This window comes from Leucoraja erinacea, chromosome 15 (genome assembly GCF_028641065.1).
Source record: "Leucoraja erinacea ecotype New England chromosome 15, Leri_hhj_1, whole genome shotgun sequence".
Classification (NCBI taxonomy): Eukaryota; Metazoa; Chordata; class Chondrichthyes; order Rajiformes; family Rajidae; genus Leucoraja; species Leucoraja erinaceus.
The window spans coordinates 24649406-24777017 of record NC_073391.1 but is presented as its reverse complement, the minus strand read 5'-3'; the positions used below and the strand labels follow the sequence as shown (position 1 = coordinate 24777017).

At 40.5% G+C, this 127612-nt stretch overlaps 2 protein-coding genes across 2 annotated transcripts; both read right to left on the bottom strand.

Moving 5' to 3' along the window:
* Window positions 1–8010: 8010 nt before the first annotated feature.
* Window positions 8011–65647, bottom strand: eno4 (enolase 4). Its single transcript, XM_055646924.1, is given in 14 exon segments — window positions 8011–8991; window positions 9617–9734; window positions 10945–11012; window positions 19176–19368; window positions 25040–25131; window positions 25134–25161; window positions 31597–31755; window positions 31963–32028; window positions 37677–37808; window positions 40326–40495; window positions 43777–43916; window positions 47049–47239; window positions 58106–58234; window positions 64934–65647. Coding segments are annotated over 14 exon segments (1749 nt in total). The 5' UTR covers window positions 65117–65647; the 3' UTR covers window positions 8011–8911.
* Window positions 65648–103988: 38341 nt separating this feature from the next.
* LOC129704052 (uncharacterized) lies at window positions 103989–109021 on the bottom strand. The gene is made up of 2 exons (XM_055646923.1): window positions 108737–109021; window positions 103989–105892 (listed from the first exon to the last, which is right to left on the bottom strand). Exon 2 carries the CDS (start codon window positions 104972–104974, stop codon window positions 104180–104182), a length of 795 nt encoding a protein of 264 aa, XP_055502898.1. The 5' UTR covers window positions 104975–105892; window positions 108737–109021; the 3' UTR covers window positions 103989–104179.
* Between the last annotated feature and the right edge of the window lie 18591 nt (window positions 109022–127612).

The following is a 127612-nucleotide window of genomic DNA, read 5'->3' as shown; positions in this document are numbered from 1 at the left end:
GATGATTTTTTGTATTTAAAGGATTTGTTCACATCTCTACTGCAGATCTAGTCCTACCTTTTCTTAGCGCAGGAATCAGGCTTCACTTAAAACTTCATACTTTGGAAAATTAATTTTATTCATTTTTCAAAATTTGCAGCCTCACCAGGTGAGTCTTATGGTGATTTTGAGGAGTTGTTAAACAATGGCCTCTGGAATGTGAGAGTTAAAATCTCTCAGGAAATGAGATAGAAGCTTGTTGTAAAATTGTGCTTCATACAAATCATTTGATGCAGATGGTAAAGTCTTTATTTAGTATTTAATGAACACTAAGCCATGGCTGAGTTTGTAGCCCTTTGATAGGCACAAAGGATTTGCTCCAAGTTCCACTGTAGAAATTTGAAGACTAAAATGGAGTCTGACACTCCAGTCCAGCATTAAAGGAACACTTCATTGTTGGAGGTACCTTTTCTCTGATGGGGCATTAAACAGAGCCCTTGCCTGCCCCTGAAGTGTACATAAAAGATCCCTTGGCATTACTTCAAAGAGTTGGGGTGCTAAAGTGATTAATAATAGTCACTCAACCAACGTCACTAAAATGTCTGAAATTCTACTTATTAACATTATTGTTGTGGGAACATTTGTATAGGTTAGCTTCCACAATACCTGCACTACGATCATGACTGCACTTCAAATGTAATTTATATAAATCCTGAAAGGGACTTTATAATAGTTGCAGCACAGCAGGTCATTTGACCCATCAAGCTTATTCTAAGTACAACCAATTCCATTACCTGGTGTCCTCGTGGCTTGCAAATTATCTTTTTTTCCCAAGTGCTTTTCTAATACATTTTTGAAAATCGCAATTAAATCTACTTTCACCAGTGTCACCCTGTTGGCCAGTGAAATGAATATCATACATTTCTGTATGCATAAAATTCATTGTAGTATCACTTTTAAGTTTGTTTTTACTGTCAAATTTTATGTGTTCTTTGGCTCTCAATTCTTGCCAATGGAAAGTTTCATTTTGCTCATTCACTCATGATTTTGGACATCTCTTACATGTTTCTTGTGTTTTGTTGTAAGTCTCTTCTTCAGTCTATTCACATAACTGAATTCCCTCATCTTGGCAGCATTCCAGTAAATCTGTTCTGCCCCATCTCTGAGGGAATTACATCTTTGTGAATGGATTGCTGTACTTTCAGAGAGCTGAGCGGGGGATGGCAAGTCAGGCTCTTGGCATTCGTTATCAGCAAGCTCATGTTGTAACAGATGCAGGCTTGTCCTTGAAGTTGGTTGAGTCGCACGGGAAAGGCAGCATCTAGCAAAGTGGTTTAATTTCTTGCAGAAATTACAGGTTTTACCATAAGCAATGCAGAACTGCCGACCCGTAGCATGAAGATATCTGCAATTTTGACATCGAACAGCAGATTCTTTCTGCTGCCAGGCAGAGGAGGGCTGGGAACGGCTGTTACGAAAGGAGGTGTCTGTAAGATTGATACTATACTGTGAACGGTGACCAGAGGGCACAGACCTAGTGTGAGAAGATGTTATCTCAGCAATCCGACAGGCGTGCTCTGCTTGATTAAGGGTTAGGCCAGTGTTACGAAGCAGTTCATCCCTTAACTTGCTATCAAGCATACCTCCAACAATCTTGTTACGGATGAGTTCATCGCACAGATCACGAAACTGACAGCGTGCAGCCATGTGTTTCAAGCAGCCGATAAAATGTTCAATCAGTTCATCAATCTGTTGCATACGAGCATAAAACTTGCTACATTCAATAATGTAGTTCGAGGGCAGGTCCCACAACTGTCTGAACTTGGCAAGTAAGACGGCAGGGTCATCAATCGTTTCTGCAGGCACTAGGACCTGTCAATTAGCATCCAAAACGGTAGGCTCAAATGTGAAATTGTCGGCACGATTCATTGCCTTTGGGCCCGCTAAGTTGAGTAATACAGTTGCATGCACATCGGGGGGTCGTTTTGATGAACGATGCGAACATAGTGAGTGTAGGCACACTCGAAAAACCGCCAGCGTTCAGCAATTTCAGAGTCAAAGATCAGAGGACTAGGACGGCGAGACGAGTTTACCATGATAGAGATAACCGGCACATAAACTAATAACGGAGTAGGTAAGACTCACTCTCTGAAACCATGTATTGAGTCGTGTCAAACACTTATCAAAATACAACACATGTTTATTAAATCTACTTACAGCATCGATCTGCAGGACATTACTGTTCCTAGCAGCTACTCCTACTGAATAGCGTAGGCAAGCTCTTGTTAATATAAAATGCATATTAGGCAGAGCCATTACTAACAAGCTCTACAATTGGCTAACAGGAAATAACCAATCTACAGATTGGTTAAAGGATGGAGTGGTTATAAAGTATTGTTAATTATGTTGCAGTGTTTGAGCTGTTATCTTGTAATTGGTCAAAGTATGTAGCCTTGTTCAAATTGTTTGTACTACCTGGGGAAATGTTTCTTTACTTTGGTGAACTGTCTTCCAACTAGAACCTTCTGTGGAAATAATGTGATGGGGTACTTTGTGATTGGGTTAGGGAACTGTCAATAAATGTATTATATGATCTATATTTGTGATTGGCTTTTAGGGGTTGCCCCCCCATATAGTTTCGTGCCACGCGTCCGAAACCATATAAAAGAGGGGACACTGCCTGGATCGGAGTCGATCTTCTGGGAGTGCACTTGGGACTGTGTGATTGTCTGGAGGTGTCAATTGGCACAAGGCTGAAGGGCTTGGATGAGTAGAGATAAGGATCAGACCCACGGTGTTGGTTAGGTATCGTATAGGAAGTTTGTTTGGGGATAGGGGAGAACCAGTGGATGTGGTGTATCTGGACTTCCAGAAGGCTTTCGACAAGGTCCCACATAAGAGATTAGTATACAAACTTAAAGCACATGGCATTGGGGGTTCAGTATTGATGTGGATAGAGAACTGGCTGGCAAACAGGAAGCAAAGAGTAGGAGTAAACGGGTCCTTTTCACAATGGTAGGCAGTGACTAGTGGGGTACCGCAAAGCTCAGTACTGGAACCCCAGCTATTTACAATATATATTAATGATCTGGATGAGGGAATTGAAGGCAATATCTCCATGTTTGCGGATGACACTAAGCTGGGGGGCAGTGTTAGGTGTGAGGAGGATGCTAGGAGACTGCAAGGTGACTTGGATAGGCTGGGTCAGTGGGCAAATGTTTGGCAGATGCAGTTTAATGTGGATAAATGTGAGGTTATCCATTTTGGTGGCAAAAACGGGAAAGAAGATTATTATCTAAACGGTGGCCGATTGGGAAAGGGGGAGATGCAGCGAGACATGGGTGTCATGGTACACCAGGTCATTGAAGGTAGGCATGCAGGTGCAGCAGGCAGTAAAGAAAGCGAATGGCATGTTGGCTTTCATAGCAAGAGGATTTGAGTATAGGAGCAGGGAGGTTCTACTGCAGTTGTATAGGGTCTTGGTGAGACCACACCTGGAGTATTGCGTGCAGTTTTGGTCTCCAAATCTGAGGAAGGACATTATTGCCATAGAGGGAGTGCAGAGAAGGTTCACCAGACTGATTCCTGGGATGTCAGGACTGTCTTATGAAGAAAGACTGGATAGACTTGGTTTGTACTCTCTAGAATTTAGGAGATTGAGAGGGGATCTTATAGAAACTTACAAAATTCTTAAGGGGTTGGACAGGCTAGATGCAGGAAGATTGTTCCCGATGTTGGGGAAGTCCAGGACAAGGTGTCACAGCTTAAGGATAAGGGGGAAATCCTTTAGAACCGAGATGAGGAGAACTTTTTTCACACAGAGAGTGGTGAATCTCTGGAACTCTCTGCCACAGAGGGTAGTTGAGGCCAGTTCATTGGCTATATTTAAGAGGGAGTTAGATGTGGCCCTTGTGGCCAAGGGGATCAGAGGGTATGGAGAGAAGGCAGGTACGGGATACTGAGTTGGATGATCAGCCATGATCATATAAATGGCGGTGCAGGCTCGAAGGGCCGAATGGCCTACTCCTGCACCTAATTTCTATGTTTCTATGTTTGTGTTAGTGCGAGTAAAGAATTAGTTGATCCAGTGCTTGACTCAGTGTTTTACTGAACTAGACTAAGGAGGTAAGCTGTAGAGAGCATAATTACAAAGCAATCTGTACTGTATCCTTATCAATTAACAGTTTATAAAAATATCAGAGGCCAAATCAGTGAATATTTTTAAGGCATAGATAGATTTTTGAATAGTACAGGTGTCAGAGGGAATGGGGTTAGGAGGGAGAGATAATTAGCCATGATTGAATGGCGGAGAAGACTTGATGGGCCGAATGGCCTAATTCTACTCCTATCACATGACCTTATTGTACTGTAGGTTTTGCTGAGGACAGAAAGCTATGTGCGTGAGTAAACAGTAATTAGGCAAAGGGATACAGATATGGGGCATAATGTAAAAAATATTCATTTTGTAGGGAGAGTATGAAGAACAAATAACGTTTGGTACAAATGATTTTGTTTGATATGCTGAAATTTTAGATACATAAAAAACTTTAGGGACAGCAAATAATTAGGAAGTTAAATGGTACATTAGGGATCAGAGTACATAAAATCGGCAGCTTTTCTGCAATTTGCAAGATATTATTTGCAGATAATCTGGTGTTTAGAAGAGTGAGAGGTCATTTCATTGAATAATACAAGATTCAGCGAGTAATGAATGGATTCTGAGACCTCAGTTCCTCTGGTTCATTTTCTTACGTAATCTTTGGGTACATATAGGGCTGAGATAGATGGGTTTCTTTAATTTATGCAAAAGTAAAACTTCTGTTAGAATTATAAATCAAAGGGATAACCATTTGAGAAAAATATCTTGAAAGGTCTGATTAAAATTCTGATAATCTCCATTATTTTAAAAAAAACTTTTTTTTATGCCTCTCCCTCAGTGACATTTATACTAGCATTTGATCTGGCAGTCACACTTTTCCATATTACAGCTGAGACTGGTCCTCATCTTTGAGCATTGATGTGGTGGTAGAAGCAGAATCGTGGTGGATGGTTTTGTTTCAGTCCTTTTCGAAACCAGGGACCTTGTTGCAAACTGCAGGAGCCCTTACTAAGATCGACTAACACTGCATGGATGAGTTTTACCATGGCACCTGTCATGCTGCATGGATTAAAGTTGGTGACTTTGCCCATCAGAGTAATTTTTGATCAATATTTATTAAGCAATCTCCTCCCATTTCCCCCAAGATAAATCATTTACATTAGAATAGTCTAAAGCATTCTAAATACACATAACCAAGCATGTGATCAAACGTGGTTATACTATAATCTGGTGACAACTTTAACTGTTGATAATGGTTTATTTACATTACCAGTTTGAAGACAAAAAAAGAGTTATTTGTATTATCATCCAATCCTTTTAATATAGACTTCATCCAAAATAATTTTCAAAAATATTGCATGTAAAAGATGTTGCTTGCCAAGACATACAGGAACTCACCTATTCATCATAACGATGGCACATTTTTTTGAATATCAGAAGTTGTTCTGAATGTAACAGTGCAGATTATACTTTCATTTCTTGTGAATGAATTATAGCTAGGTCTATCCTTTTCAATCAGAAATAGTAGCCAAAAGCATTTATTAAATTCTGCTTTGATAATCCATCAATACCTGAATTGCTGCCATACACTAATGCAACTTCTCTACTGTCCGAATATAGTAGGTATGTCATTCTCCATATATGTAGCACATTTGAGAGCAATAAACAAGGTTCATATTTACCTATAATTGGTCTTATGACACAAACATAATTGTATTGCAAGCATGGTCTGTGGTCACTGGAGCAATAAACAGTAAAAGCTGTAAAACCCAGAGAAATGCTGACACACTCGGGTCAATCAACATCAGTGGGGTCAGGTGGGATCCCTAGAGAAAAGGAATAGGTGATGTTTCATAGCAACCCTGCACCAGAACTGGAAAAGTGAGAAAGGTAAGGGTATTTTACAATGCTAGAGAGGAAGGTGTAGATAAATTAAATGGAATGTTTGTTATGAGGGTACAGACCATAGAAAGCAAGATATCCAAAACTTTAAAACCAACAGTTAGAGACAAAGGAGTAGAGGGGGGGGGTGGGGGGGGGGGGCGATCGAAATGAGTTGAAACAAAACACAAAGTGCTTTGGGGGGGGGGGGGGGGGGGGGGGGGGGGGGGGGGGGGGGTGGAAGTGAGACAGAGACAAGTGACAGGTCTCTGCTCTGCAGGCAATTGAGGAAATCATGTGAAAACTGTATTTACAACTGCTATCTAGATTTCCCTTCTCTTTGTTTTCCTACTTGCACACAAATTGACTTTGATATGACTATGTAAGCTGATGATTCCTGGTTTGCACTGCTCATTGATTCTGCCGTAGCTTATCCACCCCAATGCCACTCTATGACTAACTTAACCATATAAGAATTACAGCACGGAAACAGGCCATCTCGGCCCTACAAGTCCGTGCCGAACAACTTTTTTTTCCCCTTGGTCCCACCTGCCTGCACTCATACCATAACCCTCCATTCCCTTCTCATCCATATGCCTATCCAATTTGTTTTTAAATGATACCAATGAACCTGCCTCCACCACTTCCACTGGAAGCTCATTCCACACCGCTACCACTCTCTGAGTAAAGAAGTTCCCCCTCATATTACCCCTAAACCTCTGTCCCTTAATTCTGAAGTCATGTCCTCTTGTTTGAATCTTCCCTCTTAACTTAACCTCTCTATTTCCCAGTTCTGATGAAGGGTCTTCCACATGACATGTTAACTCTACTTCCCTTTCTATAGCTACTGCCTGACCTGTGGACTGTTGCCATCATTTTCTTTTTTATTTTATATTTCTAGCACCTGCAGTTTTTTTTCTCCATTTTTCACATCTATAATAGTCATAATTAATGGTCAGCTGGCATACCTGAAAAATGACCTAGTCCAATTTCAGATTATAGTTTTTAAGATGTCATTAGAATGCTGAATAGAGCTTCATAACTTTGACCAGATATAGTGGAGACTGGAGGACCTGATATAATCCTCCCATCTTACAGTTATAACAGTAAGATGCTGCTGGCTACTTGCCTTCTCCCAATAGTTATTGTTTTTTTGGGGATCCACTTGAGACATGCTACATGCTAGCAATATCCTAATGAGGCTGATGATTATATTTTTTGCATTTAGGTTAGATACTAAAGATCTTGCAGGCATTGATAAAATGTACCTCGCATAAATCAACTCTTTGGATTAATGGAATAATTTCTGATTGGTGTTAACCAGAAACACAAAGTTCTATTGCCATTTTGTGCTGTGTTTGACTAAAAGTGATTTATTCAGAATGGCAGATTTGTCAAAACTTGTCTCTGTTTAAGACTAACCACTGATAATGCTAAAGCAGGGATGGTCTAAATGGTAAACAGACACCTACTAATCACTATCAAGTTTATTTGATAGGTGGACATTTTTGATAGGTATGGCATGGTTCAGATTGCACAGTGCAAACATCCCAGCAAAGACCAGTATTTTCTGGAGCCTTGATAATTGGAAGCATTTTCCAAAAGTCACTTGTTCAACATGCTCAATGGGAATATAACTATCAATGCATATATGCAATGGATGTAGAACTCCTTTACAATCTTTATGATTAAATAACTTACTACCATACAATTAAATGTGTCACATTTGTTTCTTCCACTATCACAGGTATCTAACTTTGTTTTGAAGTACTGTTGGAAGGGCTGATTTGGTTTCAATCATTCAGGGTGACATGCTTTGCCAGAGCTGCTGACTTCTGAATAGGACAATAAACTAATGAACCCCTCTAATTGTTCTGGATACATAACATTTTCTGTAGCTATCTTTATTAACAAAGTTATTTTTCTCCTTATTAACATATATCACTCAACCAATACTAAAGTTAGATGACCGATAATTCTGTGCATTACTGCTTCAAGGTGGCGGGAAGCTGGGTCCTGCTTCCAGCTACAAAATGACACATTAAACTCGGTGGGAGGTAAAACTAACCTTTAATGAACATTTTTTTACTTTTGGAAAGCAGAAACGGTTATATTAAAAAAGGAAAAATTTGGTATCAAAAAAGCTGGGTAACAAAAAGCACACATTTAGCACTTTCGAATTTGATATATGCAAAATTATGTGGTTGATATAAGTGAGAATACATTATAACTTTTTGTTTCTGATAGAGAATGGAAAACTATTATAAAAACTCATGCTTGTTAACTTTTATATTTACATCCTGCAGATATAATCCATGAAATGGATGATTTAGTGGTATGGAAATACATTACTTAATCAAGTGCATTGTTAGCCTACATATAGTGGTTTCAGACTGAAATCTACAAAGTGCAATGCCTAATTGGCAGGTTGTTACAAAGGAGTTTGCATAAATGGAAGATTTTTGCAGAAAACTAGTTTTTAAACAAAGTGTAAATATAATCAATAACATTTAAAGTACTTATAAATGAGGTCACTATCAATTGGTTAAGATTGAAGGTGACTTTATAAATGCAAGACTGCCTTCTAGAAAAACTGCTAATGTTTGGCTTTAATGCACTTGGGAATCTGATCAATGGTGACTGAGGTTAATTTGTTTCAACATGACAGTGTAACTTAATCCAGAAATTCCTCCAGTTTAGCAAAAGCAAAATTCTCAACCTTAAACACATTTCCAAGATAAAAATATTGCCAATTTGTATAGTGAATTAACATTACCTACATGCTGTAATGGTAATTGCTATAATGTATAAAAATGTTAACAGCAGCATCAATTAATATATGCAATCTCCTTCACATGTCACCATTAGCTTGGGACGCTACTTCATTCATATTCAAATAAAATGCTTTGATACAGAGTCTCTTGCTTCAACTCAGTGCGTCTACAGTCTAATTTAGTTGCTTAGAATCATTTCTGGATTAAGATCTTCCTGTTCTGCACCGATGACAGGAAATTTATGTTCAGGTGATTTGCCTATAAAAAAAATAGTACATTTGAGCTAAGTGGGGGTTGGGGTTAAAATTATACTTTGAATTTATAGTTGTGTGTTATTAGCAACTAACAAATGAACATTTTAGGTTTGCTATTTAAAAATACAGAACTATTACTAATATTGAGTTCATAAAATTATTTCTTACATATAAACAATTACTTATGTGCTGTAAATTTGAACTGACTTTTTATTTTTCAACACTTAAATAATCATTAATTTATAGCGAACACATAAAGTGTAAAACATAAATCGGTTAACATTTACAGCATTTAGAGAATGACAGCTATTAACATAATAAAGTTTTCAATTTAGGAGATGATTATTGATGTGAAAGTACTAAATTCAGTAGTATAATAATAAAGTGATTGTAGATATAGTCCCCTGATTGAAGACAATTGGTATTTATGTACATCCAGTACCATTAAGTTGTCAGTTACATGGACCAATGCAGCTTTTGGCAAATGCTTTCTTTTATTTTGGAGAGAGTGTGATTTGCTGACTCGCAGGATTCTCATTCCCTAGCTGTGCAATTTCTGTCACTCCTCCCATAATCTTTGTCTCCCATTCTCTGCAAACTGAAAAGGAATAAAATGAAGCAGCTCATACCCAATGCTCCCCTCTGAGCCAATTCTTCTTCAATGGCGAGCAGACGGTTGTATTTTGCCACCCGCTCTCCATGACATAGACCTCCCAGTTTGATGAACCTGGCCCCTAGACCAACAGCCTGAAGGGAATGAAAACCAACAAATGTATTTAGTTGGAAGTTTTAGGAATTCAAAATAGACAAAAGCTGGTTAATCACGTGGGAGGGGGTGTAATGAAATTAATTCTAAACTAAGACTTCAACACTAGACAGTTTAAATAAGTACTGATAAATTGAAGAATCCTCGTTATTGGCATGTATACCACGTAAAAAAAAGTTGAGAAAAAGACCCATTTTAGTATCTGCCCAAAGAGAAGGAGCATAAAGGATACGGATAGATATTGTCATTAAACGACGTGTTCAAGAAGGAACTGCAGATGCTGGTTGTCATTAAACGAGTTTGCCGAAAAGCACAATGAATTGTAATAGCAGGAAAACTATCTATTCATTCTAGGCTCCTGCACTTGAATTAAATGCTAACGACAGAAGTTATCAACCATTCTACAGAAATCTGGCAAAAATTATATAGTACATAAGTCTATATTATATACATAGTATATAAGTCTAAAATATTTACATTATGGATTAAACTATAACTTCTGAATCAGTTTGCTAAAATGTTTGAACATTATTACATTTTCCCAGGTAAATATAAAAATGACAACATATGGTGCTGCAATAAATTTGTTAAATAGACTTAAACCAGCGTCATTGGACTTGAATGAATTGGATATTTTTCACCAGTTTGTGTAGACACTACACAGTACAATTTTCAATGTGGACTTAAAGAGGAACATTGTGTAGGAAGGAACTGCAGATGCTGGTTTAAACCAAAGATAGACACAAAGTGCTGGAGTAACTCAGCAGGACAGGCAGCAGCATCTCTAGAGAGAAGGAATGGGTGACGTTTCGGGTCAAGACCCTTCTTCAGAAAAACATTCTCCAGGCACACATTCTAAATGATTAACAGCTAAAAACTGTCATAGTGATCAGTACTTTCTCACAAAAAAAGTTAAATCCCTAAAGCTACAGTCCCAGAATATTTGTATATTTACGTCACCTATTCCCGTCCCTGGATCTGACTCTTTTTGAAAAATGCAGGTCATAGTTGAAATAACATGATAGATTATTTCTATTGACTGCTGATCAAAAGAATAGAAAACTTTGAGACGGGAATAATATTTTGTATAATAAATACTAAAACTAAGATTGTGGTAGGACATGACACAAATGCAGATATCTGTAAGAATGTGGTTGATGATATTCTACAAAATCAGTTGATATAGCTTACTATGTCAGCCATGCTGTCATCCATGGTTTCTTCATCTGTCAGACCAGATATAAATATGCACTCATTTTCTGGAATGTTAAAAAAAAAAGATTAATTAGTGAAAATGTATTTCTTTTAACAAACTTGTCCCAAGGCAGATTGTTTGGAATTGCATACACATCAATCTGATTATCTTAAATATATTATTTAACAAAAAATATATATACACCATCTATGTAGTGAAATTAGTAAAAATGTAATTGTATAGCACCAGGAACAATATGTGGGGATTGGAAATAAATGTTATATGTGCCCCTTCAACCACTGCAGGCTGCGTGCTATTTCATATTAACAGATTGACTGTACATATTTTTTAATCAAATCAACAATGTTTTGAGTGGTTGGCACCAGCTTAAACCAGCTTGTTGTATTTAAAAGTTAAATACTAAAAGGGAAAAGGCTACAGCAGACGTGGGGGAATGCATTGTGAAGACAATTCTGACGATATGATGTAGTCATGATACATTACAGCCGAGAACTGGATCTACAATCTTCAGCTGTTATTTTGGACGCTTTGGATGAACAGGTCAAAAGGGGAATTTAATTTATCCAGAAGGTACCACAAGACCATCTTCTCCTTTAGTAAATAAAAACAGTGGGAGAAGAAGCTGGAAGTAAACAAATGACTTAATTGTAGTCCAATTATTTACTATGCATGTTCAAAGTCCAATTACTTATTATGCATGTTCAAAGTCAATGAATGCAAATGCCACATCTCACCATTTGCACAACTTGATCTCCTTCAATACTGCTCTAGATTTTTGTGCTCGAGTCTCAAGTTACGGGGTGTGGGATGGGAGAGGTGTGGGATGGGAGGGGAGGGTGTGGGGTGGGAGGGGAGGAGGGGTGTGGGTGGATGGGGAGATGAGATGGGGGGGGTGGGTGGGTGGCGGGGAGGAGGTGTGTATGTGGGGGGGAGGGGGGGTGTTGTGGGGCAGGAGGTGTGTATGTGGGAGGGGGGAGTGTGTTGGGGTGGGTGTGTGTTGGGGGGGGGAGGGGTTGTGGGGACGGGGGTTTGTAGGGGTGGGGGGGTTAGGGCGGTTGTGGGGGTGTGTGTGGGCCGGGGGGTAGTTGTGGGGGAGAGGGGTGTGTGTGGGCAGGGGTAGTGAACTCGGAGAAAAAGACGGGGGAAGAGCAATGGACGACAGGGGGGTATTACGGAGGAGGGGGGAGGAGCCAGCGAGGGGGACCAGAGGGCTGGTGGATGGAATTGGCGGTGCGAATGGTCGCTGGTCGTTCTCCTTCGCCAGGATCAGAGTCTCCGCTTTCCATTTGGCGACATTGGTGACTTCTCCGACTCCGGGCTGGGCTGGGTCTCCGACCCTGGGCTGAGCTGGGTCTCCGACGCTGGGCTGCTTGACGCTGGGCTGCTTGGGGCTGGGCTGCTTGGGGCTGGGTTGCTTCGGGTCCCTCCGCAAATTGTGTCTGGTTGGAAACCTCCGCCGGCCATCTTCAGCTCCAGTAAAGACACGTTGGCGCAGGAAGAGGCGGACCGTCCCGGTGAGTGACAGGGGAAGAGACTAATCCATGCGGCGCTGAACGGCAGGAGAAGAGATCGATCTGCGCATGCGCAGTTTTTAATATATTTTAAACCTCACTAACTTTTACGACCTTCAACCGATCGGAACAAAACTTTTGGGGCAATTGCAGCATAGGGGAATGGTAAGTGAACTGGCGAATAATCGTAGCACTATCGCGAACCCGTTTTTGTGCAAATAGAAAGACTGCACAAAACGGACGATAACAAGATCAGAGTTTTAGTTATGTACTAGACCAAGTGGGACCCTTGGGCAGGGGAAGAGGGCAGAGGGAGAACAGGGGCAGAGACAGAGGCAGAGGGCAGAGGGGGCGGGTGGAGGCAGAGAAGGAGCGGGGCAGACAGAGAGTGGGGGGGGGGGGGTTGTCACGGCGTCACAGGGGAGGACTTCTATTCCACCCTATCTGCCGTAAGTTTCATTCACTGCTTTAGTGAGGCCCAATGTAATGTAGAGGAACAGCATGTTATCTTCTGTTCAGGTACTTTTCAACCTTATGGAATGAACATCATTTTTAAAATCTATTAGTAAACTATTCTCTCATTGCCTCTCATGATGCCAAATGCCACCTGTCCTCTACATTTCAAAAAACCTGCTCCCCAACTTAAATTCTAGAATCAGAATTAGGCAATTCAGCCCATTCAATCATGGTTGATCTATCTTTCCCTCTCAACCTCATTCTCCTGCCTTTTCCCCGTGACCCCTGACACCCTCCGTGTTCATGCGCTTCATCAGCTGATCTGTCTTATCCAATCTCCATAAAGCCTTTCATTTTACACAGAACTCCGCCCCTCTAGCTGTGTTTTGAAAAATAAACCCCTTCATCTTACTCCACCCCAGTTCCGAGGGTTTCTTTTTTTTTATTTTTTTTTTTTTAATATTTTATTTTATTAGAAGTAAGCACAGTCATATGGCACCAAAGTGCCTAATATATATTTTCATAATACATTTTATGTACAACTTCTTTTTTTTTTGTTACATTGAAAAAAGATGAGAATAAGAAAAAGAGGTTAGATAGTAAAGGATAGAAAAATGTGAAATATATAGTGTGTGAAGAAAGAAAACGAGTAAATGAAGAAAGTTGAGAGAGAAAATAGTGAAAAGAAAAGGAGATCATTATTTATAGTCTTGACCAACCCTCGTCCAGTCCTGAAACAGTTATTTTTTACAATTGTGTTGCACCATATGATTCCAAAAAAACGACGAATGGAGACCAACTCGTTATGAATTGGTCTGATTTATCCATTAGGAGGAATCGCATTTCCTCAAGATGAGCGGTGTCCAACATACTTGCAATCCACATTTTAAGCGTTGGTATTGATGTACCCTTCCAAAATTTAAGTATTAATTTTTTTGCTATTATTAAACCATAATTAAGGAATAGATTTTGAGATGTGTTCAATTTATTCCCATCTTCCATTACACCAAATATAATCATTTCAGTATTAGGTTCCCATTCTTGTCTTGAATAATTTTGTAAGTATTTCAAAAAATATCATTCCAAAATCTATAAAGTTTTATGCAGGAAACTAAGGAGTGTGTTATAGTTGCCTTTTGGGCTAGACATTTATCACAAGTGGCGGATATATTTGGATAAAATTTGTTCAATCTTGTTTTTGAATAATATAATCTATGTACAATTTTAAATTGTATTAGATTATGTCTTACATTAATTGAACATTTGTGAATATATATCAGGTATTTTTCCCATTTAAAACCTTCGTAATTTTTATCATTAATTCCCGTTCCCACTCTTTCTCTAAGTACCTCTGACCTCTGTCGATGGTAGGTCTCTATATTTAGAATACTATTATATAAATAGGATATTAATTTTTGTGAGTCAGCTTCAATCAATCATTGCTTCTTCCAATAAGTCAGGAGTGTTACTTTTTGATATCCTTGTATATATTTTTTCACAAAGTCGCAAATCTGAAGATATTTAAAATATTGGTTGTTTTTCAATTTAAATTTTAATTGTAGTTGTTGGAATGATAGTAGGTTTTCTATTTCGTACATATCCCTGATCCTTCTAATTCCGAGACTTTCCCCTTGGTTATATGTCTTATCAATAAGAGATGGTTTAAATAAAGGGTTATTCGCAATTGGCATTAACAGTGATAGATTTCTTAATTTTAAAGATAATTTTATTTGTTTCCAAATTCTTATTGTACCATATATAATTGGGTTCTTCTTATATATTGTGTTATTCAGTTTTTTGGGGGAAAAGAGGATCGTTCCTATATTACAAGGATGACAATCCTCCTTCTCCATTTTTATCCATTCTGTCTGTTGTGTAGAACTATCCAACCAATAAATCATATTCTTAACATGCACTGCCGAGTAATAATACATAAAATTCGGAAGTGAAAGTCCCCCGACCTTTTTTGGTTTACATAAGTGTTTTTTTGTAATTCTATGTGATTTAAAGTCCCAAATATAATTTGTAATGTTAGAGTCTAATTTTTTAAAAAAATATTTTGGTATATATACCGGTATAGACTGAAATAGGTATAGTAATTGTGGTAAGAAGATCATTTTTATTGCATTTATTCTACCTAATAATGATAAGGGAAGTGTTTTCCAAAATTTAATCCGTGTATTAAGTTTATTTAATAAAGGTATGAAATTAGCATTGAATAATGCTTTATATTTTTTAGTAATCTGAATACCCAAATATTTAAATTTTTCTGTGGCGATTTAAAAGGGGAACTTCAGTAAGTTTGTAGGTTCTTGAGGTTTTAATGTCATGATTTCGCTTTTGTTCCAGTTTATTCTATATCCAGAAAAAGACCCAAATTCCTCTATTAAGTTTAATAAATTTGGTATGCTCGTTTGTGACTTTGTAATATATAAAAGTATATCGTCTGCATATAATGAGATTTTATTCTTTGAGTCCCTGGTATTATAGCCCTGAATATTCGGATGAATTCTTATACTTTCAGCCAGGGTTTCTATCATAAGGGCAAATAGCAGGGGTGATAGTGCACATCCCTGCCTATTACCCCTTTATAGTTGAAATGTTTGAGATAACATGTTATTAGTTAAAATTCTTGCCATCGGTTTATCATATAATAATTTTACCCATGTTATAAAATTCTCTCCCATGTTAAATTTTTGTAGTACTTTATATAAGTATTGCCACTCTACCTGATCAAATGCTTTCTCTGCATCCAAAGAAATAATTGATATATCTTCTTCCTCTACTTTATGCGAGTACATTATATTAAACAGGCGTCTCAGATTATTAAATGAGTATCTTTTAGGTATAACCCCCGTTTGATCAGGGTTTATCAGTTTACTAATATATTTGCTTAATCTACTTGCTAAAATCTTTGCTAAAATTTTCTGATCTGTATTTAAAAGTGATATAGCTCTGTACGAGCCCGGATCTTCTAAATCTTTATCTTTTTTTGGGAATAAGCGTAATTGTTGATTCTGTTAGTGTTTCAGGTAGTTTTGTTTTCTTTAAAAGCATGGGAGTATAAATTAAATAAATAAGGGGCCGTTATCTCCTGAAATTTTTTATAAAATTCATTATTAAAACCATCTGGTCCCGGTGTCTTAAACCATTTTTCCAACGATTTTATTGTTTTCACTTATTTCTTTGATTGTAATTAGAGCTCCTATTTCCTCTTGTTCCAAAGGGTCCAGTATTGGAAGATTACAGTTATCTAGAAATGTTTTTATTTTACTATCTTCTATTTTAATTTTAGATGTATATAAGTTTTGGTAAAATTGGGCAAATCTATTATTAATATCTTTAGGTAATATTAGTAATTCGCCTTTCTCTGATTTAATTTTGGTTATAGTATTTTCCCTTTCTTGTTTTTTCAATTGGCGAGCTAAAAGTTTATGTGGCTTGTCACCAAACTCAAAATGTTCCTGTTTTGTAATTTGGAATAGTCTTATTACTCTTGCCGATAAAATTCGATTAAGTTTAAATTTCAGTAATACTATCTTATTGTGTTTATCTATCGTGGAATCTTTGGCATTATCCAACTCTAACTGTCTGATTTCTTGTTCTAACAACAATTGTTCTGTCTTATTCTTTTTATTTTGAAAACTTTCCGAGGGTTTCTGACCTGAAATGTTTAGTTTTTTTCCTTTTAGACTCCTGAATTCTTCAAGCATTTTTGTTAAAATATTCTATTCACCACCTAAATTCTTCTTCACCTTCACTGAATAACTTGGACTCTATGCATGGATTTCACATCGTTCAGGTATCTCCTTGACCTAATCTATTCTAGTTTTGTAACCTCATTTAATCCAGGGTTATCCTCACATTGTGTTTTTCCCAAATGTGGTTGAAATGATTATCCCTCCTTCAACTGTATCATTGTGTGATTATAGCCACCTCTCAGTAACAAACGCCCTGAATTCACTTACTCAGCTTCAAAAGGTTTTACAAAACCAAAATTTTCTAATATACTTTCAATCACATTTTCGGTTTTACGGGTGCCTCATGAAATTTATTTTATTAATGTTGGACCTTATTGTTGTGCAGAATATTGAATTATTTTGTGAAGAAAAATTGAATGCCACATGCTCGCTAATAATTAAAAAGTAATGGAAGGTAAACAAAAATGCTGGAGAAACTCAGCAGGTGAGGCATCTATGGAGCAAAGGGAATAGGTAACGTTTCGGGTAAAGACCCTTCTTTCTCTCCCCAATTTGTTCTTCTTCATCTGCAGTTCCTTCTTAAACATTTAAAAAGTAACTAGACCCAGTGCAGACCTGTTGGGGTCTGTTTGGGGGGGGGGGGGGGGGGGGGGGGGGGTGGGGAAATGGGGGGGGCGGCATGTGGCGTCACACACACTAACTACCCCCACCGCTCACACGCTAACTACCTCCCTTGATATCTTAATATTATTAATTTGCTCCTTTTACCCCCCATAACCGCCCTATCCACTGACGCATTGCCCCCAAATCGCCGGCACATCTAGAGGGGGGGGGGGGGGGGGGGGGGGGAGAGTGAGGGCAGAGAGAGAATGGGGAGAGAGAAGTGGCAGAGACAGAAGGGTAAGAGACAGAGGGAGAGGGGGGTGTAGGGGAGGAGGAGAGGGTGGGTGGGTGAGGGGGGGTGGGTGGGGTGAGGAGGGTGAGATGGAGAGAGGAGAGGAGGAGAGACGGGAGGAGAGAGGGGGGGGCTGAGAGGGGGGAGGGGAAGGGTTGGGGAGGCAATGGTTGGAGGTGGGGTTTAGGGAAGGGAGGGTTTAGGGTGAGGGGGGTGGGGAGGGGAGGCGGGGGTGAGGGGGGGAGAGAGAGCGGGGAGGAGAGAGAGAGAGAGAGCGAGGAGAGAGGAGGAGAGAGAGAGAGAGAGAGAGAGAGAGAGAGAGAGAGAGAGAGAGAGAGAGAGAGAGAGAGAGAAGAGAGAGAGAGAGAAGAGAGATCGAGCGAGAGATGGGAGAGAGATAGAGGAGTGGGAGAGAAGAGGAGAGAGGGAGAGGGATGAGAGAGACGAGAATTGCGGTCAGAGAGACGAAGAGATCGAGAATGTTCTGAGAGCAATCGTGCGCTCCGCGACTCCTGCACGACCGAATGTGCGCTGAGAGAGAGCTCTGCCACTCATTCAGGGGAGGAGCCAGCGAGAGAGACAACACACAGATCACCAGAGAGAGAGAGTGCGTCAGAAAGACAGCGAGGTTATCCGGAGGGGAGAGAAAAGAGAGAACGAAATTAAAAGTGAATTCACCATGTTCAGAAATGTTCTGGAAGCAAGCTGTGCGACAATGGAAAGGGTGAGTCTATGCCCGAAAAGAGTGATTGGCAGAGAGGGGGAGGGGTAGGTCCATTCAATTGGGGGGGAGGAGGTGGGGGGGGGGGGGTGGGGGGGGGGGGGGGGGGGGGGGGGGGGGGGGGGGGTTGGTTGGGGGGGGGGGGGGGGGGGGGGGTATCCACACACACTCCGATCTAAGCTGTCAATGAAGGGGGGGGGGGGGGGGGGGGGTGACAGCAAATTATTATTATTTTTGGAAACTGTCTTTGAAATTAAATGTTAATGGGGGGGAATTAAGTGATGTTAGGGGTGAGAAATAATTCAATTCAATTAAATGGGGGGGGGGGGGACAATGGGGGGGGTCAACAACCTGGGCAGGGGGGGGGGGGGGGGGGGGGGGGGGGGGGGGGGGGGGGGGGGGGGTTGGGTGGTGGGGGGCCAGGGGGGGGCCAGGACAACCCCCAGGCTGCAGTTGAGTCAGGTGCAAAGGCATTGTGAGGTCAGCAGCTGGGCAACCTTGATATTTAAAAAAAAATCAGTTTGGTTATTAATTTTAGCAAATATCTCGGGAAATAATTGATCAAATTTAGAGGATTGGATTTTTGAAATCATAAAGAAAATTTCTACCAGAAGATGTATAAATTTCACTGTTATTGTAATGTCAGCAGCTGGGCAGCGGTCATATCTAAAAAAAAGGTCAGATTGGTCAACAATTCTAATTTAAAAAGTCAGGAAAATAATGTACCAAATGTACAGAGTGGATTTCTAAAATCACAAGGAAAGTCTCTACTGAAATATGTAAAAATTTCCCTGTTTCCGCATCTGGTTTTCAAGGAGATACATTTCAAAGGCAAAATGACACCCACACACACACACAGTTTGAATAGATATATGATATGATATGATGCTAAGTTTTTGTTTTTAGCTCATAAATAACATACCTTCCATCAATTTTGCTACTTGAATCAAATTTGAAATTGTGGTTTGATTGGCGTGTTTCAAAACTAAACCACTGTATAGCTTTGCACCCAGGCCCTCTGTTAGGAGCTTGTCTATTGGTCTTGAAGCTGCATCAGCCAAGATATAACATTGGGGACTAAGAAGACTGCATAGCTTACTCCACTGCTCCACATCCTGAATAAAAAAATAAATGGATTACTACATTGACATAAAATGCATAGATTAATATTCTTGCAACCCAAATAATTAAATACAATTTTCATTCATTGTGCAGCTAAATACAGTAAGATATACAAAATGCTTCAAAGAAAAGTTATCAATGCTTGATAGTGAGCTACATGACATATTAGGACAGATGCAAGTGGTGGTGCTGCCATCTGAATGAGGCTGGTGTAGTCTTGTTAATTGTAGTTGGTCTTTCCATTGACCTGATAATTTTGTTTACAGCGTACAGATGCATCCTTCCCATAACTACAAATTAATGATGCTCGGACTGTATGTGAGGTTGAGATTATTATGAAAGTAGAATTGTTATATTTTTCCATGTTCAAAGACAAATATTGCTTATTAATAAAAAGAATAAATCCATAGCACAAAAGAAGATATTATATCCTTGTGTGAGTGTCTGCAATTAGTTATCAAAATGGAAATGCTGTTGCAATTATCTATTGATCTTTCTCTACAAGCAGAATACACAAGGTCATGTCTGTTGTGTGAATGACTGTGCCCTATTTGGATTAAGTTGATGTATTGGACTATGATAACAGTTGAGTTGTGTTTATTGATATTGATGAAGGATAAGTAGCAGTCAGGAGATAAGGGAAGAATTTCCCAGAATATCTTCAGAACAGCATCAGGGGATTTATTTTGTGTACATCTGAAGGAATATTAGAGACTTTAATGACCCAGCTGCAGGACGGTTTCTTGTAACTATATGTTACAAGAAACCTGAGGGAAAGATGAGGGAAACCTGAGAGAAAGATGAGGGAATTGAAGGCAATATCTCCAAGTTTGCGGATGACACTAAGCTGGGGGGGCAGTGTTAGCTGTGAGGAGGAGGATGCTAGGAGACTGCAAGGTGACTTGGATAGGCTGGGTGAGTGGGCAAATGTTTGGCAGATGCAGTATAATGTGGATAAATGTGAGGTTTTCCATTTTGGTGGCAAAAACGGGAAAGCAGACTATTATCTAAAAGGTGGCCGATTGGGAAAGGGGGAGATACAGCGAGACCCGGGTGTCATGGTACACCAGTCATTGAAGGTAGGCATGCAGGTGCAGCAGGCAGTAAAGAAAGCGAAAGGTATGTTAGCTTTCATTGCAAAAGGATTTGAGTATAGGAGCAGAGAGGTTCTACGGCAGTTGTACAGGGTCTTGGTGAGACCACACCTGGAGTATTGCGTACAGTTTTGGTCTCCAAATCTGAGGAAGGACATTATTGCCATAGAGGGAGTGCAGAGACGGACGGTTCACCAGACTGATTCCTGGGATGTCAGGACTGTCTTATGAAGAAAGACTGGATAGACTTGGTTTATACTCTCTAGAATTTAGGAGATTGAGAGGGGATCTTATAGAAACTTACAAAATTCTTAAGGGGTTTGATAGGCTAGATGCAGGAAGATTGCTCCCGATGTTGGGGAAGTCCAGGACAAGGGGTCACAGCTTAAGGATAAGGGGGAAATCCTTTAAAACCGAGATGAGAAGAACTTTTTTTTTTCACACAGAGAGTGGTGAATCTCTGGAACTCTCTGCCACAGAGGTTAGTTGAGGCCAGTTCATTGGCTATATTTAAGAGGGAGTTAGATGTGGCCCTTGTGGCTAAGGGGATCAGGGGGTATGGAGAGAAGGCAGGTACGGGATACTGAGTTGGATGATCAGCCATGATCATATTGAATGGCGGTGCAGGCTCGAAGGGCCGAATGGCCTACTCCTGCACCTAATTTCTATGTTTCTATGTCCAAGACTAAGAAGCAGAATCATAACATAGATCAATTACTAATATGAATAACAAGATTATATAATTTAAAATACTCTTTTTGTTGACACTTATCCCTAAAAGTTCTTAAAGTTTTATATTTTCTCTACCATCTTTAGAAGTTATTACCATTGCCCAGTCCATCACCGACTCTGACCTCCCCACCATCGAAGGGATCTATCGCAGTCGCTACCTAAATGCTGCCAACATCATCAAAGACCCACACCATCCTGGTCACACTTTCATCTCACTGTTGCCATTGGGAAGAAGGTACAGGAGCCTGAAATCTGTAACATCCAGGTTCAGGAACAGCTTCTTCCCCACAACCATCAGGCTATTAAACACAATATCAAATAAGCTCTGAAGAATACCAGTCTATTATTATCAGTGCACTATATCCGTTTATTTATTGTGTATAATATATGGTCTATGATACACTCAATTTTTATCTTCTGTTTTTGTATTATGTTTACATATTCTGTTGTGCTGCAGCAAGTAAGAATTACATTGTCCTATCTGGGACACATGACAATAAAAACTCTTGACTCTTGAAAACTTTATTCTGTGTTCAGATATTTCTCTCTCCTTCACAATTTTCTTTTTTTTCTCGCTGCTTTGAAAGCTTTTATGGATTATCTTTCCGGCAGTTTTCTTCTACTGAAATTTCTGACCAATTGGAATGACAGAAAAGTCCCCATTTGAGGAATGCCATTTGATGTTTTCAGTACATTCTGCACAACAACCGTGACTTTATACGATTCTATTGCTAATCTATTCTTTGCAACTATTCCAGAAAGGACATTTGTTTATTTGCCTCTGTACTCCACAATTTGAGATTTGTAACAGAAAATAAAAAATCACATTTGGTTAAAGTGCACATTGTCAGATTTTAATAAAGGTCATTTTTATACATTTTGGTTTCACCATGGAGAAAATACAGCAGTGTTTATACATAGTCCCACCATTTCAGGGCACCATAATATTTGGGACACAGCAATGTCATGTAAATGAAAGTAGTCCTGTTTAGTATTTTGTTGCATATCCTTTGAATGCAATGACTGCTTGAAGTCTGCAATTCATAGCCATCACCAGTTGCTGGGTGTCTTTTCTGGTGATGATCTGTTAGGCCTGTATTGCAGCCATCTTTAGCTTATGCTTGTTTTGGGGGCTAGTCCCTTTCAGTTTTCTCTTCAGCACATAAAAGGGATGCTCAATTGGGTTCAGATCGGGTGATTGACTTGGGTCACTCAAGAATTGACTATTTTTTAGCTTCAAAAAACTCCTTTCTTACTTTAGCAGGTTGTTTGGGATCATTGTCTTACTGTATAATGAACCACCGGCCAATGGGTTTTGAGGCATTTGTTTGAACTTGAGCAGATAGGATGTGTCTATACACTTCAGAATTCATTATGCTACTGCCATCAGCAGTTGTATCATCAATGAAGATAAGTGAGCCAGTACCTTCAGCAGCCATACATGCCCAGGCCATAACACCCCCACCACCATGTTTCACAGATGAGGTGGTATGCGTTGGATCTTGGGCAGTTCCTTCTCTCCTCCATACTTTGCTCTTGCCATCAACACTGATATAATTTAATATTCGTCTCATCTGTCCACAAGACCTTTTTCCAGAACTGTGGTTCCTCTTTTTTAAGTACTTCTGGGAAAACTGTAACCTGGCCATCCTACTTTTGCAGCTAACCAGTGGTTTCCATCTTGCAGTGTAGCATCTGTATTTCTGTTCATGAAGTCTTCTGCGGACATTGGTCATTGACAAATCCACACCTGACTCCCGAAGAGAGTTTCTGATCTGTCGGGCAGGTGTTTGGAGATTTTTCTTTATTATAGAGAGAATTCTTCTGTCATCAGCTGTGGAGGTCTTTCTTGGCCTGCCAGTCCCTTTGTGATTAGTAAGCTCACCAGTGCTCTCTTTCTTCTTAATGATGTTCCAAACAGTTGATTTTGGTAAGCATTAGGTTTGGCTGATGTCTCTAACAGTTGTATTCTTGATTCTCAGTCTCATAATGGCTTATTTGGCTTTAATTGGCACAACTTTGGTCCTAATGTTGATAAACAGCAATCAAAGTTTCCAAAGGTGATGGAAAGACTGGAGGAAAGACTAGGTGCTGAGATCTCTCTTATACATGCATTAAGGAGGCAATTCAAGACACCTGAGTAATTACAGCCACCTGTGATGCCATGTGTCCCAAACATTATGATGCCCTGAAATGGAGGGACTATGTATAAACACTGCTGTAATTTCTACATGATGAAACCAAAATGGATAAAAATACCCTTTAATAAAATCTGACAATGTGCACTTTAACAACAAGTATTTTTTTCTATTACAAATCTCAAATTGTGGAGTACAGAGGCAAATAAATAAATGATGAGACTTTGTCCCAAACATTATGGAGGGCACTGTATGTTATTATTTTGAAGCCTCTGTTATTATGAATTGAATAAAAAGGAGAGCTTTGAACAGTGCTTCCACACCTCAATTTTTTTTTTTTTTCCTGAAATAGAATTCCAAATTACCTGGAATTTGATGGTATTTCCCGGCCTGGTAATGATTGAAATGAAATGATTCAATTTATTGTCATTGTCAGTGTACAGTACAGAGACAACGAAATGCCTTCCCGAACAGCGCATGTGCGACTGCCGCCCCAACTGCGCACACGCGGATGTCGGGCCCACTGTGCATGCGCGACTCACGTCGCAACGACCTCTGCAGTCCGTCTGTCTTTTTTTTTTGTCTCGTTTGAATGTAGTTTTTTTTAACTGGGTATGTGTGTGGGGTGCGGGGTGTGGGACTCTGGAGATTCGGAGGGTCCAGCCACAGGTCTGGTGGACGGTGACACCGGGAGCCCGCGGGTCCCTGGTGGGAGACCGCTTTTCAGGGCTTCCGCAACGGCGACTTCTCCCGCCCGAGTTGCGGGGTTGAAAATTATCCGGAGCGTGACCTTGCATCGCCCCGCGCGGCTTTAATTGTCGGGGGACTTATTTACCATCGCCCGCCGGGGGCTTTGACTCTGACATCGGGAGGAGAATGAGGAGTGCATGGGAGAGATAAGACTGCCTTCCATCACAGCGAGGAGGAGATGTGCTGTGATGGATGTTTGTGTAAATTGTGTTGTGTCTTGGTTCTTTTTCTTGTGTGTATGACTGCAGAAACCAAATTTCGTTTGAACCTCAATGAGGTTCAAATGACAACAAATAAATTGTATTGGGAGACGGCGTCCCTACCGCGTCACCGGCGCCATTTTCATTTGTGACACGGATGACGGGCCTCCCCCAACGGCGCAGTAAATGATGGCCGTAAATATACGGGTACATACCTTTTTTCCGCAAATCATCCAGCGGGCCTGATTGGACCCCTTTGCGTCTCCCCGCGCATGCACAGTGGGCCCGTTATCCGCACGTGCGCAGTTGGGGAAGGCTTACCAGGTTGGGAAATTTCCTGAAATTATTTTATTTTCCTAAAATTACCAGACAAACAGAATATCCCGAGTTTCGGGTAATTTCCTTCAAAGAGGAAACACTGGCTTTGAACCAGATGGAACAGTAGTTCACATTCTATATACACTGTTTATCTTACACAAGGTTCTAATGTTTTTGTCTTTCAGTTACTAACCTCCTTCCGCGTAAGAAAAAAAAATTCTATCAGACGCAATATTGACGTGTAACGTCTTTACGCATGGCTTTAATTCCAGGTGTGATGAAACTCATGACTTCTAAAGATACATTTTTGCAACGTTAGATGTTTTTTATCATTTCATCCGAAATGCTCATCGTCCCTTTTTCAGTTTTTTTTTTTTTTTTTTTTTTTTTTTTGTTTTTTTTTTTTTTTTTTTTTTTTTTTTTTTTTTTTACTAACCTCCTTCCGAGAGGGTCGATCAGACCAATAATGACTACTGCTTTACAATTTGATGTAGAATTCTATAATTCATCAGTATGTTTTAATATCCAGTTATAACTTCATATTTCTGTTTTTCCTGTAAGATAAAAAATTGAAAATGCTCACGTCCCATATCAGTATGAAAGTAGCACATTGAAAGGAATGGAGGAATCTCAGATTTCAAGTCAAGACTGTTTTATGTCACGCATTCTTATTCAGATTTAAATTATTACTTACAGCAGCACAACAGGATATGTACACATAGTACACTGCAAACAATATAATAAACGAGAAAACAAGTTCAGTGAGTATATATACACACACTACCAGACTCACACTATATATATATCTATTTATATCTATATCTATCTATATAACTAAAAGTATCATCTTGACTACTTCCTGTCTGAGCTGTATATTGATTTTAGAAAAAATGCTACCATACATTGCTATGATCTTTGGCCATCTTACTCACAGTCCTCCTCCGCTGTGGCAGCCCCGAGGATTTTTCCGATCAATGAAAATAAAAAAAAGTTATAAGTGTTTAAAACATCTTGAGATCAGCTGATTCGTCTTCTCACCTGTCAATCCCTATGATGAAGGTAACGCCCCTTCCGGGGGGCCAGGACCATAAAACCCCGGATGCCTGGACGTGAGTCAGTCAATCTGGAAGATCGCGAGGGAGAGTCCACAACTGTCATTCTAAGCTGTGAATCAACTGAACTGTGAGTCTGCAATGTGCTTGCAATAAATGATTTGTTAGCCCTTAATGACAATGCAATGAGTTGTTTGGCAATTTGGTGGCCTGCACTTTGCTTGAAATGCTATGAAATGGAATGCAGTGGCCTGCACTCTGCCTGAAATGCTATGCAATTGAATGTGGTGGCTTGCACTCTCTGCCTGAAATGCTATGAAATTGAATGTGGTGACCTGCACTCTGCTTGAAATGGAATTTCAAGGAATAGCCATGAGAGTACTGCCAACCCAAGAGTCAAGAGTCAATTTAATTGTCATTTGGACCCCTGGAGGTCCAAACGAAATGCCGTTTCTGCAGCCATACATTACACACAAATAGACCGCAGACACAACATAATTACATTTAACATAAACATCCATCACATAGCTGTGATGGAAGGCCAAATAAACTTCTCTCTCCACTGCACTCTCCCCCCCCCGATGTCAGAGTCAAAGTCATAGCCCCCGGCTGGCGATGGCGATTGTCCCGCGGCCATTAAAGCCACGCCGGGGTGGTGCGAGGTCGCACACCAGGTCTTGGTGTTGGAGCCCCCGGTGTGCGCTCGCAGAGTCCGCGGCCAGCCCATTTCCAGCCGCGCAGGGGGCCAGTGGTTGTCAGGTCCCCGCTCCAGGAGCTCTTCGACCCCGCAAACTCGGGCGGAAGAGAAGTCGCCGCCCGCAGAGACAGAAGCCCCGAAAAAGCGGTCGTCCCCTCCAGGGAGCCGTGGGCTCCCGGCGCCGTCGTCCACAGACCTGTAGAGAGCCTCCGACTCTCCGGCAGCAGCAGCAGCAGCAGCAGCAGTTCAGCAGCAGCAGGCAGCAGCAGGCAGCAGCTGAGCAACAGCATCAGCAGCAGCAGCGCTCCTCCACCGCCCCGGGACTCGGCCAGCCCCCGCGACGGCAACGGTGAGTCGTACAACACCATCAGCAATCCTGAGTCCTCTTCCACCTGATGTCCCCGGTCTCTTCCTGTTGGAGGCCGGCTCTCCTCGTTGCGGCCTCAACGACGACTGAGACCGCGACGAGAAAAGGTCGTAGTCTCCCAGTGCAGGGAGAGATTCAAAAAGTTTCCCCCCCCCTCCCACCCCCCACCCCACCCCCCCCACACACCCACACCCCCCCACAAAAACACCAAACACTACATAACAAACACAACAAAAAATACATAAAAAAACATCCAGACAAAATAATAAAAACGCAGACAGGCTGCAGAGGCCGCTGCTGGCCAGAGCCGCGCCGCCTACCGGAAATTCAGGTCCCACCAGCCCTGAGTGACTGAGCTGCCGGCCCACCAGCCCTGAATGACTGAGATACCAGCCCTGACTAACTGAGCTGCCAGCCCACCAGCCCTGAGTAACTGAGCTGCCAGCTCACCAGCCCCGAGTGACTGAACTGCCAGCCCACCAGGCCTGAGTGACTAAGCTACTAGCCCACCAGGCCTGGGTGACTGAGCTGTTAGCCGACCAGACCTGAGTGACTGAACTGCCAGCCCAAGAATCCATTCGGCCCACAATGTCCATATTAGCCCGCTCGAAACCAGTCCCTTCGGCACACACCCATACTAGCGCTCCAGAAAGCCTACCCCCCCACAGGTCACCAATATTGTAATTGGTGGATTGGTGGAATATTGCGTTGGGGTACCAGCCCCCGTTGGGTCCCACTTAGTCTACACACTTAGTGTGTATTTATAGTATAGAATATGCATATATATCTATACGTATAACATATCTATCTATAATATAAAACTCTGTGGCCGGCAGACCGGCTGGCTGCCGGCCGGCTGTGTTTCTGCCTGTGGTTGCCAGCCTTTGATTCGTTGCCACGCCAACACCAGACACCGAAACGCCATGATTTTTTTCATTTCGGTAGAGATTTCACTTTTCATTCCAAGTATCCACTCCTGATTCAATTTTGTTGTGTTTATGTACACATTTTTTAATTAAATCCTTCTCTCCCCCCCCCCCCCCCCACCCCCAAAATTAAAATAAACAAAACAGCCCTCAGCCATAGAATGTTGGTGAACGTTCCATCGTGTGATGTCACAATGCCCAATGCTCCCAAATGTCCGATCGGAATGGATCCATTTACATATACCTTTGCTGGCAGCCCTAGCCCCAGCCCCTCCCCCCCGCAGCCTGTGTCGAAGCGCGTCATCACGTGTGTGGGAATAGAGAAAGTGGATTGGGGGTGATAGGGAATGGGGAACAGATGGACTGTCCCTACCCCCTCCGCTTCCACTCTCCCTCCCCACAATTTCCCCTCTCTCCCCTCCCCCCACCCCTCTCCCCCTCCCTCCCCCTCCCCTCCCCCCACACCTCTCTCCCCTCCCCTCCCCTCTCTCCTCTCCCCTCCCCACCCCTCTCTCCTCCCTCCTCCTCACCTCCCCCTCCTCCTCCCACCCCCATCCCTTTCTCCCCCTTCCCCCTCCCCACTCTTCCCCCCCTCCATCCACACTCTTCCCCCTCTACCACCACCTACCCATCTCCCTCCCCCTCCAAAATGCAGGAAGATTGTTCCCGATGTTGGGGAAGGGGAAATCTTTTAAGACCGAGATGATAAAAACATTTTTCACACAGAGAGTGGTGAATCTGTGGAACTCTCTGCCACAGAGGGTAGTTGAGGCCAGTTCATTGGCTATATTTAAGAGGGGAGTTAGATGTGGCCCTTGTGGGGGTATGGAGAGAAGGCAGGTACAGGATACTGAGTTGGATGATCAGCCATGATCATATTGAATGGCGGTGCAGGCTCAAAGGGGCCGAATGGCCTACTCCTGCACCTAATTTCTATGTTTCCCTCTCCTCACCCCTCTCCCTCTCCTCTCCCTCCTCCTCCTCTCACCCCATCCCACTCTCCCCCCTCGCCCCGTTCCCCCTAACCCTCTGTCCCTCTTCTACCACTCCCCCTACCCCGCCCTCCCCACTCTTCCACTTCTCTCCCCCTTACCCCACCCTTCTCTCTCTCTCCCTCCCCAATCCCTCTCTCTCCTCCCCCTCCCTTCCTCCTCCCTCCCCCCACCCCTCCCCTAGCCCTCTGTCCATCTTCTACCACTCCACCTACCCTCTCCCCCCCCTCCCCACTCTTCCACTTCTCTCTCCCCCTACCCCCTCCCACTATCCCTCACCACTTTTTCCCCTCTCTTCCCCACCCCTCTCCCCCCCTCCCTCCACACTTCCCCCTCCCTCCCCTACCCCATCCCCCCCCTCCCCACCCCTCTCTCCTTACCCCCCCCACCTCCCTCCTCCCCCCTCCTCCTCCCACCCCCATCCCTCTCCCCCCCACCCCCCTTCCCTCTTCCCCCCCCCCACCCGGCTGTGTGTGTGCGCGTGTCTGTGCGTGTGTCATTTTGCCTTTGAAACGTATTTTCCCGAAAACCAGACACATACACTGAGATTTTTGCATATTTTGGTGGCGATTTAACTTATGATTTCTGAAATCGACAACTCCCTAAATTTGATCAATTATTTCTCCAGATTTTTAATAAAGTGGTTCACAAAACGGGCTGTTTTTTTAAAAATCAAACCGTCGCGGCAGCTGCGGACGTCACAATGCCCTTGCTCGTGGCACCGCCCCCTCCCCTCCCCCGCTCTTGATTAAAGCAGATGCTCTCAATGCGCAGGCGCACTTTCCACCACCTCCCCCCACCAGTCATTTTTTCGCCTCCCACTGCGCTGTGGATCAAAGATCCAGAGGGAGTAATGGCCGCCAGGGCCACCTTTTCATCACGTGCCCCACGCGACGTTAACGGCTGCTACCGCCTGGTTCTCTTCCCTCCCGGCTCGGTATCTGAAGTGTTTGTGAATTGGTCCCCCGTGACGACCCGGAGATAACCGGCTGGCTCCGGGGGTAGAGAGAGGATGCGCTGAGGATGCGAGGCCATGGAGCTGAGGCTGACTCTGAGGCCGACGGCTGCTGGGCGGCCCTACCCCTCTCCTCCCTCGCTTCTTCCCCCCCCCTTCCTTCTCCCCCTCGCTCTCCCCCCTTCCCCCCCCCCTCTCTCTCCTCCCCCCCTCCCCCCCCCTCCCCCCCCTCTCTCTCCCCTCTCTCTCCCCTCTCTCCCCCTCTCCCCCCCACTCCCTCTACCCCATCCCCCCTGCCCTCCTTCCCCTAAACCACCTCCACCGCTCCCCTATCCCCCCCCCCCTCAGCCCTCCTCCCCCCTCTCTCTCCCCACCCCTCCCTCTCCTCCTCCCCTCCACCCCCCTCTCCCTCTGTCTCTTGCCCTTCTGTCTCTGCCCCTCTCTCTGTGTCTCTCTCCATTCTCTCTCTGCCCTCACTCTCTACCCCTCCTCCCTCTCTTAATAATATTAATATAATATCAAGGGGGGGTTAGTTAGCGTGTGTGTGGGGGTGGTTAATGCGTGTGACGCCGCATGCCCCCCCCCCCCCCAGCCCCCCACCCCAACTGGGCGTTGAAGGAACAGATCTTCACTTGGGTCTAGTATATATATATGTGTGTGTGTATATACACCCACACATACACACATATATATATATATATAACCAGCATACACACACATATCTCTATAATTATAAAACTCTGATCTTGGATGTGTGTGTGTTTATTTGATTGTATATAATCACATCTTCTCAAAAAAACGACGTGCTAACGGTAAAATGTTTACATATTCCGGAAGAGCGAAAACCTCACACGTTCATGTGCCTAACACTTTTAATCATTGTGAAATAAATGAACTGAATACTGACATTATCAATTACACTTAAGTTTGAGTTTACATTCAGCCTATCTTTCACATGTGATCTTTCAACTTCAAGCTCCCTAGGTTATTTTTACATAGAAAGAAGATGCATCTCAATAGATTCTTTTGTCAGTTATGTCATCATGCCTGCAGTTTCAGGGGCATCTGGGAATCAGCCTTTTTGGGTCACAATCGGTCTGTGTCACTCATCTTGAGTACAGACAGAATTCCATTTGAGAAATCCCCCCTCACCCCTTTCAGCAGGAGAAGAATTTCTATAATTATGCTAATGCAGATGGAGATGTTGTTCCTGTCAGAAATATTAATTGAATGGTATTTGTTCAAATAAAATATACAAAATATAGAGATTGTAAACAATACTGTGAATACATAGAAAAATAGAAAATAGGTGCAGGAGTAGGCCATTCGGCCCTTCGAGCCTGCACGGCCATTCAATATGATCATGATATACAATTCAATGGAGAAACCAATAATACAAATTCAGCAGTGAATATTCATCTGTGAATAGTAAATGTCATCAGGCACAGCATTAAGAGATACAGATGTATCTTAGCCTAACGTATAACAAAGATATAAAGCAATTGATATGTAGGTATTACAGAGCCATGAAGCCCAGCCATAAAACAGAGGAAATTTGGTGAACTTAATGAGGTTTGTATTATGGAGCAGTAGAATGTCTTTGCCTTATTAGTTATCCAAACAAAAATTCCTGGCAAATAAATGTTCAGCATACTTTAAATATAAGGCCTCCGACACAGCTTTCCTTGTTTCTGCATCAACTGTGCATGAAATATTGCTTCATACTAAAATAATTAAGGCATAAATGTCAGAATAGAACATTCTATTAAATAAATCATAAATCAGACAAAAAGTTTGCAAACAAGCTGGAGATATCAGAAAGGATTACTAAAAGGCTAGTCAGTGAAGGGGAATTCAAGTTTCATATTAACTCCGCTTGGTTGAAAGGTTCCACAAAAGTTGCCAAGCAACACTATTAAGTGATGTGTATACAAGTATATGCATTTTGATGAATTACAGATTTGAATAATTCTGGATATGTAATTATAATATAAACTCACATAATCCATCAATTCATGTGCACCACAGTTGAGCATTAAATGCACATCATCCCCCAACGTCAATTGCAGTGCTGTGCAAACCTCTTGGATCATCTCAAACGGTTGCTCTATACGATCATATCCTTTCATCCAGCAGCCCGACTGAGATATTGCTGCAGGCTGAATGAAGAAACAAGTCGTTTTGTCTGTTTCGTATTAAAGATTCGGTGATCTGCATGATTACCTCTCCGTCCATCAACAAAAACAAAGATGATAAGGCTAGTCTATTTTTAAAATAGTTGAATCTTAACATAAAACATTATTTAACATAAAATGAATTCTCGAGTGCTTAATTTGAGTAAATGGATTATTCTTCAATATACTTACTCCAGTTTTTGGTGCAAACATCCACTTGCTGATTTCTTGCTGAAGATCTCTGATCATTTTGATACTCTACAAGACAATTTCAAACAGCTTACACAGTACATTCTCAAATCATGTTTAATACAATAGTTTAGCTCTCAAGTTTGGGTGAATTGATCCAACATGCCTTTCTGAATGTTCAAGTCACGAAAATTACAAACACCAGGGCAGTGGTGCAGAAAAAAAATTGTTAGAGCTATGAACTGGGTTCAAGTGGAGTCTTAAAAGTGGTCGTCGTGTCAATGTGCTGGTTTTAATTTTCCAAAGTTCACAAGATTTGGAGAAGAGAAATAGAACGTGCAACTCATTTATTCATAAAGGAAGACAGAAAGCAGGAAACTACAGACAGCTAGCTAAGTACAGTATGTATCACAAGGAAAACATCAAATCTATTATTAAATATTATTAAAATGTTATAGCAGAGCACTTAGCAAAAGTCAAGGTATTCTGGCAAAATCAACGGTTTTGTGAAAGGAAAAGTCATATTTGTCTAATTCATAGGATTATTTTTAGGAACATAGGCTCTGGATAAAGAAGACTGGTGGATTAGATTTACAGAAGATATTTGATAAGGTGCTGCATCAAATATTGTAGTAGAAAATAGAAATGCATGATATAGGATTGTAGGGATGATGTAGGAATGCAGATTGCCTGGCTAACAGGAAACAGAGATGGGATAAATGAAGGTAGACAAAATGAATAAGGTAGATAAATGAATCTTTTACAGGTTAATAAAATAGAACAAGTTATGTGCTGCAGCAATGGTGCTGGAATTTCAACTTTTTCGAATCCACATCAATAACTTAGATAGAGTCATGAGGTTATGAAGTTCTCCAGCACACAAATAATGCCTTTGGCCCACGATATTCATTCCGCCCATCAAGTCCATAACTATATTAATCCTGTTTACCAAAAACAGGTTCACGGCTTTCTATGCTTGCCAATTTAGGTGCCCTAATTAGTTGAGAGAATATCTGCTTCCATCATTCACTCAGCCAACTATCCTCTTCTAAGATCCCTTCTAAACCTCTTACCCCATACGCTCAACCTGTAGCCTACAATTTTAGATAACTCCTCTATGGTGTCAAGGTTTCCGACTACCTACCCTATCAATGACCCTGATTGTTACATATTCCTCTACCAGGCCCCTCTTCTGCCTTCACTGTTCCAATAAAAGCAAATCCAGCCTATTCAGACTCTCCTCGTGACTGAAAATCTCCATTCCGAGTAACATCTCATGAATCCCCTCTGCATTGTCCCCTCAGCACTTAAGTCATTCTTAGGGGTGGGATAGGGCCTAGTGTGTGTGAAGTTACGGGGAGGTTTACAATTGAGGAAAACATTTTTCACACAGAGAGTGGTGAATCTCTGGAATTCTCTGCCACAGAAGGTAGTTGAGGCCAGTTCATTGGCTATATTTAAGAGGGAGTTAGATGTGGCCCTTGTGGCTAAAGGGATCAGGGGGTATGGAGAGAAGGCAGGTGCAGGACACTGAATTGGATGATCAGCCATGATCATATTGAATGGCTGTGCAGGCTTGAAGGGCCGAATGGCCTACTCCTGCACCTATTTTCTATGTTACCATGTGGTAAACAAAACCATACACAGTACTCCAGCTAGGACCTAGGCAACATTTCATAAATTCTACCATCACCTCCCTACTCATATATTATATGTTAGGATTAATGAAGATAAGTCTCCTTATACCATCTTCACTTTATCTAACTGTGCTACGGATTTCAGGGATGCTTGGATTTGTACACCAATGTCCTTCTACTCGCAATACTTCCTGAAGCCCTACCATTCATTCCTTCAAAGCACATCACCTCACACATCTCAGGATGAAATTCCTTTTGTTGCAACACTACCCATTTTTCCAACATCAATATTTATCTGTAACCTAAGACTATCCTCCACACCATCAATTACACCCCTAATTTTCATATAGTCTGCAGAGAAGCTTTACTTAAATGAACAATGGAACAGGCAGATCTTATGAAAACTTTTTGCACCGTCTTAGTTTGTAACTACTGGAGATTAATAGATCTAGAGAGGACGATTGAAGGATAAGATCCTGAGTGGTCATGGTCAAAGATCCTATAGCGGAGCAAGATAGGCCACTCCTGCGAAATGCAATGGGCTGACCTGTAGTACGCTACAGAGGGGATCCTGGGCATTTTTCCCCGCCCATTTTAGTAACCGGACCCTACCCGACCCGACCCGACTCGCAGTGTAATCAACGTTGCTGGTGAACAGTTTGTGTGTGTAATATAGGGTTAGATTCATAATTCTGTTAGTTCATACTTCTGTTAATTCTTGTCAAGAATAAAATTTGACTCTGGTAATTGTCTTTTTTAATGTTTTTTAAATGATTTATTTTTAAATGGATCATAAGCTGTGTTTGAGTTGATTTTGTATTAACCGGAACCTACCCGACCCAACTCGCAGGGTAATCGGACTAGATTGTGCTGGAAAGAACACACATACATGAATGTTATATAGATGTATATAATCATATAACACACACAATTATATTTCTTCTGATTTTTATATCCAATGATGAACTTTATTTCAGACTAGACAAGGGACATTAAATAATAAACATTGTAAACCTCCCCGCAACTTCACACACACACTAGGCCCTCACGACCTCTCACCCGCGACATGACGCCAGGAGGTCGCCTGTATGGTCGTGAGAGGTGTCCTATGGTCGTGAGAAGTCTCCAAAGATTCGTAACGTCTTTCTGGTCGCTGCTGAATTTTCAACATGTTGAACATTTTCGGCGACCTATGACGGGTGTCGGCAGTCGCCGAAAAAGTTACGCAAGTGGGACAGGCCCGTTATTTTCTTAAACTATAAGGCCACTGCTAAAAAACCTCCAAACTTTGGCACAAGTGGGGCAGAATGTTTGCGATGTGCCAAATGATGAGTGATGTGGGTGAAAGGACATTTTTGCTGAGCCCCAACAAAGTGATTGAGATCTCAGTCCTGAGTCAGGGACTACCTTGAGTTGCCAAGATTTCTTAAAAGTGGGGGTTTGAAGAGTCCTCTCTGTTTCTCTTGGTAATCTTTTTCCACGAATGAGCTCAAAGCATATTTCATCTGACCTGCTGTTAACTTTTATCTTAAGAAATAAAATCTTGATATACTTTGAGTTTGGGTGTTTCTACTGAGAGGGTCTCCAAGGGAACCCTGATGATTTCTCCAGATAAATAAAGACTTTTATATCAAGTAGCTTTGGCTTCCGAGTCGCTAAGTTCACAAGGTGCTATATTTTCCAGGGTCTACTTGTCGAGTGACATTGGTCCACCTGCGCCATTGCACATTGTTCTACGAATGTTTAGTGTAAGATCCATTTTCTCATATGCCTCAGTCAATGAGTGCAGTATGACCAGGAGCCTGATCTCAATATGTGCACGTTTGCAAAAATCATCTCTGCTTTTAAGCTAATTGACTGAAGCTAGAATCTATGGTGGAGTTAAACATAGAAAATCGGTGCAGGAGTAGGCCATTCGGCCCTTCGAGCCACCACCGCCATACAATATGATCTTGGCTGATCATCCAAAATCAGTACCCCGTTCCTGCTTTCTCCCCATATCCCTTGATTCTGTTAGCCCTAAGAGCTATATCTAACTCTCTCTTGAAAACATGCAGTGAATTGGCCTCCACTGCCTTCTGTGACAGAAAATTCCACAGATTCACAAGTCTCTGGGTGAAAAAGATTTGTCTCATCTTCAGTCCTAAATGACCTACCCCTAATTCTTAAACTGTGTCCCCTGGTTCTGGACTCCCCCAACATCACAAACATTTTACCTGCATCTAGCCTGTCCAATCCCGTAAGAATGTTATATGTTTCTATATGATTCCCTTTCATCCTTTTAAATTCCAGTGAATATAAGCCCAGTTGATCCATTCTTTCATCATATGTCAGTCCCGCTATCCTTTTTAAAACCATTAAAGAGGTTGAACGGTTTTCCATGTATTATGTAGATTAACTCTACTCTAGCTGGATGTCTGTTGGTGGAGAGGTACAGTATTACACTGAGAAAGATTGAGAAAATGGATTTAGTAATGAAACTGATTTGTATAACCTCAGCCCGCACTGGAATTGTGTCTGAGTTCATAACCACAAGTCTCCTGTCTTTCATGTAGCGGAAGATCATCTCTGACCCCTCTCAACCTGGCCACAAACTCTTTGATTCACTTCCCCCTGGAAGGCGACTCCGGACTGTCAAAGCCGCCACAGCCGGACATAAAAACAACTTTTTTCCACAAGTAGTAGCTCTACTCAATAACCAAAAATATGTAGCCTCTCTTTGCTCTGGTATTTTATGTAATTCACATGTTTAATTGATAATGTTTTATTATTAATGTTTTATGTGTTATTCCTAACTGTCACTGTATGTCATGTTGTCACTTGTGGGCGGAGCACCAAGGCAAATTCCTTGTATGTGAATACTTGGCCAATAAACTTATTGATAAACTTCATAAACATAGAATGGAAAATAATTTCTTAGTGCAACAAAATCTTAAGAGGATTCTCCAAAGTATTTCACAAGTGGACTTGTCAGGAGTCTTTGTGAGGTCAGAGACGGACATCTACAGTGTTTGATGCTGCTTTCTCCATTTTTTTGGAATTGCACACCAAAGATCATGTCCATTGAGGCACTTGATATAAAGAATTCACATTACACTTTGGAGACCACCTGCATGGCCACTGGAAAGACACTGTTGTGTTCAGTTGCCATGACTTTATAGACCTGGGATGAGACTGGACCAGATAGAATTATGTGAAATTGGGGTCAAAGGGTAGGTTTGCAGGGTGGGATCTTTTGTGTGTTTAACCTTACATCGTCTCGACAGGCTTGTCATAATCAATCGGGTGTTGCTTAATTTATGTTTTTTACACCAACAATCTGTTCTTAGGATCATAACTTCTTCATTGGACCTTGACTGTTGGGTGCCTATACGGACATCTTTTTTCCCCTCGAGGCATGATGGGATTTATGAATGTCTTGAGTGTCCTTGGTTATTAATTCCTGAACGTCTCAGTCATTTGTTTCTATGTCTATTCTTAGTAAATCTGACCTGGTGGGTTTGGGTAATGATGCCAACAGTTTTTTTCCGCTGGTGCTAATCATATAGTACCTCATAGAAGTTCCAGATACTGTAAACACTCTGTGGTTCCTGTTAGTTAATAGTTGTCAGATTATCAGTAAAGATGTCTTCATGGAGTTCTTAAAACATTCAACATTGATATTCTTCCTGCAATGTTTCTGATGCTACTGTTGTGTTTTGATGACTCTCATAAAATAGCCCAGTGGCTTAGTAATGGTCGTGAAAATTTGCATGTATTCCAGTATATTCTCAGCACAATTACAACAGAAATAACTGAGAGAAAAAAAACTTCTTTACATGAATACACAATTTCAACCTCTAACAGGTTTCTCTGTGACTTTTTGTGGTTAGGCCAGTAACATAACCTAATATAAAATACCAGTATATACAGGACCTTAATACGCCAGCTACTGAGCAGAAGAAATATTGCAGAAATTATAATTCTTCAATACTTTTACAAACACAGGAAATTGTTTGATGAGTCAGCAAATTCGTGCTCTCCAACTGTTTTTCGCCTAATGATGTATAAAACAATATGATGCACAGTCAAATGTCTTACCTGTTTATAACCAAGGCCGGGTTTTGGAATTGCTATCATTTCCTTCAGCAAATGTACTTTTCCCCCAGAGGACTTTCCACATTCAAGTATAGTTATTAAGGGAAGAGGCATACTCATCTCTTTCCGGGGTTCCTAAAATTGAAAATGATTGTTTTAGGCTATACCTAGAACATGCAGATATGAAAGTGATTTAGATACGGTTATAAACTATTCTTCTAGCATATGTATAATTTGGACACATTTTTTTCATTTTAAGATACATAGCAAACATGTTTTCACCTAAATATTTGGGAAGTTTTTACATTGCACTCAAGCTAAATTTCCATCATTTAAATCCAACAACATATTGCACTACAACTGGCACGAACTATGTATGTTACTATAGAAAGTCTGAGGCATTTGAACTCGTATCAAATATCAACATTAAGTGAATGTTAATTATGCACAAACAACATATTACTTTCTCTCCTGAAAGGTGACAGCAACCAATTTTGGATTGGAAGACAGAGGTGAGAGAGTGGCAAATTAAACTGCATTTTGTGATTGAAGTCAATTGAACCTCACATATCAGAGTGGACATTAATTCTCTAACTTTGTAAGTAGTTAATACAAGAGAGAAAGGTAGACACATAATGTTGGAGTAACTCAGCAGGACAGGCAGCGATTCTGGAGAGAAGGAATGGGTGACATTTCAGGTCGAGACCCTTCTTCAGACTGAAGTCAGGGGAGTGGGCGGGACAAAGATAGAATGTAGTCAAAGACAGTAAGACTGGTGGGAGAACTGGGAAGAGGGAGGGGATAGAGAGGGAAAGTAAGGACTCTGGGATGCAAACCATCATCCCTGGGGATTTATCTGCCTTCAATCCCAACAGATTACCTAATATCATTTCCTGACTAATGTGGATTCCCTTCAGTTCCTCCCTCCCACTAGATCCTCGGTCCCCTAGTATTTCTGGGAGATTGTTTGTGTCTTCCTTAGTGAAGATAGAACCAAAGTACTCGTTTAACTGTTCTGCCATTTCTTTGTTTCCCATTGTAAATTCACTTGTCTCTGATTGGAAGGGACCATCATTTGTCTTCACAAATCTTTTCCTTTTTACATATCTAAAGAAGCTTTTAGAGTCAGTTTTTATATTCCCACAAGCTTTCTTTCATGCTCTTTCCCCCCCCCCCCCCCCCTCTTAATTAACCCTTTTGTTCTCCTCTGTTCTAAATTTCTCCGTCCTCCGTTTGCTGCTTCCTCTGGTCAATTGATATGCCTCTTCCTTGGATTTAACAATATCCTTGATATCCCTCGTTAGCCACGGTTGAACCGCCTTCCCCGTTTTAATTTTTCGCTAGACAGGGATGAACAATTTTTGGAGTTTATCCATGCGGTCATAATCCACCTATTACCCATGTTTTGAAAAACCAAGCTAATAATGCCAATATTATCTTTAACATCCATTATTGTTAATTTCCTTGAAATTAGGTATGAATACACATTTGTCTGAAAGTGTAAGCTTAATTGTTTTAGTAGAGCCACAAGCAGAGATATTTGAAATGAGACCATTCTATGAAAATACTGATGTACATGTTCATCACAGCTGTTCAAAACCTTTTTTTTTTGCTTTTCCTTTCACGATTATACTCATCCTTTAATTTTTTTTGGCAAGTTTAAAACCTACCTCTACTTCATAGTTTTCTTGTAGAAACATTATCATCTTCTACATCTTGATTAATTACACACATGCTCATTTTTATTCAAGAAATTAAGCATCATTTAATTATTCAATGAATCAGTTATTATTTGTATAATTTTTTTTAACAAGTTCCACCTCCCAGGTTATATGCAACCTAATATTCCTTTAAAATGCATATATCTAGAACATGACTTATCTATGAATTGCCTTTTATACGTTTGTAAAATAAAATAATTTATTATACAAATTTTGTATCTTTTGACAAATATATCATTGCCACTGTTGCTTTATCCACGTTTGGCTTCAGCAATTCACATCAGTTTTTCATATTAGCCTGTCTTCATAATACCCTGTCCTCCACTTAGCTCAACTATGTTCAAATATCACTTACCCTTGAGAAATAATATCCAATGTTATTAACATTTCATCCCTACTGAACTTACTATTACAACGGATGACAGTGAGCTGCAAAGAGATGTCATGGTAACGACAATGCTAATACAAGCTCCTAATACACACTGCTTTATAAATCTAAACCCTTTCTCCCATTATTGTTCTAATTTCACTCTAGGATGCTGTTATGATTTTCTTCACTGTCCTTTCCCTTTTCGTTTTGGATCAATCTCCACAAGATATTCACATATTCATATCCATTGAAGAATGCAGCAATGTTAAAGGATGTAAAGCATTGCTTTCTAAATTCTAGTTATATTAAAAGTCTAAACAATAATACAGGTACATATATTCAAAGTGTCATAAATAACTAATAACTTAGTGTTACATATAGATGAAGGTTACATGTTGCTATTTTGCTATACAGATACAAGTTTGAATGTTATACTATTGTCATTTTATTTTAATAAATAAAAAATTTTAATTAAAAAAAAAATATATATATGCAGTAGTAATGAATAGAATAAACTTTTTTAAAAAAGGGACAAAAGCAGATAAAGAAAAACCCTCTTACCTCAGCTTGGTTCAGTGAAGCAATATGTAAATACAAAATAATGTTCTGAAGTCTGGCTGCAGCTTTGGCAATGGCCAGAGACACTGCACCAATTGCCACACTGCCAGGAAAGAATGACTCTGGAGGTTCACGGGGATTGATATTTTTTTCTGGAACAAGACTTTTTTTGGCTGAAATAAAAATGATCAGTATGACTTTGTTGCCTAATTTTGATCATTTAAGACACCTGTCATGGCCCTTAGGAAACTGCAGCAACACCTTCATACAAATTGCGCTGATTTCACAATCCACGCTACTTTGAACTTGTTGAGTTAATCTGTAGAAAGCATTCCAGCACTCATTTTCATTTCCTCTCCCCATCTGTTTCTAGAACACACGATGTTCTGTTTTAAAAACTAGTCTATTTAAATGACCTGACTAACCAGAATTCACAATAGGTCAGTAAGAAAGTCCAAACATTTAAAAGTTACAATATGGTTTCAGCTGTAGAAGCACCTTTCTCCTCTCTCCCATTACACTAGCAAGGCTAGCAGAAAATGGTTTCACCTTTCTCTCATTACACTAGCAAAGTTACACCACTAAAACACTCGATGTTTTTGCACTATAATATAAACAATCAGAGGAATGTTCAGACAATAGTTATTTCCCTCTGCTCTACAGATTGCAATGTACTTAAACAATAGATCAACAAGGTGAAAAAACACGAGTGCTTGAATTTGCAAAAAATAGCTTCCTCGGAAGAACCTGTCAATCTTAACAAGCAAGAGGCTGTACAATGCTCTGCAGATAAAGTATTGCTGAATCGCTGATTATTGGGGTATGAATATATCTGATTGAACATTACCCCTTTGTGTGGGGATAGAGTGAATCTATAGTCTGTATATTACATACTGTAAGTGTTTACTGCCGCACCCACCTGGCGAAATAAAGATTTTACTACTTGATTACTAATTTTATTGCGTTTTTGTCTGTTTGAAGTGAAACAAACCTTAACATCACATCAGCTGTTTAATTCCCACAATATTGTCAGGGGAGAGCTAGAAGGTCAGGCTATTAGAACTCAAAATAAATAAAAAACTACTTATGGTTCAAACTAATGGATAGGCAATTGACTGGTTGGCGCGCAATATCGGGGAGGAGGGTGGAAGGCAATCTACTGTCTTAGTACAGAAAAATAAGGCCAGTTGTTTAGCTCTTCACAACCAAAATGCAACTATTGCCAATTCTCCATGTTTAATTAAAAAAATGTTGAATGTAAGTGTGGAGTCAGAAGAAGTAGCATCTCAGTTGGGAGAGGAAAGTGCAGAAGCAATATTTCAGAACCTGGACGATCTATGTTCGGGTCAGTTTAGGAAGGAGAACAGGAGGGGGCATTATTAGCAAAAGGGAGACCAAAGGTTTCTGGAGATTCTGCTTCTTTTATTCCACAGGAAATGTTATAAAAGATACTTGTGTCTCGTCAGGGTCTCCCATCTGCCTTTCACTGCCAGGATTTTAAAGCCCAAGCAAGCTCTTAGAATAACAACTGTATTTATAGCGGTTCTTTATGCACCAACCTAAGTAAGAATAATTATACCAATTATTGCATCATTAACAATTATTGAAAGAGCACATGTTCTTGCTAAATCTGCAGCACAGCTTTGTCCAAATTTATACAGATGCATCAAAAGATTCAGTAGATAAAGTAGGAGTAGCATTTATTGTACCAGAATTTCACATCAAAGTAGGGAAGAGGATCAATAATGAAGTCTCAGTATACACAGGTGAAATGAATGCAATATTGTTAGCGGTACAGTGGGTCGAGGATACCAGGCCTTTAAGGACAGTTATTTGTTCAGATTCAAGTTTAGCAATAAAGAGTTTACAGCACAGCCATTCAGACAGTAGACCAGACATTTTGATTGAAATACAACAAACACTATTCAGAATTCAAATGATGGGGCTTACAGTCATATTTTTATGGGAACCAGCACACATTGGCATTAAATGAAATGAAATGGCAGATAAGGCAGCAAAAGAGGTAACAAAAAGAAATAAGATTGATTTAAGTATTAACATAGGTAAAACTGAAATCAAAGACATTATTAAGCAAAGACTGAAGGAAAGATGGCAAAAGCAATGGGAGGAAGAGCGGAAAGGACGGTGGTTCTACAGAGTCCAGAGGAAAGTGGGAGAAATGATATGTGCAGGAAAAAACAGAAACGAGGAGACAGTAATTTCAAGAATCAGATTTGGACACACTGGTCTGAACAGTACACTTTTTATAATAGGAAAGCATAATACAGGCAGATGTGAATACTGTGGGCAAGACGAGACAATAGAGCATGTCATTATACATTGTGAGAGGTATGAGGAAGAAAGAAGACAAATGAGTGAACGATTCAGAAAAGAAAAAGTACAATTTGATTTAATAGATATTTTACAAAAGAATTCATATAAGTGCTATCAAATCCTAATGCTTTTTCTCAGGGTAACCAATTTGTTTGGAAAGATATAGATTATTAGTATATAAGTTATAATGTTATTTGATCCACACTCCATACCAGTTGGTGGTCGGTAATGCACTAAAAAGTTGTTTGCCAACCGCCAAAAAAAAACTACATAGAAGAAGAAGAAGAAGAAGTAAATCTGCAGCACAGTTCTGCAGCAAGTAGTACTGCTGCTTCACTGGGTCATGGGTTCAATTCTGGCCTCTGGTGTGGTTCATTTGACTGCATGGGTTCCTGTCAGGTGATTTAGTTTTCTCCCACATTCTTAAGATGTGCAAATTGTTAGATTAAATGGCTATTGTAAATTATCATGGGTGTAGGTGGCCAGAGAATCAGTGAAGAGTTGATGGGCGTGTGAGAAAAAGTAGTAGGAATATAGGAATAGACACAAAAGTGCCGAGTGAATCAGTGAGTCAGGCAGCATCTGTGGAGCACATGAATACGTGATGTTTTGCATGGGAATCCTTCTTCAGATTGATTGTAGTAGGGGGAGAAAACTGAAAATGAGGTAAGAGATGGGAATGGAATTGATTGGAATATTCTGAAAGAGGATATAGACTTGATGGGCCAAATGGCCTCTTTTTTATGTTGTTTGGAAATAATGCATAATGAAGTTATTTGGCACTCCACAAGATTCTTACAAATCCATTGCTGCAAAATGTTAATGAATAACCAGCAAGAACATATTCCTTGTTTTTATCTCACCCCTCTTCCCTCATTCGCAATCCATTACTGTCTGCCATGAGAGTGTTTTAGGAGGCCCTGCAAGCAGATCTATGTGCCAGGGTGGGGCCAGCAGAGGAACTGGGCTCTTCCTATCATCGTTAAGCACATTACGAACGCACCCATCTTTGCAGAATTTGTCAGTGTGAATTGTCTGTACAAAATGGATAAATTTAACTCCTGCACATATCTCTGCTGTTCAGTTTGTATAACTACTCTGAAGTGAATTTTAAATAAACCTTTAGGACTTTTCTTTTTCTTGTCTCCAAAAGCAGCACTGACGGGTGGAGGGAGTGATTCTGGCTCAGTTAGCTTCTCATCTTCGTTATCCTTTTTCTTTTGCTCTTCATCTTCTTCCACTTTCCTCTGAAAATATTCACTGTGTAATTCAAATTCAGATTTGTCACTTGGCTTATAATATTGATGATATACAGTGATAAATGTTATATTTAAAGTAGTACATAACTTTTATTCAGGTGTAATGTTCTAATGTCAGGAATCTAACATAATACAGTTTACTTAACTGCCTAGTATCCAGTTTTACTGTCATCTTCATCAATATGAAAGTACCTGTACATGTTTCTCTTTACCATCACCAATTCTTCAGTCTGCTATTATGTGCCACAAAAGACCATTTTTAAATACAATTCAGTTTATTAAGAAGCAAATATATTTATTTACATTATTGAAATATTTTTCACAATTTAAATGTACATCATACCAACATGTAAGTAAGTCCATTGCATTTAGAATGAAATTTTCAGGTCTCGGCTTTGGGTTTTCATCAAAAACAAGAACATATTTCTAACCATTGGCATTCACTAAATGGAAAACTTTATAAAGGTCATAAGGGATAAGAGTAGAATTAGGCCATTCGGCCCATCAAATCTATTCCACCACTCCATCATGGCTGATCTATCTCTCCCTCCTTACCCATTCTCCTGCCTTCTCCCCATAAACTCTGACACCTGTACTAATCTAGAATCTATCTATCTCTGCCTTAAAAATATCCACTGACTTGGCCTCTACAGCCTACTGTGGCAAAGAATTCCACAGTCATCACCCTCTGACTAGAGAAATTTCTCCTTATCTCCTTCCTAAAAGAACGTCCCTTAATTCTGAGGCTATGACATCTAGTCTTAGGCTCTTCCACTAGTGAGACTAGTCCACTCTATCCAAGACTTCCACTATTCTGTATGTTTCAATGAAGTCCCTCCTCTTTCTTCTAAACTCCTCTGGGTACAGGCCCAGTGCCGACCAACGCTCATCATACTGTAGGTCAACTACTCATTCTTGGGATCATTCTTGCAATTCTCTTCTGGACCTTCTCCAGAGTGAGCACATCCTTCCTCAGATATGGTGCCCAAAATTGCTCACAATTTTCCAAATGTGGCCTTACCAGTGCCTTATAGAGCCTCAACATTACATCCCTGTTTTTGTTTAAAAGCCCTCTTGAAATAAATGCTAGCATTGAGTTTGCTTCCTTCACTACCGGTTCAACTTGCAAATTAATTTTTGGGAATCCTGCACCAGCACTCCCAAGTCCTTTTGCACTTCCGCTTTCTGTATTCTAAAGGCTAGCATACCAAAAGCTTTCTTTACCACCCTATCTATATGAGATTCCACCTTCAAGGAACTATGCACGGTTATTCCCAGATCCCTCTGTACAGCTGTATTCTTCAATTCCCTACCATTTACCATGTACGTCCTATTTTGATTTGTCCTGCCAAGGTGTAGCACCTCACATTTATCAGCATTAAACTCCATCCGCCATCTTTCAGCCCATTTTTCCAAATGGCCTAAATCACTCTGTAGACTTTGGAAATCCTCTTCATTATCCACAACACCCCCTATCTTGGTATCATCTGCAAACTTACTAATCCAATTTACCACCCCTTTATCCAGATCATTGATGTACATGACAAACAACAAAGGACCCAACACAGATCCCTGAGGCACCCCACTAGTCACCTGCCTCCAACCCGACAAACAGCCATCCACCATTACCCTCTGGCTTCTCCCATTCAGCCACTGTTGAATCCATCTTGCTATTCCTGCATTTATACCCAACAGTTTAACCTTCTTAACCAACCTTCCATGAGGAACCTTGTCAAAGGCCTTACTAAAGTCCATATAGACAACATCCACTGCTTTACCCTCGTCAATTTCCCTAGTAACCTCTTCAAAAAATTCAAGAAGATTAGTCAAACATGACCTTCCAGGCACAAATCCATGTTGACTGTTCCTAATCAGACCCTGTTTATCCAGATGCTTATATATATTATCTCTAAGTATCTTTTTTCATTAATTTGCCCACCACTGAAGTCAAACTAACAGGTCTATAATTGCTAGGTTTACTCTTAGAACCCTTTTAAAACAATGGAACAACATGCGCAGTACGCCAATCCTTGGGGACTATTCCCGTTTCTAATGACATTTGAAATATTTCTGTCATAGCCCCGGCTATTTCTACACTAACTTCCCTCAATGTCCTAGGGAATATCCTGTCAGGACCTGGAGACTTATCCACTTTTATATTTTTCAAAAGTGTCAGTACTTCTTTTCCTTTGAAACTCATAGTATCCATAGCTACTCTACTCGTTTCCCTTACCTCACATTATTCAATATCCTTCTGCTTGGTGAATACCGAAGAAAAGAAATTGTTCAATATCTCCCCCCATCTCTTTCGGCTCTGCAGATAGCTGCCCACTCTGTCTCTCCAATGGACCAATTTTATCCCTCGTTATCCTTTTGCTATTAATATAGCTGTAGAAACCCTTTGGATTTACTTTCACCTTACTTGCCAAAGCAACCTCATATCTTCTTTTAGCTTTTCTAATTTCTTTCTTAAGATTCTTTTTACATTCCTTATACTCCACAAGCACCTCATTTACTTCATGCTGCCTATAATTGTTGTAGATCTCCCTCTTTTTCCGAACAAGATGTCCAATTTCCCTTGAAAACCAGGGCTCTTTCCAATTTTTACTGTTTCCTTTCAACCGAACAGGAACATAAAGATTCTGTACTCAAATTATTCTAGATTCTAGACTCAAACTCTAGATTATAAAACAGTGTTCGGCCAAAATGGGGTAGAAATCCACAAGTACAGATTTCACAGCAAAATCTATTCCCAGAAAAGTGTCAGCCTGGTCTAAAAATCACAGATCTATATCCTTACTCAATCTGAAAACAAGTTAACACTTTCAGAATGATTACAATTGAAAAGCTAATCCAATTAAAGTAATTAATTTATTAAAACAAATCTTTCACAAACCACCCTGAAATTCAAGTAACAAACAAACTTAAATACTACCAAATATCAAAGAACTAACATGAAGTAAAATTCAGCTCAAGATAAAATGATACAAAATGTAAGAATAAAGGAAATGATTAACCAATTGAAAAATAAAAACTGGGAGATTAAGAACGCTGTATTTACAAGATATTAATGTGAAGGCCAAATAATTTTACTGAAAAGAACTGAAGGGATGTAGTATTCAATGACCTGTACCTCAGCAGTTTGTCCACATGTATCTGGTTCGCCGGTAAAAGCCCTTTCAGCAAGGAGTTCAGTGGTTCATTGACCCATTCCAAGGCAATGTTGACAGATTGAGCTTTTTCTTCATTATCATTATTGCCAGTATCTTGTGTTGTATAGTTAGGATCACTACAGCAATTAGACATTGCAGCAAAACATACACTCTGGAAAGAAACAGACTGTTTAATATACATTTAATGCCGTTAATTAAAATATTTTAAAGTCAAAGGTTTTTTTTCCCATAACAGGCAAAGACGAATATGTGGCAAATAAGATTTGTGCCATGAAAGTAGCAACTTCTTCAATAAGAAAGAGCCAAGAGCCAGAAAGGCAAAATCTTTATCTGCAGGCTGACGTTCAGGTCATGTACCAATTGACTTGGAAATATAGTTCAAGTTCAAGTTCAAGTGAGTTTATTGTCATGTGTCCCTGTATAGGACAATGAAATTCTTGCTTTGCTTCAGCACACAGAACATAGTAGGCATTTACTACAAAAACAGATAAGTGTGTCCATATACCATGATAAAAATATTATTAATAAATAAACTGATAAAGTGCAAATAACAGAAAATGGGTTATTAATATCAGAGTTTTGTCCGAGCCAGGTTTAATAGACTGATGGCTGTGGGGAAGTAGCTATTCCTGAACCTGGTTGTTCCAGTCTTCAGGCTCCTGTATCTTCTACCTGAAGGTAGCAGGGAGATGAGTGTGTGGCCAGGATGGTGTGGGTCTTTGATGATACTGCCAACCTTTTTGAGGCAGCGACTGCGATAAATCTCCTCGATGGAAGGAAGGTCAGAGCCGATGATGGACTGCTATATTGTTGGTTCTTCATTATTCCTGTGTTCAAATCCTAGAATTCATCCCCCCCATCAGCTCTGTGGAAAGACATTGACCCGAGGGACTGCAACTTAAAACGTAGATCATTTATATCAATAGACAATAGACAATAGGTGCAGGAGTAGGCCATTTGGCCCTTCGAACCAGCATCATCATTCAATGTGATCATGGGTGATCATCCCCAATCAGTACCCTGTTCCTGCATTCTCCCTATATCCCCTGACTCCGCTATTTTTAAGAGCCCTATCTAGCTCTCTCTTGAAAGCATCCAGAGAACCTGCCTCCGCCCTCTGAAGCAGAGAATTCCACAGACTCACCACTCTCTGTGAGAAAAAGCGTTTCCTCATCTCCGTTCTAAATGGCTTACTCCTTATTCTTAAATTGTGGCCCCTGGTTCTGGACTCCCCCAACATCGGGAACATGTTTCCTACCTCTAGCGTGTCCAAGCCCTTAACAATCTTATATGTTTCAAACAATCTTATATGTTTCTTATATCCTTTCCCAGTTCTGATGAAAGTTCCTGGACATGAAAGATTCTGTTCTTCCCTTCACAGATGCCATCTAACCTGTTGAGTATTTCCAGTATTTTCTGTGTTTATTTACAGTAGCTGCAGTTTGTTGTTTCTTGAAATGGATTTATATTCCTATCATGCATGCTTCATTGCCAGTTTTTCTCCCAATACCATTGTGAAAATATCTTCACAAGTTTTGTGTACATAAGCAACTCAGCATAATGGTTTAACCTTTAAGGCTCAACTGCAACTGCTGCGACATTGCAGAATGGATGGGGTGCAATGGCTGGAGGAAGGGCCAACATAAGAGTAGGTATCCTGCTTCTCTGACAGGGATATCAATAGCATAGAGGCAGATATGGAGAGCAGGGATTGGGCAGTATTTGGATAATACACTTGAAATAATGCCACTTGGATAAGGCAATTGGCATCAATGTGGAAATCAAAATCTGCAACAGTGGAAGGAAGGGATGAAATAGAAAAGAATGTTTGGAGAAATAATAAAAAAGATATATTATTGTCAAAATGTGGAATTTTATGTCAATATTGGAAAGGTTTGGGGAATATCAGAACATTTCTTTCTATTGTGTTGAATCCAGTTACTAAAAATGTTTTGAATTTGAAAATTCAATTATGCAGTTTATATTGTTTGCTGTTTTACAAACATTCAGCAGTTATTACTAAAATTTGTTTTATTGCAGGCTCTGAATAAATATAATTAAGCTGGAGTTAAGCTTAGTTAAGTAATTAATTCTGGTTCAATATGTGGAAGACAAATTACAGAGGATTTTAATATCTGTATTTTAATATCCTGTAATTTATTATTTTGTCCTTTTCCTTTTCACTTTTAAAATAAATGAGGACAAATCAATAAATGTAGCCATTTTACAAATATTGTGATTTTCATCCTCCATTTATCTTCGATGATCATATTTCAGTTTGTATATAGTAATATTGAGAATTTTTTTATTATAAAAATAATGTGCTAGATATAAGAAATAGCAATTATTAGCCTCAATTTTGAATATGTAACAATGGCAAAACTGCCATCTCTTGTCCTCATTGTACTATGAAACTGATGTCAACTTGCTAGAGGACAGGCTTATACATGTAAATATTTAAATTTAGAAATTATTACCTGCGATGCAAATTACTTTCATTAAAGGTACTAAAATTAGTGATCTGTCAAGATTAACTATTCTCAGACTATTTCAACTATTTTATAGAAACACTAGATCAAGTGCAGACCCGTTGGATCTGCTCCCCCAATGCAATATTCCAGCACTCACCCGTTCCCCCAACGCAACCCGTTTGGCTTTTTGTGAAACTTTGTGGGCACAAATTGAAGAATTTTAATTATATAGAGATATCTATCTGTCTACTATTAAAAGTCTCATCTTGTTTGTCTGTCTGTGATCTCAGGAGATACGCCAAAACGGTACACAAAGCGCGAAATATTTTTGCAGGATCTTACTCGGCTTTTCCCGTAGTCGTTCGTATCAAGTTTCTTCACATTTGATGTTATATTTCACGTTATTGATATTTCAAGGTTAAAAAAAAATCAACTTTCACAGGATGTTTACTGTTAAAATCCTTCCTGCCATCTTCCAACAAACTTCGATACAAAATTGCAATACTGGAACACTCTGTGCTTCCACCAATTTTTCACTGTGGGATATCACAGTCCTCCACCCAACATTTGCAACAATGTTGCCATCATACAACACATTCCAGCTCCTGGCAGGCAGGAGAGGAGGGTGAATTGGTATTGCAACTGGGGAAGTGCAATTGTAATTTTTTTTTTTAGTCCACTGCTGGGGGAGTCAAGGGAGTGCTGGATCTTACGTTCGGTAAAAGGTTGAGTTGGGGGCCCACGCCTCCTGTGGGGGCTACGGGTTAGTGGTGCAATATTGCGTTGGGGAATGAGTTGCATTGGGGGACCAGGTCTTCTCCCGTGTGACAGTTGGTCTAGAATATACTATTAAAAGTCTCGACTTATTTGCCTGTCTGTGATCTCAGGAGCGATGCCAAAACAGTACACGGTAGTGCAAAATCTTTTGCAGAATGTTACTCAGCTTTTTCCTGTGGTAACAAGTTTCTTCACATTTGATGTTATATTTCATGATATTGATATTTAAAGATTTTAAAAAGCCAACTTTAACAAGATTTTTACTGTTAAAATCCTTCCTGCCACATTCCAACAAACTTTGATACAAAGTTGCAATGCAGGAACACTCTGTGCATCCACCATCAGTCCTCCACCCGATAATTGCAACAATGTTGCCATCATAGAACACTTACTCCAGCTCCTGGCAGCAAGTGCTTCAACAGGAGGGGGAAGGTGAATTGGTATTGCAATTGGAAGTGCTGCGGCAAGCAGGGGAAGTCCAATTGGATTTTTTTTAAAGTCCACTGCTGGGGATGGAATCTTACGTTGGGAAACGGGTTGAGTTAGGGAACCACACTGCCTGTGGGGTCAACAGGTGAGTGGTGGAATATTGCACTGGGGAATGGGTTGCATTGGTGGACTCCCGTGTGACTAGGGGGTCCCTGTTGGTCGAGTAAAATATAAAATTCTTAAAGGATTGGATAGGCTTGATGCAGAATTTTTTCCCCCGATGTTGGGGTAGTCCAGAACCAGGGGTCACAGTTTAAGAATAAGGGGTAAGCCATTTAGGACTGAGATGAGGAAAAACCTTTTCACCCAGAGAGTTGTGAAGCTGTGGAATTCACTGTCCGCAGGAAGCAGTGGAGACCAATTCACTGGATGTTTTCAAGAGAGAGTTAGATTTCGCTCTTAGGGATAAAGGAATCAAGGAATATGGGGAAAAAGCAGGAACGGGGTACTGATTTTAGATGATCAACCATGATCATATTGAATGACGGTGCTGGCTCGAAGGGCCGAATGGCCTACTCCCGCACCTATTTTTCTATGTTTCTAAGTGGAATGTCTTTGATAATAGCAAGCTTTATCGCATGACGTGCAAGTCAACTTTTAATAGTCAGCTAAATAACTGCTTAATAACTTCCCCAGCTCAGAAAATGTAATTTTACATGTGTAGATTGTCATTTCCTTGGGTAAATCATTGAAAATTCAAAGAATTTAAAATAATTTCTGATTAATTTTGAAATGTTATCTTCATAATATTTAGCCTCTCCTGAATGTCATGCACATTTTCCAATGTGTTTTAAGATATTATTAAACTTTCCTATCCATGGACCTATCTAAATGTCTTTTAAATGTTGTTATTGTACCTGTCACACACACTTACTTTGGCAGTTCATTCCATATACATACCACACACTGTGTGAAAAAGTTGACCCTCAGCTTTGTTTTAAATATTTCCCTCTCACCTTAAACCGATGACCATCCGACAAAAGAAACACCCTCTGAAATTAACTGTCAAACATCCTGGAAACTCTTTCATTTAGTTTAGAGATACAGCATGGAAACATACCCTTCAGCCCACCCAGCCCACCCGTGCACTAGTTCTATGTTATGCCAGTTTTGTATTCTACACACAAAGGGTAATTTACAGATGCCAATTGATCTATAAACCTGTACATCTTTGAAATGTGCAAAGAAACAGGAGCATCCAGAGCAAACCCAGCATAAAACACATTGAAACATCGACAGATCATGAAAGATACACAAATTTGCTCGTGTTTTATTTATTTTTAATCTATTCAGCCATTCCCCATGGAAGATGAGAAGAACTTTTTTCACACAGAGAGTGGTGATTCTCTGGAACTCTCTGCCACAGAGGGTAGTTGAGGCCAGTTCATTGGCTATATTTAAGAGGGAGTTAGATGTGGCCCTTGTGGCTAAGGGGATCAGGGGGTATGGAGAGAAGGCAGGTACGGGATACTGATGATCAGCCATGATCATATTGAATGGCGGTGCAGGCTCGAAGGGCCGAATGGCCTACTCCTGCACCTAATTTCTATGTTTCTATGTTTTTATGAAGGGGTTCCACATTCCAAAATGATTTGAATTAACAAGACTTAATTTCTGTTATGTTCCATCCCTACCATTGCAGCAAACATCTTCATAACTATCCTCATTGTCAAATCTACCCCATCCCTCTTAAGATCTGACCATCCAGGGCTCGAAATTAACGGTTGCCCGATTGCCAATGGCCACCTAAAGTCCTGCCGGGCAACCTAAAAGCCGTGTCATTTTGCCCAGCTTGGCCCCCCTCTATGTCTCTCTCTGTCACTCCGCCCTCCGGCCGCTCCTCATCCGCCGGCATGGCCTGCCGCCTTGCACATGCTCACCCCTACGGCTAGCACATCCTCGGCTGCCCTGCACATGCGCACTGCCATGGCCTGCATATCCTCCCCCTTCATTTGCGCACAACCACGGCCAGCACATCATTAGCCACCCTGCACATGCGCACTGCCGTGGCCACTGGTCGGCGCCGGGCACTTTCTCCCTCCTTTTGCATTGTGGGAGATCTGTCCGGCATTGATGACTGGTCGCCGCCACCGCTGAAACCCAACGCAGAATCACTCCCTGGAGCTGGAGTAACTCTCTGGAGTAACTCTTGCTTCTTGGTTTCCTGGTCCTCCAAAAATATTCCAAATGGAATTTAAACTGGAGGTGGTGGAGGGTGGACTTAAGCAAAAAAGGGTTGTTGGGTAAAAAAGAGCTACCTTAAATTTCCAACCACTGGCTTCCAAACCAGGGCATTGGAGATGTCCACATTCTTTAGGAAACGGGGGAGAGGGAACCCGTAACTCTGCTCACACTCCCCATCCTCCCACTCGTAGCAAGGGCAGAGACCCCTTGTCCTCCCCTTCCACTCTACCAGTCGTCACATACAACAGATAATCCTCCAACATTGGCCTCATCTTCCCATCTCCTCCCCTTTCAGCTTTCTGCAGGGACCACTCCCCCCGTAACTCCCTAGTCAATTTGTCCCCTCCCACCCTGACATTTTCCCTTGCAACCACAGGAAATGCTACACTAGCCGCTTTACCTCCCCCCTTGACTCCATCCAAGGACTCAAGTAGTCTTTCCAGGTGTGGCAGAGGTTCATCTGCACCTCCTCCAACCTCATCTATTGCATTCGCTGCTCTAGGTGTCAGCTGCTCTTCATCGGTGAGACCAAGCGTAGGCTTGGCGATCGCTTCGCCCAACACCTCCACTCAGTTCGCAATAACCAACCTGATCTCCCAGTGGCTCAGCACTTCAACTCCCCCTCCCATTCCGAATCCGACCTTTCTGTACTGGGCCTCCTCCATGGAAAGAGTGAGGCCCACCGTAAATTGGAGGAGCAGCACCTCATATTTTGCTTGGGTAGTTTACACCCCAGCGGTATGAACATTGACTTCTCCAATTTCAGGTAGTCCATGTTTTCTCCTTCTTCCCCCTCTCCCACAGCCTACTGTCTCCGCCTCTTCCTTTCTTCCTTCCTGCCCCCCACATCAGTCTGAAGAAGGGTCTCGACCCGAAACACCGCCTATTTCCTTCGCTCCATAGATGCTGCCTCACCCGCTGAGTTTCTCCAGCATTTTTTTCTATGCTGGAGAAACTGGGAGATCAGGTTGGTTGCTGAATCAGTGCTGAGTCACTGGGAGATCAGGTTGGTTATTGCGAACTTAGTGGAGGTGTTGTGCAAAACGATCGCCAAGCCGGTCTCACCGAGGTTGATCATATGCTGAATAATCCAACCACATTTTTGTTTGGAAGTGGAAAGAAATAATAGAAATTGCATTCATTGCAACGTGTAAAAAGAGATGAGATACTGTATTGTAATTTTGCTGCATGTCATTGTGGTATATATCATGTCTTGATTGGTGACTATGTTTAGTTTGTGACTTTATTTGAAGCAGAAATAGTATGTGAATGCTTCATTGAGCATAATTCCGAGTGGTAACTACGCACTTCATCCGAGCACATTATTGCGCGCATCATGCAAGCCGTCTAAAATGACCACTTAAACTGTCATTTGGCAACCTAAAAACCTCCTTAAGATTGCCCGGCTGGCAACAGAGAAAAAAAGTTAAGTGAGAGCCCTGCCATCCCAAGTCCCGTCCAAGCTAACCTATTGTTCCCATCATGTTAACTAGAATCTCAAGTTTTTCCTTAGAGCAACATATACTAGTTTGTCAATTAAAAACAAATTATTTTTTCTTTCTTCCTACCAAGCAGGATAGTTTTGTTTTTCCCCACCAAGTACATCCATCTGCCACTTTTATGACCAATCACATCCTATATAACCAGTCTACATCCTGTGTAGTTTAAGGGCTAAGCAAAGATGGGGAAAATAATTAGGAAAATTGGCAGAAAAGTAAGATTTAGGGAAGTAACTTCTGTTAATTCATTCGCTTCTAGTAACTTCTAGTTAATTCATTGGTGTAAATGGTTCAAAGGGGCAGTGTGAATTTAAGTGCAATAATATGTACATTACACCATTTTTAAAAGTCAATGAATGCTATTCTCGAGGTATTAATTAATGCTGTGTGAATGGAACCGTGACACTAGAATTGATGAGTATTTGGCAAAAGGCAGAGTGCCTTTCCTGTTTTGCTGCAGTTAATCTTCTACATGCACTTTCCTCTAGACTTGTTCTTGTACAGCTTCTTAGAGGTGCATGTCATAAAGTAGTTGGTCAGGATTTTGCTGGAGGCAATTTCTGAAAAAAATAATCAAATCGATTGCTCTCCATTGTACCTACCCTTGAAATAGCCAACTTAATAAAAAAACAGAAAATGACTTTCTCTTCCTATAATAGCCACGATTGTGCAAAAAAATATTGTTTTATATTTGGGTATACAGCTTACTATATAGAAATGCATTTTCAATTAATTTGAAAGGGTGCTGATTTAGGGTTACAGTTACAAAATGATATATAAACTAAGCACTTGAAAATAATTTCACAGTCCAGGATTCTGCTTTATCTAGTTTTTTTCATGTTATTGTTAACAATAATGATAAGATACATACTCAAATCTTTTCAGATGTACACCTGAAAACCTTGTGAAAGAAATTACAGCTGCCATGTTTTGGTGATAATTATTTACTATAGAGACTACAATTTATAAGCGTCAAAGTGGAAAATGGCTATACACTGACTGACCACAGGAAACCAAACCAGTTGATAAATATAATAATTAATTTGATAGGGAATGCTTTGTTTCACTAGGCACGTGATGACTTGGCAAAAAAACTATGTGATATGTATTAAATTACTTGCAATTATGACTCTAAATTGGCAAGTGTTTAAGGGAAAGAATAAATGCATTGAAGTTGGTTGGTTGCACCAAATAACCAATATGGTAGTAGCAGTGATTCGTATCCTGCTTCCAAAATACACTTATACAAATTCAAATGTTAATGTGTACTCGAAAAAGAGTATTAAGAGAGTAGCAACTATATTGCAAGTCTAGGTCTGGTGACCAAGGATAACATTCAAGCCATTCATCTCATCAACATCATCAACATTCAAGAATAATACAGGGTATTTTTACAAAACGGCTTTTCTTCTAAAATCATATGGTTTATGCCTTGATGTTTCAAAATGTTCTGCACATACTCTTTTATTCCATTAATACAGGATGAAGTGTTAGGTATTACTGCAATATAGAATCTTTGAGAGCAAATGGTAAGTTAAATTGCACTGTCAACAATCCCACCACAAAAGTACATAATTGATTATATAGCATTCTACGATGTCATGAGGTTGTCAAAGATGATGAACATATGCAGGTTTTTCTTTATGTTGTATAACTGGTTTTCAAGTTGCACAAACTCCGAATTGTCAATGGGGGATTGCAAAATAAAGAATGTGAAAACTGAGCAAAAATATAAAAGTGAATGAATTTTGTTAAAGTTAAATAAAATTAGCAAAAGAAATAGAGAGGGAGAATGTGTCTAGGTTGAGAACAAGAGAAACAGTGGTTAGAGTCATAGAGTCATAGCATGGAAACAAGCTCTTCAGCCCAACTTGCAATACCAATACCAATAACATTTATTTGTCATTTGAACCTCACATGAGGTTCAAACGAAATTTGGTTTCTGCAGCCATACAAGGAAAGAACCAAGACACACACCAACACATTTTACACAAACATCCATCACAGTGAATCTCCTCCTAACTGTGATGGAAGGCAAAGTCTTGTCTCTCCCCTGCTCTCCGTTCTTCTCCCGATGTCAAAGTCAAAGCCAAAGCCCCCGGCGGGCGCTAGCAAGTCCGCGGCCATTTAAAGCCACGCCGGGCGATGTAAGGCCCTGTTCCGGGTATTGATGTTGGAGCCCCCGGCGAGAGCTAGCAAGCCCGCGGCCACTTAAGCCGTGCCGGGCGATGTAAGGCCCCGCTCCAGGTCACTCTCAACCCCGCAATTCGAGCAGGAGAAGTCGCCGTTGCCGGTGCCCCGCAAAGTAGTCTCCCACCGGGGACCCGCGAGCTCCCGGTGTCACCATCCACCGAAGTCGGGTCGCAGTAGCGCGCCACCGCAGCTCTCCACGCTCCGAAGCCGGCCAGCTTCACGATGGTAGGTTAGCAGCTCCGCCGGCTCCGTGTCTTGAGCCCCCAGGTCGTTCTGGTTGGAGGCCGCTCCACGCTGCTAGGCCCCAACGGCAACGGAGACCCGACAAGGAAAAGGTCGGGTCCCCGTGCAGGGAAGGGATTTAAAAGTTTCCCCTCCCCACCCCCCACCCCCCACACATACACATTTAAAAGCCCACTACAAACTATACCCTCAACGGGACAAAAGAATAACAAAAAACACAGACAGCAGAGGCCGCTGCGACGTCGGTCGCGCCGCCCACCCTGTACAGTGATTAGAGTCATAGAGTCATAGCGTAGAAACAAGCTCTTCAGCCCAACACCAACCAACATGTCCCATCTACACCAATCCCATCTGTTTGCGTTTGACCCATATCCCTCCTATCCATGTTACTGTGAATAAATGTGAATAAAATGTGAATAAAAAGCATTCAAGCCTATACTGTGTTGATAGTGGTCAGAGGATCGTTTATGGCCTGGTTCTGCATTGGAGAAAGGCGAGTCATCGGAACTTGATTGAGAGAGGGGTTGGAGAACAACTATCAGAGCTATGTTCTATTATGGTGGGTTTAGGCATTAGAGATCATACAATCACCCTGCCAGCGGCCCTGGTATGCTGGGCTGGATATGACAAATGAATAGACAAAAGTGGTTGCAGAGTGACATTGGAGACAGGGAGACTGTATGGGGTTGCATGAAGAAAAGTATCAGGGAGTTATGCTACAGGGAGATAGACATAGATACACTGAGGCCTCTGCCATGCTATATGCTGTGGTTGTGTTTGGGCACTGTGGAGTATATTGACTGAGGATGTTAAGTGCTGTCCTTGAATGGTAACTGTCCATGTACTTGGTAATGCTGTGTTAGGATCAGGAATGAACATTTCAGTCATGTTGCCCTCTTTAAATCAGAGACGCGTTGACGCAGTTTGAGATAATCTATGTCAAAATGAATTGTGAAATGGGAGCAAATTTCATGGATAAAGGATCATTAAAAAACACACTCCAATCCTGAGCTATGAAGATCGCACAATATTATGAAAGTTCACAAAGTAATCTTTGTTGATATTCTATATAAAAACATATTACAAGCAATTGTGTATATCAGTAATATATCATTATCACAGATAAATTTAGAACATCCAAATGAAAATAAATATTGATACCTTCTCAAAATTCTTTATAGTACATAATACCTCCACCTCTATTGTTGATTGGCCATTCGTATCCAGTATTTCTCTTCCAATAATTCTGCTAATTGCAGCTGGCTTTGCAAAGCTAGCAAAATAGTTTGCCTATATATATATATATATATATAAAAAAATAAAAAATATGTTTTTAGATCTACCAGTCCAAAATAGAAAAACCTTTGCTAATCTTAGTCATGCCGATAATTCAATACACAGGTTATCTCTGCATTAACCAAAGGTAATTTTAATATCTTTAAAAATATTAATCATTTCAACTGTAAGAATTGTTACACTTTTGTAAGAGTGAACCATAGTTCAATGTTAGAAATTGTGGAACTAATTATATAGACTGTGGCATTTCAAAATGTTTGTGCTGTCATTGTGAAATGGCTGGTTGATATCAATGGTGCTTATTTAAAGCATTACACTGAATTATTTGCATATTAGCACAGTCACCTAACTGTTTTTGTTATTGGTCTTTCTCCAATAAATTAACAAATGGAATGCGTGAACGGACCAATTTAAAAACAAATTTCAAACAATTCATAACATTAAAAATTTGTAATTATAACAAAATCAAATTGGGGAATGTAACCAGAATTATTTCTTCCAACAAAAAAGCATTTTCAATTAAATTCCAGGCTGAACAACAAATATTATAAATGACACAATTATCTTAATACAGGTAGAAGTATCACAATGCTCCCTTCCCAAACCAACAATCTAATTTCTCTTTATCAACACCAATTCATGCTTGGGAGTTGTTCTTCATACAATATCCACATTAGTACATATATATTGAGATCAAAGAATTGTGAACATTCACAAGTCTGGACCCCTCCTTTGCTCCTTTTGTTCCAACCTTCGATTCTCAGGTAAATGTTTCAGATTGTTCAAAGTCTCATGCTGGAACAGCTGCAGCTTTTAATGTGAAATCCTCCTTTCCCATCACCCATCACCACACCAACACAAAATCATTTTTGCCACTCACATAAATTGTTTTAAATTGCTTTACTATTGTCCAAACCTACTGTAAATTATAGTCAACAAATCCAGTGTCAAATTTGTGATCTCCAACAGATATGTGAAAACATTTTCATGTTTTAGGGTATTAGAAACATAGAAAATAGGCTCAGGAGTAGGCCATTCGGCCCTTCGAGCCTGCACTGCCATTCAATATGATCATGGCTGTATCCTGTACCTGCCTTCTCTCCATACCCCCTGATCCCTTTGGCCACAAGGGCCACATCTAACTCCCTCTTAAATATAGCCAATGAACTGCCCTCAACTACCTTCTGTGGCAGAGAATTCCACAGATTCACCACTCTCTGTGTGAAAAATGTTTTTCTCATCTCGGTCCTAAAAGACTTTCCCCTTATCCTTAAACTGTGACACCTTGTTCTGGACTTCTCTAATATCGGGAACAATCTTCCTGCATCTAGCTGTATTACTGTGACCTGCATCTAGCTGTATTTCTGTGACCTGCAATCACTGGTAAAGATATTGCATCAGTATTTGGTAATATGTTGACAATATAACAGATTTAAGGGTCTTAAAAAATCTGGTTAATGAAAGGAATTAGACTCCACATTGAACTCCCAATAGTAACGTGACATGTAGCTTGCATCCTGACTGAATTCCAAAGGGCTCCACTAGTTGGTACCAAAGGTGAAGTAAGATTAGTCTTGGAGAACACCTACAGTTCCACTAACATTTAATAACTCCCCGTCTGAGGCTGCTAAATAATATTCCATATGAGGCATGCATTTCCTCAGGGCTGAAAGCTGCAGGTGTGATCTTGACTTGTGGGAAGAGGGATTCAGGTATGCGTGAAAACTACTGAGTCAGGAAGATGTTGGTTATTTTGATTTCCAACTTGGTGTCATAAATTAACAAAGTGTAAGTATCCAAAGCCTATATAGGATTAGACAAAAAGAGTTATTGATTTTATGGAGGTGTGAGACTATGATCGTTCGTGGCTGCCACTCCTGTACAATGTCTTTGTTAGTTGTGTGTTATTTGCCATCAAATGGGATGGCCTTCATCTGCTTTTTCAAGTATTTCTGAAAATGTTGCAGTAATTCTCAGAGGTAATAGCACTCCTGATAGCATAATCTGGAAATCGAATATATGCTGCACCACTATCAAATCTGGGTGACCAAATGGGAAATTAGTGTGTACTCCTAGCACCACATTATAACTCTGCATAAATAAGAGGGAGAGCTTGAGGGAATGGACAAGAAAATACAGGAGGGTAATGCTGTCCTTATTCTAGTGAGTTCCAACTTGATTTGAGATGAAATGCTCTCAAAATAGGTAAAAGAACAATTAAAACTGCATTGATTGATAAAAATACATCTATTGATGCTCCTGAACACATCATCAGTGATGTAACCCGGGGTCATTGGGTGTTTCGGGTCTTTCAACATCAGACACCCTCACCCAGGTTTTAAGTATTTCTTAGTATTTTTATGTGGGGGAGGTGGGTAAGGGGGGAACCGTTTCCCAGTCACTTCCTGGCGAGGATGGGACTATGCTTTGAATCACAACTTCGCCCCCCCCCCACCCCCCCCCGCGCACTGCCTACCAACTGGATTGGCGCAGCCTTTCCTGCCGAAGACCGGCCAGAGCTTCATCAGCGACAAAGCACTGATTTACCATCATGGAGCGGGCGATGCCTTACCTGGAATCGCCGTTTGAAGCTCCGGAGTGTTGGGCCTGCAGCTTCAACATCGTGGAGCTGTGATTTGCGTAGCTCCCAGTGGCGGGCGGCGCTGACTTCAACATCGCGGAGTCCTGGGTTCCCTTTGCCGAGGGCCGCCAGCATGAATCTCCACCCAGCTAGGCCTGTGGACTTCGGGAGCCGCGATCTCCGGTAAGAAGTGGCCGATTCGGAAGTCCAAGCCGCTGAGAATGTTCTTCCATTACAACGTCGCAGTTCCATCATACCGGCGAGCGGGCCTCAACATCGGGTCGCCCATAATGGCGACTGTGGGGAGGCTCGGGAGGCCCTGACCACGGATGAACAACAAAGAGGAGGATCACTGAACTTTGTTGCCTTCCCTCACAGTTGGAAACTTTGTTCCCACTGTGTGGGGATGTTTATGTGAAAGCCTGTGGTGTGTTGTGTTCTGTTTTATTAGTTTGGCTATATGGTGACCCAAATTTCACTGTGCCTATTGGTGCATGTGACAATAAATGTCTCTTGAATCTTGAATCTCTCAATAAATGTCTCTTGAATCTTGAATCTCTCTTGAACCTGGTCATGATGCCAGGTGTACCGGCGCTGCCCAAGAGCCTTTGGGCAGCAGCTCAGGATGTGTTCCAACGTCCCCTTGCCTGTGCATTGCAGGCAATCCGGAGATTCTGCTTTGCCCCGGATGAAGAGGTTCGATGGGCTGGGCAGGACATCGTACACTGCCTAGACCAGGAACTTGATACGTTGTGGTTCAGCCTGCCAGAGCTCAATCCATGTGACTTTTCGGTCCATGGCCTGCTCCCATCTTGTCCAGGCCCCATGCTGCCTCAAGCCAACCGCTCTGGTAGACCTCTCCTCCTCCACCGCTGCCCTTAGTTCCTCCTGAACCAGCTGCGCCTCTCCTTCCCCTTGGCCTTGTCAAACTGGGGAATTGGGAAGGTTCCCAGACCGGCTCTTCCCCGAGTCACTGCTCCCACCAGGACTCTGTGGCGAATCCGAGACTGCTTGCAGCACGGCTTCGCCGGCTCTCCACTTCCTCCCAGTTTTCACCTCCACCCCTGCCTGAGCCACCTTGGGGTTGCTGGAATCCCTGTACAGCATCACCTCTCTGGCCTGAGTCACCTTAAACACCTCCTCCAGGGACTTCAGAGGCAGCTGAAGCTTGGTGCTATTTCCGTATGCTAACACTGGGCAGTCCCAGCCAGTACCTGAGGAAGCTGCTGACTTTCTTCTCCAATCTCTCTACGATGGAGATTGGGACTTCGTAGACAAGCAGTGGCCAGAGTATCCTTGGCAGGATACCATACTGGTAAATCCATGCCTTGAACTTGCCGGGAAGCCCCGACCAGCCCACGGCTCTCAACCAGCTCTCCAGCTCTTCACAGGTTACCTGGACTGATGCTCTATCCGTCAGGCTGCTGTTAAACACCTTGCCAAGACTTCACTGGCCTTTCGGAGACAGTTAGGGTTGGTGTCCCTTCGATATTAAAGCAGAACCTGTCCATGACTTTGCCCTTGTTCAGCACCAGTTACCTTGATTTTCCTGGCTTAAACCTCATCCTTGCCCATCCAATCAGTTTCTCCAACCCCTGCAGGATCCACCTGTCTCCTGGCACTAACTCTGTGGTGGTAGTCAGGTCGTCCATGATGGCTCTGATTGGTGGATGGCGCACTGCTGACTTGGTCCGAGGGCCCCGGCACTCTGACTCAGCAGACTTGACGATCATATTCATCGCCAAGGCACAAAGGATCACAGAGATGGAACAGCCTGTGATGATCCCAACCTCCAGTCTCTGTCACTCTGATGTTACTGACTCTGCTGAGACTCTCATGCTGAACTGGTTGTAATAGTCCAGGCTGAGATCTGCCACTTTGCCCGGCACATGATGCTTGGCCATGACTGTCTGGATCAGCTTGTGTGGGATGGAGCCGTAGGCGTTGTCCAGGTCAAGCCAGAGCACTGTCAGGTCTCCCTTGCTCTCCCTGGCTTCTCTGATGAGCTGGGTCACCACTCCCGTGTGCTGGGACACTCCAGATAAGCCTCCCTTTTGCACTGATCTGTCGATGTAGCCATTGCGGGATAGGAAGTTGGTTAGCCGCCTCGCTACTATAGAAACATAGAAACATAGAAATTAGGTGCAGGAGTAGGCCATTCGGCCCTTCGAGCCTGCACCGCCATTCAATATGATCATGGCTGATCATCCAACTCAGTATCCCGTACCTGCCTTCTCTCCATACCCCCTGATCCCCTTAGCCACAAGGGCCACATCTAACTCCCTCTTAAATATAGCCAATGAACTGGCCTCAACTACCCTCTGTGGCAGAGAGTTCCAGAGATTCACCACTCTCTGCGTGAAAAAAGTTCTTCTCATCTCGGTTTTAAAGGATTTCCCCTTTATCCTTAAGCTGTGACCCCTTGTCCTGGACTTCCCTAACATCGGGAACAATCTTCCTGCAGTCTTCCTATGCTGAAGAAGATCTTGCCTTCAACGCTTAGCAATATATAATGGATATAAAATCAGTTTTTCATGCTTCTGAACTCTTGTATATTCATTTCAAAGGGCTTCTTCTTGCCAATGTTTAAAATTCAGACTTAAGTTCAAGGCTGATTATTAGGACACAAAATGGTTACAGGGAGGTTGTAGGGAGGAACTGTAGATGCTGGTTTACACCAAAGATAGACACAAAATGCTGGAGTAGCTCAGCGGGACAGGCAGCATTTCTGAAGAGAAGGAATGGGTGATGTTTCGGGTTGGGACCCTTCCTCAGATTTAGTCTGAGTTACTCCAGCATTTTGAGTCAATCTTCATTACAGTGAGGGCTCTGCCTTATGGGTCTGCCCCACTTAGGCAACTTTTTAGGCGACTACAAGAGACTATGCTGTCGCCACATGTTCGCGGGTGTTTGTTGGGGAGTCGCCTTCATGGTCGTGAGTAGTGCCCTCAGACTCACGGCATTCTGGTCGCCGCTAATTTTTCAACATGGTGAAAAATTAGTGGCGACCAGAATTTTTACGCCATGGAAAGTAGCGAAAATTCTCGTGAAGTAATTGCAGTGGTAGTGGGTCGCCAGGAGGTCGTAGGTTGTTGCCGTTGGTGACCGGTGAATTTCATTGGCTCATTGGGAAAAAAACCCATAAACAGCAGTGTCAGTATCAAGGATAACCGACCAGTAATGTTAATGTCCGCCGAGCTTCGCAGCCGTGTATCTCTGGCTTCTTAAAAGTTAAGAAAATTCAGACTTAAGTGACCCTTCCCGTGCACTGTGCTTTCACCAACTATATTACAGCGCCAATCTTCCTGTTCATTGTGGTGTGTGTCTGTATCACATTGGCTTTGCACCGTGTGAATTTCACTAAGACAGTGCTCCCCCCGCTTGCCCTGTTCCCTGCCTGCATAACTGGCTGGTGAAGGAAGCAATGTGCATATGTGTGTGTGTGTTCCACTCTGACAGTCGCCGTTCCAGTTGCCGATTTTTCAGCGACCTGCTATGATTTGACAGTCGCCTGAAAAATCACCTAATTGGATCAGGCCCATAACACTGACCTGCCAATGGGTCATCATAGAATGCAATCAGCCTAACTGGCTCCTCTCACAACCACTTCCCCAATCCTATTTTTTTCAGATTATCTTCCCTCTCCACTCTGGTCCTGATGCTGGGTTTCATCCCCAAATGTCAACAGTTCCTTTGCTTTTCTTCCCCCACCCCATCCTCTGGACTCACTGCCTTCCTCCAACAGCCCAGATGGTCTGCGGCTTCAGATGCCAACAGCTGCAATCTCTTCTGTCTCCAGTTATCAAAGATCTTCTTGATTTAACATACTTCAGGAATCTTACCAATAATCTATACATGCTGAGAGACTGCACGCTTTCAGCCAGTGGGTGCATTAAACCTGACCTTTGCCAAGCCGTACCCAGACTTTTGGGATTTACACTATCAAGTTCAGAAGGAGGGAACAAATGGCAAGTAGGACAAATGTGGATACAACCTGGCCTGCTGAGTATTCTCTGGTTTATTTTATTTCGGTTTTTTTAAAATGGAGCATATATAGTATTTTGCATTTGAAAAAGTTTGCATCTTCCCTCCCTACCCTTTCTGCGACATACCAGATGGCCGTACATATCGTCGGGTTTCTCGTAGAACATGGTGTTGAGCACTTGCTGCATCCTCTGCGGCACCGCGTTGCTCCGGTAATACTCGGCCGCGCGTTGCTTCAGTTGGTAGAAATCGCGAGGCTCCAGGGAGCTGCTGTGGCGGCCGTTAACGGCCTGGCCTCCGCTCACAGACATCGCTCACCCTCCCCGAAGTCCAACGGGTCCTCACCCTGGGGTGGGGGGGATACAATAACACACAAACGTCGGCCCTTCTTCGCTTCTGTCGCTGTTCCACGAAGCTGGTCCTTTTGGGGCCTGCAGAGTCTGCGTCAACTCCGCTCGCTTGCCCTCCGGTTGCCGGGCGACCAGGCGGTCGTGAACCCGCGCCAGGAGACAACGGCGACGCGGCAACGAGCGCCGCAGGAGAGAACTGGCGCCCAGGTCAGCTCGTAGTATGGGGCTATCATGTTACATTTTGTCCAGGACTGGGTGAAAGCCTCAAGGGGGATCTAATTTAATTTTTGCAAAAAAAATCCCGGAGTATCTCAGCGGATCAGGCAGCCTCTGTGGAGGAGGCAACCTCCAACATGTGGGTCGGCTCTGCATTGTAGGACTGAAAGGCTGCCAACGTGCGAGTTAGTGGTGCTGTCATTTAGGTAACAGATCAAACCAAAAATCAAACCTCCATCGTCTTGGATGGTTGTAAGAGATTCCATGAACTGCTGGAATAACAGCGCTGGATTGTGCAGGATAACATTTATGTTCAGCACAACGTTTATCCTTAGTCTAACATTACCAAATATAGACACAAGTAACTGCAGACACTGGCATTTTGAGCAAAAAACACAAAGTTTGGAATAACTCGGGTCAGGCAACATCTCTGGAAAACATGGATCGACAATGTTTTGGGAGGGAACCCTTCTTCAGACTGGTTATAGGGGGGGGGGGGTGCACGTAAAGTAATCAGATCAAAGGGCTTGACACACGAGTAGCTCAATCCTTCTGGAGTACAAGGCAGCTCATGGCATGCACTAGTAACACATGAAACACGTACGTTCTTACCTGTTAGAAACTGCCAAAATGGGCAATTTTTACACTGTAAAATATTGTGGAAATAGGGGTAATCGTGAGAGAAAACTGCCAAAATCACTGCTGCTCACTGACTTGCGAAAGAGCAGCATGCCGGTGGATTGGAGGCAAGTCCAATCGGCCCACGACCACCCTCCAGTCTGAACCCGAGCACCAAGGTGTAACTGGCCTAAGGGGCGGATCCCTCGGTACAGCCCCCACTCTCCCCCCCCCCAGGTCAGCGATGTCCGACCTCGGCCGCCCAGACTCACTGACCGAACTGCACCGGAACCGGACTACGACCCCCACACCAGGGTGATTCACCCCCCGATTCACCCCCACCCGACCCCCGGACCCCCATCACCACACGAGGTGATTCACCCCCCTAACCCCACACGGGGTGATTTTCAGCCGCCAAACACTGGCCGCGGGGACAGATGGCCCGGGGTCGGCGAGTGTGGAACACGTCAGCTTGGATTCCGGATGCTGGGACAGAAGATGTAGCAATGTTACAAAATTTAGAGATTTTAAAAATCAAGTCTGCAATTTATTCCATCAGATAAAGCACAAAAATAAGTTTAATTTGACACCTAATTCACTTTCATATCTTCAGTATTAAAAAAGTTATGGCCATATTCATACTCGGAAATTAGCATCTTGTTCCCTATTGATTTTCCATTGACTTAACACAAAAGCTGTGATCGAGGACAGTGAAATGGCCATAACTTTATTAAAAACTAAGAGAACTGAAAGAAAGGTTCAGTTCACTATATTATAGATTGAAGCATTCTGAAACAAATATTAAACAATCTTACTTGGATGACCTGAAATTAAAGCATATAATTAGTTAGTTACCCAATTGTAGCTAATTCCAAACTTCAATTACTAGATCTAAACATCTATCCATTTCTTAAGAAAATATTAACATTTTTAAATAGCCTAAGTGTCCAAATAACATTCACAAATAATTCACAATAAAATATTTTTTATATCTCATTTACATTATTTTATAGGCCAAATGGAAGGGATTTAGTGTTCAATTGCTGTAAATTAATAGCCATTTAAATCAGCTTTCGAGTGTGATCCTGTGGAACTCTGTGGAACGCGATGGTTTGGAACGTTCCCATTGCGGTGGATTTGTACCCCATATGCCCAGAAAAATACTGAGGGATTTAATGGGGCCCCAAATTAGCTACTCGCAATATAAAATTTTGTATAAAGGGATCTTAAGAAGCGCTTTTTAATGTAAAAATAAACAACCTACCTTCCGTTGTCCCCTGCATGAGACCCGTCCCGTTGTCGGCAGCCGCGGGTTTAAAGGATGATTTTTAACCTACTATAACAATTAAATTAACCAATTAAGTTTAAAAATAGCTGCAGCGAACGAACCTCGCAGCAATTTTTTGTCAGCAACTAAGTAGGCTGATCAACCTCGATTTGAATAGCCGAGAGAAAATCGCGTTTTAAACCCGCCCCCCTCTCAAAGGCGCCAAAACCGCGCACACGGGCAGCGACAGATCTGCAGCGCCGCTGAAGGTAGAATGAGGGGTTTTGACCAAAAATATATATTTTTTTTTTTGTATTTAATTTTTTTTTTATTGGAGATAGGTACATGATCTATTACATCTATTACATCATTATTACATCATTTTTAAATTGATAATATTGTCAGTTATTATTACATTGTCTCCAATACTTTTTGCATTTTTCTTCATTTTTTTTTTATAACTAGATAGGGCTAAAGGGATAGATGAAATAGAGAGAGGGAAGAAGGAAAAAGAAAAACTAAAATAAAAAATAAAAAAAGGAAAAGGAGTGAAAGAGGTAGTTGAAGAAGAATGGAAAAATTTGTTAAAGTTTAAAAACATCATTCGAGATATGTTCGTACATTTCGAAGTATAGCATTTCATCCAATCTTTAGTCCGGGTGCTAGTCAGGTTCCTGTGCTGAACTGTTCTGACCCTTTAAATAATCAATAAAAGGAGACCATGTTCCAACGAATAATTCCTGTTTATCCAACAGGGAAAATCTGATTCTTTCCATGTTTAAGGTCTCCGTCATTTCTATAATCCACATTTTGATTGTGGGGGCCGTAGGGCCTTTCCAAAATTTTAGGATTAATTTTTTTCCTGTTATTAAACTGTAATCGTTAAAGTTTCTTTGTGTTATTCTAAGTGTTTGATTTGATTCTAATATTCCGAATATTATTAATTTTGAGTTGGGTTCCAGTTGTGTGTTGATTACTTTGGATATTATACTAAAAATATTTACCCAAAATTTTTTAATTTTTGTACAGTTTGTAAACATGTGCGATAACGTAGCTTCTAAATGTTGACATTTATCACATATAGGTGAGATATGTTGAAAAATTTTATGTAATTTTGTTTTGGCGTAGTGTAACCTATGTATTACTTTAAATTGTATTAGAGAATGTCTCGCGTTTAGTGAACATTGATGTATGTGTTGTAGACTTTCTTCCCAAGTGTCTTTCGTTATTACCTGGTTTAATTCTTTTTCCCATGCTTGTCTGTGTAAGTCCGTCAAAGGAATGTCACTATCTAATAAGATATTATATATATAAGATATTAATTTTTCTGTATTAGGATGCTTATTCCAACATTCATCTAGAATCTCTGGGTTTCTATTTCGAAAATTTTTAGAATTCGATTTAACATAATCTCTGAGTTGAAGATATCTGAAATAATCATTTCCTCGAAGTCCATAAATCTGTTGCAACTCCTGAAATGTCAAAAAGGAGCCTTCTTTGTAAAGGTGTCCTATATTTTTAATTCCATTATTCTTCCATTGTGTAAAACCCCCGTCCAAACATGAAGGCTTAAACAATGAGTTATTCACAATTGGAAGAAAAAGAGATAAGTTATCTAATTTTAATGTCTTTTTTAATTGTTTCCAAATTTTTATAGCACTAAATATTATAGGGTTTTCCTTATAAATTTTCTTGTTTAATTTAGACGTAGCAAATAATATCGCACCAATATCATAAGGCATACAATCTTCCCTTTCCAGTTTTAACCAGTCTGGTTGCTGGTCTATTTCTCCCAACCAGAAGTTCATATTTTTAATATTAACTGCCCAGTAATAAAACAAAAAGTTAGGTAAAACCAAGCCTCCATTATTTTTTGATTTACACAGGTGTCTTTTGCTTATCCTATGATTCTTATAATCCCAGATAAAATCATTAACAATAGAGTCCAATTTTTTAAAGAAGTTTTTTGCCAGGTATATCGGAATCGTCTGAAAAAGGTATAATATTTGCGGTAAAAAAATCATTTTTATGGCATTAATTTTACCAACCATTGAAATAGGTAATGTTTTCCAGTATTGGATATTCTTATGTAATTTATTCAATAATGGGGGGAAATTTGCTTTAAATAATGATGTATATATCTTAGTTACATAGATACCTAGATATTTAAAATTTTTCATTTACTACTTTAAATGGGAATTGTTGTATTATCTGTTTGTTATGTTCCCTTATTGGCATAATTTCACTTTTATTCCAATTTATTCTGTATCCTGAAAGTGCACCGAATTGGTTTATTAGTTTTAATAGGTTTGGGATACTAATTTCTGGTTTTGTGATGTAAATTAATACGTCATCTGCATATAGAGAAATTTTATTCACTGTGTCTTTACTGTTATACCCATATATTTCCGGATGCCCCCTAATTCTTTCTGCAAGTGGCTCAATTGCAAGTGCAAATAGTAATGGAGATAACGGGCATCCTTGTCTACACCCTCTAGATAGACTGAATTTAGATGACAGTCTTTGGTTGGTAAGTATTCTGGCCGTAGGATTTGTGTATAGCAGTTTTATCCATGTGCAAAATTTCTCCCCTAGCTGCATCTTTTCCATCACCGAAAATAAATAAGGCCATTCGACCTGATCAAATGCTTTTTCAGCGTCAAGTGAGATTATTGCTAAATCTTCATTAATAATTCTCTTGGTATATATAATATTAAATAATCTTCTTAGGTTATAATATGAATACCGTTTCTGAATAAAGCCTGTTTGGTCAGGGTGTATTAATTTATTCATCACTGTACTTAATCTACGTGCTAGTATTTTAGTTAGTATTTTCTGGTCTGTATTCAGAAGTGCAATTGCTCTGTATGATCCCGGATCTTCCGGATCTTTATCAGCTTTAGGAATAAGCGTTATTATAGATTCATTTAAGGTATCTGGGAGTTTCTGTTGGGTGTAGATATAATCATATAGTCTTTGCAAGCGTGGGCACAGCAAATCATGAAATTTCTTGTAAAATTCTGAACCTAGACCATCTGGCCCTACTGCCTTACCATTTTTAAGAGAGCCAATAGACTCCTCAATATCCTTTATCGTAATTTCCCTTTCTAATAATTCTCTATCCTTTGAATCTAAACCTTTTAAATTACATTTTATTAAAAAATCTGCTATTCCTTCTGATTGTGCTACAGTTTTAGTTGAATAAAGGTTATGATAATATTGTAGAAATCTATCATTTATATCCTTGGGCATTTTTAATAATTCTCCTGTCTCTGTTCTAATTTTATGAATTATTTTTTCCCCTTCCATTTTTCGCAGCTGGCGTGCTAATAATTTTTGTGGTTTGTCTCCAAATTCAAACTGTAATTGTTTGGTTTTTTGATAAAGTTTTATTACTTGTTCTGAGTACATTTTATTTAATTTATATTTCAGTACAGCAATTTTATTATGTTTTAACGTAGATGGCGTTCTCGCGTTTTCTGTATCTAGTTGCTTAATTTCACTTTCCAGTGCTTTTTGTTTAATCCTGTTTTCTTTATTATAAAATGCTTGGGCAGAGATTAATGTACCTCGAACATACGCTTTGAACGTCTCCCACATAAGAGAAGCAGGTGTGTCAGGGTTGTCATTTACCTCAAAAAATATTTGAATTTGTTTAATAATATATTCCTGGCATGATCTTTCGTTCAAGATTTGCGGGTTAAGTCTCCAATATGTTTGTTTCTCGGACATTCCATTTAATTTAATCATGAATGTTACCGGTGCGTGATCTGAGATTATAATGTTATGATATTTTGAATTATAAGTAAATGGAATAAACGTAGAATCAACTAAAAAGTAATCTATTCTTGAGTATGTTTTGTGTACTGGTGAATAAAATGAATATTCCCGTCCGGTTGGGTTTTCTATTCTCCAGATATCCTTAATATTAGTGGTATTAATAAATGAATTTAAAAAAACACTTGAGTTGGATGTTGATTTTTTTTGCCTTGATGATCTATCTAAGTATGGGTCTAATGTACAATTGAAGTCTCCTCCAATTATTAATTTGTATTGTGCAAATTCAGGAATTTTATTAAATGTTTTGTTAAAAAAAGTGGGGTTATCGAAGTTAGGCCCATAAACATTTAGAAGGATCACTTTTTCACCATTTAACTCTCCAACCACTATAATATATCTGCCATCCATATCCACTATTATTGAGGAGGTCGCAAAAGGAATTCCTTTACGAATTACTATTGCTACTCCTCTTGACTTGTGGGAAAAAGAAGAATGATATGATTCAGCGATCCACTTAGCTTTAAGTCTGTGTTGTGATTCCTTTTTAAGATGTGTCTCTTGAAGAAATATTATATCTGTTTTGATTTGATTTAGGTGTGCCAAAACTTTACTTCTCTTAATTGGTTCATTGATTCCCTTGACATTCCAACTACAAAATGTTATTCCCTGACCCCTTCTTGTCATGTTAGCATCTTGCATATTGCTTTTGTGGTGGTCTATAATCGGGTAGAAGGAACAACACATAGAACCCGACCCTGCTCCCAAACCTCAGATAGATGAATTTAAATTCAAATACATCATTCTTCCGATCATATCTCCTTGCCTTGGTCTTGTTTTTCCATTCAAACCTTGAGTTAAAGAAGTATTTAAAGAAAGAAAAGTGATAGGGTTGGTTAGTGTAGGGTGAAGAAAAAAGAACTACATCTACAATTAGTGTAGTTAGTGATAGCCACACTAACGTGGCTAGAATTCTAAAGACTTCCGTAGCCTTTGTAAAATGAGAAAATTCCCAGCTCCGTGCCCGAGGAAGAGGAAAGAAAAAAAAAAAAAAAAAAGGGAAATTATATTTAACATTCAATCAACTTCTTTGGGAGTATCACACTTATTTACCTAGTCATACTTATACCCACACAATATATATACACCTACCTACGTACACGTATATATATATATATATGTATGCATACCCACATGTATACTAGTGTCAACACGTAACCCTGCAGAAAGGTTCAAGACAGCAAAATGATTTTAAATTGAAAGATAGAGCGAAAAAAAAGAAAAGGAAACCCGTCAATCATAATTATCATATAGGTTGATTTACCTCTTACATATCTTTCTATATACTATATTATGTAATTCCTTTCTTCATTTATCAAAGACTATTAGTTATTGATCATTGTTATCCATCTTATACCGTATTAACTTTTATAAGAATTAATAATGTTAATAATTTTAGTGGAAATAAGGATATTTAATAAGTATTAGTTGTTACCTATATAGTTAAATATGAATTTACATATAATAGTAATGATTAGTAACCTAAAAAGAGCTAAAACAAAAAAGAGAGAAAAGAGGGAAAAACCCTAGAAAAATCGCAGTTTTTGTCCAGTGTCCTCCATCATTTTCGATTTCCAAGTGTCTATAAAGTTCTTGAACGAATTTTAAAGGTCCTTTTAGATCTGATGGTCATCTTAGTCCTTGGCTCCTAAGGAGTGGTGTGGGTTCTTCAGTCTGTAGGCACGTTACCAACTACCTTGGCGTATTCGAGTGCTTTTTCGTGCTCTGTAAAAAAGAACACATTGGAATTGTAGGTGACTCTTAGCTTTGCGGGATAGAGTAGGCTGTATTTCAAATCCGGTACACTCTTCAATATTCTTTTGGTCTCGTTGAACAGCATTCTTTTCTTGAAGACCTCTGTCGAGTAATCTCGGTAGATGCTAAATCTCTCGCCTTCAAAAAACAGTTGACCGCTCCGAACACTTTTCTTCATTATCTCATCAAATTCATGATCCTGTAGGACTTTTACAATAATTTGTCTTGGATGGACATCATCTTGAGTACGACGTCGCTGCGCTCTATGGGCTCGGCCGAGTAGAGGTTTATGACCAGATTGTATTTATGTTTGTGGCTGGTTAGTCTATTTTTTCAATCATGTGTGTATATTTTATGGGTTTATCTTTCTAAGTCTTTGCTGAAGAAATGTATTTAATACTAGACCAAGTGGGACCCGTTTGGTCCTGTCCCCTCAACGTGCGGTTGCGGCGGGGGCGGCCTGCGGCATCTCACGCGCACACACACACACATACACACACACACACACACACACACACACACACACACACACACACACACACACACACACACACACACACACACACACACACACACACACACACACACACACACACACACACACACACACACACACACACACACACACACACACACACACACACACACACACACACACACACACACACACACACACACACACACACACACACTAACTACCCCCCACACACACACTCACTAATCTCCCCCCCCCCCTGAAATTATATTAATATTATTAATTTGCTCCTTTTCCCCCCATCCCAGTCAATAGACAATAGGGAGAGAGAGAGAGGGGCAGAGAGAGAGAGACAGAGAGAGGGCAGGGAGAGAGGCAGAGAGACAGAGAGAGAGAGAGAGAGGGGGCAGGCAGAGGGGAGCGAGGGGGAGAGAGAGGGCAGAGAAGGGAGAGAGAGAGAGAGAGGGCAGAGAGCGAGAGGGCAGATAGAGAGAGAGAGAGGGCAGACCAATTCTGACCGCCGCCACCGAACAACTCCACCCCCGCCCCTCCCATTGCACCCTTCTTCAGGGCGGCCCTGGGATGTCTCGGCTCTGACAATTCGAGGGATCTACCCAGTAACAACACTAAGCAGCTCCAGGCCGCCGTACTCCCCAACTCGAATCGACTCGACGTCTAACTGACTCACGCTCTGTCCTGGGCTATCGGTTGCTTAAAAAAAAAAGTAATTTGTAAATATATGTCAAAAATGTCACTGAAGAAACTGAAAAACAAATATTTTACAATCAAATCAACAAAACTAAAAATGCTAAATTTTCATCATGGTAGAGCAAATGACAACGTTTTTAAACCAGCACCCTACAATAAATATATATAACAATTCTGAATTTTCAAATAATCCTTTACAATACCAATCCTTTGGCAGTTTCTAATGGGTCCCTCAACCAGCAAAATAATTATTAATGCCAACTGCCTATTTTATTTTATCTTCAAAGTGGAGTCTGGTGCTATTACTGACAGAAAGTGATCTCTGCAAAAGAGAGTAAACAAAATCAGCCGGTCATTTTATGGACAAAGCACTCCCATCATTAACAAACCATCTAATTCCATGGGAAATAGTGAGAAGAAATGATTACTAAAGATAACGTGCATTTGGAAATTACACCCAGACCACCAACTTTATGGTTTCAGTCTTTCTAATCTTTACCGGGAGTGATCAGAAATAGGATAGATATTTGGCAAAGCAAGGCTTCCTTTGTACTTTTACGGAAATATGGAATACTTTGGAGAAAGAATGCAATGCTGTTATGTTATATGTTCCTGTATTAGTATATTTCCTTTTTAGTAAGACCCTGTGTATTTCAGAACATGCCGTGTCCCATATATGACAGAAAAGAAAGATTCTTCATTTCAATACATGTTTAACAGATTAATTTGTAAAAGAAAAGCTAAATTGATAAAGTTTACAAAGTACTAATTCACATGATACAGTTTAAACATTGAGATTTGGGTTGTGTTAGAATTTTAAAAACTTCCATTAAAGTTTTTTTATTTTAAATAGAGACTCATTTCACAATTGATCGATGATATTAGCATTTCAAAATCTAACTTCCATCTGAGGGAAGTGGAACACTCGCAGCTGGTATCTTTTCAAACAGGTATCCATAGGGTAAAGATGCTGTGAAATCACATATTACTCTCTATCATTTGTACATCAATGTCTCATTGAGTGCCTCCACATTACTGACAGACTATTTTCTTAGACTATTGGACACCTAGACACTGAAGATAGGAGATAAATTCATTTCTGATGTGGAGCAATTTATTGACATGGTTAAATTAAGACAGCCAATCATATATCATCTTAAGTTATTCAGATTTATCACTAAAGTGAACAAATGTGTAAAACGTAGTTAATCTGGAGGAAATCAGTTTTTTTTTAATGAAACAATTATTTTTATTATACCAGTTATTAAGCAGTTAGTTGCATTATTTGGTCCTGAACAAAAATAATAAATCATTGATCACTATTCAAATTCAATATTTTCAAACATTTAGCACCAAGATTCCTGTCATTATCTTAGGTTATCTCATGGAAATTAAAATGCAAAAGCAATTGATAAACATTCCTATCTACTTTCAAATGAAAGGTGGCAACTCTTCAAGTTCTCAACAACCTGATAAATGTACTTTTTATTAACTCAATAGTTTATGGAGTATTTTTGTTGTGATTTTAATGCCTGTTGTAATTTTTTATGCCATGGTTTACATTTGCATCAAAATGGATGCAGAAATGTTTTTTTATAAAGCATTTTGTACACAAAGAACTGAGGGAGGTAATTCCCACCAATGCTACTACTCATTAATTCAACGTCTTTTGCTACATATTGCAAACATAAATGAATTGATCTTTAGAACATTGTACAAGAAGTTCAATAAATGCAAAGGGAATCGGAGAAAAGTGGGAACTGCATGCAAGATATAATTTTGTGCACAGGTACTTGAAGGAATTGTTTGCAAACTTCTCAGAATAGGAAAATATATTTTGGTTTGAAATTATTGCAGAAATCATTTCAATTTGCCATTATAATTTAAGTAGAAAATTAACTGGAAATCCCCCCAAAATCATTAAATTCCTTGTCATTAACATCTCTGAGCCCAGCATACAGATGTAATCACAAAGAAGGCACACCAGTGCCTCTACGTTCTCAGATGTTTAAAGAGATTGAGCATATTACTGGATTTTCTTAAACATCTACCGTCATGTTAGAACTATGTATTACATTAATTGGACCATTTCTGGTCTGTATATTATGGAAAAGGTATGATTGTGTTTTCCCCTAGAGAATAGTAGGGTCTGAAGTCCACTGTCTGACATGGTGAAGGACAGAAACTTTTGATACATTTCAAATGTACATTAATGTATTTAAAGAGCTATGACCTTTCTGGCTGCAGACTTGTGTTGGAGTCAGGAATAGGCCGTGTAGCTCTTTTTCAAATGGCACAGGCACAATGGGCCATTGGTTTCCTTCTGTGTTGACATTTTTCTATGATTCCACCAATATTTTTATTTATCCTCATAGAGTGACACAGGGTAGAACCAACATGTCCCAGCTGCACTAATACCACCAGTGTTTGTCCCAAATCCCTTCAAACCTGTCCTATACATGTACCTGTCTAACTGTTTCCTAAACGTTGGGATATTCCCTGCCTAAAAACTACCTCCGCTTGCTCCATTTGTGTGAAAACGTTATCCCTCAGATTCCTATTGCCATAAATCTTTTCTCCTTAAAGCTATGTATTCTTGCCCTCGATTCGCCTACTCTGGGCAAGAGATGCTGTGCATCTACATTATCTATTCCTCTCCTGATTTTATACACCTCTATAAGATCACCCCTCATCCTCCTGAGCTCCAAGGAATAGAGTCCTAGCCTAATCAACCTCTCCCTATAGCTCAGACCCTCTCATCCTGGCAACACCCTCATGAATCTTCTCTACCCTTTCCAGCTTGACAACATCTTTCTTATAACATGGTGCCCAGAACTGAACACAAAATGCGGCCTCACCAATGTCTTATACAACATGACCTCTCAACTTCTATACTCAATACTCTGATGAAGTCATTTTGACCACCCTATCTAGCTGCGACTCCACCTCCAGGGAACCATGCTCCTGCACTCCTAGATCCCTCTGCTCTACAACATTCCCCAGAGCCCTACCATTCAATAGGTATGTCCTGTCCTTGTTAGACTTCTCAAAATGCAACACCTCACATTTCTCTGTATTAAATTCCATTAACCATTCCTCAGCCCACCTGGCCCAATCGATCAAGATCCTGCTGCAATTTTTCACAACCATCTGCACTATTTGCAAAGCCACCCATTTTTTGTATCATCTGCAAACTTGGTATCATCTCCTCGTAAACCTCTTTCCTGTTTTGATTAGATATGGAATCAAAATCCTCCACATTCCTCCACATTCCTCACTGTGATGGAAGGCGAAAGAAAAGTTAAATCTCTCCTTTCTTTGTCCTCGAGCAGTCGGGGGCCTCTAACCTTCCGTTGACGGTAGCCGGCGGCGGGTCTCCTCGTCGGAGTGATCAAGCTCCTGCATGGGGAGGGGTGCGGGGGCACGGATCTCAGCTCCCCCGCGCCGGGCGATCTACCCCGGGTAGGGGCTAGTCGAACGTAGTGCGGCTTTTGAAGCTTCCCGACGTCGGTACGAGCCCTTGACGTTAAAGTCCGCAGGCCGCGGTTGGAGCGTCGATCCCAGGCAAGGAATCGGCTCCAATAGTAAGTCCACGCCCCGCCGGGGCTCAAAGTCAGTCCCGAGCAAGGCCTCCAGCTCCACGATACTCCACAGAACAACCTGAGATACGATCCGGAAAACGGCAAGGTAACAGATTGAAAGAAAGTTTCCCCCGCCCACCCCCCACATAAAACAAACCAGAGAACATTAACACATACTTCGTAAACACACTAAAAAAAAGAACAGACTGTAGGTGAGGCTGCCATCTATGTGGTATTGGTAATTCAATCCCGTGAATTAGAAAAACGATGCTTATAGAGATACAAGAGGATGCAGATGCTGGACTCTGAAACAAAATAATCTGCTGGGAGAAATCAGCGGCTCAAGTAGCATCTATGCGGGCAAAGCGATAGTCCATATTTTGGGCAGATGCAGGGCCGGATTTACGTATAAACTAGACAAGCTTAATCTTAGGGCCTCGAGATCTAGGGGGGCCTCGGCCTGCTCCATCAGAGTGTATAAAACTTTTGAAATAGTGGTGTTACAAACCGTACCATCAGTGGCGCTGTGCTTACGATTCCGGAGGCTTTGGTGGTGTGTGGGGTGCGGGGGGCGGGGGGAGGATTAAAATGGAGGTAAGGTTTATATTTGTTGTGGATAGGACCTCGTACTCTTTGCCCGCCGACCCTCGCCACTCCACCACCTTCCAGCAGCCTGCAGCCGTCGCCTTACCTGCAGCCTGGACTCAGCACCGGGCCTGAAGTCTCCATGTTACAGACTCCAACTCCCTTGAGTTTGACTGTGCTGTGTCCTAGTGCTAGTCCCCCCCCCAAACCCTTTGTAATCTCAGTGGCTGTTCCACTGGGTCTTCCCCATTCCCCTCAAACTATGTGACCCCAGCTCTTCCCCACCCACACTACAGTCCTCATACCCCCATACCCCCTGATCACCCACCACCCCCCCCCACCAGACATTGATTGGCCTCAGTCCACTCACCTGCCTTCCTCCGGCCCCAACCCCCATCCCTGCCGTGTGTTCACCATCCCCCCTGACCTCCCCCTCTCAGATACCAAACAGTCTGTCCTCAGCAGAGGCCTCACCTTTGTCCCGCTCCGTCCCCACCTCAATGAGTTCCGCGCCTGCCGCGATTTGGAACTCTTCTTCCGTCGCCTCCGCCACACACCGTTCTTCCAAGGGAAGGAGTCATCATTGATGATCCCTTTTCCCATCTCCAACGGACCCCCTCCTCTTGGACCCCCCCTCATGGCCATTGGTACAATGAAATTTGGGGGTCACCATCCGACGTCGGAACGGGATAACATTCTCAGTGGCTTGGACTTCCGAATCGGCCACTTCCTACCGGAGACCGCGGCTCCCGAGGTCCACAGGCTGAGCTGGGCGGAGATTCACACTGGCGGGCCCTCGGCAAAGGGATCCCAGGGCTCCGCGATATTGAAATCAGCGCGGCCCGAGACTGGGAGCTCCGCAAACCACAGCTCTGATGTTGAAGCAGCAGGCCCAACACTCCAGAGCTTCAAACAGCGAACCAGGTAAGGCATCGCCCGCTCCTCGGTGAATCCAATATGTATTTTAAAACCAACTGTTCAATGACAACATACTGTAGGATCTAAAAGTGTCACACTGTCACTGTCAGGTAGTCATGGTCCTCTAGTCGTGGGGGTGGGGGGATTGTGAGGGGGTCCTCACAAGTGAAATAGCTTAGGGCCTCTCTTCATCCAAATCCAGCCCTGGGTGGATGGAAGCAACGGGATGGTCTGCATTTCGGATCTCCAGCCGAGATGTCACACGTCCCTTTATCACCGCAGACGCTGTTTGACCCGCTGAGTTCTTCCAGTAATTCGCCTTTTGCTGCTATTAGATGGTTGGAGGTAAATCAATCCCCTGTGGCTGGGTTGTCATCCAATTTCTGACATGGTCTCTTTGCACTTTATATGTGATAAACCAGTAATAGTACCCGTGAGGGTAGATCCCCAAATTGCAGGCTGAAATTTTTTTTATTCTCTGTCGGCTATCTGCACGCAACGTTTTCTTGTTAGGATGAAGAAGAATTGGAACATTTCCGAAATTCCCAACAAAAAAATCTGTAAAGGTGCGATTTGCTTTGTGCAACAAGAGATCGCCCTCATAGAGCTTCAAGGTCAACCTATGAATCTCCATCTAAACTCTCTTGATTTAAATTAGTGGAATGTTCTGTATCACATACAAATCACTCTTTGTTTGGATTTCTTAAGCATATTGATCGTTTCAGTGCTCAAACAGAAAATATATATTGCGTGGGTCTGAATGTTTTATAATGTTACGCACAAGCAGCACAATCTTCCGGTCTCAGCAAACCCGCAATATTACTGAAATGTGTGTTTCTGCAGCAGAAAACCTAGCAGAGATTATTTGTGAAATAACCATGAGACGCTACCTAAGTCCTGTTTGACATCTTCTTTTTGATGTTTGATGCTGCGGGCTAACTTTTCATATTGTGGTGAAAACTTCATTAAATCCTCAGGTGAGGAACTTTATTCCAGCGTCCCCGTCATTTCAGGTAAAGTCATTGACATTCATAAGCATATATTCCTTTGTTTCGTTCAGCATCATGTTAGAAAATAACATTGCAATTTTGGGCCGTAATTGGCCTCATTCCACACGACTTTGATTCCGAGTACGAGCATGCGCTTACGAACAGAAAACATTATCCTTGGACTTAGCATTCTGATGATATTCACTTGCTCAACTGTTTCTGGTTATAATTCTATCCCGTCCATTCTAAAGTCGAATTGTTTTTTGGCAAAAACAATCGGCGATGGAGGTGGTAGATGTCTGAAACTGTTTGGCACGATGCGAAGCATGAAAGAAGAGCTTGTAAAACCAATGAACCTCCGTGATTTAAACAGCGCTGTCGACTATTTCTATCCTGAGCACGTTTTTAGCAATTTCTACGACGCCAGGACAAAACTGTCTCGATTACATTCGTTTACCTTATTGGTTTGCCATGTATTTTTTGTCATAAAAGACTGGCTACTCTATCGCCCAAAATATTCCGGAGGCGTTGTATTTTATGAGATATAAGATGTCACCCGCCTTTTGTAATATACCTTTAATAGGTCTGCGGAATTCGGTCTTGAGACAGAAGATGTGGATAGCGGTTTTAGTTAATGTAAAATGCATGCGGATTTTTTTCGGTATTATTCTCATTCATGTATCTCCTTTGGCGATAATCGGTACATTTATAGAACGACAAAAGCGTTTTTTGTTCATCATTATCGCTAGCTCCGCTTGACGATTAGAATAGTGTATGATATCTGTCTTGTCTTACAATCAAAACAGCGCCAATAGATCTCTATTTATGATACAAATAATCAAACACAATAAAATCTAAATTTGTAATAGTTCATTATATGTATATCATATAATCGACTGAGCAATGATATTCAACGTTAAAACGACATCAGTGCAAGCATTTGTAACAATAAAGGCATTCACTCATGTCTTGGTGCATTTCTTCCGCAGTGTAATCCAAAGTTTATGACCCTGATCACATGGGACGTGCCTTGAACTTTTAACCCCTTATTCTGGGCCATATTTGTGCCTAATGGAATGCATTCCTTATCTCAAAGCAATACAGCGTTCTCGGATCACTGTCACGAACAATGTTGCGCCATCTGTGGAGAAACAAGCTTGTCATTTTGAGACATTTTAGAAAATCCCAAGATCCAAAAAAAACGGTTGTCTCACTTACATTTATTCGCTTTGATGGGGGGGGGGGGGGGGGGGGGGGGGGGGGGGGGGGGGGTGGCTGCAGACATTTCCCCCAAAATTGCTTCGCCCTTGTGGCATTCCGTGGACTTCCCCGCAGCTTGTGAGATTAATTCACATTTACCATTGATGTTAACTGGTTTTCAATTGAGAATGACACGATTGTAATTTCATAACAGACGAATCCCACCAGTAAACTAAACGCGAATAAAACAATTGTTTTAAAGAATCTAAATAAAGTGTTTAATGGTTTACACTGCTGCCACACATGGTTAATATTTTCCTTTCATATTGACTGAAGTTTATCTTCTATGTTTGGTCGTACTTATTAGTAATATTTAGAACTACAACCTAGCTTAATTGCCAAAGGGTACTTGGTAGGGACAGCGGGGGATATTATATTATGTTAAGCGATTTAAAGAACTCCAGTTGGGCAGTATTGCTATCAAAGTGTGTGATCATCGATCTGGTCATCTGTTAATAAAAAAACATTATTTTATTTGGATTTGGTTTGCCGAGTGGCATGCTGCTTTATCGACAGATAAGTGAAAATGAATACTGGACGATGGCTGAAATTACACCAACCTCACCTCGTAAGGTCTGAGGTTTTAGCTCCAGTACCACTTCCCACTTTCATTCTCCAATCCTTCATTCCCCCATACAATTCTCCATTGGGCACGTTTAGAATTGTCTCGAAAACCTCACATGTTGGGCAAAATATAATATCTAAGTAAGGAGATTCGGTAGGTTTGATTGATCATAACCAATTCATTATATTAGAGCAGAAATAACGGCAAGATTACTCTGTATCTCCTATCATATTCCCATTTGATTGTCGGTATTAAGGTGAATTGCAATAATTTCTCTCCAATTAATAATGAGAATTATATTTTTGTTATTTATGTGTGTTTAGACCTGTATTAATTTTCCATTTAATATATTCATATTGCCGGTATGAAGTAATAACGCCACCTATGGTGTACTGAATCGTAATAAGATGGTCCTTGTACATGCAGCAATTTGAATGAGATAGATTAATTTATCTTATCTTATTTGCTGAATATTTCATTAAAATGTTGACGGTGGTACTAAAACCCATAATTTGAACGAGTACTGCAATAGAAGGAGCAAAGCAGAAGTAGGGCGATACGTTTTAGTAGCAAAATATTATATAACATTGGCTTCATCATATACAAGAGCAATTGAACAACTGGGGCAGCAAGATTTCGTCGAGGGCGTAAGCGCCGCGAATTGTCTCTTTTATCTGGTTTGTACAGCAGGCAAATGTTTGAAATAGAGTAAAATATTAAAGTTTACCCCGTGCGGAAAAAATCCCATTGTATTCAATACACGTCAGAGGATGTTCTTAAGTTGCTGTTTATGAAGATGACCATCCACGTTTGAACTGCAATTAAGGCACCTGGCAAGTATTTTTGTTGTTGTTGTTGTCTTCCAGTGAACCGTTGCTCCTGTACTCGGTCTTTTGTTTAGAGACTGTTCATTCGAAGCTGCTGGTCTGACCTGTTTGTGTGCGTCAGTGGTCCGACAGGGTTGATTATTAAGAAAGGGCGACGATAAATAATAGGGCAATAACCCCTGTTAAAATGATGACATGAAAAGTATTGTTATTCTAATTAAATGGGATTGACTGATATTTTCTGATTCTCTCACGTGGTTTATCACCCTGTACAATGGTTTTATCTTTTGTTTTGACAATTTAATTGTTTGATGTTTCTTTTAAGAAACTGAATTTACTCTCTCCGTTGTCTATTTTAATTCCCATTTTAATTATCTATATTTGATAATTATCTCTATAATTTACAACACGTCTTTGGGGTTCGCGTTTTGTGAGCAATCACCTCAAGCAAGAATGAACATTTATGTTCAGTTTCGATAATGATGATGAAATGCAATATTATTTGATGGGCAATTCATGGCATTGTTGGAATCCGATGTGGCCAAGGGTGTGTGTCAGACTATTTTATGTATGATTCAACTTTATTTTATCAAAATCCACAAAGTGGAAATGCTATAATAAAGATTACACATTTCTGATGTTATCAATGACAAATTACTTGAACGTAACTGCGAGCGCGAGGGGGAAAAATAAGAGGATGACAATCCCTTAACACTAGAAAAGAAAAGGTATGCTTCTCAACTTGAAGGATTTCCGATGTGTGTATCAATAATCTGGCTACCTATATGTTGTTAAATTGTCTCTATCATCACTTTATTTTAAGTGGTAACTGAAGTTTGATGTCATGCATTGCATTTGTATAAGACTCGAAGGGTAAAATTTTTTGTCTAAGTTGATTCTTGTATCTGCAGTTCCTTGTACTTTTTTGTACTTTTTTGTCAGATCATTTCTGTATAAATATAACACGGGAAGAGTTTAATTATCCAGAGCCCATCTCCGTTCACTTTATCATTCCCATGCCCTTTGAGTTGCCAACAATATTGAATTGCCGATGTGTTTTATGGAATCATTTCAGTGCTTTCCCAATGTCATCTCATCTCGTCTGTCTCTGCGATATATAGACCCATTCTTTAATCTGTAACCCATATTACGCTAGATAATGCTCCCGGTGTTGGGGGAGTCCAGAACCAGGGGCCACAGTTTAAGAATAAGGGGTAGGCCATTTTGAACTGAAATGAGGAAAAACTTTTCACACGGTGAGTTATGAATTTGCGGAATTCTCTGCCTCAGAAGGCAATGGAGACCGATTCACTGGATGCATTCAAAAGATGGTTAGATAGAGCTCTTAGGGCTAGCGGAATCAAAGGGTATGGGGCGAAGGCAGGAACGGGGTACTGATTGTGGATGATCAGCCATGATCACGTTGAATCACTCGGTGCTGGCTCGAAGGGCCGAATGGCCTACACCTGTACCTATTGTCTATCTATCTAAGTGTATGTATCTATGTTTATGTTGCCAAATTTCAAACATCTGTAAAACGCAAGAATTATTTCCTCATATTTGCCTTGGAATTTACCAGGAATCAACCAAAATATACTGCACGGACAGAATGTGCACCTCTAAAAACAATTAAATTTTTAGATCATGTGAGCAATCGGACTTGCTTCAGTGAAAACTAAAATAAACTAAAAGAGGCCGCTCGTGGGATCCAAAGCATTTCTTTAATGTCGCAATTTCATCTTGCAGCTTTGCACTGGGCTCCACTATAATGTAGCTGATGGACCTCTGTGAGTCTCATTTATATTTATCCTTCCAATTGTTTTGTTTTACAGAAATCAGGCCAAGTGGCTTCATTACATTTTGAAAACTTCAATAACGTTTTCTTGGCAGAAGTTAACCGTTTAAAAAGAGTGCGAAATGTTATCCTTGAACTTTTACTTGAGGTCCACAACAAAATAGTTTTAATGGGATCTATGTAAACTTTAAAGGGAATGCAATTTCCGTAAAATAATAGGAACAATCGAAACACGGACAGCACGTTGCTAATTGCAGACAGTTAAAATGTCTTGCAATATATCGGAGAATGTCGACAGGTTTAATTCCAATGATTAGTTTATGCTATAATTCCCATTTATCCTTGTATCCAAATACTGGAGTGATAAAAAAAAAGTCAGTCGTGAATACCCTTGACCTCTATAAATTGTTTTTGCAGTAGCACATCCTGGGCGGTTTACTGGTTTACTATAAGCAAAATGCATTTCTTACCTAGTTATATGGTACTCAAGAACAAGTTGTACTGGAAATTTCATTCGGAGACTGCTCGTTCACCAGTGGCTTTTGATGACTAAATGATCTGAGTTGCGGATTTTCTCATTCATCTTTTCATTTCCCCAAACAATCCTCAGTGACATTGAACTAAAGTTACATAAAGTTTATTATTTTATGTTTAAATGTTTTCCAAAATATCTTCAACTTGGAAACGACAAGGCTATTTCTCTCGAATTGCTGCAGTACCAACGGTAAATAAACAACACACTTCATCTCCACAATGAGCAGGAAATAATGATCAATTGTTTTCCGTTTATGGTTATTATGGGACTTATACTAGAAGTCCATGAAGGCAGGAGAATGGGGTTGAGAAGGAAAAATAGATCAGGCATGATTGAATGGCAGATGGGATAAATTGCCTAATTCTGCTCCTATGTCATGGTCTTATGAATAAACTGGTTTCTGTACATTTTTCTAAAATGTTTTATTTAGATGAAAACGTAATTGCCTAGATTAATGACAAAAATAGTGAAGTTCATAAATTATGAAAACCGTAGTTATTGTTAGAAAGCATTTTGTCCGCAAAACGATACATTGTCCTTCTCAGAAAAATTAGAATTTGTTTTAAGTCTCTCAAATATAGAATAGTCTGTTCTGCCCTTCAAACAAGGATACTTTAATCATACATTGACGTGAAAAATACAAAGACGATTTGATGTAAGAAATTTGAGTACATGGCATTGATCGAATCTAGTCCAAATAACTTGATGTCATTCTTTGTGCTCAAAGTTATGTTAAATTAATCAACAATATAGATTCTGTTGTCTAAATAATAGATTCGATATTTATAAAATATTCAGAATTAAACAACTTTTGAATGAAACACACCATAATTACGATGCAATTTAAATGAATCCGACTGGTGGTGTTTTTCAACACGTTGCATCGTCTTTTCTTCACTGGTTGCAAACATCCCAAGTTATAAAGGCGATTGTAAAGGCGTTGTACGTTTTGCTTTGCTATTTTAATTAACAGGAATACGGTGTATTTTACACTTTATGATAATTCATGATGAAGGATGATTGCCAGTTATTTATGCCAGTTTTATAATGTTTCTATCCTTATGCAGCCACAAATTCCTCCATGCGTGTGATTCCTAACCATGTGTAAACTTTTCTAACCTCAGTAGAAATAAAAACATGACCTTGTAGTATACAAATCAATGCAGATAAATGTAATTTGGCCGTTTGTCAACATCGATGTAACACAGTTATACTGCCACCCCACGGTTCATATTAGTACTGTTTTGCACCCATTGTAAGAATGCAAGACGCATAATTCGATCAGGGAAATATTTCATGTCATGACATGCGTGGTACCATTGCACATGCTTTATTATTGTAAGGAGATTGTGTTACTTATGGCGCTTCGTTAGCAACAATCAATTTTATATGACGTCAGGCGCGATCTTCACGGAACAACATATTTACTTCTGTAGAGTTGGTTGGAATAATGAAAAGCTATCCGGATTCAGTACTATTATCTTGTCCCCAAAAGCCGTATTGTAAACTCATACAAGTGCATGTGTTTCAGTTCCATACAAGAAATGCCGTTACCTCTAAAAGGGACTTCAGACTTGTGCCTAAATGAAAGATATGCACTTAGGTGCTTGGAGCTTCTTCCTTAAATTCTGACTAAGTGCTTTTGAATTACTGTGACATTTTCAGTCGTGGAATAGTTATTGGATGAAGGATTTACAGGCAATTATTATCTGATCTTTTGAGCAATCACACGTAACCAAAGCGATCAACTTAAATCTCTGGAAGAAAGACTTCATCTCATTAAGGGAATATAGGGGCTGCAGTGAGCAGCTCCAAACAATTATGCAAGGACTTTAAGGCCGCGCTGGTGTCTGCCCCGAGCAGTTAATAGGCCTAAATCTCCCTCATTGTCATTGTGGCCACAGTGGGAGCACCAGCAGAAAATGTGCCAAGACACTGCGGGAAGCAACAGCTTTTCAATACTTAACGCAGCTGGAAGGATTCTAGGCAATACCACACAACTATACTTGGGAGAGACATGTGATTGGAAGAGGTCAAGACGGCCACCTCTCATCAAGGTTCAACCCGATGTGTGTTTCAATTTCGGTTTAATTTCTGACAACTTGCTGCTAGTTCTCTCTCCCAAAGGGGGTAAAGGGGGGGGGGGGGGGGGGGGGTGAGGGGGGGAGAGAGGTGGGGGGGGGGGGGGGGGGGGGGGGGGTGGGGGGGGGGGGGGGGGGGGGGGGGGGGGCGTGCGGGGGGGCAAACGGAATGCAACGACTTCTTCGGCAAAATATAAGTGCGATTCAAGTAAAGAAACTGGCAATTTTTTTATGCTGGAATGCCGCCCACTTCAATTCTGTGTGCAAAGGCCAGGCAGAGAGTATGGGTAGGAGCCGCGCTACGTCCTCGGCTGCATTCAGCTTTTTCACAAGAGCGAACTGAACAATCTGAGATATGTAAGAAGGAACTGCAGATGCTGGTTTAAACCGAAGATAGACACAAAAGGCTGAAGTAACTCCACGGGACAGGCAGCATCTCAGGAAAGAAGGAACGGGTGACGTTTCAACCTGAGATATGATTAGCTAATTCCACCAAAAACCTGATCCTTTGATCCCAGAAGCTGGTCTCTAACGAAGAGTGAAAGTGAGTTTGCAAGGTTGGATGGGGCCGGTTTGCCTCTTCGAAACTGGTAAACAGCGGGCTACGAGAAGGCTATACTTGCTGTGTTTTTCAAGCTATCTCTGCAGCAGGTTCCCGAGCCGAAAGGTCGCTAATCCTTGTCCTCCAGCGATACTGCCTTGACCCGCTGAGTTACTCCAGCACTTTGTGTCTTTTGTTTTGTAAACCAGCATCTGCGGGTTCTTGGGTCTCCAAGACAGGCTGCAGTGACCAAACAGAAAGTTCTGCGACTTGCGATAGTGGAAGGGACAGTTTGCAGAAGTTGAGTAATGAGGTTGTATCGTCACTAAACTAGAGCTTATATTGTCAGCATGTGAAGCCGTTTGTGTACAAGGTATCTGGCCAAGTGGAGTCCACTATTCTCGTTGTACACTCATTACAGACAAGAATAATGTGGACCGAAAGTGGAATCATCTCTCAGTCCTGGAACCCAGATTGGAACATCCAATCTTGCAGGGAATGTTTAGAGAGATTAGGGTATCTTTCCATCACTCTTTATCGCCTTCCAAATACACACGCACACACTTTCTAAACATGTTATTTTTAACAGTTGATAGTGAGTTATGCTCATCGTTGTATCCTGTCAGGCACGCAACTTTCTCCAAGCTAACTACTAAACTACGGCCCGGTTGGGCAGACGTCACGTGTACAAAGTAAGCCCCGTAAATGCTGATAATACCTAACAGGTCAGGCGGCGTCTCTGGAGAGATGTGACGCCGGCGGCGTCTACTTATTTCCAGGATGTTCACGTTTTATTTGAGATTTCCAGCATCTGCAGAATTTTGCTTTCAGACACTTTTACAGTTGGCTAGAACCGGACCCGGTGCCATTGACATCAGAACCACCACGTGTTAACCCACAATTTAGAAATTGCTGATAAACTCATTTATACCATGAGGTTTGCCAATTTAAATGTCGTTTTACTATGTTCACTGCATTTCTGCAATACGCCATAACATGACAATGTATCCAAGTGACAATGTCACGAGAATTATACAGCAGCGGCTTTGGAAGAAGTGAGTTGCAGTTTAAATTGTCTCTTCAACTAAGAAGGAGGGATTGAATTGACGGGAGACACAAAATGCTGCTGTAACAGCGGGTGAGGCAGCATCTCGAGAAAAGGAATGGGCGACGTTTCGGGGCGAGACCCTTCTTCAGACTGAAGAAGGGTCTCGACCCGAAACGTCGCCCATTCTTCTCTCCAGAGATGCTGCCTCACCCGCGGAGTTACTCCGGCATTCTGTGTCTCCCGTCAATTTTATCCTTCCTTCTTAGTTGAAGAGGCAATTTAAACTGCAATTCACTTCTTCCAAACGACAACTAGATTTTCGCCAGAGGCAGGATCCAAACCTTTCTGGAACACATTGGCAGGGAAGGGCCAACACATTTTCTTTATTTGGAATTTCTAATATCCAAACACATGACACTGGAAGGAAGCGTTGTTTTGGCAGTTTAGAAGCACGTGTAAACATAGCATTTACAATTTGGACTAGATTAAATGCAATGCCCATCCGTTTTGAGCTTGGTATCTTCAGCACTGACGCACCCCAGAAGTGGTGGGGTAATTAGAAAAGTATAGTGAACACATCCTGTATTCAAAGTAGACACAAACTGCTGAAGTTACTCAGTGGGACAGGCAGCATCTCTGGAGAGAAGGAATGGGTGCCTGAAGAAGGGTCTCGACCCGAAATGTCACCTATCCCTTCTCTCCAGATATGTTGCCTGTCCCGCTGAGTTACTCCAGCAGTTCGCGTCTACCTTCGATTTAAACCAGCATCTGCAGTTCTTTCCTACACATATCGTGTATCCATTTTGTTTAACTTTGTTTTTCTTCCAGCCTATACATAACCACGTTTAAGGTGCATGTGCGTTAAATATACCGACCTGGAATATTGTATATTTCCTGCTGTACAAACTTGAAATGTGGTGTTTAGAAGAAAACTGAACGTGCACTCCTTTAAATATTGTGTTTTTACCTATGTTGAGCATGGTAGCAATAGCGACATGGAAATGTGAAGGATTCGAATGCACACCACAATGCCCAATTTGTGAAAGGTGATGCAAATATTGGAAACTTTCTTATTGTTTCCGCATATAAAATTATAAACATATAATAGGTGGCTAACCGATACAACAAAATGCAGCAAAAATTACTAACCAGCCTCTTCCAGACATGCTGCTCGGTCATCTATATACACGTACATTTTAATTATTTAACTAATGATCTTAAATGCTCTTGGAAAGGTCGTGATGGGTCACGGGCACAAGGAACGACAAGTACCATTTCTACCTAATTACTGCTCCTCTCACACTCAATTGGCCTCCAGATGATGTTAGTGATGAGCTGAGAATTGACAGATTCAATTGGCCACAATGGAAAGGTTGTCTCGGTCATGTTTTCAAACTCGCAGCCAGGTGTTTTCTGAATAGAGTATTGCGAGCTTGTAGTTCTTGGGGTTCATTCCTTTTAACACCATTTCAAGTCCTTTCTTTGTTATTTCGACTAATGTCAAGGTCAATAATTACAGTGCAAAACTTGTTTGTTATTTCTTGCAGTTATAAACGATAACCTTTTAAGAATTAAAATGTAACAGCTCACTCTAAGATGGCGAAAGCATTTCATGAGTGTTTGTAGTTATGTACATTCTCAATTGATTATTTAAACGAAATGATTTGACGCAATTTAACATAATCAATTAATTTGAGTTATTTAAACTACACGGTAGTAGTTATGTTTCTGGAAAAAATGCTCAGTGCGATCACCATTATTGAATCATCGTATTGATGTAAATATATATAGACAAATGGAGACCGAAGCTTCTGGGTTACCGGTACAACACAATTCATTTTTGCAAATGAACAAATGCTCCTTCAGCCTATCTTCTGCGTGTATAGTTTCTAATGCTAATACATACATTTTCAATACTGTTTCTGTGCATCCTCTTGTTTAGTAATCTTATTTAAAGTTCACTTTTGGCAGTAATTGAAGCGAATTTCTCAAGAGAATCACAGCTGTTCAATTCCAACCACTGCTACCATTTTCAGTCAGGAGAATAGGTTTAAAAATCTAAGGATAATTTTCATAACGGAGTCCATAAAATGCGCAAACCAATAAATTAGCTACAGTTGGCAAAACGTTACTGCTACTTGAAATCTTCTCGGTTCTTTTACGCCAGTTTTACACAACAAATGGAATCCACGTTGTGTCAAATGGACACGATCTTACACTGATTCCAATAGGAGCGTATCCAGTCCCTATCCCTGTTTGGTATATGTTAAAGCTACCTTGCAAACGGACTGCACATCATCACACTATTCATTTGTTTTATAGCTGTTATTATGAAGGAACATAGAACAGTACAGTACAGAAACAGGCTTTCGGCCCACAATGTCTGTGCCGAATATGAGGTCGACCAACTCTTATTTAGCTGCACATAATCAATGCCCCTCAATTCCATGCATATCCATGGACGTGTCCAAAAGTCCCTTAAGTGCCACTATCGTACCTGCCTCCACCACCCCTGGCAGCGGCATTCACTATGTAAAAATAAATTGCCCCGTATATCTCTTTTAAGCGTCGGTCCTCTCACCTTAAAGCTACGCCCAGAATTGTGAATTATAATTAAAATGCTACATTTCACTGGGTTATTAAAAAAAAAACATCTTCATGGATTAAAGCTGTTTGGAAATATTTACATATTTTCTCACGACTTCATAGTGATACTAATCAAAGCTAACGGTGATTGGAAAATAATTGTCTGCCATTCGCAGGATATTTTATGATATATAGATATTTTGTGATTAGACCTCCTAACCTTTAATGATGTAATGGCACTTCACAGAATCGCAAAATGGTAACCACGCCGAAGGAGGCTATTTAGCCCGCCGATTCTGTACCGGAGTGCAGTTCTGCTATTCCCACTGCACTGTTCTGTAAATTATTTCCTTACTCATATGTTTACATCTTGCATTGAAAACTATAATTGAATCTCAAACCGCTAACACCCCGGCAAAGTATCCCAGATGAGCAGGAAGGAACTGCAGATGCTGGATTAAACCGAAAGTAGACACAAAACGCTGGCGTAACTCAGCGGGACAGGCAGCATCTCCGATCAAGTATTCCAGATGCCAACCATTGCTTTTATGTTGTTGTTGTTCTTTAGGCCATTGGCTTCATTTTATATCAGCAGTTTTGAACCTCATGCCCAATTAGAATATTTATTTGTGTAGGAAGGAACTGCAGATGCTGGTTTACACCGAAGATAGACACAAAATGTTGGAGTAACTCAGCGAGACAGGCAGCATCTCTGGATAGAAGGAATTGGTGGCGTTTCGGGTCGAGACCCCTTTTCAGACATTTCTTTGCATTTCTTCTGGCAATGCTCTTCTTGATTTGAAATGCCTCTACCAGTTCCCCTCACAATTTCCTCCAGAACAAGGAGAACAAGTCCAGCTTTTTCATTCTTACCACACATCCGAAGTTCATCACCCTCAGGATCATTTTAGTATATTTCTTTTGCACATTTTCCAAAGCCTTCACATTTCTTTCTAAACAATGGTTCCAAAACTGTACACAGCCGTCTTCACACTCTACTTTCAGTTTAAAGTTTTAAAAAAAACACGTTCGTTTGTTCTTGTACTCTATATACCTAATTCAACCCATGTTTCCTTTTTAACTACCCAATCAATTCTCACTATCATATTCTTTGAATTATTTTGTTCTTGTACACTTCCTTCCGTCAAAATGTAATACTCTACATTTCCCAACATAATAACACGTATTCACCTATTCCACCAGTCTTTGAAATATATTAGTATCTACCTCACTGTTTATTCTGCATCCAAGTTTTGTGTTATCTTCACATTTGGAACGTGTACCCTGTACCCTGATGTCCAAATCGTTAAATATATCAAGTAAAAACAGTGGCCTCATATTGAACTCCAGTGATCCTCTCCATATATGTTCTTCCAATGCAAAGTAAAAGTCTTTCATTGCCACTTTTTGTCTGTAGTTACCGGGTTCATCCTTACAATCCTTTTTTTGTGAACAGGGGTATAACAGTTGTAATTTTTGAATACTCAAACCATTTAATTGAATCCATTTTTGATTAGAATTAGAATGTCATATTTGTAAATTAAACTATTGTTCATAAGTGTGTTGATATTCTAATTCACAGGTGCTTTACAAAACACTATTCCGTGTTTCATCACATTAACGTGTGTAGGCAGATCCTAATTGTTTTAACACTCGTCCATTCATATGACCAGAAGACAATCTCAAACTGGGAACTCATAAATTTCCAGGTATTAAAAAAAAAGTATTTCAACGTGTACAATGCATACATGCATTTACAAATATATTGTATTACTTTGATTCTAAATTGTATGACACTGGATCGTATTTTATAATAATGTATTCTATTGAAAAATTCTACCTAAATTAATAGATAACTATTCTAACAATTGGTAAATAATTATTTTACTGTAATTTTGGATATGGAGGAAGGTTCGATTTTTTTTAAACACGGCCATTATGTTGGTCTACTTTGATTACTTTTATGTCTTTCAAGTGCATCACCTTGTATCCCGATTAAACAGTATCATAACAAGTTGCCAAATTAACTACCAATGTGAGCATTTTTTACAAACCCATGAACAATATTCTCCTGACTTCATTTAAACATGTCAATTAAAATAAAGTGGAGTCGCAGCAGAAAATCTCACTGTTGTCTTATCATATTTTCCAGGCTCTTGATTAACTCCCGCCGATGTGAAAAGGATCGTATTATTCACCTAATTGTTTTATCTTCCCGGAAATTAAATGTAGACGAAAAGGAATTGTATTTATGTTAAGTGATAATGTGTTACCGTGTTGCACTTTCCACGGTTTGGCTGTATGTATTTCATTCATGGTGAAAAAGCGCTGATTTGCAGCTACAAAATTGCTATGTTACACTCAAAATAGAGATAATAAAATACGGAACAGTCTAAATTAACCATGGCCAACCCGTTCTATACTGTGCACAAGAGTTCAAGATACGAGGAATAATGTTGCAATATAGTGCTAATTACGGCGCTTGGTTCGAATATACACACCATCGACACGTTTAATACGTTTAATTACTCCGCTCTTTAAATAATACATTTAATTAAATAACGTATTATAAATAGGCAGAGATGTTCTCGAATTTATTAATGAAGGCATCCTATCCATATTAAATCAACAGTTGGACCGTATAAGGCAAAACATATTTTAAAATTATGATAAAGACTATTACCAATAAAACATCACAATACCACTTGCTCCCTATCCTAAATTTATAGTAATACTATTTGATAATGTTTCTACAAAGTTCTTTTATGGTTGGCGGCGGACGGTATGTTGTCGGAACATCTTATGCTGTCAACGTTTGCTACATTCAAAACCTTTTGGGGTCAGTCATACAGTCCCACTTACCTACATACTGAAATTCTGACTTGGTATTAGATGGCCGAAATGCAAAGGAAAAATTCAATAGAACAACACTAAACATATATTAATATAGGGGAGACAGCTTCAGAATAAAATAGAAGATTGGAACTCAAATTTAATGTCAACAATATGATTCTGTATAAACGTGCGGATATTTCTGGATTAAAGAATGTCACTAAAATGAACATAAATTAAGTCATTGATTTTACATAAGGATCTGTAAAACATATCGCTGTTGGGAAAACTCCCGCTACTTTTTGTAAATTAGAGTTAACATACTCTTTGACAATGGGAATGATAAACCTTTGGACTCTAGTTTCATTATACTGTAATTACTTTTGTAACTATATATGGGTAGATTTCATAAAGAGTTTGTTATCTATTCTCTGGAGTATCTTTAGCAACATTTTAGACTCCTTGTACCACGTCTTATTAAAATTAGTTTCCTTTTATTGATCATAATATGATTATAAAAACCAATGCACTACACTCAAACCATTATTAACATTATAACATTGCACCGCACGAATGATACGTTGATTGCATAGATACACGATCAAAATAAACAATGTTTAAGAATACTTTCCAGTGGAAACGGACCGTGTCCCAAACTTTACCGTACATCTATAGCCGATCACACCGTACGGTGATTTTGCTGTTTTTATTTTTAAATGATCCAATTAATACCTTGATGTTCGGATAAACAACCGTCACTTTTTTGTTAATGTTTAGAAGTGGTGAATAAGTTATTGATTCGATTAACTTATGTAAAATCACGCAATTCAACCCCCTCCCCTTTTCTAAATACGATCTCCAGCGATCAAAGGACCCCCTTGTTGTTTGCGAAAAGGACAGATAAAAGCAGATTATAATCTATTTCCTCGCCACTTCCGGAATGTTGACGCAAAAGAACTCTAAAATAATTCAATGCGAATTTTTGTACCTACGGACTTACTAATTAATATCAAGGTAACATTCCATGTCTCGCTTGGTCTGCGATAATTTGCAATCAATTCTCCCTTTTTCATGAGTATATTTTCATGAACGAAGGATTCGCACACAAATTAATACAGACATTAAGGATTTAACAAATATATTTACTTAATAACAGGCGCCTGTAATGTATAACAGACCGCTCATCCGTTCAATTGACACAGTTGTGAAAAGGACGAACCTTACTGCAGAAATGGCGAGCATTATATATCTTGCGTGTACATATATGCATCAATTCCAATGTTGTGGACTGACTTGGTAACAAATTAATGCATCTAACAAATTTTCTTCCGTATTTTATATACAATTATTCTGCACGAGTTGCATGAAAAATAACACCAAACTGGGTCTATACCAACAATGTGTCAGAAACAAAATGTATGCAACATTTAGTCTCTCCTACCAGAAAGAGCAGCGTTGGTAAACTATTGAAAAAATACAACCCGGAAGAAGAGCCAACAGGTTAGTTGTAGGTAAACCAACTGAGATTTCTGCAAATATTTAAACCGACGTCTATGCATTTCGCTTTTAAAAAAAATAAATCCAGTTCCATAGTTTGAGCAGATTAAGAGCCATTTTTCTCAAATTCAGTAGCTATACGTTGTATTTGTTTATAAGGATGAATCTGGTGTCCGAGAAAATTGTGAATAAAATGAACATCTTTGACCGAAATTCCTGGGCGTGCTCTTTCAAACTGATCTTGGAGAGGATGTTTTTGCTCTCTTCTCGCTTCACCACGTTAGAGTTAATTATATAAGAAACTGGCATTAATCGCTCCCAGCCTTTCACCTGAGAAATATTTTCGTTAAACAGCAGTAAAATACATTCGAACAGGGTCATGAAAATGTTTCTTTACATTTTGATTATCAGTCAAAAGAAGGTACAGTAACTAGTAGGGATGGAAATAACCTTCTGTTCTGACCGTAACTTAATAATTGTATTTCATTCAATGTGGGTAAATTAACATATTAGAAATAAACCCGTTGCTCGCACTAACAAGATAAGTTATTATTGACCAATGTTTTCATTTACTGCCCGTGTTGCTGCGTTATGTAGACTCGGAGTGACGATTACGAATCGAATATTCGATTTTGTAATATTGTGCTTGTTTTGACAAGTTTTCACATCCGTTTATATTTATATTGTTCCCTAATAAGATAATGTCTTTAATGAAAAATCTCTCCATTCCATGTTAGATAAGATGCATCTCATTTAATGCTGAATAATCTGAAAGGCATTTCAAACATAAATGGTCTGAGGAAGGGTCTCGACCCAAAACGTCGCCTACTACTTTTCTCCATAGATGCTGCCTCACCCGCTGAGTTTCTCCAGCATTTTTGGTCTATCTTCAGACATTAATGGAATAATTACGACAATTCCAGGCATTGTCTTGCAGGTATGTGTTTTGTGTAATTAAACAAGTCAAGTGTAAACCACTTTTTGGTGTAGTCTGGGACCACATGCGAAATATATGTTGTTAAGTGGATGAAGCATTCATGCACCAAAACGATGTGAAATCAATGGTTGGCTGAAAATGCTGGCAATATCCATTAATTTTCCTACGACTGAATTCACCTCCGGTCAAGTGCCGATCACAAAAACGCTCTCGAAGCCCGAGTAACTTTTATTTGTAATTAATTCCGATTATGATTGAGGTTTCGGGTAAAAACTATCTTTCCCGAAATATTATATTTTGGCGAAAACCAATCTTTAAATGCAAAATAATAATGTAGATTCATATTGAGATATTAGGACATACAAATTTAAAAGAGCGACCCTATGGCGATTCTCTTTGTTTGTCCCACTCTTAATTTGAAGTACCAGTTGTACGACCTATTCTAGACCGCCACAAAATGGCATCACCTGATTAAAACTGCCTGACTGACAACCTTCTAGCAAAGAAGGAGCCTTACAGCGATATATTGAAGCGCGCACATCTATACCTAAACAGATTCATATTTAAATAGACACACAAGAGCTAGAATTCATTTATGCTAGAATACAGGTGAAACAACTATGTGGCAAGTAATACAATATGGTCTTCTGGCTAATATTAAGAATAAAGAGAAAGCCTTTTGTTTAACTTTTGTTCCAAAATATACTTTCTCCAGTTCCCGTAATGCTGCAGCCATATTGGACCACATGGATGTGGTTATCTCATGGAGGCATTCTCACATCTCTTGCCAAGTCCAAATTGCTCTCAATTATCATCAAATAACCTCTACCTTATGAAAAAAATGGGGGCAGACAACCTTAGCACATGTCATATGAAATATGCAAGTCATTGATCAATACAGTTTCTTCCAATTAGATCACCCATAAAACCTGAATGAGGGACTCACAGTTTACAGTACAGAAAAAGGCTTTTGAACTCTGCAAATCTATGCCAGAAATGTCTCTTGTCCGATTCATTTCATAATAAATTCTAACGCCGACTTCGGATTCTTTAACAGTAGCACCTTTGATCCCTGAATTTTCTGATCTTTATTTTTGTAGTGACCAGTAGAAATGATTTATCACTATTCACTTTATAATCTTGAAGATCTCTCCATAACGTTTCAAGGTTTGGTTAAAAATAACTTCCCAATTTCCAAACGATATTTTGTAATGTAAATCTCCCATCCCTGGTAACATCGTGGAGAAGCAAAGAAGCGTTTATTGCCATTGTTTTATATCATCTGAATCACATAGGTTGCCTAAAACTGCACACAATTGTCGCCAAACTAGGATCTTGTGCAAGGTCAACATAACTCCTTGGTTTTGTACTTACCCTTGTGTGTATAAAACCAAAGATTATATTTTGCCTTTTATGCACCACAAAGCATTTTACTAACTGCAGTGAGTAGTGTCAGCCCACCAACGTCCTCAGCTACTCCATTTCACATAAAATATCATTTCAGACATTATGTTCCTCGCTCTCATTTTTAAGCTATATGATTTCACATGGGTTTACTTTGAATTGCACCTGCCATTTTGTATTCGTACCTGTGTCCTCATGCTGCTTTGTCACAGCATGGATAAATGTATCACTGCATGTGATACTGAGCTACAGAGACCTGGAGAAACTTAATTTGTCAGAAAAAAGCAATATACGGATACTGGAAATTTGAACCAAAATCGGTAAGATGCTAGAAATTCTCAATGGGTCAGACTGCATCTGCAGAGAAAGAAACACATGTTATCGTTTCAGGTTAATGAACTGTCTCTCAATACCAAAGGAATAAAAAGGGATAACCAATATTTAAGATGAGAGAATGAAAGGAAGGAGAGAGAAAAAATAATGCTTCATGTGAAACAGTTCAGTGGAAGAGTTTAAACACATCAAAAAGACCTTGTACAAGGCACAAGGTTAAGCATAATGGGACTGAAAGTCCAAATGTCACACTCTTTTAATCCTTATATTCCTCCATATATATTCTGGCTGCAGATCGCCATAAGAGACGAGAAAAGAAGAGAGAGAGAGACAGACACGGACACAAACAAGAGGGATTGTGTGTAGTGTGTCTGCATGTTTGTGTGTCTGTATTTGTGGGTTCTGTGTGCATTAATGTGTCTGTGTATGAGCGCGAGAAAGGGAGAGAAAGTAGGAGAGAAAACAAATACAAATATTATAGGTTACACCTTACATTGGTAATTATGTTGGTACAATGGGACATTAGGAGCTAGAAACAACATTAAGCAAAGCAACAACAACACAAAGAAACATGGCAGTAACAGGGAAGGTTAAATGAGAACAAGACAAAATGGAAGACAGAAAAATTAAGGAAGAAATAAAGAAATGGAGTGAGGATGACGTGGAGAGACTGGACAGAGCGACTGTGAATAATGAAAAAATAGATAAACCAGAGAACAAACATTTCTTCATGTTTTATATTACATTTCTGTTCATTTGAATTACACACCTCGACACCTTATTTTCATTGATTTTTGACCAAATTACTTTTAGAAAGGGAAAATCAGATACATTACATTAAAATAAAATGCTTTTTCAGTGTAAGATATATTACAAGTGCCCTTGTACATGAAGTAACATATATAAGATATTTAAACACAATAACCATTTGGGAGATAGGTGCAGGCAGTTGTACAGTGTGGAAAGGCACTTCATCTATTACAGATTTTTTGTTCATTTACACTGATCTCTTCTGCCTGCATTTGATCTGTATCCTTCGATGCCTTCCTTCTTTAAGCGCCTGACTAAATGTCTAAAACATAGCAATTGTATCAGACACCATTGCTCCTGTGAGTGTTATGGCTTCAGGGATGACGCAGGATTTGCCAATGACCTCGCTCACACTCGCAGTAGGGTGAACTCGTGTGATATGGTTTATTTACAACGACAAGTACGCCCAAGTCTGCTTGGGAACATTGTCTCTTGTCATCAGAGCAGAAATGAGGAGGCATTAGCGATCTCGGGCTTGTCCCGGCAACTTAGTCCTGGCCTCGAAGGAGGAGGTGTGGTGATCTAAGGCTTCTCGCTATAGTTCAGAATTGCCTCGAAACGATACACTGGCATTCTCAGGCTCGTCCTTGCAGCTCAGCTTTGGGCTTGGAATCGAAGCACTGGCGGTCTCAGGCTTATCCAGGTGGCTCGGTCTTTGCCTCTGTGTGTGGGCACAGTCCTTTGTTGTTTGTGGACAGGTAAGAAGCACTGGAGGTCTCAGGCTTGCTTCAGCCACTTGGTCTTGATCTCAGTGGGGTTGGTGATCTTGGGTTTGTCCTGACAAACTAAAACAAGTGATATTGTAACTATGTACTTTTCAGAGGTGATCTACACATTTTGTTTGTTACTTCTAGGCTTACATGTATGCACTTTTATATTAAAATGTAGCTTAGATCTGTTTGGTCCATTAAGTCGCAGGCACTTTTTAAGCACACATTTTGATTACTTTGCATTCTACCATAGAGATATAAAGTATAATAAACTGTATTTGTATTTCTATGATTCTACACACCTTGGCTATGAACGTGGGGCTCACCAAAAGTGTTCCCAATTGGGCCCCACATCTCCTAAAGCCGGCCCTGGACTCCATTTCAGTAGAGCAGAGGTACTTGATGACGCAGCCAGGTGGGTAGTTTAGGAGGTGGTGCATTCCTTTCTCCATTTATGTTGGGCTTCCGTGTGAGATGAACAGACTTAAGGTTCTCAATGCCATGTTGAATGCTTTTCCTCTGTGTTGAGCAGTCGTGGGTCATGGATCCCCTTGAGATAATGTGAATATACACCTTTTCAAAGATGCTGTGGGAACATCCTTCAAGTTATTTCCTTTGTCAGAATATCACCAGCTGTGACAGAGCTTGAAGCATTGTATGTTTTGGAAGTTTGGTACCGGGCTTGTGAACAATGTGTAAGAAGGAACTGCAGATGCTTCTTTAAACTGAAGATAGACACAAAAAGCTGGAGTAACTTAACGGGACAGGCAGCATCTCTGGAGACAAGGAATGGGTGACTTTTCGGATCGAGACCTTTCTTCAGAACAGCGTGGTCTTGTTATCAGGGCTAACTGGGTGTTGTTTGTGTTTCATTGCTTTGGATCATGGCTGGGAGGGGATACTCCTGTTGGTTTGTTTATCCTATCAGTGGATTTGAAGGGTTTAACAGAGCCAATGTCAGTGGCATCTGTTGAATGCTTTTGAGATACTTGCTGCCATAAGTTTGTCCATGCCAAAGAAGCAAATAGGAGGGTAGGGATCACTCCAGTTCAGTAGACTAGAAATCATATGCCGGACTTGAAGTCTTGATCTCACTAAGGTCCTTATTCCAATGGACAAGAATTGTTCCCAATTCTATCCATCTAAAGGCCAAAGGGCATGATCTTCACTGTGTATCAACTCCAAGAGAATTACCAAATGTAACATAAGCCCTCTACAAAGTCTTCGGCTTCATCAATAGTAAGATTAAACGAGAACTTACCAGTTTGAAGTTTGATCTTTATTTTATGAGGAGGAACGTTGAGGGAATACGTGAAGAACCCCGCCAGGACCCATGCGTGTCATTCTTCAAAGCAGCGGTGTGGAATCACAGATAACTATAATGACTAAACATAGTAAGATTAGACAACAGATACCAGTTCAGACTATGATCAAGGGTGGGAGTGGAGGGCACGTATTCCCTCAACGTTCCTCCTCATAAAATAAAGATCTAACTTCAAACTGGTAAGTTCTCGTTTAATCTTACTATTTTACTTCGGAGTCACGTGAGGGGCTTCGTGAAGATTTTAAAGCCTTGTGATTCCATGCCGTGGAACGAGTCCATGCTTCACTACTGCCTTGATTGTGGGGAGAATAATGTTAACCTCATAGATAACAATAAGATCTTGATTTAACAAAATTTATTAAAATTCAAATCATAACCCCTATTTGTGGGTAAATCATATTACAGAACTTAAAATTGTATCTGCAAATTTTCCAGGTTCTATGACCGGTTTATGATAAAATTGTTGGAACGTCCTTTCCGTTGACCATCCTGCTGTCCCGAGGATTTGGTCCATAGGAACATCCAAACGTTTTGCTGCCGATGTAGCTGCAGCCCTGGTGGAGTGAGATTTAAAAATATTAGTGTCCACTCCTGCCTTCATTAAAACCTGTTTCAGCCACCGAGAGATGGTCTGAGTAGTCACTTTGTTATGTGGCTGTTTGTGGCTGATTAACAGTGCCATTTCTTTCCCTCTGATGATCCTGGTTTTTTCTATGTATAGTTGTAAATGATTTATTACACAGAGGCGGTCATCCGTCGGGTAGGCCCTGAATTCTATTCTCTGCCCTGCTGTTCCTGGTCTGTTCTGTTTAATCAAGTCATGTATAATGAAAATCATGTTGCCTGATGAAATGGTCAAGTTGTCCAGCCTTAGTTTTTGTAGCGACTGGACCCTTTGTGCCATGACCAACACCATCAGCATGACCATCTTCATAGTGAGTTTCTGTAGGGACAGAGTTGTAGGTGGAGACCAGTTTCTTAACATGGTCAAAACTACACTCACATCCCAAATTTGGGTGTACCTGGTTTTAGGGGGATTGGTGTTGAAAAAACCCCTCATAAGTTTGGTCACCAGGGGGTGAGTCCCTACAGAATGTCGCTCTGTTCCTTGCCACAAGTAATTGGACAGTGCACTTCTGGCACAGTTGATAGCACTGTAGCTGAGTCCCTCATCGAAATGTAGACTGGCTAAAAATTCCAGAACAGACGGAATATGGTTGGATCTGGGGTTGAGGTTATTGTTGTGACAGTACTTCCCCCATTTCTTGATGTGCACCAAGTACTGTTTTTTGGTGGACTGTCTGTGGGCCGATGCAATCATGTCCATTGTTTGGTCCATCAGTCCCATGTGTTGTAGAGGCGCCTTCAAACTCTACAAATTAACAAGTTAGTATATTTATGACAGGGGTGACTTTCCTGTGTTACTGGATTTACCAGCAATTTCGGCCCATGTTGAACTGTGATGCATGGTTCTAGTGCCATGTCTAGTATTACTGGGAACCATGGTTGAGTAGGCCAATTGGGTACTATGAGAATCCCAGATGCAGAGTCCTGTTGGATTTTCCTCAGTACCCGACTGATGAGGCAAAAAGGAGGGAATGCATAAAAGAACAATTTCCCCCAATGCAGCGAAAATGCACCAGTAGCTGCTGCCCCAGGGTCTGGTTCCCATGAAACATAACTTGGTACCTGGTGGTTTAGCCTGGATGCAAAAATATTGATATCCGGTGTTCCATATCGTGCTGTAATTTCAGCAAATACGTTTTTATCCAACATCCATTCAGTGTTTTCTTTGAATTTGCGTGACCTGGTTTCTGCCACTAAATTTAGTTTACCTGGTAAATAGGTAGCTGGTATCCAAATATTCCTCTGGATGCACCATTCCCAAATTGTTTTGGCCAGATTGTCACAAGATGTCGATTTGTTTCCACCCATATGGTTGATATATGCTACCACGGTTGTGTTGTCTATTTGTAGTCTAACATGCTGGTGATTTAATCCCAAACAATACGACTTAAGGCCATGGAATGCACTTAACATTTCCAGGTAATTTATACCTTGCATTTCTAATAGTGACGCTTCTTCTGCATTCCATCTCCCTCCACAGCTGGAGATGGAATTGGTGGCTCCCCAACCCAGTGCACTTGCATCAGTTTGTAGCACCATAGACGGGTTGCTAATGATTAGTGGGTTGGAACAATCCTTGATATTGTATATCCACCATTTTAATTCTATAATGGCTGCTGTATTTCTATGGCACTATTTTCCCAATTATCCTGGCTACCAGTCTAATGGAGGGTTTGGTGATGTCAACTGCAAGCCTGTTGTAGGGCTGTAGCTTTTTCTATTGGCAAAGTCACTGACATGTGAATCGAATTAATGGTGAACCCTAGGTAATCCATTTGTGTTGAAGGCGTTAATTGGGATTTAATTGGGTGGATAATGAAACCCAGGTATTCGAACAGCTGTTTCGTGGCTGTTACTGCTTCTTTAGCTAATTCCAATGTTTTCCCAACAATAAATATATCATCCAGATATGTCATTACCATATGTTTTTGTTTTCGCAGTAATGCCAATGCCGGTTTCAAAATTTTTGTGAATAACCTGGGTGCTGAAGTTAGCCCATTTGGTAATGCCCTGTAATGCCAAAGCTGTCCCATCCAATTAAATTTCGAATAACATCTGTGGTCACCTCTGATGGGTACTGTATAGTAAGCATCTTTTAAATCTATGCTTGCCATATAGTAGCCTGCTGAAACTAATTCAGTAGTAACAAAGGTTTACATTTTGAAATGAATATATTGTACAAATGTGTTTAATGTAGTCAAATCGATGATGATGCGGCAACCACCATCCTTCTTGTTTTTTATGAAAATATTGGACACAAATTCCTGTGGTTCGTGTTTGGTGTGTTCAATTACTCCTTTTTTATGTAGTCGTTGTAGTTCAGTATGTGCTTTAGATGTTTCTATGCCTGTAAGCACGAATGTTCAGTTCGGTGCATGTTGTACCGGAGGGTTATGTTTTAGTATGAACTCTATTGTATAACCCTGGATACTGCTTAGAATGTGAGTGTCTAGAGTTATTTCATTCCATGCATGCAAATAATACCGTAACCTTCCCCCAACTTTAGTGCTCTTATTCATTTTCGAGGAACCAGACCCACCTACCTCCATGGTTACCAGTGGTGGTTGAGTTACTTCCTTGTTGTTCTCGGAGGATGTTGAGCGTTTTCTCCCGGGCGGTCGTCCTGGGCCATGCCCTAAAAAAGACCGCTGTTGGGTGCTCCTGGTTTTAGCGCTCCCTGCGCTATATGTTGCCCTTCTGGGAGGTCCGTAGGGTTGGTATCTCTTCCCAAAGTATGTCTTGGTGGCTGCTTTTATAAGCCCTAGTGCTTTAGATGCTTCGTCGAGTTGTTTGACTTGTTTCGGCAAGTCCCCTCCAAACAATAGCATTGGCTGTTTTGAGGTGCCTGGTTTGCAAAGGCCGGCAAATTTTGGGTCCAATGTAGGTTGTATAGCACTTTTCCGAATATAATTGAGTTCGTACTGTAAATTGCACAGTAGAGCCAGTGCATCCTTGTGGTCTTGGTTCATGTCTGATTCTGTTAAAGTTCGGGCAAATGCTGTGATTCCCGCCGTCAATACCTTGAGCACGTTTTGGATTTTGAGATCAGTATTGCGGATACCTGTCCCCATATGTCTCCAGATACACTGGTTAACACTAGGCACTTGCAATGCCTTGCAGTTACCTGGGGGTAAATGCCGTGCAATGGCGTCAGACATAGCCTGTGTCTGTAGTTTGTTACTAGACTAATAGTCCACACTGGCTGCAATTTTGGGCTCCAGGTCTTCCCTGGTTAGGTCTGGCTGGAAGAATTGGTTCACCATATCCAGCATGCCTTCTTTCACCCCAGGGCTACTGGGGGTATGTGGTTCTGTGACCCGTTCAGAGTCTACCCAGAACAGATCCTCTGTGTTCTCCTCTGACGAGGAGGAGACACTATGCAGCCCCTCTGGGGGTACCGCTGTGGGGCTTATTGGGTGCCCACTGTGGCTAGCCTCCCTCTCCCGGAGTCTGCCACTTTGGAGGATCTCCTGGAGCAACCGCTCTAACCGGCCCCCGTGCTCACGGGCACTGGCCGCTCGCGGCTGCTCCTCGTCATGCAGCCGGTCAAACCGGCTCCAGTGCTCTTGGGCACTAGCCGCTCCCGGCTGCTCGTACTGCCCCGTCCGCTCGATCCGGCCCCGGTGTTCACGGGCACTGGCCGCTCACGGCTCCTCAAAGTCCGACTCATCTGAGTCCGGCATTCGCGGGGTCTTTCTCTTCGCTTTCCCGCCTGGCCGAGAAGTGGAATTCGCCGTAGCGGGAGCGAAGTCGGGCACAGCTGACTCCAATTCAGAAGATTCCCGTGCCGTCAGCTGCTGCTGTTCCCGCTGGCTGTCCGCAACTCCGCAGTTCTCCCCCTCCAGCTTCTTCGCAGCCTTTCTCCGCGTTACTCTGTCCATCTTTCACCTAAAAATAAGTCGAAAAACGCAGAGTCCCTTACCTGCTGTTGTCGGCTTTTAAATACTGCCGCTTGAGTGAGACGTCCTCTCCCGTGCTGACTCGTTGCATAGCGTGAGGCGATAATGACACGCATGCGTCCTGGCGGGGTTCTTCACGAGGTCCCTCACGTGACTCCGAAGTAAAATTGAGAGGAACTGTCAGACAAATTAATTTCCATCTTAGATCTATTTTACCAGATAGCATTCAGGCCACAATCTTAAACAATGACTCTATAACAAAACCAATCTCATTGCAGCTTAGTGACACTTTCCTCAACTGAGGTGATTCCTACTTTTCCCTCTGATAAAAGAAAATAATAAAAATGAAATTGCACCTGGCACATTTTATACGAATTTTGTCTGCTATTCGTTAAACCTAATGCTACACAAACAGTAAGTAGTGTCATGTATTTATACACACTTATACAATTGTATTTTGAACATTTTATTGTTGGAGGCATTCAGGTTTGAAGGAAGCCTGATCCTTTAATTCTTAGACTTCTAGATTTATTAAATATACATTGGAAATTATGCTTTAAAAAAAAATGCTCGTCAGCAAGGTACAAAACAAGTGTTGAACAAAAGTGTCTGCATAACACAGGTATATGGGGGTGAAGATGACTACATCCTCATTAGCAACTTCTCATGATCCTATTGCTGCTGCAGACCTTGTCCTGATGGCTGCCAGTTTTTAATGTTTAACTTGCATCTTGTTAGAAATGCTGCTAATGAGATGCAATATTTCTTTACTAAGAACAATATTATTTTGCAGTGAACCTTGCTAATTGATACTTGGTATTCTCCCATAACAATGATAAATAGGTCAATAGAACCAAATTTGCACATATACCACAATATTGTATGTTTATCACACATGACTAAATAATTTCTACTCCATAGTATTTCATTGTTCTGCAAGGCAGGATTAATCGTTGATACTTTAACTAGTTCATTCCCTTTTCCAGGTCGTATCTTGACAGGAAGGAAATATTTCTGGACCAGCAATGAGAATTTGTGTTTCACTGCAACCTAGTATCCTTTTCTGAAAAAAGCAAATGGACAGAAATCGATCACATCTTTGTAATATCTTAATCTTTTGACTTCAGTGCAGGGAATTGATGCACTGTATGGTTGTAAAACTATCCAAAGACTCTCATTTTTAAACAGTTTGAAGAAATATTTTGATAGATTTTGCTGATTTTATGAATCTACTGAAAAAATCCTTAAAAGCTAGGACTCTTTGCAGCAGAATGTCCTGTTCATGCTGCGTGCTGTTTTGAAGAAAGAACAAATTTAGAGAGTAAATGAAACCCTGTATTTAGATAATAGCATATTATCTTATGTCTTTGCAGCTGTTGATCATTTGCTTTTCTCCTGCGATGCTGCATGATTTGAGAGTTGGCAGCTGATCAAAGGGCCCATCACTCCCTTCTCCGGCATTGTTTTTTGTTACCACCTTCGCAGTACTCACAGCTGGGCCATCATTTTGAAAAGTATTTGAAACTGATGAGATGTACTGCATATCTATGGACAGGGTTGTCTTTTTGTGAGGAGAGAGTACAAATAGATAGGACGTGCGGGAGTGGTGTGGGGTGAGGCCGGGATGGTAAAAGCCTGCATCCTTAACCCGGAGAGCCTGGAATTGATGGCACAGTCTCAGGTCAAGGTTCCGGCTCAATTTAAAATGAGAAGAAATTTCTACTCGGGGGATGAACTTCTAAATCTTTGGAATTTTCTGCTCCAAGTGGTGTGGATGCTCAATTGTTGATTAAATAGGTTAATAGATTTTTGAGCAGTAAGAGGAACAAGGAATATGGGCATTGGGCAAGAAAGTGTATGTGCCGAGATCTTATTGCATGGTGGAGCAGGGTCAAGGGACAATATGTACCAGGCATGGACAGGTGGGACCAGTGTAGCTGAGGCATGTTGGCCGGTGTGGTCAAATTGAGCCGATGGGCCTGTTTCCACACTGTATCACTCTATGACTATTACTCTATCTTGTAACTACTGCTTCTATTCCATTCACTTAAGGTGTATATATTATTTTAGAGACTCAGTATTCTCCTCACAGGTCATATTTCCAATTACCCTTGTATCAAAAAAAAATAGGTGCATTCTATCCTTTCACCTTAATGATTAATACGCATTGTGTTCAATGCAGAAGAAAGAGAGATTTGTTTTTACATTGTGTTCAATGCTGAGTTTTTGTTACCCCGATAGTGATTGGCTCTCCTTCATTTGTATTTCTCTTCTTTTCCAACTTCAATTGCTTTCTTCCACTCTCCTTATGTAACTCTATCTCTTCTATTTCCTTCCCCTCCTTACTTCCCATGTTTTGTTTCCCTCCCTTCTATCCCCAGGTTGTTGCGGCTTTCAGATCACTTCTGTTGCTATCAATATCAGAAAGCAGTAAAGAAGGGGCAAGCTTCAAACTAAAGGATCCAAATAATTTGCCATGTTTGTACAACACAATAATCAGAGAACAATGCAAGCTCGAGCTATTCATTCAAGAACTATTCCAAATATCAAAGTAAAAGCATGCATGGTTTTTGTAGAATTTTAAATATATAAATATATCATATTTCATTATTTTACTGAGGATCAGCATTTTGAAGCTGCATTGAAAGTAATTCCATCTGTGCCTACCATCTTTCTGGCATGTAATTGTCACAGTCTGCCCTCTCCTCATTCTCATCCACTTCACCTCCCGGTACTTTTCCACCGGTCGCTCCTTCTCCTCACCTGCCACTCCCCTCTCTTCAGCCCAACTCTCCTCACCTGTTGCACTCAGTTGCCTCTGATCACCTATTAACCCAGTATATAGACTCTCCTCACCGTTCACACAGTGCCAGATTGTTCTCAGCATTCATGCAAGACTCTCCAGCGATTTCCCGACTGCCTACACGGATTCGAACCTGCCTGCCCCTGACCATTCCGTCCTGTCGTCTTCCCGGATATCACCTCAGCCTTCTGTCCCCGACCACGGCCTTTGTCCCGTACCTCCTGGTTTCTGTCTGCCTCTCTCCTGGGCTGTTTGGTGTATCCCTGCAATGGCTCCTCGACTTCCTGCCTGGCTTCGACTCTCCTTTCGTCTGTCCCTCGCTGGTTTGTTTGCATCGTGTGTTGGATCTCCTGGTTACCGGACCTTCCGCTACCCCGACTACGTCTCCTGCCTGGCCCTCTTCGGAACCCTCGCTCAATCCTGAGACTCTGTGTGAGTACGGTGTACCCATTCCTGTGTTACTACTCTGTGTTACAGTATCGTAATAAGGTTCATTACCAATTATACCTGCCTGATTCTGTGCTGCTATTAGGTCCAAGCTATACCCGTTACAGTAATTGGTGCAGGTTTGAGATTGCCACATGTAAACTGCTCAACATAGAAATCCTGAAGTTATTGTCAGTAATTCAGCCCGCTTGAGGTTTTGGAAAGGTCTGTACCCAGAATGAAGTGAAAAAAATTGATTGATGAAAACCTAAGATAATCCTAAACTGTTCATCATGGTGGAGTGTGAACTTGGAGTTTCCCAGCATTCTACTCGAGGTATTCAGCCCACTAAAAAGCAAATCTATTTATTTCAATGAAGAAGAATGGCTGAGAGGACCATAAGTATTAAGCAATTTGAGTGTTAGAATTGAACAAATGTAACTAATTGTTTTCATAATTTTTTATTTTTATACTTGCTTTTATTCTTGCTTTTATAATAATGAATGCTGGATGTGCAATTAAGTTAGAGTTTACCTATTTTGGTGTGCCAGGCTGGATGTAGCAATTTCCGTGGTGAATGGTCACAGTGCTTGCAACTAAGAGAAGATTGTTCATTAAAATCTTCTGCAAATGAAAAGGCTTTTAATGACAAATGTCAGCAGTTGTTATTAAGGTTTTCAAGTTCAAGTTGAATTAATTATTCTAATGAGCTCATTCTATTTTCAAATTGTATTCAAGTAATACAAATATAATTGCCTTAATTGATACTTTTTATAACAGTTTTAACTTGAAACACTTTTTCCAACAACTGAATACATAATACATTGAAAATTGAGTTACATTAATAAGAAAACTATTTACATAACTGAGGAGGTAGATTAGATTGTCTTCCTTTTGCGATGAAGTTTAAATCCATCAAGATCAAACTTTGCTTGACACACATCACCCAACCTTCCAATTGCATGTGTAAAATTTCAGAATCTTTACACTAATAGAACACAGATGTAGGCTATTCAGTTCAACGAGTCTTTCCCAGGTCTACAAGACAAGAAGAGGGCTCCCGACATGAAACGTCACCCATCTTTTTTTCTCTAGAGATACTCCAGCACTTTGTGTCTATCATTGGTGTAATAAGTTCCTTGTTTCTACATTAGGATAGTCTTGCTAGTCCTACAGTAGGCTCCTGCCCCCTCTTGATAGGCCTACAAATGATTTCAGTTACTTATCCAGCTTCCTTTCAAACTAATATTGAACCTGCTTCCACTGTTACCTCGGGGTGTGCATTTCAGATTCTACCCCTTCACTGTATAATTTTTTTCCCTCATGTTACTTTTAGTTATTTTGTTAATCATCAGTTTGCTATATTTAGTTTAGTCGAGTTTATTATTGTGCCTTAGTTTCCTTCACCAATGGGAGCAGTTTCTTGTATCATCCCTGTTTATCCTTCATGATTTCAATTACATCTATGAAATCTCCTTTGTTCCATTAGAAAGCCACGTTTACTAGTCCATACACATAAGCCTCTCATCCCTGCAATATTTTTAAAAATTTCTTCTGCACTCTGTCCAAAGCCTTCATATAATTCCTCAAGTATGGAACCCAGAACATGACCTAATGCACTATTTTTGGCCAAACTATTGTGTATGAATGTTTATAATGACTCGGTTGCTCGTGCATTCCAAGTCTACATGTATAAAGTCCAGGTCTGCATGCTTACATAGAAAATAGGTGCAGGAGTAGGCCATTCGGCCCTTCGAGCCTGCACCGCCATTCAATATGATCATGGCTGATCGTGGCGTCTAAAGAAAATAATTTAAGTATTTAACCGCTCCCTCATCTTTACAGCACAAACAGGCTCTTCGGCCCACAAGGTGGGTGCTGAACATGATGTGTCAAGTTAGACTAATCTCCTCTGCCTTCATGTGATCCATATCACTCCATTCCCTGGATGAATAACAATTGATAATAGGTAGATTGATAATATGTAGTTAAATTACTCAACCCGATGGCTACTTAGCAGAGTAATAATATTTAGAATGAGGCTCAAGTAAATATTATTAATGCTATTTATTGTTTCATATTTTGTAGTCAATTCATTTGCAACCAGAATATTTTGCAAAACTTTGAGGTTGAATTACGAGAGTTTGGTTTCATAATTAACGGGAGAGAACCTGTTTTATTTTTTGTGGAGTCCAGGAACTTTAACTGCAGAGCCTATGATAACGTAGGAATGTTTCTTCTGTGCAACTGTGAGAGTATGCTCACTTTATTTCATCAGTAGTCACTGATGCATTATCAAATAGGATTAACTGAAGTCAGAATTTATTAGCTTTCACACACATTGATACTTAATGTACCACAATTAAATAACCCACAGCAGAATAGTTTGGCGTATGAGATGTTGCTCTGAAAGTTGTTGATGAAAAGGGGGAATGCGACAAGAAGAATTGCATCTCAAAGCTTTTGGATGTTATTAGAAACCTCTTGCTGAAAAACAGAATAACTGCAACAATTAATGCCAATTAGGACACTGACCACCCTCTTTCTTGGTTGCAGATTTGTCTGATGTGTGGAAAAATCTATCCTAATTTTCTCTAAAATCAGTGCCAGCAAAAGAAAGTGCTATCATTGTAAAATAATAATGTGTTCTCTTCATTGTAAACACAATAACCATTCAAATGTATTTCACAGAATTGCAGCTATTAATAGAGACAAGAACTTTGCTTTGAATCATCCATGTAATGAATAAAATAAAATGGTCTGCAATTCAATACATTCCATTCTCGATATTAAAAAGAAAAGCTTTGAAATAGTTACACATTATTCAATCATTTTATAGATGATCTTGACAATGTTGAACAATTTAGGTGACAGGTTCTGTTGGATTTCAGCCTTCAAGTGCCTGCAGTGCAGTTTCTTTTCCCTTGAGGTATGATGGAATATCCAATCCAAGAATGCTTTGTGTTTGCAGTTAATTAGCTCCTGGATCTCCTGGTCAGTTTCAAGCTAGTAATAGTGTTTTCCAATAGAGTGGCTGAGAGTCTTTTCACAAGTGATGCTTATGGTGAATGGCAGGGCAGTCTGGTGAAATTCTGCAGCTCCAGTTGTTGCGAGGGTCAACAGGTTGTATGTGAGACACAGTCTGAGAAGTCTTTGCAGGGTTAACTTTCCTACTTTTACGTTGCCAATCATCCTTTGCCAAAGAGTGCATCTTTTCCAACTTTTTCCTTGAAGTCACCCAAGGGAATCACTTTGCCTTCCTCCAGGATTCGGGCCACTATTTTTTTTCAAGATCAGACCAGATCTCCATTTGCGTCTGTAGTATTTAGATTATTTCAAGGTCTATTATGCAAATACTAGATGATTACTCAACATTTAAAATGTACAATATAAGAAATATATTATAATAAAAGGTAATTATAAACACCAGCACAGTGGCAGCACAGTGGTAGAATTGCACACAGTACCATAGACCCTGGTTATGGGTGCTGTCTATATGGAGTTTGTACGTTCTCCCTGTGATCACGTGGGTTTTCTCCAGGTATTCTGGTTTCCTCCCACATTCCAAAGATGTGCAGGTTTGCCTAAACTAAACAACCAAAGCACATAAATAATTGAAAAATTGAAGTGAAATATTTTAACATAACACACCTTTTCATATAATAAAAACAGAAAATGTTGGAAACATTGAACAGGACAGGCAGCATTTGTGGAAATAGAAAATGAATTTTTTAAACATAAATGGAATAGAGTCAACCTTGTGGTTTTAAGACCTGCTCGTTTGATCTGAAACTGTAACCATGTTCATCCTTTTACAGAAGCTGCCTGATCTGCCGAGCATTTCCACCATTTTTGGTTTCTTGTTCAGATTTCCAGCAGTTGCAGTTATTTGATTTTTACCTTCCCTTTCACCTCCTAATCGTTATCCCAAACTCCATTGATAGAACATGAGAGGAAATCTCAAAGTATTACAATGGGGAATGCAGGGACGACCAGGTTCTTCCTTTCTAAAATATATTTCAGTTGCAGATTTATATATCACTTAAAATATTTAATAAGAACCTGAGGGATAACGTTTTCACACAGAAGGTGTTGGGTATATGGAACGAGATGCCAGAAGAAGTAGTTGGGGCAAGTACAATAAAACATTGAAAATACAATACATTTGGACAAAAATGATTCAGAGGAAAATGAGGCAAATGTACTGTATGACTGTATGACTATTGCATCCAGAATCAATCCTTGTTGTGGTACAGCAGGGCTGTGAGAAATCAATGTAGAAATGTGGTCTAACTGAGTACTGAAAGAAAACACGTGCAAATGTATATCTAAAACATGTATATCTAATTTAAGCTTATATATCTAAATAAGTTACATTACTGCCTTTTAGCTAAGAGTGAGACCAGGGGCCAGTTACCAGAAGTAATTGGAGGGATGGAAAAATGAAGAGTAATCAAGCCCTTGAGGTTATGAGAGCATAGTTCTGTTTTAGTAAATCTATACAAATACATTTGTTAAACATTTATTGCCAAGTGAAAATGTTTCAGATGAACCTCCTTAGGGTCATCTTCAGGATCCATGATCGATCAGCCTGATTGTCATCACAGGTGGAAACCGTTTTACCACAATAAACTGATATGGATTCTGAAGAGTAGGAGACTGGAAATTATAACCTTTTACCAAAGAATTTGCTTTTGCAAACGCAACATGAAGAAATATACCATGTTCAATCTATGTTTAAGCATCCAGATCAAAAATAATTAATATTGTCTTTGGTAGGTTATATTTCCTAATGTTACTCTTTTCTATCTTGCATTAATACTGGTCTGTTCCACTAAGACTTTTATACATTTTTTTAACAGGTCAAAATGCCAAAATGTTGAACAGTGGATGCATTTTAAACTGCCTGCAGTCAGTGGTATAACCTTAAATATAACTCAACACATTATAAAGATTTCCAATCTGACCAAATAATGTGATTCTTTGGTATAAGCGAGTTCGGTATTACAACTGCGCAGGCCCAGGTCATGGGTCATTCGGGATAACCATTCTCGCCAGCTGAACTACTGTGTGTGTACGGACCTGCGTTTCTTACATATTTTCCAGTTTTGCTTCTTCGAGGTAAGAAAATACTGCTTTCAAAAGTATTAATGGTGTATTTATGGTTCATTTGTACAAAACAACGATGATTTTGGTGGTTTTATTGCTTTATGCTTCGGTGAGTGAGTGAGATCGTGATGATCAATAACGTATAATTGTTATTTGATTCAGGTATTTAAGTTGTTTCTCCCCAGTGGGTAAGAAAGCAGCCAGTAAAGACTTCAAAAGTAATCCCAAAAGTAGTGGCACTAAAAAGAATGCTGGAAATTCCATGCAATGCTGTTGCCATTTCCCCATGTAATCTAGCCTGAGCAACTTTATGCTTTTGTAGAATGCCTTAATATTCTCTTCGTCAGTGGGTTTTGTTCTGTTCAGTAGCAGCCTTTAGATTTGTGGTATTGCATTAGGTGTAGTGGATTGCTTCCAGAGCTCGAGGGAAGTTGTCTATGGTGTAGAACCTGTATTTTTGGTAGATGCCTGAGAAATTGGGTAAACAAATGGTAAGCTGATATCACAATTAGCCCAAAGGTAAGCGCAGTTATTTTAAAGAAAAGCTTAGTTTATGCCTATCATCCTCAAACATGTCATTATCGTGGAAACTGAGGCTATTGTCACCTTTCCTTCGAGAAGTGAGTTTGGGCATACTTTCTAAATGGCCCTTTTCCAAGTCAAATATTTATCATCTTAGCGGAGATTACTGCAGACATTGGCTAGGAACACTTAAATGAAGCTGGTGGACTAGTAGGAGGATATTCCACCTTTTGCTTTCTTACTTGGTTTTGTTTTGCCCAAAGTTAAAACTATTGCTCTCAGCTGCTGCGTATTACTACCTCAGATTAAATATTATATTTTTACACATAAATTATAAATAAAGATGAGAAAATGTTTCAAACACAAGTAATATTTTCTTATTCCAGTAGCAAACGCATTAAGGATTAAATGAAAATAATAAATTAATTAACTTTTGAATATTTCATAATTGCAGATTAATGAACAGAACTGGAACTGGGACTGTGTAAGTAGTGTGTGAACAGCAGAATAAGAAAGGAAGCTATTGAGTTGACAGAACTCTAGATTAATTCCTTGGTAGAATAGTTAACAATTTATACACAGTTTATACAGCCCTGTGTTTCCTTTTTTTTTAGTCCCAAATGACCTTTGACAAATCCCATGAATCCTTGCGTTTATCGAGATATCGAACTTGCTTATTCAGAAATACGTTTTAAAACCATGCAATCACCTCGCCCACATATTCACCCCCACCCCGTCTACATCCTCCTGAGCTGTTCCCATTCCTGATAGCAAACATGGTTTCTGTTGTTGAATTATGTACAGGACAACAATGCAATTCAACAAAGTAATCGTCGGTTGCCTGGTCCGATTGTTCTAATGACCCCTTCTCTGTGATTTTCTAGAGTGTACTGGTGAATCCAAAGTGCTATTATGCCTCCTTACCAGATTCTAGTCCATTTTCAAATAATATCTATTATTTGCCATATGGACTCCTTTCCCTTCTCATCTTTATCTTCTGATTCAGCAAGGTGGCAGATTGCTAAACTCACTTCAGAACTTACATTGCAAAGGTTTTGCTGGTGTTTTTGTTAACTATTAGTGAGACAGAGTGGACAGCTATCTGCAGAGCCAAAAGTGATGGGGGAGATATTGAACAATTTCTTTTCGTCGGTATTCACCAAGGAGAAGGATATTGAATTATGTGAGGTAATGGAAACTAGTAGAGTAGCTATGGATACTATGAGTTTCAAAGTAAAAGAAGTACTGACACTTTTGAAAAATATAAAAGTGGATAAGTCTCCAGGTCCTGACAGGATATTCCCTAGGACATTGAGGGAAGTTAGTGTAGAAATAGCCGGGGCTATGACAGAAATATTTCAAATGTCATTAGAAATGGGAATAGTCCCTGAGGATTGCGTACTGCGCATGTTGTTCCATTGTTTATAAAGGGTTCTAAGAGTAATCCTAGCAATTATAGGCCTGTTAGTTTGACTTCAGTGGTGGGCAAATTAATGGAAAATATACTTAGAGATAATATATATAAGCATCTGGATAAACAGGGTCTGATTAGGAACAGTCAGCATGGATTTGTGCCTGGAAGGTCATGTTTGACTAATCTTCTTGAATTTTTTGAAGAGGTTACTAGGGAAATTGACGAGGGTAAAGCAGTGGATGTTGTCTATATGGAGTTTAGTAAGGCCTTTGACAAGGTTCCTCATGGTTAAGAAGGTTCAACTGTTGGGTATAAATACAGGAGTAGCAAAATGGATTCAACAGTGGCTGAATGGGAGAAGCCAGAGGGTAATGGTGGATGGTTGTTTGTCGGGTTGGAGGCAGGTGACTAGTGGGGTGCCTCAGGGATCGGTGTTGGGTCCTTTGTTGTTTGTCATGTACATCAATTATCTGGATGAAGGTGTGGTAAATTGGATTAGTAAGTATGCAGATGATACCAAGATAGGGGGTGTTGTGGATAATGAAGAGGATTTCCAAAGTCTACAGAGTGATTTAGGCCATTTGGAAGAATGGGCTGAAAGATGGAAGATGGAGTTTAATGCTGATAAATGTGAGGTGCTACACCTTGGCAGGACAAATCAAAATAGGACGTACATGGTAAATGGTAGGGAATTGAAGAATACAGTTGAACAGAGGGATCTGGGAATAACCGTGCATAGTTCCTTGAAGGTGGAATCTCATATAGATAGGGTGGTAAAGAAAGCTTTTGGTATGCTAGCCTTTATAAACCAGAGCATTGAGTATAGAAGCTGGGATGTAATGTTAAAACTGTACAAGGCATTGGTGAGACCAAATCTGGAGTATGGTGTACAATTTTGGTCGCCCAATTATAGGAAGGATATCAACAAAATAGAGAGAGTACAGGGGAGATTTACTAGAATGTTGCCTGGGTTTCAACAACTAAGTTACAGAGAAAGGTTGAATAAGTTAGGTCTTTATTCTCTGGAGAGCAGAAGGTTAAGGGGGGACTTGATAGAGGTCTTTAAAATGATGAGAGGGTTAGACAGAGTTGATGTGGATCAGCTTTTCCCTTTGAGAATAGGGAAGATTCAAACAAGAGGACATGACTTCAGAATTAAGGGACATAAGTTTAGGGGTAACATGAGGGGGAACTTCTTTACTCAGAGAGTGGTACCGGTGTGGAATGAGCTTACAGTGGAAGTGGTGGAGGCAGGTTCGTTGGTATCATTTAAAAATAAATTGGATAGGCATATGGATGAGAAGGGAATGGAGGGTTATGGTATGAGTGCAGGCAGGTGGGACTAAGGGAAAAAAAAGTTGTTCAGCACGGACTTGTAGGGCCGAGATGGCCCGTTTCCGTGCTGTAATTGTTATATGGTTATGGTTATATGGTTATTACTTTCCTGAGATCAAGAAATTCTTTATTATTACCCCTTCAACCTTTCTCCATATCCATATATAAATTTGCATTTTCTACTCGTACTGCATACAATTATTCCCAGATGTCCTTGGTCCACAAATATCCTCATTCATTGTTGGATAGCTACACAATGATCCACTCTTTCCTGAAATTTACATGTCCATCCCAAGTTATGATATGGTTCCATTCCTGAGAACTATTTGTAACCTGAACAAGTAGGAAATGTGGCCATATGGCAATCTATATTACTAAAAGTCTGATTTTGACCACTTCCTGTTGTTCTGTATATTGATTTTAGAAAAAAACGCTGCCACTTATGGCTGTGATTTTTGGCCATTTTACACAGAGTCCCCCTCCGCTGCGCAGGAGAAGAGGATTTTTCCCATCGATGAAAAATAAAAGAGTTATCAGTGTTTAAAAAATGTTGAGATTCTCTCTCCTGAAGGCCACGCCCCTTCCGGAGGGACAATAAAACCCGGATGCATTGAGTGCCTCAGTCAGTCTCTGCAAGATGGGGGAGTGAGAGGGTCACATCTCTGTCTGAGCTGTGAATAACACTGAACACGTCTACTAAACTGTGAGTGTAGTTTTACTGACCTTGAGTGCCCTTAATGTGGTTTGAAAATGAAAATGTGGTTGGTTTTGCAATAAAGCACAGCAAATGGTTGGTGGTGGTTGGTTTGAAATAAAGCACAGCAAATGGTTGGTGGCGGTATTGTTTGAAATAAAGCACAGCAAATGATTGGTGGTGGTTGGTTTGAAATAAGGCACAGAAAATGGTTGGTGGTGGTTGGTTTGAAATGGCAAATGATTAAAAGTCTAAACTTGATAACATCCTGTTTGCACTGGATATTGATTGTAGATACAACGCTACCACTTACGACTGTGATTTTTGGCCATCTTACTCAGTCCCCCTCCGGACATCAATGAAAATTAAAAGTGTTATTATTATGGAAACTATGAGATTCAAAGAAGAGGAAGTACTGACACATTTGAAAAATATAAAAGTGGATAAGTCTCCTGGTCCGGACAGGATATTCCCTATGTCATTGAGGGAAGTTAGTGTAGAAATAACAGGGGCTATGACAGAAATATTTCAAATGTCATTAGAAACAGGAATAGTCCCCGAGGATTGGCGTACTGCGCATGTTGTTCCATTGTTTAAAAAGGGTTCTAAGAGTAAACCTAGCAATTATAGACCTGTTAGTTTGATGTCAGTGGTGGGAAAATTAATGGAAAGGATACTTAGAGATAATATATATAAGCATCTGGATAAACAGGGTCTGATTAGGAAGTCAACATGGATTTGTGCCTGGAAGGTCATGTTTGACTAATCTTCTTGAATTTTTTGAAGAGGTTACTTGGGAAATTTGTGAGGGTAAAGCAGTGGATGTTGTATATATGGACTTCAGTAAGGCCTTTGACAAGGTTCCTCATGGAAGGTAGGTTAAGAAGGTTCAATTGTTGGGTATTAATGGTGGAATAGCAAGATGGATTCAACAGTGGCTGAATGGGAGATGCCAGAGAGTAATGGTGGATGGCTGTTTGTCAGGTTGGAGGCCAGTGACTAGTGGGGTGCCACCGGGATCTGTGTTAGGTCCACTGTTGTTTGTCATGTACATCAATGATTGGATGATGGTGTGGTAAATTGGATTAGTAAGTATGCAGATGATACTAAGATAGGTGGTGTTGTGGATAATGAAGTAGATTTTCAAAGTCTACAGAGAGATGTATGCCATTTGGAAGAGTGGGCTGAAAGATGGCAGATGGAGTTTAATGCTCAAGTTTTAATGATGTGCTACATCTTGGCAGAACAAATCAAAATAGGACGTACATGTTAAATGGCAGTGAATTGAGGAATGCAGTTGAACAGAGGGGTCTAGGAATAACTGTGCACAGTTCTCTGAAGGTGGAATCTCGTGTAGATAGGGTGGTAAAGAAAGCTTTTGGTGTGCTGGCCTTTATAAATCAGAGCATTGAGTATAGAAGTTGGGATATAATGTTAAAATTGTACAAGGCATTGGTGAGGCCAATTCTGGAGTATGATGTACAATTTTGGTTGCCTAATTATAGGAAGGATGTCAACAAAATAGAGAGAGTACAGAGGAGATTTACTAGAATGTTGCCTAGGTTTCAGCAACTAAGTTACAGAGATAGGTTGAACAAGTTAGGTCTTTATTCTTTGGAGCGCAGAAGGTTAAGAGGGGACTTGATAGAGGTCTTTAAAATGATGAGAGTGATAGACAGTTGACGTGGATAAGCTTTTCCCACTGAGAGTAAGGAAGATTCAAACAAGAGGACATGACTTGAGAATTAAGGGACAGAAGTTTAGGGGTAACATGAGGGGTAACTTCTTTACTCAGAGAGTGGTAGATGTGTGGAATGAGCTTCCAGTGGAGGTGGTGGAGGCAGGTTCAATTTTATCATTAAAAAATAAATTGGATAGTTATATGGACGGCAAAGGAATGGAGGGTTATGGTCTGAGTGCAGGTAGATGGGACTAGGGGAGAATAAGTGTCCGGCACGGACTAGAAGGGCCAAGATGGCCTGTTTCCGTGCTGTAATTGTTATATGGTTATTTGTAAGGGTTGTACATATGTTGGGCATTCATGAGGTGGAGAATGATGCATGGTCTCCCTTACATATTAGTTAAAACTAACACCCTTTGACATGTATTTCATCCTCTTCAGTAGATCTGGAATGTGTGTGTGCAGAACATATCACCTGTAAATGCGACCCATGCATTACAGAGGTATTGCGAGGGTAAGAGTATTACAGGCAGTATTGAGAGATATTCAAGGTCTATTATGCAAATACCAGATGATTACTCAAAATTTAAAATAAGCAATATAGGAAATATATTAAAATAAAAGGTAATTATAAACAACAGCACAGTGGCAGTACAGTGCATTATTACAGTGCCAGAGACCCTGGTTCGATCCTGATTATGAGTGCTGTCTATATGGAGTTCGTACATTCTCCCTGTGATCACGTGGGTTTTCTCCAGGTATTCTGGTTTCCACCCACATTCCAAAGATATGCAGTTTGCCTAAACTAAACAACCAAAGCACATAAATAATTGAAAAATTAAATTGAAATATTTTAACATAACACACCTTTTCACATAATAAAAACAGAAAATGTTGGAAACATTGAACAGGACAGGCAGCATTTGTGGAAATAGAAAGTGAAAATTTTAAACATAAATGTAATAGAGTCAACCTTTTGGTTTTAAGACCTGCACGTTTCATTTGAAACTGTAACCATGTTCATCCTTTTACAGATGCTACCTGATCTGCTGAGCATTTCCAACATTTTCACCTTCTCTTTCACCTCCTAATCATTATCCCAAACTCCATTGATAGACCATGAGAGGCGATTTCAAGGTATCACAATGGGGAATGCAGGGACGACCAGGTTCTTCCTTTCTAAAAAAGATTTCAGTTGCAGAATTATATATCATTTAAAATATTTAATAAGAACCTGAGGGTTAACGTTTTCACACAGAAGGTGTTGGGTATATGGAACGAGATGCCAGAAGAAGTAGTTGAGGCAAGTACATAAAAAATTGAGAATACATTTGGACATGTACATGGATAAAAAAGGTTCAGAGGAAAATGAGGCAAATGTACTGTATAAGTCTATGACTATTGCATCCAGAATCAATCCTTGTTGTGGTACAGCAGAGCTGTGAGAAATCAATGTAGAAATGTGGTCTAACTGAGTACTGAAAGAAAACATGTGCAAATGTATATCTAAAACATGTATATCTAATTTAAGCTTATATATCTAAATAAGTTACGTTACTGCCTTTTAGCTAAGAGTGAGACCAGGGGCCAATTACCAGAAATAATTGGAGGGATGGAAAAATGAAGAGTAATCAAGCCCTTGAGGTTATGAGAGCATAGTTCTGTTTTTAATAAATCTATACAAATACATTTGTTAAACATTTATTGCCAAGTGAAAATGTTTCAGATGAACCAAAGATGCCCTCCTTAGGGTCATCTTCAGGATCCATGATCAATCAGCACAGGTGGAAACCGTTTTACCACAATAAACTGATATGGATTCTGAAGAGTAGGAGACTGGAAATTATAACCTTTTACCAAAGAATTTGCTTTTGCAAACGCAACATGAAGAAATAAACCATGTTCAATCTATGTTTAAGCATCCAGATCAAAAATAATTAATATTGTCTTTGGTGGAATACATTTCCCAATGTTACTCTTTTCTATCTTGCATTAATACTGGTTTGTTCCACTAAAACATTTATACATTTTTTTAACTGGTCAAAATGCCAAAATGTTGAACAGTGGATGCATTTTAAACTGCCTGCAGTCAGTGGTTTAACTATAAATATAACTCAACATATTATAAAGATTTCCAATCTGACCAAATAATGTGATGCGTCTAGTCCAGGTATGCTTTTAAAACCATGCTTTCATTGCAATCGCCTCACCCACATTTTCACCCCCACCCCGTCTACATCTTTCTGAGCTGTTCCCTTTCCAGATAGAAAACATGGTTTCTGTTGTTGAATTATGTACAGGCCAACAATGCAATTCAACAAAGTAATTGTAGGTTGCCTGGTCCGATTGTTCTAATGACTCCTTCCCTGTGATTTTCTAGGGTGTACAGGTGAATCCAAGGTGCTATTATGCCTCCTTACCAGGTTACGTATGTGGAAATTCTAGTCAATTTTCAAATAATATGTATTATTTGCCATGTGGACTACTTTCTCTTCTCATCTTTATCTTCTGATTCAGCCAGGTGCCAGATTGTTAAACTCACATCAGAACTTACATTACAAAGGTTGTGCTATTGTTTGTGTTAACTATTACTTTCCTGAGATCAAGAGATTTTTTATGATTACCTTTTCAACTTTTCTCCACATCCATATAAAGATTTGCATTTTCTACTCGTACTGCATACAATTATTTCCAGATGCCCTTTGTCCACAAATATCCTCATTCATTGTTGGATAGCTACACAATGATCCACTGTTCAGGTCTATCCCAAGTTACAACATGGTTCCATTTTTGTACACAAAACTGCTGGAGAAACTCAGCGGGTGCAACAGCATCTATGGAGCGAAGGAAATAGGCGACGTTTCGGGCCAAAACCCTTCTTCAGACTGATGGGGGGGGTGGGGGGAGAAGGAAGGAAAAAGGGAGGAGGAGGAGCCTGAGGGCGGGGAGGATGGGAGGAGACAGCTTGAGGGTTAAGGAAGGGGAGGAGACAGCAAGGGCTAGCAAAACTGGGAGAATTCAACGTTCATGCCATCCGGACGCTAGCAACCCAGGCGGAATATGAGGTGCTGTTCCTCCAATTTTCAGTGTTGCTCACTCTGGCAATGGAGGAGACCCAGGACAGAGAGGTCAGCTTGGGAATGGGAGGGGGAGTTGAAGTGCTGACCCACCGGGAGTTCAGGTAGGTTATTTCGGACTGAGCGGAGGTGTTCGGCGAAACGATCGCCCAACCTCCGCTTAGTCTCCCCGATGTAAATCAGCTGACATCTAGAGCAGCGGATGCAGTAGATGAGGTTGGAGGAGATACAGATGAACCTTTGTTGCACCTGGAACGACTGCTTGGGTCCTTGAATGGAGTCGAGGGGTAGGTGAAGGGACAGGTGTTGCATTTCTTGCGTTTGCAACGGAAAGTGCCGGGGAGGGGGTGGTACGGGAGGAAAGGGAAGAATTGACAAGGGAGTTGCGGAGGGAGCGGTCTTTGCGGAAGGCAGACATAGGGGGAGATGGGAAGATGTGGCGAGTGGTGGGGTCACGTTGGAGGTGGCGTAAATGGCGGAGGATTATTTGTTGTATTTGCCGGCTGGTGGGGTGAAAGGTGAGGACTAGGGGGACTCTGCCCTTGTTGCGAGTTTTTGTACTGTTGAACCATTTGTAACTTGAATAAGTAGGAAATGTGGCCACATATATATATATATACGGCGATCGAAGCTCCCACGTTGGGGTTATATATAAATATAAACAGCCAACCCTGTAGTTAAACCAGGATGATTAATGGAATCAGTCAGATATTGTCAAAAACCGAGCTCACATAACAGAAGATGCCTGCAGCACCATCCATCATGCCAGTCTCCCAAACGTTCATTCATATGTATGGATTGTACATAAGTTGGGCATTCATGAGGTGGAGACAAGATGCATGGTCTCCCTTACATATTATAGTTAAAACTAACACCCTTTGACATGAATTTAATCCTCCAGTAGATCTGGAATGTGTGTGTGCAGAGCAAATAACTTGTGTAAATGCGACCCATGCATTTCAGGGGTATAGTGATTTTCTTAAACATAAAATCATGCCACCTGTACACGTATTAAGAAACAAGAGTTCAAAACAATATTGTTTATTGTTTACATAATGTTTATTTATTGGGGCGGCATGGTGGTGCAATGGTTATTGTACTTGAGACCTGGGTTTAATCCAGACTACGAGTGTTGTCTGTTTTTACTTTCTCCCTTTGTGTTCGCTGCGTAGGTTTTTTCAGCGTGTTCTGGTCTATCAAATTTTATTCCGTATCTTAAAATTTGATGTCGGGATTTGCGACTTCTGCAAGGAAGAATTTACAAAAGAACGTAACCCGGGAGTATTTCCTTAACCTATCAGCTGGATGAATTATTAATGCACAGCATAGAGTTTGGACCAGGAACTGTCAGAGTAATGGTGACTTCAATTCTGAACTGGAACAGAATTAATTAAGAGGGAAGGAAAAACAGAGTAAAATAAAGGAAGATTAATTAAATAATATAAATTCACACCAACAATTAATCATAATCGTAATTTATTAGCCAAGAATGTTTTGCAACATACGAGGAGTTTGGTTTGCCAGTCATACCATAAAAGCAACAAGATGCACAACCACATAAAAAATTGATATAAACATCCACCACAGCGGCTCCTCCCCATTCCCCATTGTGATGGAAGGCAAAAAAGTTTATCTCCTTTCCTCCTTTTCTCCCGCGGTCGGGGGAATTGAACCATCCGCAGTCAGGGAGATTGAAGCTCCCACGTTGGGGTTATTAAAAGCCACATGATTGAGATCAGACGCATGTAAAAATCATTTTTCAGTGCAAGGGGTGTTGCTTGAAGGTAACCAGGATTTATTAAACAGGGTAATTAGACTGGAGAAGATGGAATCTAATTTTAAGTGGGGAGGGGACTTCATTTCATCTCTTTGAATGGGCAGTCAGATGGCATGAAAAATATAACTCCAACCTACCTCTTTCTTTCAGCCAAAGCCTAAACTATGCTTCCTGTTCAGAAGGCTAGAGTTAAACTGCAGTTAAAGCAAGGAATTGAATTTGTACCCATTTATTGCAAATCAGCATAAACTAAAGCAACTGTGCTGCCTGAAATCTGCTGCAGTTGGCATTGCAGAATCATTCAAGGGCCACCTCCAGCAGACTGGAATTTCTAATGAGCACAGATAAGGAAGGCATACATAGAAAGCAGAACTACAATTCTAACCTGCTGCATCAGCTGAGGTATTTATATCAGCCACATTATGACGCTGCTGAAATTGATATTAACTTAGACCCGTCTGAGATATGATGGAAATTCACGCATTTGGTTCATTGCATATCTGGTGCAGCAGCTTGCACTGATGTTCTTTTTGTGTGTCAATCAAATTAAAATGATGTAAATTCAATGCGAGCTATGGTTGAATGCCCAAATGTATTTTGACAATCTGATGGGATCACAGAATATGCAAACTGAAAGTATTAAGGATTTCTCCTTTCATCTTAATTGGGTCTGTGAACTGGTCCGGTCACTTGGATTTGTTATAACTTGTGTCTGTTATGATTTTATCCAGAATCCTCCCGCTCATCATATGTTAATAGACTACAGACAGGAACACATCTGTGCTACCTGAGAGCAATTAATTTCCTCATGAGACACAATTTATGTTATTCAGTGTGGCACTCTGGCACCAAAGTATAGTTGCTGCCTTTTAATGCCGGAGGCCTGGATTAGATCCTGACTATGGGTGGTGGCTTCATGGAGTTTGTACAATCTCCCTGTGACCTCATGGGTTTGCTCTGTTAGCTGCGGTTTCCACCCACATTCCAAAGACATGCATGTTTGTAGATTACTTGGCTACTGTAAATTGGCCCAGGTGTGTAGGATAGAACTAGTATACGGGTGTTCGTTGGTCAGTGTAGACTTGGTTAACCGAAGGGCCTGTTTTCATGCTGTATCTCTAAACTAGACTGAATATAACATCTTTAAAGGAGATCAATAACCTAACCAACCTGCTAAATGCAGTATTTTGCCTTTTATGGACTTTCAACCCAATCTGGAAAGATCAATATTTTCTTCCCTGATGGTCTCTCCAGTGGTGAATGTGTTGACTAGGCTATGGTTCTGCAAGCAGCCATCATCATAATGGTTGCCTCGTGATTCTGCAGGCCGCAAGTACATTAACACAGCAACAAAATATACAATAAACAACACTACAATAAATTATCGGAAATACTTGGTAATCAGACGATAATAGTACAAGTTGAACCATGTAGTCAACCTTATGTAAAGCCCATAATACTACGGTAATGAGGTAGGTTTGTGGATAGGTTTGTGCAGGATGGTTTAAGAGCCTGATGGATGATGGAAGCTGTTCTTGAAGTTGGAGGAAACGATTCTCACGCTCCTGTACTTTCTTCCCGATGGTAGAAGCAAGATAAGAGGATGGCCAGTGCAATGTGGATCTTTGATGATTTTAACTGTCTTCTTGAGTGCTTCTTGTAGTTCCCTTCAATGGTAGGGAGGTCAATGCTTGTGATGGACAGGGCAATCTCCACCATTTTCTGCAGCCTCCTGGGCATTTTTGGGCATTTGCATTATCGAACCAAGCAGTGATGTAACCAGACAGTGTGTTTTCCACTGTACACCTGTAGAATTTTGATGGAGGATTCGGCAACTTGTCGAATCTCCTCAAACCCCTGAGGAAGTAGAGGCATTAATTAATTTCCTTTGTGATTGTATCAATGTGCTGGGCCGAGGATCGATCATCATATATTTGCATGCCGCAAAATTGAAGTTGTTGATCATCTTCATCGCCATTCTGTCGCTAAAGATAATTAATGGATCCTCAGCTTTTCCTCCCTATAGTCAACAAAGAACTCCTTGGTCTTGCTAACCCTGAGAGCATAATTGTTGTTCTGACACCACTCAACAAGATCATCACTCCACGTTCTGCACACCAACATCATTACCCATTATTCATCCAACAGCAGTGGTATTGCCAATGGATTTAAAGATGGCATTTGAGCAGTGTCTGGTGAAATAGTCATGGGTATATAGAGAGTAAAAAAGAGGAATGAGTAAACAGTCTTAAACTGCCCTTGTGATGACACTCAGGAGTAAGTGTTGTTGTCAATTTGTATTAATTGAAGTCGGTCCATAAGGAAGGCAAAGCTCTAGTAGTCCAGCGCAGAGTGGAAAGAGAGCAGGTGATATTGTATCTGCTGCCGCTCTGTTGTGACAATGGGTGCATTGGAGTGGATTGAGATCCTTACTGAGGCAGCGAGTTGATATGCTTCATGACCAAACTCTTGAAGCACCATCACCATGGATTATCTACGGAGATTGCTGATAAGAATGATCTGGGCTCCAAAGTTCTTTCCACCTAGGGGCTGCGGGAAGGTTCCTGTAGCATCAGTGGTTCTTGATATTCAAGTTTCTCTTTTGCTCTTTGGTTCCTCCATTCTAGCTTCCTTACATGAATGAACACCACTTCTTATGTGTTTACAGCACACAGGGCGATCCAATATTTGCTACCAGTGTGTGCATCAATGTGGACATTCTTCAGTGATGTTCAAAAGCAATCTTTGAATCTCTCTTTGTCCACCACATTATCATTTGTCCTTCAGTCAAATTAGCTGCTCATCAGACATTCTTCGCACATGTCTGAAGAAGGGTCCTGACCTGAAATGTCACCCATCCATTTTCTCCTGCTGAGCCACTGAGTTACTCCAGCACTTTGTGTCTATTTTTCTGACATGTCTTGCTCACCTGATCTGTGATTATGTTAGTGACATGTAGGTGGTGGGAAGATTTGCCTGGGACAGAAGCTCTGTATCTAGTTGAATCTTGCCTTGCAACTTGATGTGAAGTATGTTGCACAGACAAGCCAAGTGGAGTA

What these genes read in the sequence shown, in the direction of transcription:
- LOC129704052 (XM_055646923.1), bottom strand. Translation starts at nt 104,974, where the DNA reads ATGTCTGACGCCATTGCACGGCATTTACCCCCAGGTAACTGCAAGGCA.